At 39.4% G+C, this 123,410-nt stretch overlaps 4 protein-coding genes across 30 annotated transcripts; 2 read left to right on the forward strand and 2 right to left on the reverse strand.

Annotated features, from left to right (window-relative positions):
• The first annotated feature begins 577 nt into the window (after window positions 1-577).
• LOC124150698 lies at window positions 578-22,144 on the forward strand. Its single transcript, XM_046522700.2, has 4 exons — window positions 578-674; window positions 17,488-17,706; window positions 18,604-18,837; window positions 21,543-22,144. Exons 1-4 carry the CDS (start codon window positions 620-622, stop codon window positions 21,800-21,802), a joined length of 768 nt encoding a protein of 255 aa, XP_046378656.2. The 5' UTR covers window positions 578-619; the 3' UTR covers window positions 21,803-22,144.
• Window positions 22,145-34,637: 12,493 nt separating this feature from the next.
• LOC124150725 (zinc finger protein 79-like) lies at window positions 34,638-52,652 on the reverse strand. 2 transcript variants are annotated; one of them, XM_046522747.2, is made up of 3 exons: window positions 52,561-52,652; window positions 43,090-43,289; window positions 34,638-38,380 (listed from the first exon to the last, which is right to left on the reverse strand). In XM_046522747.2, the coding sequence occupies exons 1-3, from the start codon at window positions 52,563-52,565 to the stop codon at window positions 36,831-36,833; spliced, it is 1,755 nt and encodes a 584-aa protein (XP_046378703.2). In that variant the 5' UTR covers window positions 52,566-52,652; the 3' UTR covers window positions 34,638-36,830. The 2 variants fall into 2 exon arrangements, with proteins under 2 accessions (XP_046378703.2, XP_048246215.1); XM_048390258.1 differs by lacking the exon at window positions 52,561-52,652 and adding an exon at window positions 46,490-46,626.
• Window positions 52,646-66,444, forward strand: LOC124150724 (zinc finger protein 391-like). Of its 3 annotated transcripts, none has more exons than XM_046522743.2 (3): window positions 52,646-52,757; window positions 62,117-62,394; window positions 64,380-66,444. In XM_046522743.2, exons 2-3 carry the CDS (start codon window positions 62,154-62,156, stop codon window positions 65,765-65,767), a joined length of 1,629 nt encoding a protein of 542 aa, XP_046378699.2. In that variant the 5' UTR covers window positions 52,646-52,757; window positions 62,117-62,153; the 3' UTR covers window positions 65,768-66,444. The 3 variants fall into 3 exon arrangements, with proteins under 3 accessions (XP_046378699.2, XP_048246216.1, XP_046378698.2); XM_048390259.1 differs by lacking the exon at window positions 52,646-52,757 and adding an exon at window positions 56,004-56,061; XM_046522742.2 differs by lacking the exon at window positions 52,646-52,757 and adding an exon at window positions 59,316-59,479.
• A 9,920-nt stretch (window positions 66,445-76,364) lies between these two features.
• Window positions 76,365-120,893, reverse strand: LOC124150719 (G surface protein, allelic form 168-like). Of its 24 annotated transcripts, none has more exons than XM_048390275.1 (27): window positions 120,745-120,893; window positions 118,201-118,290; window positions 115,772-115,831; window positions 112,966-113,076; window positions 111,806-111,859; window positions 111,315-111,422; window positions 110,321-110,374; window positions 107,319-107,429; window positions 106,185-106,238; window positions 105,694-105,801; window positions 104,739-104,792; window positions 104,036-104,143; window positions 103,065-103,118; window positions 102,361-102,468; window positions 101,418-101,471; window positions 99,915-100,025; window positions 98,917-98,970; window positions 97,600-97,689; window positions 97,220-97,291; window positions 96,886-96,957; window positions 96,553-96,624; window positions 96,220-96,291; window positions 95,791-95,862; window positions 94,043-94,126; window positions 92,375-92,437; window positions 91,745-91,822; window positions 76,365-76,773 (listed from the first exon to the last, which is right to left on the reverse strand). In XM_048390275.1, exons 1-27 carry the CDS (start codon window positions 120,815-120,817, stop codon window positions 76,649-76,651), a joined length of 2,166 nt encoding a protein of 721 aa, XP_048246232.1. In that variant the 5' UTR covers window positions 120,818-120,893; the 3' UTR covers window positions 76,365-76,648. The 24 variants fall into 24 exon arrangements, with proteins under 24 accessions (XP_048246232.1, XP_048246229.1, XP_048246230.1 ...); XM_048390272.1 differs by having other exon boundaries at window positions 97,600-97,710; XM_048390273.1 differs by having other exon boundaries at window positions 76,365-76,767; window positions 91,742-91,822; window positions 97,600-97,710.
• Between the last annotated feature and the right edge of the window lie 2,517 nt (window positions 120,894-123,410).

A 123,410-nucleotide genomic window follows, 5' to 3' on the forward strand; every position in this document is an offset into this window, starting at 1 on the left:
TTATAGGTTTCTGGCGTGCCCAAGGGATGGCTGTGAATGATATTATTATATCTGTCTGGGTCATATTTTCATTTACATAAGGATGAAGGATGATTGGTTTCCACCAATGTTCTCACTGTACAGTCGTTTCAATATCAGTGTTACATGGGTCATCAGCATTTGACATATACTTGACAAAGATTTCTGATTCAGTTGGTTTTGAAAGTGTATGTTTCTATGTTTCATGGAAGTAACGGCCCACGCAGATGCCCCTCCAATGTAGAATGTTATATAATAATAATATGCTCGAATCTTGCTCAGGCCATCATATTGCCGTCGATATCTTGGTATTTTTAAATGATCAGAAAACAATTACCAGTATTCTTCATAAGAACCAGTTTCATCCGCGTTCCTTAGTAACGGACACGGACAATATTACCCTTTAGACATGTTTCAATCAATATACAATGTTACGCAAAAATGCACAAGCGTACAAAGTGGATAAATGTTAATCATCATTGATTTGGGGTGGTCTTTTATTATGCACAAAGACTTCCATTGGCAACAAATATATACACAAGGAACCCACTGACAATGATCAGTGCAGGATGCAATTGCTCAGAAACGAAGTGGAATCACGATGACACCAAGTGCCAGGAATCTACTGTTCACTCTTTGTTATCTACTTCTGCAAGGTATGTTTCCCATCGTAACGGTTCTGACAACCACATACGTGTTTCACTTATTACCCACAATCATTGATACAATCAATGAAGAACGTAGTTATGTTCCCAGAAAGTGTTTGAGACAAGTGGAATTAATGCCATGTTGGTTCCAAAAAACTCAAGGGATTTTTTTTCAATTTTTGCAATCTCAAAAAGAGCCAAATTCAGTTGGGTCACAGCATTATAATTTTTCAGCTTTCAACATCGTTATCCCACAAGACAAACTTTATTGCTTGATCCATGTGACATTTGTCACCAGATGTGGTGATCATAGGTATACTTACGTTTTTATCTTAAAGGTTCCCGGACAATTCTTGAAAATTAGAAACAGATATTATCCGAAGTTTACTGAAAAAACAATATGTGAGGTGATGATCTTATTGCACCCCGTGCTCGCCGGCTGGCTTGTGTTTCGTTATGCATATCAATCTGAATTTCTGTTCTGATTGGTAAAGTCAAATCAAGGGATTCTGATCAGGGGGTTAAAACAATCTTCTGGTATATCACTGATCTCATACCGTTCAATAATGCTCAAATAGCCAATCCCCTTCCACTGATTACATGTATTAATACCATGCGATTATCATAAACTCGAAGATTTTCCCTGACTTATTTTTGCAATCTCAGAAAGGAAACAAGTTCCATCCTGTCAAAACATTTTTTTTCAACTTTGTGCATCACCATCCCACATGACAGACGTATGGAAAAACGTATTTACATTCTTTGATCCATGGTGCTTTTGTTACAAAACTTAGAGACCACTTCCACTTGTCTCAAATACTTTCTGGGAATATAATGACAGACCTTTCATGATTGAATTGAGGATTATGGTTAGTCTTTGAGACAGGGATTTGGTGGTACATTTCCTGGACCCAGCAAAATATTCCTCTTTGTGCGGATTTCTTAGGTAGCTTTGGGATCCGGTACAAAAGAAGAATAGACACGTCTTCAGGTTTTAGAGTCCAGTCAAAATTGATAGTATGCATGTTTTGAGCAGTTTTCTTCCTCAGTTAACATATGGGCCTTATGTGTGGCATAAGTTGATAAGTCGTTTGAACCAAGTTCTTTGATCAGACAATGAATGTGGTGATTTTTACATGTAATGGTTATGTTATTTGAGGCTATGTCGGTGGGAACAACTACACACTGCAAACACGAAAATGTCGTTTTTTTCCGTATATGGTCATTGGACGGAAAAACGACGTTATTTGGACGTTTTCAAACCATCGTTTTTCCGTCCAAATAACGTCGTTATTTGACATCGGAATTTACTGGGAGAGAACGATAGCGTTAAGCTCCTCCCTTTCTTGGTTGACATTGTCAATCAAGCAACAGCCTCTACCGGTATTTCTACTTCTCAGATTTCATTGGTCAGTATCCGCGTGTTAGATTACAGGCCCGCGTTTGACGCTGCATTCGAAGCGCTTAGCGGAAGTACTGAAATCAATCGTTCTGCGCATGCGGATTACTTAATGCCTTGACCAAATTTTCCGTTTTGTGCATGCGCGATTTCGCGTATTGTTTCCTATATTTAATGTCACCACTATTTGACAATGGTTCATAAACACAGTCACGTGAAGGTTCGGAATCGTAACGAGTAACTATGGGAGATTCCAAGATGAAACTATTCTATGGCTATCTAGGCTGCCACCCAAACCGATCTAAACGGGACCCGATAGCTTATTGTATGCTATAAAGTCATATGGAAGTGGACAAGAACTATACATTGTATTCCGGCCGATTGTTCTTGCATTTACTTTTAAGTCAGAAAAATGGACTTAAAAGGGGAGATGTTGAATGTAATTATTTTAATTATTAAATGTTGCCTATACACTAATCTGGACGAACTTCTCATTGTTCTGTTTATGTCATCCTATATACTATTAGTATGTTACCGTTCTAAAGTCAACCTCTCACATAACATTATATTGTTCATAGTATCAAAGTTTAATCAACAATATCAAGAGCAGCGATTTAAACCACTGAAACGCCCAAACACAAGGCTGTTATCAAGCGCTAGTGCAGACGTGATGCATCGTAAAAACTGTATCGTGATGTCTTCCGAAATTCAATTATACTACGAGATAGTACGGCTAACGCTGACGCACCGGTGGAACAAAGACAATATCGCTAATACAGATATAACGTATTTGAATGTTAATACTAAAGACAAACAATCATTATTTTTGCAGTGACGATATAACACGTATACACGTTTATTGTTAACTTTCATCAATTTTGCTCTTCATTTTAATAACTTTGTTTTCACATATATATATGTAGCAATACCCGACAAGCATGTCATACATAATTATGGGGCAGTTTTCAATCTTGTACTGACTTACCCTGGTGTTAATGAGCGAAGTTTATTGGCTTGTGTGTAAAACCCCGTTTTTCTGGTAATCCTATTATTACTTAGTTTATTTCTATCTAATGACACCCTGTTCTCTGGATCATGGCTCCGTGACTATCCATAACAATTAAGATGAACATTCAGTTCAAGTAAATGAATGAGTTTGTTTTGACGCTTCAGTCAGTCAAAAAACCAATGCTGTGAGGTTTGATAACACACTTCTACCAGGTCGAACATCGTGGATCCTCATTTTCTGCCTAAAGAGAATCATAGTTCATATGCTAATCCATCTGCGAATACCCTCCTACTCAAGATGACCTTACTTGTTGCTAAATCTATCATCTATCACCCTAATCTCACCCGCCCCCACCCCCCACACGCACGCACGCAAACACGCACACACGCACACACACACACACACACACACAAACAAACAATTGACCTAAATAACCTGGACAGGAAATACTGCTGATAGCCTCTGGTCAACTCAGCCGCGCCACCGCAGAATGTTCGTCCAACTCTGCAGGGGGCATTCTCAGTGACTTCAAACGCGCTGAAATGTTTTCGCCTTGCATCCAAGATGGTGGACAAGTGAAATCGGATGAAATTTGGCTATTTTAGGTCCTATCTCTTTTTTGATTACCCAATAAAGTCAATTCATAGTTACACGGTTGTGAAGAAGCTTACAACTTTATAAGACTTATTCATCTCATTCCAAAAAAGCTACTCGCGCTCACATAAAGTTGTAGTTATTATGTCACTGTTTTATTTCTTTAAAAATATATTACATGTTCAACAATAACAATTAAGATGAACATTCAATTTCCGATATAAGTTAATGAATAAGTGTGTTTTACGCCACAATCAGTCAAAGACCAACGTTGTCCGGTCTGATGACACACAATCTACCAGGTAGCACATTGTGTACACCCTATCCCCATTGAAGTCTCCACTGTGGGTATTCCTGGGGACGAAAAGGCCCCATGTACCTAGGAATTTCATCAATACATTCATGCGCGGCATTCTCTGCCTAAAGAAGATCATATAGTTAACATGCTAATCCAACTTGAACTACCATCCCGCTCAAGATGAATGTTTTATGTAACATCCAACAGGCCCACATTTACGCACGCACGCACGCACGCGCACACACATATTTGGATTTACCAATCCCTGAATTGAGAAGACGTGCGTTACGAAGCTCCTCCAAGTCATCATCAATATCCGTATATGTCTGTGATATCATTACCCATTCAAAGCCGAATATACATTTATTGTGTTTTCTTGACAACAAATGTTATAATTGGGATAACACTTTCTGAGTAAAGTACAGATTCTCGTACTTTCTTGGGTTGAGCCCCGTCCGGGATTTGAACCCACACTGTGAGTGAGGCACCCAATCGATCTAACCCAGCCACCGAACCAAAAATGTTAGTCCAGATGACGTATACTTTCTGTACTCCTCTGACAAGAGAAAAATGGCACGGCTTCTATGACCAAAAGCTTTGAACCAACAATGCCTTTAAGAAAGTGGTCAACAGTAACACACATTATATTTGGATACCACCTTCTCAGTAAACTACATATTTTTAGGGTGGAGATCATAGACGCTGATGGTTGATTATCAATGGACAAATTAAAGCCAAAACTTAACTTATGAATGATTGGTAATGGGAAATGGACAATGGGCAAACGGGAGGCGGGGTAATCAGCGCCATGCCAGTTATCTGTTGGCTTCCCTTGTTGCGTTCCCTTCTTTGCTATCTTTTTACTTTTGTTGTTCTTACAGGTACAAATATATGTTCTCTGCCTCATAGCATTTAATAATATGCACCTGATAAAGGAGAAAGTATATATTCCGAAACGCAGTGTTCATCCGTTGACATCCATAAATATTTTTCCTTGTGTGTATCAATTCTTAATGCCCTTCAAAGACTCAATCTAGCTTTGTTTTTAAATGTGGTGATATTTGCGTAGAATATAATATGGTCATGCCTATATACATTTGGGTCTTTGTCTACATAAGCATTTAGACATACAATTTAGAGCTAAGGACATTGCTAATTCTGAATTCTGGCATGAAGTACACGTCATAGCAAGCTGTGATCTTTATTCATACTTTAGATATTCGTAATGGAGATCTGTAACTGAAGTTTACCGTAATCTTCGGCAACTCTCACCTCCTGACCAGTTGAACGTCATAGTGCATTCAGATGCCATTGTAAAATTCCAGGCTGCCCCTCTTTCTGTGATGTTTTGACGGATGAAATCTATTGCGTTATAATAATCTCTGTTTGCTGATATATAATATGTACATGTTGTAAAATATTTACGATATTTTAAACGTGTAATTCGAAGCATATGCAATGCAATGTGAACATAAGTGCGGATGCACGAAGGCGGTTATAGTCATAGTTATACTGCGATGGATGTAGGGGAATGGTAGGGGTGTGTATGTATGTATGAAAGCACGAATACCGATACATGAGGGCGGATATAGTTATAGTTCGAATTGGGGAATGGTGGGAGGATGGATTATGTATGAAAGCATGCGCATGGATCCATGATGGCTGACGTAGACATAATGGTGGGGAAAGAAGAATGTGATGTGTGAGTGTGTGTGTGTGTGTGTGTGTGTGTGCGTGCGTGCATGCGTGCATGCGTGCATGCGTTGTGATACGAGGGTTGGCGAACATGTTGTCAGATGATTGTGTGAGTAAGTTAAGTGGTTGAGGATGTGGCAGGTATGAGTATTGATACATGCAGACTTGGGATTGGGGGACTGGGTGTGCCTGTACTGAGGTCTTTTGTTTCACTCACTTATAGTGTTTTCTTTCACTCAAATACTGTTTTACGCATTTTAATGACTGCAACTGTAGTGACTCAAAGGTCGTACTGGCCGGGCATTCAACATATCTACCCCAACTACATACGTAGCCATTTTTATGGTGTACAATTCTTCTTCTACCTCACACACACACACACACACACACACACACACACACACACACACACACACACACACACACACACACACACACACACACACACACACACACACACACACACACATTAATTGTTTTATTAAATGTATCTTCGGTCAGTAAGAAACTAGAAATAACTGCCTTTGTTCTGTAAACCTCACCAAGTTTCAACTTTCGCCTCTTCCTTTGTGGACTGAGGTTTCACATTTGTAAAATGATCTCTCTTATCTGTCTGTACCATCAACTTAACTGCCCTCACCCCCTGCAGTTTTCCCGTCCCATATTGCCAAGCAGGTGACCCACAAGGAGGAATACCGCCCTCCCTCAGTCCAGTGATACTGTGCCTTGCACAATATGTTGGGGATACGTAGCCTTGCTGTGGGCAAACATTTTGTAACAATTTGGCAAACTTTGATATGTAAACAGCAAATATTATTCAGTTTTATTTCAACAAAAACGGAAAAAATCGGATCCTACTTATTTTGTGGATACCATAACAATAAATCAAGCCAATAGATCGTTTGAGCTGGCATGAATATAAAAAATAATTAGCAAGTCGATAGTCATAATTCCCTCTGTTGGTCCCACGTGAAATGTTCTTCATGAATAGAATAGATGGCTGATAGACGTTCGACCGAATAATATCATTTGCTAACTTCAACTGTTCATCTAATTTCCATGAATGTATGTTACATAGTTCATATGTTCATGGGCTTCTTCACTAAATGTATAGTGTGGAGGACTACTTCACTTGAGGATAAGTAACATAAATAATGATGATAATTATGATAGTATTGCCATTATTATTCCTTCAGATTATTAAAAAAAAGTTATTATGTTTTCATAGAGAGAAAGAGGTATGGAGATTGTGAGATTATTTTTAGCATCGGATTGGTTAACATAATTCTTAAAGATATTATGTTTTGTTTGTTTATTGTTAAATGCTGCACTCAGCAACGTAAGGATATTTAAACATTACATTTAGGTTCAGTTGTATTTTTATATTTGTATCATTTTGCAAATGTTACAGAGACCTGATAAGGGATATATAATAATGTATAGTCGCTATTCTTAAAGTAAGAATATGTTAGATTTATCAACCAGAAATATTGCACACAAGAGGATAATCATATTTCATGAAACTATTCAACGTCGAAGTCAACGATATTTGTGTATGTTATTGCTACATGACACTGATACGTCATGATAAAGCAATTAGAAATTGGCATTTGATGATATAAGATAGCTACGCGATAAATCACAAAGAACAAAGAAGGAAGCGATATTTATTTCACGATAAAACATTGTTCTATCATGACGTCATTTATTGAGATTCGAACATGCACTCGCAACTTGAAAAGTAAAATTTGTAAATTTGACCTTATTTTTGAGAGGTATGTGTCTAGTGAGTTGTTCCCAATAAATTTTGCTGGAGAATCCGAAAATGAGAGTGATATGACAATCGGTATTGGGAGAAAAGGTACAGATGATTGACGAGAGAATTGTGAGAATATGCAGGACCAAACTCAAATCCTAAAATGGTGTTATCTAGCATGGCCGCTGTCGGATTCTATTCAAGGAATCATCATTATTCAAGTACGGGTAAATATTGTAAAGCGTGTATTGTTTCCTAATTTAACACCCTAAAAGAGGCTGTACGTAATGTTGATATCTCATATAGAAATAAACGAGTCTCGGTCGTTGTTTATCGTACAATAAACAACTCCCACTCGTCGTTTGTTTCTTAATAACATGACCATATACACTAACATTATGTCTTTTCATGTTTATCGGTCAACAAAAGCGACATAAGCATTTCCATTATCATGAGAAACCCTTGCGAATTTTAAAGTAGCGCCAACTGCACCATTGCGACAACATCAGGAGCATGTTTCATGATTCATCATAATAAATGATGACATTGGATGCTCGCAAAAACGCGAGCTCATTCCGATCCACTAGTTGCACCCGCCACAAACACATCCAAAGGCAAGCCAATCGTTCACCCGAAAAGGCAGAGAATTGCATCTGATATCATTTTTGTCATTGATACGTCAAACCTGGAAATGCCGTCTACACGTCCAACACAAAGCCCAAGCCAGGACCCAAATCCTTCAAACCCGGCCAAAGTTCTGTCAATTACATACATTTCCCCCTAACCTCAAATAATCTATACTAGTTCTGAAGTAAATCGTATTTACCCGTATGAATCATCTTATGTTATTTATTGCCGATAAACAGAATATGCACACTTTCTGAAAGTACTGTGTGATAAGTCACGCACCAAACCTATACTCTCGATATACATGCTGTTCTTACTTAAAAAAGAATATTGGGTTAACAAGATACGTATATTAAAGTACCATGCTTTCCTGATGTGCTCTCATTCTAATTTGAAATATTGGCATAAATAGTTACCACTCATCTTTCAATATTTTTCAAGTTTGGGTTAATCACGAACATATGTACAACATCTTTACTTACTTATCTTTATACTTAAAGGCATCAGGTTTGTCTGTCATAAGACCCCGAAACAAATATGTCCAACACAGCCCAATATTTGGCTCTTGGCTCCTTGTTCTTATATTTTATAAGTATTGTTTAAACAACTGTTTTTTTCTGTAAAATATGTTCATTTCAGAAATTAGATGTTATTCTAGCATTAGGTCTGTGGTACGTTTACTGCATCAGCATTACATTAAAACGATATTACATTATATAAATCCATACAGAGGAAATGCTTAACATTTATGTTATAGGAAGAGTGCAGGACGACTTGCTTTATACATATAAATGTGGACATATATGTATGGACATTTGGATGATACAGATGTACCTCCTTAAAGATAGTGTTCGTAGATGACTGTAGAAAATGGAATAATTATGTGAGTAATCGGGTTAATACCACGTTCAGCAATATTTAGCCATATTGCGATATTGGTTTCCAACATACAAGACGGACCATGAAATTATGACTTGAATTTGGACCTGGCTTTCTGGTGTGATGTAACACCCCAGAATCTCCGGTAGAAAAAGGGCTCAAAGCACGAATTAAGATCACGAGATGATACTGATATATGCATCTGGACATATATTTGCGTAGTATTACTACCTTAATTCATCAGTATATATGTATTTTGCAAAAAAGGATATTATAGGATCGACGCTGACATGCGCATATAACCTATTCACCAGTGCTGTAATATTTCATTTCTTCTGACACATATCGACACGAGAAATTAGATTTAAATTTAAAAGGAGCCCAAGTGGGATAGAAATTTGAGTCTGAACCTGTTGAACAAGGCTTGTTTCATTTTGGGCTATAGTATTGCCGCAAGGCCTTGGCGGAAGGGAACACCTGTTTGCACCCATCAGATACCAATCACAACTTCTCTCTCCAAACGAAAACAAAATACGATAAATGTCGGAAGTGTATCCTTCTTATTTTCTATTTAGATACATGTTTTAACTTTAAAGTAATTATATGTATCTCATGTATTATTGGTATCTGTTATGCTGGTACCGTTTTGTTGCCATTGTGTAGCTTTTGTGGAGTTATTATGAATATCAAATACATGCCTTGAAATATGGACTTGTGAAAGAACTCATCATTGAATCATTTGCATTTAAATTAATGCATATACCATTTACTTGGCGTGTATGGACATATTATCCATCTACTTATACACACTTATTATGGACATATACAGAATTTCATTGTACTTTATTATTTAAAAAAATACCCGTGAAGATCCGGGTTAGAATAGGCATTCAACAACCCATGCTTCTACGAAGGCGACTTGGCTCGCTGACTTGGTTGATGCATGTCATCGTATCCCAAATGCGTAGATCGGTGCTCTTGATGATAATGACTAAATGTTTGGTCCAGACTGGATTATTTACGAACCACCGTCATAGAGCTGGTATATTGCTGAGTGCGGCGTTAAACAACAAACAATCAAACAAAATCTATATAATTATTAAACACCTTCCAACAATGAGAAATTAAACTTATATTTTCTAAATATTCTGTTATTTTTATAACATAATTTGATTCATAATTAGATTATTGCGTTGCTTTCTTCCCTGTCATTCAATGTGCAGGTTCAAACCCCTAAACTTTTAATATTTCATTTTCATAAATGGCTACGTTAGTGCGTTGCCTAGATCTCTCGTTACCTACTCACAAGAATAGATTAAAATAATTTGTTTTACTATCATATTTCTGTTTATCTAATTCATAATACGAAATTGATAATTCATTTATAATAGTATAGATCATATTCGTGTATATCACTATCTGATGCTAAGGTTTTATTTCAGAAAATATAATTAATTCAAAATGTAGAAAAATACACAATTTGCCATTATTTGACTTTTGAACTGTACAAAGTATGATATAATGATCAGAATACCTGTAACGGGTAGTATTTAAGAAAGAAATATTTGTCGAGAAGTCCCATTTTTCAGATATGCCCTTCAGTAGTATTATTGCATATCTCCAGAGAGAGGTTTACATTGTAGTTCTCATTATTTGTGGATAATTAAAAAAGCAACATAGAAAATATATATGCTACCATGACGAAATAATACAGAGTATACATAACTCGCAATTCTATATATTCAGCAAACAGCCCAAAACCGAAACTCCACAACATATCCGATTACACTGATTAAGGCTGTCCCAGTTCTCCATGCGATACTGACGCCCGTTCGTCTCCCAGACCATACAGAATAAATTTAAAAGGAATCCAGCTCAAGTCTAGAACGATTTGGCAAGCCTAGATTGCCTTAATTCTATCCATGAAAGTAAGCATTAATAAAAAAAAAATATTGTTCTTGTCTGCTTCAGATTATATTTTGTAGATACTTATTTTTACTAGGAAAATTGTACTGACACCGGCGCGGTCCCTATTGAAGCTATCAATCAGAATTTCGAATTGCCGTCCATTGTTCGATGTCAATACATCGATGACAAGTGAGGATATCATAAAGTAATCGTTGATGCCGCGCTACACTTTGATAAAAATTATAATCAAGTTGACTGGTGTGTACATTACTACAGTGAACATGTACATGATCATGCCCTAATAATCAAATGCCGTAATGTCAAATACTAATGTATTATTGTGTGATGAATTTAACTGGATCAGTGGTAACATGTGATATTAATATTCCATCAATTTCTTTCCTGGTTGGTCCATCCATGTCTACAAAATGAAAATAATACAATTAAAATGGAGCATAGAACAATTCTTAATTTCAGGCTAGAGCTAGGGAAATCAAGACTTTCACAATCATTATAGACTTGAGTTGGTCACATGTTTTACATTATTCTCTTGGGTCAACGTCACAGCTCATACCATACACTAACAAGACCAGCTTGCCCCCCGCCGCAGCGCCTGGATTTTGGTTATATCATCTAACATGGCCAACTCTGCTCTTAAGTAAACAAGAACCTAATCAGCGAGGGGTCCTTTGTCATCCCTATGTGGCTACTTATGAAAATTTGATATCTTTTCCCAAAGACCTGGTTAATAATATATTTTCTGCTGAATATTCGAAACAAATAGAGTGAGTTGGTACTACATGTACATATGTATACGGTTCTATTTTAAATGACTGCAGCGCTCCATTATGAAAACAATTTGTTTTAACGCCGCTCTCAGCAGTATTCCAGTGATATATGACGGCGGTCTGTTGTATATGAAATATATGCAAATTGAATCTTGAATCTTGAAAGTTGTAACATGTCCGCAAATAAGTATCACATGCAGTATACAGTATATCAACTGCAATATACTGTATACATCAGTATACAGTGTGTCGCGAGCTCTGTGCTGGGCTGGAGCACACATTTCCTACACCTCTCCCTTCGGCAAACACATCACGAGGGTTGCAACGAGGTCACAGGTCAGGCGTGCACTCGTCAGTTGTCTAATACGGTCAAGAGTAAGATCTTCCGGAAGACCACTGCACTGGAGGTATGTGGATTATTGAGGAGGTACTACGTGTTTGGAACTGGGAGTTGAACACTAAGCACTTTTAGAGAAGAGCTCACAATAAAACGTTATGGACTCGCGGACGGACTTGTGTTTTCATTTCAAGACGTACATTTATCAGGTTGAACTTCCTAACTGTAACAATAACTGAACTTTACGCCTTTTATACACATTTGTGATGGGGCGACAATGCGACAACGAGACATATTTTGACCTTGAAAATGTCGCGTTACGGCATCGTCGCCCTTTTGTAAAATAAAGAAAAGGATTATCAAAGAGCGACAATGCGAACACGCGACAATGCGACAAATGGCCAATTGTCGCGCTTTTGTTAATTTTGACACGTTTTGCTTGTTTTTGTAAAGGCGTCAATGCGACAATGCGACAACGAGACAATGTCCCTTCTATAGTAATCCGTGCAAATAAAACTGAGTAATGAAATAGAAGTCTGACATGCCAGTTAAAAGATAGAGTGTTGCAGCTTCTGATTTCATAGATCTTCAAGAAGGGTTATCAATAATGGGATGGGTGATGAGTTCAACTGCATACGCTGTGATTAACAATAATGCTCCGAGTCAATACATTTTGTCAAATGTATGACATGTATTACGTGAATGAACATATTGTTTATACTCGTCCATGTTTTTGACGGACAAAATAATTTACATGCTCGGTAAAACTGAGGACGGGCATCATTGTGTGTTTCCGTGCTTTGTTCAGGTGAACAATTGACTTGTCCTTGCATGTTTTGTGACGGGTGCCACTTGTGTGGCAGGATACGCTCACCTTTTCCCGAACACCCATTGGATGACCTGAACCACTTCGGTTTTTATCCCACATCAGTCTGATACACCATGATATAACTGAAATACTGAAATACTGTACAGTTGAAAATGATGTTTAATGCGATTACCGTAGTGTGTTACTGCAACTGTTCATATTTTGTGCAGTGATGTTATGTAATATGTAAAAGAAAGCATATTCAATTATCCAACTGATTTGAATAGAATATACTTGCGTCAGTGTATTTTGTTAACGCCCCAAATCGTAATTTAAACACATAAAATAACAGATCACGCATGGTGCCTTGACTTACTACTAGATTTAATGGGCCACCCCGGAATAAAATAGTTCCGCCCAAAGCGAGGAACATATGTTTTAGTATGTTTACAAGAAATATATTCCAAACAATATCCTCATTAGATGAGAAGATCTTTTGCAGAATTACCTCAGTAAGTCAATTACAATGACAGAGCGTCGTAATACATTTACATCAAGTACACTACGTCAAAATGGCCGACACGATAAACGTGACGGGAGATATTTTCGAAGTTGTTAATTAACCTGTGGCTATTTCAAGCCTTTGGCATCACTGATCAATTGGCCGATCATTGAAAGGTGATTGTGAAGATGTGTCAAATATATACTAAGGTAAATTCATAGATATCTGTAAATTGTCACTGCGACAGTTTGGATTTTTTTTCGTGTTTTTTCTCTCTGGGATGGGTTGCAGCGAGGGTATCCTTAAATGGGCTTGCAACCACGCTTCTGTATGAATTCGTACCAGGGAATTCCAAGGGTTTTCCCCAGGAATGTGGAAGTAGTCAGTGTTTACGCCTTTTCAAGAATACAGTCACGTGAAGAACGTCATGTGACCGACCTCGCGCCCAAGTCGTATATCTTGCAAACTTCACATTAAAAAATTAGTTATTGTTATAACCAAATGAAACACAACCCATTATCCGATAGGGGTAACTGTACATAGCCGTTACAACAATAAACTTAGTAACATTGTTTGGTTTGACTTCTTGACGCGTGTCTGAATTCCATTAACATGTAACATATCCTAAAACTAGCTTATCAGCAAATCTCGCTGCACTGCGCGCGACAGATACTAGAGCAAGGCATGCCAGAAATACGAAACCTAAAGCTTCCGAAAGGAAGCCTTGGACATCACGTGCGTCGGTGGACCAGCGCCATCTGATTGGCCGTTAACAGTTGTACAAGGCGGAGCAAAAAGCATCGTTTTTCCGTCCATTTTACGCTTGAAAAACTCGACCCTTTTCTGGACACTTTCTAGACGCTGACCAATTAATCAATTTTAATGAATTTTTAGTCGTTTTTCCGTCCAATGACCATATACGGAAAAAAACGACGTTTTCGTGTTTGCAGTGACAGCTGGCTGGGACAGAATGGGTTTTTCCCAACTCCATTTCCTCTCTTATTTACTCAATGAACAAACTTTAATAATAATTTCATTCAGAATGCTTTGTCTGTGTGATGATCACCATTGTAGCACTACCTACATTTGCAACAATTGTTCTCGCATTTGATGATATTGTGACGAAACTCTATACACATGATTTCTAAGTTGGGATAATATATCAAACTGTTTCACTGCTTATAAGGGTATGTTAAGGACGTTGTATTACAAGGAGCATATGAATTGTTAATTCCGGAAATGATGTTATTAAATGAAAAATGCGTATTACATGTTAATACGTAGCTTCACGCATATGAAATATTGATAGTTATCAGTGAGGCCAGCTGTCACCTGTTTTTTATGTTAAAAAGGCTTGTGGTAAATGTTGCCAGTGGGAAAATATTGGGACATTCACTAAAAGGGGGGTAGGCTGTTTCTGTTTATGTATGTCTGTAATGCAAGTTAAAGGCATCAAATGAAATGGAGCTGACATACCCTTTGACTGGGATCAAAATCAATGTATAAAACTTTAATAATCACTAAATCACAGAAATAGGAATTTGTCATTTAATCCAACTTCCTTTCAAAACAAAAATGTTTGAATTATGATTGATAATGCTTCGAAATAGTTATCCCTTGTGACTGAAACATCCATACAGTATTAAAGAAGTTGATATCCATAAAATTGTGGCTACCTTGTCATCCATACAACCAATCAGAATACGGGATACCTCACTGTACACCAAATATCCGTTTGTATGTCGCGTATGATCACTTTCAATATCAACACAAGACTTACCTATTAAAATCTAGACTTAAGTAGGTCTAACCATTATTTTCACGCATTTATATTTACAATGGCATTTTTCACGTAATATTATATATTCATCGAATGATCCACATGGGCCTGCCACCCAAAACTACGGAATCAACATCACCTGTCAACATTGTAAAATATAGCATGCCTCATGATGTTTATGTACATTGATTTCTTAAGATTGTAGAAATGCTTCTTTGTACTTTTATTTATACATTTCCAGCTCCTTTTGGATCATCAGGCCTAAATGCTTACGTCGTTGTCGACATCATTCGTCAGAGTTTAAGTCATTAAACGTTTTATATTGTCAACATTTCCTCCAAGTGGCTTCATAGACTCGCTAACACAGGAGTTCAAATTTGTTCAAAGCATTGCATTTCGAATTTCTGACCTAAAAAAATATAATATACTTAAGACATTTTCTTCTAACCTTCACTGAAACTTAGAAGGTGAGACGGGCACTATAATTAGTATATTTGAGTGAGTAAGTATGACTTTATACCGCTTTTAGCAAAATATCCCTGCAATATCACGGCGGGGGACACCAGAAATGGGCTTCACACATTGTACCGGATCTTTGGTGTGACGAGCGAACGCTTTAAACACTAGGCTACCCAACCATGTCAGAAAATGTAAAACAAATCATGTGTCATTCGGGATAAATATCTCATCCTTAAATACCGCCAGACCAATGTAGCTGAAACTTAACGTGCATGGTTCGGCCAACGATGAACCTACAATTTGTTCAACAGGTTGAAATCCAATTGTCAAATCCGACTTTTGCACTTTGACCACGCTTCTAAATTCTCTCCAAGAGCATGTCATCGTATTGAAAACATCAATTAAGTTGAAACCTCACACACGCTTGTTCTGAACAACTATATTTGTTTCAAGAGGTTCGATTGATATGACACTGTGCTGTAAACATAGCTACTACTTCAAGTTCGCATTTATGTAACGCCTCACTCCTAAACAGGTATTGATTATCAGCTATATTCTTCAATATGTTTAGATCTTCAAAAGTTTTGATGTTTGGGACATGTGTACAAATTCGACCTGTTAAGATAAAACATGCAAAACAGTTGATCCGTTTAGGAATAAAGCACAATTCTAACCATACGCTATGCAAAACATGTCTAGCATGCCATCAATATACAAATACATGGTAACAACGAAGTCACGACGATCTGATCGTTAATCGAGATCTATAATGTGATAAAACGGGTCTTACATCACGAAATGCATCAATTCACGTGAGCCCCTTGACTAAAAACATGAAAAGATTTGGAAAATATCTGCTGACAACGAGTTGGCGGTGCACATGTTTTGCAAATCCTGCAATCGACCGAAATCAGCATGACAGTTTACGAACCGGATTCCGATTTCGGTGCGCGATTTTGATTGGACTATGCCTTGACTCGTTAGTCCAGCCAAAATGTAACTCCATAATACCAGCCTAGTTCGGCAAGGGTGGAAACTGGATTTTTATAGTCAGATAACTCTCTTGCCTCGGGAAGATGGTGCATTCAGTGATACCAGCATATGATACAATATTAGTAATCTGTACAGAGCAGTCACTTGACGTAGTTCATCAATAAGTCTGTCAATGGTGTCTGGCCAACACTCATGTGTTCTTGTAAATACAGCTGAAAAAGACGTTACACTGACACTTCACAGAACTGTACTGCACTGCCAGTGTGAGGGTGTTCTGCATTCGCCGCTCCTCTTATGACCACACAGAAGGAGAGTAAAAGGATAATGCGAGACACACCATGGCATCTTTTGTTTTAATGTTTCTTAATATCATATCTGAAAATGGATGCTTGTATAGGGTTGGTTGGTTTGTTGTTTAACGCCGCACTCAGCAATATTCCAGCAATATGACGGCGGTCTGTAAATAATCGAGTCTGGACCAGACATTCCAGTGATTAACCAAGGGTTGGTGGTAATTATAATACGTATCGTGCAACGGCAGCTGGAATCTATCTATGTCTGTAACCTTACAAACAATCGCGATCGGGGCTTTTAAAACTGTAGTCTTACATATAGAGGTATCTGAAATCAGGCGAAATGTTGGTCAGCAGATTGTGGGAGGAGACAATCTCGATTCATCCTTGTTTTGTAAGACATAAATTGGTGATATGGCTGAGGGAGGCGGGTTATTGACATTATTCATTTGCACACAATCATTATTTAGGATGGTTGATATGATATAAATCGGCATTAGTCCGGACTTGTAATCTAGTAATAGAAGCCCCCCCCCCCCCCCCCCCTCTCTCTCTCTCTCTCTCTCTCTCTCTCTCTCTCTCTCTCTCTCTCTCTCTCTCTCTCTCTCACTCACATCACATGGAGATATCAACTGGTGCTCGTATACCAAATCGTTATTGTATATGTTGGGTGATTTGTGGATGCCTTTACTTTCAGATACTTCTGTAAATGAGGCAGGGAACATTATGCTAGCAAAGCCCAGTAGGTTAAGTGATGTCTTCTGGAACGCTGAGTTTGCCAATGATGGTTTAAACAACCCCGGATCTACACCCGCTAGAACATCGTCCAATGTAACTCCCGCCTGGCAGGGAGATCTACAGGGATACTATGCTATCCATAACATCTCAGTCACAAGTGACGTTACCTGGAATTATGGTGAGTCGTTTTCAGAATGCACTTTTTTAATATAATATTATTTTTTTTAAATAAGGAAGAGAATATATGGATGTCAACTTGTTTATTATGAGGAAGACAAGGTTTCGGAGTATATGCTTACTCCTTCATCAGGTGAATGAATGCCATGAGGCAGAGAGCATATATATATATATATATATATATATATATATATATATATATATATATATATATGTAAGGACAACAAAAGTAATAAGATAACAAAAGGTGGAAAATAACAAAGGGTGGAAGCTGATAAGGGAAGCCAACAGATGATTGGCGCTGATGGGTGATTTGCAGTAGACAATGGAAGCCAACACTTAAGTAATCAGAGCTAAGTAATTGGTAACGGACACTGGGCAAACGGCGGGGCGGGGGGGGGGGGGGGGGGAATAATTAGCACTGATAAGTAACTGTTGTACTAAAAATTGGAACATAGAATTATACTTTGGGTAGATATAACCAATTCGACCTTCATGTAACAGTTGTTTGACAAGTAGCATATATTGAAATTTCACGTCGTTGTGTCAACTGATGAGTGAGTGAGTGAGTTTGGTTTTACGCCACTTTTAGCAATATTTCAGCAATATCACGGCAGGGGACACCCGAAATGGGCTTCACACATTGAACCCATGTCGGGAATCGAGCCCGGGTCTTCGGAGTGACGGGCGTACGCTTTAACCACTAGGCTACCCGACCGCCCCGTCAACTGATGAAGGTTTTTCGTATACGTCTTCCAGCCCAAATGTGTTTTCTTTATGTTTTACTCTGGTCCCATCAGTTAATGTAGAAAACAAATGCTGCCCAATCAAAGATATTTTAAAAAAGTGTACTTATTGACAACCTATAGAAATGTCTTGTAAATCGTTCATTAAATAGGTGAAAACCTGGAAAGAGCGTACGTGGGTGTGTCTGTTGATGACAGCTTCGACTGCTCGGATGTGGAAATCTTTGTCTGCGGCCAGTGTCCAGGAGTAGTTGGAAAAGGAGAAACCTTCACGTTCAACTGTTCCCACCCACGACCTGTCAGATTCGTGAGGGTCTGGAGAAACATCACTGAGTTTTTAGTTGTTTCGGAAGTTGAGGTTGAAGGCACGCCACTGAAAAGAAGTGGTAATATATTTTTTTCATCTTCGAACATGCGTTTAACTAGCTATCCACCTTTCTTCATCAATCTATAAACGTTTTCATTTTTTCATTTATTCACGAAGCATAGGCATCGGCCCATTACATGTAACAACGGTGCTACAGCTAATTTTTAACATTTCTTTCCTCAAATTATAAGCAAAGAAAAAAATCATTCCCATTTTTTGTGAAGTATTCGAATTGTTTTCAATAACATGTTAAATTTGAGTAAACTAGGAAAGATATAATTCTTTTTGGGAACATACAATTGCCGTAGGTGTTCATATGCACTACATATCAATAGAAAATGGTATTCACTTTCATCATAACCGCAGCTACACATATCAAATACTCTTTGGTTTCTTGGCATGCTCGCGTGTCCACCAGTTTCTATTTTTAGACGATGTGAGCCACACCTTAACCTTGCCAAAGCCACACGAAACTTCTTTACAGTGATACAGCCAATATATGGCTCAACAACAAAAGATGGGTTCAAATAGGGAGTACGAGAGCGTTTTAGAGCCTAGAGATAGGGAGGCATGTCAGTCCTGTTGGTACATATTTTTTTATGTCGCCATAAACTCCGTAACAACAGAATCTATACTTCCATTAGACTGATCTTCCAAGAAAAACCCAAATCCCATTTTATATATATGGGTTTAAACTTATTTTTAGCACATATAAAATCATTCAACGACTGATCACTTTTGCATTTATTAAAAACAGTTAACAATCGTTCTTTCTCATGGCGGTAGTATTTGCATTCACTATCAAACCATGGCTGCGAGTATGAACTCGATTAATGTGTCTATGTTTCATACATACGGCAGCTTTACAAATTGCTTCAGTAAATAAATCTACTGCTCCATTAATATTAGTTAACATAAGGTCTAAACAGTCATCCAATATTGATACAATATCATCTGCCAGCAGATTGTCTCTAAACCGATCCGCTTTGCTGTTATCCCAAACAAAACGGTAGTCATCAGACGGTGTGTCAAAAACATGCTCTCGCACGGACGGTGCATGGTGGACACGTGACTGAAATGTTCACCTTAGTGGTAAATGAACTGCATCTTCCTCCATACGACATCATAGTTCAGGCACATATGGAAGTTAGTCGAAGAACAAATAAATAATCAATCAAATGTGTCCCAGTATGGCTTAGGTAAGTAAAGTCTCCGATACCTGCATCTGATCCACAATGACCGTTAACGATAACAATTTAAAGCAGCACACAACTTAAGTTAGTCGAAGAACAAATAAGATGATCAATCAATTTTTTCCCAGTATGGCTTAGGTAAGTAAAGTCTCCGATGCCTGCATCTGATCCACAATGACCGTTAACGATAACAATTTAAAGCAGCACGTGCACACAAGTTAAGTTAGTCGAAGAACAAATAAGATGATCAATCATTTTTTTCCCAGTATGGCTTAAGTAAGTAAAGTCTCCGATGCCTGCATCTGATCCACAATGACCGTTAATGATATACAATTTAAAGCACCACTCAAGTTAAGTTAGTCGAAGAACAAATAAGATGATCAATCAATTTTTTCCCAGTATGGCTTAAGTAAGTAAAGTCTCCGATGCCTGCATCTGATCCACAATGACCGTTAACGATAACAATTTAAAGCAGCACACAACTTAAGTTAGTCGAAGAACAAATAAGATGATCAATCAATTTTTTCCCAGTATGGCTTAGGTAAGTAAAGTCTCCGATGCCTGCATCTGATCCACAATGACCGTTAACGATAACAATTTAAAGCAGCACGTGCACACAAGTTAAGTTAGTCGAAGAACAAATAAGATGATCAATCAATTTTTTCCCAGTATGGCTTAAGTAAGTAAAGTCTCCGATGCCTGCATCTGATCCACAATGACCGTTAATGATATACAATTTAAAGCACCACTCAAGTTAAGTTAGTCGAAGAACAAATAAGATGATCAATCAATTTTTTCCCAGTATGGCTTAAGTAAGTAAAGTCTCCGATGCCTGCATCTGATCCACAATGACCGTTAACGATAACAATTTAAAGCAGCACACAACTTAAGTTAGTCGAAGAACAAATAAGATGATCAATCAATTTTTTCCCAGTATGGCTTAAGTAAGTAAAGTCTCCGATGCCTGCATCTGATCCACAATGACCGTTAATGATAAACAATTTAAAGCAGCACACAAGTTAAGTAAAGTTGTATCTCGGTAATTTACAGTTTTGTCACACGACTGTCTCTTGACACTCACTAAATCAAATAGAACATGAATGTCCTCATCGCCCCAAATCTCAGCTGTACTATCTTCAACACTATCAATGTCCTCACCCGTCCTTGCATTGCGGTCACCACCAATAAGAATGTAGATATCACTCAAGTCACACAGTACTGATAGCAATGCTTAAAAATTAAAGATAAATCGCATTTGTGTGGTTCAGCGTCATACCATGACGAACCTACAGGATTTACATAGACAGATAATAACACATTCTTATCAACATTAAAATCATAGTGTTATCGGTTATTCTAAATGTTTTTACCTACAATTCTGCTATGTTGTGTTTAATAAAAAGTGTAACACCACCCGAAGGTTAACGAAGTCATAACTATATTATTTATATAAGTATATATTCAAATGTGCTAATGAACTAATCATCTAGGATTTAGTTAACTCTTTGAATAACACGCTGTTTACTTTCAGAAGCTAAGTACAATAAAGAATTCAACAAAAACGTTTCCAAACCGATGACGTCTCTCACAGCTGCATCCGCCAATGAATGCGGTCTTCAGTGCCACTTGTCCCAGCCCTGCCTCAGTTTCAGTTACCACCCAACAGCTGCTCCCAACTGTCTCCTGACAACAAACCCAGCAGATGCAGCAGCAGCCGTCGGATGGACCAAGTTCACCATCGAGAAGTGTTCCAGCAACATCACCTGTCACCTGGCTGATCAGTTTAATTAGTACCAGATCCACTATTTGCTCTGTAGATGTTTTATGTTTGACTTACATTATGTTTATCTGGATGCTATGTTTGATTAACAAATAGTACCAATAGTACACCGAGAGCGTTGATCAATGCTCATAATATCAATCACTTGTGTAACTGGTCTGGATTCGATTATGTACAGACCACCAGGAATATCTTTGGGTGCCGCACTGGACAACAAACAAAATAAACAAAAAGGTCAAAACGGCATCCAATCACAAACAAAATTATGTCTGATATAATTCCCTATTTTACCTTGAACCACACATTCCCGTGTTATTGGTTTAGGTGGACGGTTCACTTGCCTTTGCATGTGGTTTGGATGGGTGTCACCAATGGGGCAGGATACGCATACCTATTCTCTAACACCTGGTATCATCACTATTTGATAGAGATTCATAAACACATGCTTTTTTAAATTGTCGGAATCGTACAATGGAGATCTTCTATGAGGAGAGATTTCTAAAGATTATTTGAACGTGGTTTGTCGCTTTTGTTGGAATAACCTCCGAACAACAGCATTATTTAGAAACTATTATGAAGAAAGATATTGTTTTTAACATTGCCTTCCGTGCGGGTTTGCGTACACAACTGCTTCGAAATAAATATGTTCCTTCACGGTGACGTGAAATCATTGTCTAGATTGTCTGGACAGGTAGATTGGATGCTGTTGTTGGCCCATCAGAATATAGGTTTTCAAAGTGTCACTATGGCATGAGTGTTAACGACGGTTGACAGATGATTTGGTTGGTTTGTTGTTTAACGCCGCACTCAGCAATATTCCAGCTATATGACGGCGGTCTGTAAATAATCGCGCTTGGACCAGACAATCCAGTGATCAATATCATGAGCATCGATCCACGCAATTGACATCGATGACATGCATCAGCCAAGTCAGCGAGCCTGACCACCCGATCCCGTTAGTCACCTCCTACGACAAGCATAGTCACCTTTTACGGCAAACATGGGTTGCTGAAGAACTATTCTATCCCAGATCTTCACGGGTTGTTAAAGTTAGCAATGTAGCATGTAGAGAAACCATTACTAAATACAGAAATATATTTGAGCAGAAGGTATCAATGCTTGACCTTGCCCTGCCGGATCTTCACGGGTCGTCCTTGGGTCATGTTTAACTGTTGCATAGATACATATTACACAATTTGACTTCACAGACAAACACGGTAGCTTCTGAATTAATTAAGTCAAATTTGCTAGAACTGCTAGTTGACTGGTGCCCTGAATGAAATTGTATTAATCAGCGATTGTATTACGTTTCTAATGTACGTGTCGGTAGTAGGTTTCCTGTTTAAATGTTTAAAACCTATAATATTGCACCTCCATATTTTTCCTATGGTGTTAGAAAGTTGAATATTTATCATACTCGATTAAGATACATGAAAAGCCAGTTAAATTATGATTTATACAGAATAGAGGTAAAATGTGATCCAATATGTCAATGTGGTGATCCATGTGAAAACGCATATCATTATTTATTAAAGTGTCCATTGTACGTCCACCAAAGAAAAACTATGTTAATAATAATTCGGGACATTTTACAGAACGCCGTGAACAAAAATGCTAAATTAGATTTAAATTTGATGTTGAACGGAAATGAATGTTTGTCCATTATCGAAAATCAACACATCTTTAAAGCAGTGCAAATGTTTATAAGTCATACAAAGAGATTTGGGTAACACTTTAATGTACGTATACTAGTCTCTCTCTTTTGTACATTTCTTGTTATCTTTACACTCATCTTCTTTTCTGTTTTCCTTGTATATGATTTACTGTACAAGCTTTGTAAATACCATGGAGAGGGAGTCCTAAGTTGGATAACTTGTTCCCAATCCATTTCAATCTGAATAAGATATGTTTAAATCACACAAAAAATTTTACATAATATTCTTAATTCACATATATGCAGGTATTTGTTGTTTTACATATTCATTATTGGACAAATTCTAGACAATTGTTTCAGTTGTATATAGATCACTAAACGAGCCGATAATGTTTCTATTACAACGAGTGTATTTCAAAACGTACGCACATGATGTTTGCCTATAAGGAGTGGTATATTCAAAGGGTGGGAAATAAACCCAACAAATCAGATGTCCTGCATATGCCTGATATAGATTATTGTACTTCACGTTTTCTCAAAGCTGTTCGTGAAATCAGATGTCCTACCTGTGCTTGCTATATGTTATTGTACTTGATGGTTTTTCAAAGCTACACATGACAAATTAGGTGTCCTACGTGTGCTAATATGTTATAGTGGTTCATTGTAAGTTCCATGCCTAGTCAGCTAACCAAGTGCTATCTGTTGACAGCACAGCAGTGTTTGGGTTAATAGTATACACACTTACAAATGTGGCTATTCACCAGTGATGAAGGTGAAATTGGGTTAAACGTCGCGTCCAAGATTATTGCACTTATATAGCGACGTGCATGCACGTGTGTGTGTGTGTGTGTGTGTGTGTGTGTGTCTGCTTGTACTAGTCCGGACTGATGCCGATTTATAGTACTTGTTTTAGCCCTTTAATGCCGAGCGCCAGACAGGGTAACAACAAGTACCATCTTTTAACGTCTTTTGGTATGACGCGGTCGGGGATCGAACCCCGGACCTTCCGCTCTCCGGGCGGACGCTCTACCACTAGACCACGGAGGCGGTCGCTCTTCACCAGTGATGCCATCAATATCAATAATACTGACGCACAAGTCTTTAGTGAAGCTAAATGTGGTTGCATCGATATTGATAAGACTCTTTGTATATTTGTTCACTTTTTCTGTATATTAGCTGAACATATTTTAATAAATTAGAATTCATTGAAAAACTACAGTGAGTGAGTTGGGTTTAACGCCCCTTTAAGCAGTATTCCAGCTATATCACGGCGTGTCAGCTTAATGTGGAAGGAAAGCCCGAAGTGATGCAGGTCTCAGACGTTTACCACTTCGGTGAAACCCATGAGCACGGGTATGGTGCTGACAAACCTAGAAACATAATCGGGGCGAACCGGGATTCGAACCCACAATCATAAGTTTCTGGCGTGCCCAAGGGAAGCAACTCTACACAGCGAATAGCGGCGCCTTTGACGACTGGGCCGCTCGTGACCCCTTGAAAAACTACAGCCGCTGTATAAATGCATGTATTTATGTGTGTAGCACAATCTCTTAAACTAACCAAACATTCCTATGTAGCCATACGTATGTTTTCACACCCTAAATGCAAAATAAAATTAACACCTAAATGCCACAGAAATGTTGTTTTTCTCCGGACACTTCGGGGAATGTTCTGCCAACCTATTATTCAGACCCGTGAAGATTCCGGGGTAGAATAGGTCTTCAGCAACCCATGCTTGCCGTAAAAGGCGACTATGCTTGTCGTTAAGGGCGACTAACGGGATCGGGTGGTCAGGCTCGCTGACTTGGTTGATTGACGTCATCAATCCCAATTGCGTGGTCCAGACTCGATTATTTACAGACCGCCGTCATATAGCTTGAATATTGCTGAGTGCGGCGTTAAACAACAAACCAAACCAAAATTATATTTTTCATCCTATGACATAACCGCATGACTTACACACATGTTTGTTTGTTGTGTACCGCCAACTAAGCAATATTCCAGCAATATGACGATCGCATGTAAATAATTGAATCAGGGACACAGAAACCATTGCTTGGTATTATGAACAATGATGGACACAGTTGGGTCATGATAACACACTATCAACCAAGTCACAGACTCTGATAGCCCAGTCCCTTAATTCGCCTCTTAAGACAAGTATAGTGATGCTTCTTGTTTAACGCCGCATTCAGCAATATTCCAGCTACGGTGTGTAAATAATCGAGTCTGGACCAGACAATCCATCATGAGCATCAATCCACCCTTTTGGGATACGATGACATGCATTAACCAAGTCAGCGAACCTGACCACCCGATCACGTTAGTCGCCTCTTACGACAAACATAGTCGCCTTTTACGGCAAGCATGGGTTGCTGAAGACCTATTCTACCCCGGATCTCCACGGATGCGGTTGCTCGGGGCCAGGGAGGTTAGGGTAGCCTAGTCGTTAAAGCGTTCGCTCGTCACGCCTAAGGCCCGGGTTCCATTCCCCACATGGTTATATATATATGCTATAGATCTTGATATGATCCTTTATTGTGTATAATGAATACATGATCCTTTATTGCGTATACTGAATACTGAATACTGAATGATTATACTTATACTACCCGGCGAAGGTTGCAAAAGCCCAGGGCCCACTTGCACAAAGCGATCTTAGCGCTACGACTGTTGTAAGCCTATGTTAAAGTATGGGAGTTACGATCATCATAGCGCTAAGATCGCTTTGTGCAAGTGGTCCCAGGAGGCATCTTGATGCGGGAATACTATATATGGTACTAACTTGAAGAGATCTCTTGCTCAGTCTGTGTTGTACATCCCTACAAGGTACGACTTATGTTTCCCATGTCAACGTGTATCTAAAAATTCATTTACTCAAAAAAATTACAAATGAGAGGTAGGTGAAATTTTTATGATATCAAAAAGGTATTATAATAAACACGACAAAACGCTTTCAATATTCATAAGATTTCGATTTACGATTTCGACTATATCATGAGCATATGTTTTGATGAATTACTATCAAACAGCGATGACACAAGGTCGCGAAAAGGTTAGCGTAGCATGCCCCACGGTGGCACCCGTCACCAACACGCAAACGTAAATCAGTTGATGAAAAGGCAAGCAATTAATGCACTACACTGATACACTTTAAAGCTGGTCGACCGTGTATGCAACCAATGTACGGTATAATTTGAGAGAATTTTGTTGTACACAAACATAAGACCTACTTAACTACTTAAAAAATATTGGGACCTATGGCCCTTTTTAGTTTTTCCACTGTACGTTATCTTAAGGAGGTGGGGTGAAATGGGGTTTAACGTCGCGTCCAAGATTATTGCACTTATATAGCGACGTGCATGCACGTGTATGTATGTGTGGCTGCTTGTACTTGTTCGGACTGATGCCGATTTATAGTGCTAGCACACAGAGATACCATGCCGCAGTTTAACATGAATACCCCACTCAGACACAGTATACTGACTCCGAGCCGACCAGTCCTTGTTTTAGCCTTAATGCCGAGCGCCAGGCAGGGTAACAACAAGTACCATCTTTTAACGTCTTTTGGTATGACGCGGCCCAGGGATCGAACCCCGGACCTTCCGCTCTCCGGGCGGACGCTTTACCACTAGACCACGGAGGCGGTCGTTATCTTAAGGAAGCTTGAGTGTGATCATCAATATGGTACTGACAACCTAGGATCAAGCATGATCAGTACCTAAGGGAACTCAGCGCCTTAGGGGGCACGGGTGGCCCAGCCGTCTAAGGCGCCATGATTCACTGTGCAGAGTTGCGTCCCTTGGGCACGCCAGAAACCTATGATTGTGGGTTCGAATCCCGGTTCGACCCGATTATGTTTCTAGATTTGTCACCACCATACCCATGCTCGTGGGTTTCACCGAAGTGGTAAACGTCTGAGACCTGCATCACTTCGGGCTTTCCTCCCACATTAAGCTGACACGCCGCGATATAGCTGGAATACTGTCAAAAGCGGCGTTTAGCCCAACTCACTCACTCATGTATCGAGCGAGATATCATGTTTCTCTCAACCAGAGTTGTCTACCGGATTTATTATTTGTATTACAAATGTAATTTCTTGGAACGTAAATTCCTCCAACCTAACAAGCAGGGACGTTTCACCACCCTTGTAATTGCGACCTAAAAAAACGTTCCGAGTTTGCAAAATCTTTTGAAAACATAAACAAAGGAAATAAAAAAAATATCTGAGGTCAGTAAGGTCAGTGAGGTCAGTCATACATTAGGATATGATTACATACAAAATCAATTTCAACAAAAAATATTCCTAAAAGATACGAGGCCGCTGTTTGGAGCGAAGAAATACACGCTGGCCAATAACAAAGTTTATTACGAAACATTTTAGGTGCCTGAGTGGGTTAGATTGCTGACTTTGTGTGCTGGCGAGTAGGTGCCTCATTCTGAGAGTGTGGGTTGCAATCCCGGATGTGATTCATCCCCCAACAGTGGTGGAATTTCATTGACATCATGAGCATCGATCCACGCAATTGGGAGACGATGACATGCATTAACCAAGTCAGCAAGCCTGACCACCCGATCCTGTTAGTCGCCTCTTTCGACAAGCATAGTCGCCTTTTACGGCAACCATGGGTTGCTGAAGAACTATTCTACCCCAGATCTTCACGGGTTGTTAAAGTTAGCAATGTAGCCATAAACCATTACTAAATACAGAAATATATTTGAGCAGGAGGTACCCATGCTCGACCTTGCTCGCCAATTACAAAAGTAGATTAACTAGCATACAAAACACGTAAGTTTGTGAATGTTTTGCAAATCTATCAAGCAAATACGTTGTATAAAATGAATTGTATATCCATCCTAAATGTATTTTGTATATAAAAAAATATTTGGGCTAAACGTCTTCTTGTTGACACATTCTTCCTCAATACGAAAGCATTGAAGGGTTGATGACATACCATTTCATATGGACATGTGTGTACACCACTGTCAGACCCCTAGAGTGTTTACTTTTTCTAAACGACCTAAATGATCGATAGAGCCTCCGTTCGTAGGAATCCACCGAGGGATTTGGTAGTTAGATTATTGGTTATAAGTACCATACTAATTGGTTATTGACCGCAGTCCATTGTTTTGCAAACATGCTTGTCAATGAATCAGTCGATAACCATTTCAAGACGTTTCTTACAAACTTTATTTATCGAAAATACCTATTTGTTCCAATATGTTTCCAAAGTGCATCGATATTCTAACCCCATTGTCTGCTAAAAGTAAACAGCAATGCGGTCTAATCGTATACATTTAAAACGTATGGTAGTTCCGGGTGGAGACGGAAGACAAAACTCAGGGGTGAAGTTTAAGAAGATAGCTGGTAAGTCGTGGAATCGGTCGATCCCGTCCAGGTTTAGGAACAGTAACCACGCCATAAAAGGCAGCTTCCATTTCATTTTCCAGTTTCCAGACACGATTCAGAGTATCTTATCAACTCCCGTAGCAGTATCATGAGTGAGTGAGTTTGGGTTTATCATGGACTCCCCGAAGTCCGTATTTAGCTCATGAATTGAACATAGTACATTATATTCTGTTTCATTAAATGCTTTATATTTTTTTATTTTTGCTGTTTTTTTTGGAGGGAATGTTTGGAATTTATGTACATAGCTTGACGAAGAAGATTTTTTTGCGAAAGTAGCAACCAGTTTATTGGCAGTTAAATATCAAATATGTAGTTTAGAAATTGATCCTCTTAAGATGTATGGTGAGGTGAGGTGAAATTGGGTTTAACGTCGCGTCCAAGATTATTGCACTTATATAGCGACGTGCATGCACGTGTGTGTGTGGCTGCTTGTACTAGTCCGGACTGATGCCGATTTATAGTGCTAGCTCACTGAGATACCATGCCGCAGTTTAACATGAATACCCCACTCAGACACAGTATACTGACTCCGAGCCGACCAGTCCTTGTTTTAGCCCCTTAATGCCGAGCGCCAGACAGGGTAACAAGTAACAAGTATTATCTTGTAACGTCTTTTGGTATGACGCGGCCGGGGATCGAACCCCGGACCTTCCGCTCTCCGGGCGGACGCTCTACCACTTGACCACGGAGGCGGTCTTAAGATGTATGGCAGTTCGATACCATTACATTTATCTTCTTCCCAACATTAGACATTGCTTTTGACACATACCGTATTCGATGTAATAAGCGCCTAGGGCGCTCTCAAAATTAGAAGTAGGGGCTTGTTATTAGAATAAAATTTTGGTGAAAAACAACCAGTTGAAAGATCGTAAATTTCGTGGTTTATGCTGACAGCCTGAAATGATACAAAGAAAAAGTCTGTGCGTATTATACACGACAGATATATTTTTCCTTAATTGCCCATAAGAACACACGAGTGTGTATTATACACGAATGAATAAGTCTTGGGTACATTGATCCATCGGAAGGGATGCTAATTGAGATTGTTCACTAGCCAATATATTAGCAAATATCGCCGTGGGCACTTATGAGAGCGGGGCGCTTATTACCACGAATACGGTAGTTGGTGTACGTGTACGCTAGCTTAAACAATTCAAAATAAGTTGTGTTTCCTCACCTTCCAACTTATTCGCAGTCATTGCCAAACGATGACTTACAATTATATGGACTTTTAATTTGTTTGTACAAAGTATTTCAAATAAAGGCCACTTCCATCTTGGAATTGCAGAAAAAAACACTTCCAGAAACATCGTTGTTCACTGTCATTTTCATTTTATTAAGCGGATCCTTAACAGATGAATCAATTAAAAAAGGTAAGTATCTGTAAAAGGAGGTAAATATGTGTTTGAGTTATCAGTAAATGTACATAAATCATTGTATGAAATTTAAATTCTATTTATACTTCCCCAAAAAGGAGAAGGCACCTTTGAAGAATCAAAGTAAAAACACTCTCTGTTCAGTATAACTACATGTTGGTTGGTTGGTTGTTTTTTTGTTTAACGCCGCACTCAGCAATATTCCAGCTATATGACGGCGGTATGAAATAATCGAATCTGGACCAGACGATCCAGTGATTCACATCATGAGTATCGATCTACGCAATTGGAATACGATGACATGCATCAACCAAGTCAGATAACAACTACATGTACAGCCACTAGACTAGAAATGAAAACTAACAACTCTGTGTTCATGAAGTCGACTTTGACCTATTATCAACATATGACAACGTGACTGATCAGATCGCAAAATGTAATTACACAATTATCAACATTTCCTCACAGAACATATGCATATCTTAATTTTCATTTATGGGAGTTTAACCAAACTCATCCATTCACTCATTTGCTCACCTTTCCAAACTTGATAAGTGATAAAAAATATGTCAGATGAAATTCTCTATTTTGACTTGTATCACATCGTTTTTCTTCCCGTAAAACAATTGACTTGCCTTTGCATGTGTTTGTAACGGTTGCCACCGGTGGGGAAGGATATGCTTACCTTTTCGCGAACACCTGGTATTAAACACTATTTCATGGTGATTCATAAACACATGCTTATGATATAGTCGAAATCGTTCTTATTGCTATGTTACAGGGCGATTATACTGAATATGAATTAATCAGAGGACGTTGATTGAAAAAAATCAAATTCCATTGTGGACCTCAATATCATTCACTGATAAAATTCACATGCGACCTGGGGGCGGTCTGGTAGCCTAGTGGTTAAAGCGTTCGCTCGTCACGCCGAAGACCCGGGTTCGATTCCCGACATGGGTACAATGTGTGAAGCCCATTTCTGGTGTCCCCCCGCCGTGATATTGCTGGAATATTGCTAAAAGCGGCGTAAAATCAAACTCACTCACTCACTCACATGCGACCTGGGAAGGTATGTAGGTTGAACCAAGGAAGTTATTTTACAAGCGTCCTTTGTAGATACACTCATACACGTAGGGTTAACAAGACTTGGTGATTCGGCATACAAGGAGCCAGGACGTTGTTCATACATAAGGATGGTTTCGACGGCAATATCTACCATGTAACCATGGTTTTATGCCATATTTTAGAACCACTTTTTTCGCAAACCCGCCCGGAGGGCAATTTCGAATAGTGGTCTTTCGTCATAAACGTGCCATTAGTACCCGTCGACACAAATCGCGGAGACTGTAATCGATCGTCTAATCGACAGAAAGAAAAAAAAAAAATGTCCAAATTAGACGCCATCTCCACTTGTACCGGCCTGGGAGGGAGGGTAATATTAGCACAATGAACAACAAAAGAAGACAAAGTATCCTCTCTGGGAGCTTGAGTTGACCAGTGACCCAAAATAAGGCTGAGGCCGGATCTGCAGAGGCAAAACTGCCGGAGGAAGAGGCAGGTAAAGTATGACGATCGAGAAGGTGGTCCTCTTGTACCGGATCGAGAAGACAAGCACAGGTGGCTGTCGACGTCATTGGTTGGACGCGGGTCCAGAGTGAGAGCCCAAGGGGGGGGGGGGGGGGGGGGGGGGGGGGCAGTCTGAAGAAGACAAGCTGACGTTATAGCCTGTAAAAGAGACTAAGGCTGTTGTGTGGTTACATCAGTAGAGTTCCGCGCTGTAGAAACTGGAGGAATGTAAAGTCACCGAGGGATCTTGTACAATCACGGCAGAGTACGTCGAACCGGAGGAGGAGACGGGGAACCCGTGTGGCTTGAAGGAGGAGAAGCTTCATGTATGCTACTAGGAGAAGGACATCTGCTAACTGCAATGAGGGTCTTAGTTGCGACGAGGGGGAGCATGGATCGGTCGAGGACGGTATTCCGGGTAGACAGGATCATAAGAATATCATCGCCATGGAGGAAATGTTGTGGATAGCATTCCCAATCGTGTGATAAGCGATGGTATTATACCGATCCTTTGAGATTCGTCAAACCTTGGAAGAAGGCTGAGTCTTCAATGAGTGCCTGTCCTTTGACGTTTCCCCGGACCTTAGACGTATGGTGAGTCTGTGAGATTCGCTTATCCCGATCGTGGGTTCGTCGAACCTTCAAAGATTGCTGATTCGAGTCTAACACATGAACTGAAGGAGGAAGTTTCCCGTCGTTACCCGAGACTTGGTAAGTTAAACCTGATCAGGGAATCGTCGAGAGAGCCCTCTCGAGAGCGATACTCATGGGAGGGGTGATCGGAAGAGGAGTTCGATGAGTCTGAAGATCAATCTAAAGACCTCTCACAAGTGTAACGACTGAGCTGATGTCGTAAACAAGGGTATAGAAGACATGACTGTAGCAGGTTCTATGGAAGTCGCAGTCATGGAATACCCTCGACGAAACATGCTTCAGATTGTCAATGGACGAAGAAGAGGTTGACAAGGAAATATCCTGAATCCCAGTAGGCATCGTCGAAGCAAGCGTGACCGTGGACAAAAGTGAAGAGCAAGCAGGTTCAGAGGGATCCCAAAGAGTTGAAAGAATGTTGCAAACATCCGCGCCCGAGGGATGGTTCGCCCTAGTTGTCAAAGGGAGCTTCATCGAACCCGGTTGAGCAGTCTCATCATCAGACAAAAAACTTCCGAAAAACCCTCGTCAATCGTCTTCTTGGTGGTTTGATATTCTGGTTATATGACTGTAGAGCTACCTTTCCGGATCGACGATTTAATTCCTGAGGGAGGGTGGATATTCGCTATATGGCTAAAGGCTTATCAAACGTACATTTCTTTGTAAAACCCTACAGGGACAGACACAACCACTAGTTTGTTAGTGAGAATCCAGAGGGACAAGTTGTTTAATACAAAAACCTAGCTCACTATTGCAATTGCTGTTGCCACGGCAGCAATGCTTAAAAAGGAAAAAGGTACATATTGTGAGAATAATAACTTTAATGATTTTGTTGCATGACAAACTTAAGTTTTACCCATTTTTCTCAGCTGGGTAAATTTAATTCAATCATACCTTGTATGATCAACAATGACAACTGGTTTAACCTTTATTACCGAAAATACTGTACAGCAACATATATAACCAAATCCATTACAACAACACATAAACACATACTAGACAATATCATGACATTATTCAGATCTTTTCTAAAGATAAACAAGATAACTATGAGTGAGTGTGAGTGAGTATGGTCTTACGCCGCTTTTTGCAATATTCCAGCAATATCACGGCGGGGGACACCAGAAATGGGCTTCACACATTGTACCCATGTCGGGAATCGAACCCAGGTCTTTGGCGTGACGAGCGAACGCCCTAACCACTAGGCTACCCGACCGCCCCCAAGATAACTATGAAGAGACATTTTACATCTATATGCATATCAATGGACACATGGTGACTTCTGCTTCAAACATTATTCTACTTATTTTTGTCCACCAATAAAAGATCTTCAGAAACAATTGAGGACCAAAGTTATAAACTAGGAAAGGCCTGAAAGAGAAAGATCAGGCATCTTCCACAGTAGAGAACACAGACAATTTTGGACAGTGCAAACAATAGTTACAAGTAGGACACTCTTCGCGTCCAGAGACACATAAAACCAAATTAAAAACTTAACATTTTAGTTTGTAATAGACTGATGTCATTCCAAGACACAAATAGAGCCACAAGGTTCTGTAGATCATCTGAATTATAATGAAAGAATGGCCACCATGCTTAAAATCAGATTGGAAATCTGTGGGCAATTGTTAGAGAAACCAAAGCTAGGTTCAGTCACAGACAACCAGACAATGAACAGTCAAATTTTCTTTCAGAAGAATGATACTGTCTTCAAACCTTGGTTCAAATGTAATTTAAAGGAAAATACTGTCAGAATGGTGCAGTAGAAAACAGGAATTCAAGCATGACACTGAGCTCCAGATAAGCTGCGTATCTGCGTGAAATACGCATCAGAAATGCAGAAATGCAGAAATACACAGTAAAATATAATCCAAGCGTATCAAATACGCAACGAACATTACAGATACGCTACAAAGATAAAATTTGTGCGTATCATCAAAATATTGTGAAGTAACCCTGCGTATTCGATTAGCAAATCAGCAACTTATTTTGAAATTATAAAGGGGCATTCCGTCAACCTTGCCAAACTCCACGATGACAGTTACATCATGATCATTTGCCATCACACTTTCTTGTGGAAGTATCGTGGTATTTTTGAGTCCTATAAAGTTCTCGAACCCACACGACACCAGTTTGCAGGGACTAGATGAATAGTGTTTTTAAATATTTAACTTAAATACCCACATGTGTAAAACTAGTGGGTAACAGAAATTTGAATACGCAGGTAGAATTACTGATACCCAATGATTTTAAAATGCATGGGTAAAATACCCACAGCACCAAAAGCTTATCTGGAGCTCTGATGACACCTTTATCATTTCAAGTTTTGATGCAACATGCACCAAGTGCAGCGTAAACGTTGCGCCGTAAAACCACAGATTGCAGCTTCACACTTTTATAGCTATAAGATTTGATAAGACACATAAGCCAAACAGTGATAACATGTGCGGTGAAGACTACATTTACACAGTTGTCATCTAAAACCTAAAAGTGGATTGTCACCATCGATCTGACAAAGCCACACTAACAATCAAGGCATTGTCATTTAAACATTACAAAATGCTGAATTCCATCAACAATAACAGTCAATTCTGTACTTACAACAATGGCACTGTTGTCATTCTAAGAACATACTAATTCATCACTAGAATACTGTAAAAAACAGTCAAGATATATACATAAATACTGTCCCTATCTATGTGCCAAAACCACCTTTACAGGAGGACAATGTTTTCATGTCATGATCAAAACAACCATAAAAGCAGAAACACTATCAACACATTAAGTTAAAGCCACGCAGACAAGGTTTACAGTATTCATTTTAAGTTTACATGAACCAGCTGACTTCCTGAGAATAAACCAAACGTAAAGCAGGTTACTGTCAACATTGATCATTCACAATGACAAATACAAGCATGAAGAACATTATTGGTATCTCTCACAAACTTGACCTGCAGTCAAGCAAAACTATAGACTACTGTGTTTACACTCAGAGCACAATAAAAAATGTATGAAACAAATAAGCATATTGCGATAGTGAATTGATCTCCTGTGCAACACATTCTCAAGAACCAACACTACTGACAAGCTAGGTATCTACAACAGGGTGTTGATTCTAACTAGAGTATCTCTTGTACAACACATCCCCAAGAACTAAACACTCCTTACAACTAGTTACAATGTATCTACAACAGGGTGTTGGTTGTAGGTACAGTATCTCCTGTGCAACACTTCCCTAAATACTAACACTACTTACAAGCTAGACATCTACAACATGTACAACAGGGTGTTGATTCTAACTAGAGTATCTCCTGTGCATCATATCCCAAAGAACTAAACACTCCTAACAAGCTAGATATCTACAACAGGATCTTGGTTGTAGCGACAGTATGTCCTGTGCATCATATTCTCAAGAACTAACACTCCTCATGAGCTAGATATCTACAACAGGATCTTGGTTGTAGCAACAGTATCTCCTGTGCATCATATTCTCAAGAACTAACAATTTTCACGAGCTAGATATCTACAACAGGATCTTGGTTGTAGCGACAGTATCTCATGTGCATCATATTCTCAAGAACTAACACTTTTCACGAGCTAGATATCTACAACAGGATCTTGGTTGTAGCAACAGCATGTCCTGTGCATTATATTCCCAAGAACTAACTCTACAATCTACAACAGGATGTTGGTAATAACTAGGGTATCTCCTGTGCAACACATCCTCAAAAACGAACACAAACACTCCTCACTAGCTAGGTATCTACAACTGGATGTTGGTGGTGGCTATAATATCTCCAGTGACACACATTCTCAAGAACTAACACTCTCTCAAGCTCGATTTATACAACAGAATTTTGGTTCAAGAATATTTCATGTCACGTATCTCAAAACATGAAATCATGTACATTGCCAGTAAAGAAAACACAGAAACAGAATACATCTTGACAATGAAAATACATCAATTAGGGACTGAGACCAATCATTTGATATACTTACGGTTTGGGGGTGGATTATGTCCTGAAACATAAATTGTCCTGAAGATTCTTGAAAAATATGATCATGCTTAAGACTGTTGAAAATAAATGAGTAATTGCCTGCCGCAAAAGATTGGTGCAAGGTGTTTTTCGCAATCCAAAAAAATCAGACTCACAGCTTTGAATATAAAGATATCTGGTTTGATTGCAAATATCTAATCTCGATACAAAATCCCAGGCCCCCTCCACAATATCAAATGGTCAGTCCCTTGCAATTCACACTTCACCCTCAAGAACAAACAGACCTGTAAGTTGAGGTAATTTCAGAGAAAGTGCACCTGCTGGTTCTCCTCCACCTCCTCAGTAAGCCAATCAAAGCACACTGAAGCTGACTCTAGAGTCTTAATCTACATCTACATCCACATCAGTTGGAAAGTCGGACTGTCCTAGGGATGTCTTATCCTGATGAACCTGCATCCGGTGGTGGTTCAACTCCTTGGGATGGTAGAACACGCAAACACAGTCATCACACTTGTAGGGGTTCCCACCCGTGTGAACCTTATCTCTGTGATCGTCCCGCTCCTGGCAAGAGTTAAAAGCATCCCCACAGTGACTGCACTTGTAAGGAGTCTCATCCATGTGGACTTCGGCCCTGTGAGACCTTAACTGGTGGGGGTAGGAAAATGCCTGACTGCAGTATGTACACTTGTACAGCATCTCTCCCGTGTGAACCCTGGCCTTGTGGTGCTTCAGCTGCTGGGCATACACAAAAGCTTCACTGCATTCAGTGCACTTGTGCAGCTTCTCGCCAGTATGATATTTCGCTTTGTGGTACTTCAAATGCTCTTTCTGTTTGAAATCACTGCCACACTCGCTGCATTTGTGTGGCCTCTCCCCTGTGTGGAGCCGTCTGTGCCGTTGCAGAGAACAGCTGAGAGAGAAGCGACGTGAACAGAACTCGCATTGGTACGGCTGCTCCTTAGTGTGAGTCCGTTCGTGCGTTGTTCTGTGGCTACTGACCGCAAATCTCAACTCACAATACCGACATGCATAGGGACGCTCTCCGGAATGGAGCCTCTCGTGAGTCTGTAGAGAACTTCTTGAATTGAACCCATTCCCACAAGTCCCACACTTAAATGGACGCGTGTTGGAATGAATGAGCAAATGTTTTTTCAAAACTGACTTTGCTGAGAAGCTCTTGTTACATATGGGACACACTGTACAAGGAAACAACATCTTTTTGAGTTCATTTTTCGATGTGTCTGCAGCAACAACAGATGCTCCATGGTCCAAAGATGCCACTGGATTCATCTGTGGATCTGATCTGGAACCATTTAAAGAAGCTTCAGCAAAGAAACTACTCATCCCCTGCTTCGGTGGCTGTTGTGCATTAAGCCCTTGAAAACAGGAACTACTCATACCCCGCTCCTGTGTGTGGTGTGTATCAGATCCATTTGGGCTTTCAGAAGTATACACATTTTGTATACCTAATGATTTATATAAACTTTGCACATCAATCATGTCTGTATTTGGCAAAGAGACAACACCTGGATTGACACCTTGCACATAGCGATATACTGATGACTGAGGCATTGCAACATTTCTCGCATCAGAAGCAGCTGACGACTCTCCGGTGATCATAGGCTCGTGTTCCAGAACATCTTCGGCATCACTGTCTTCATCTGTTATCTCATAACTCCTTCCCTCGGTGTGTGCCGGAATAATGTTTCCAGCCTTTGGTAGACAGTGTGGACCTTCACTGGAAGTAGAGGCATGTAGGGTTGCAGAAGAACGGAGATGCTGGTTCTTGCCATCATAAGTGGGTTGCTCTCTGCAAGGCTCCTTAAGATGTGTTGTATCAGTGTTATCATTTGGTCTTGATGTGACAACGCTAGCCTCTTGTAACTTCACATCATCAGCTTTTACCTGACTGTCTCCTGTCTTCTCTTGGCCTGAAATGAAACAGCACATAAATTAATATATTTGGGGGATTTAAGTTTTTCTTTTGAGTGCCCTCCTTGTCAGTGATTGATATTATAAACAAGGTGCTATGTCATCTGGGAATAATGACACACAATCCACCAAATCACCAGTTTTGACCAATCAATCGGTTTAAACTGCACGGAATCACGGTGTGGACCTTTTGACATAATGTTTTTCTGCATATAATGTTGCTATGCCAGACCAATGTTTTTTTCTTATCTTATTCTTAAGTTATCAAGGATTCTTTGGGCCAGATTGGATGTATGGATATAATAAGGTAATCAATAAAATATGATTAATGTTATTATTGCAGACTTATTGGGCTAATTTGTTGCAAGGAAGAGGAAAAACAAACTGAAGCAAAACAATGTCGTTTTTGACACAATACACAAAATAGGAACTTTTCTTGAAGCCCTTTTCTTTGGGCGTGTGCATTATATTCAAGAGTCACTTCCCTTCCTTTGAAAGATTGATGATTGTGTAGCATTATTGATAAATTATCAAAAAACGTCTTAATTATTCAATTATTTATTTTTCAAACAAAGGGAAAAATTAGTTATATTAGTTATATAATCGATAAACAAGGAAAATAATTTGTTAGGCCTTAGATAAAAACATAATCCAAACTGGAACTGAAGACTCAGGCATCTTAGAGTTCTACTTTATCTGTTTATATAAGGGGGCATGGGTGGCCAAGTCGTCTAAGGCGCCACAATTTGGTGTGCATGGTTGCATCCCTTGGGCACGCCAGAAACCTATGATTGTGGGTTCGAATCCCGGTTCGACCCGATTATGTTGCTAGGTTTGTCAGCACCATACCCATGCTCGTGGGTTTCACCGAAGTGGTAAACGTCTGAGACCTGCATCACTTCGGGTTTTCCTCCCACATTTAGCTGACACGCCATGATATAACTGGAATACTGTTAAAAGCAGCGTTAAACCCAACTCACTCACACACTCTATTTATTAATGTTATTTTTGGTGGTTTACTCCTCCAGGCAGCAATATCGTAGCCTGGAAGTAATCAAGTCGGTACCTGACGAACATTGTCATTACATATACTTGCAGGGATGCATCTGCGATTCCAAAGCAGGTTCCCTTGGCAAACAATATCAAAGGTATTTTAGAATGGCTTTTGATGCAATAATCTAAAATTAAGGATGAAAGCCTCCACTATATTGGTCCTAACTTTACACAAATGAGTACTCTTGACGAGGTCAATATGACCTTGCATATTGACCTCGTCAAGAATAATCATTCGTTTTGTTAGACCGAAAATTCACTTTAAAGCTTATGAGGTCTTTAAACCGTCCCGTTTCATTACAGTAACTTACCAGACGAGTCAATATCCATTGCATGACAGGTCAATACTGATCATGTGACGGGTCAATATACAAGGTCAGTGAGTGAGTCACATGATTTGGGGGGTCTACATTGAAATGCATTGCTTCATCACTTGGTACATAATTAACCAAAGGTGAGGTGAGGTGAGGTGAGGTGAGGTGAGGTGAGGTGAGGTGAACTGGGGTTTAACATTGCGTCCAAGATTATTGCACTTATATAGCGACGTGCATCCACGTGTATGTGTGTGTGTGGCTGCTTGTACTAGTCCGGACTGATGCTGATTTATAGTGCTAGCTCACTGAGATACCATGCCGCAGTTTAACATGAATACCCCACTCAGACACAGTACACTGACTCCGAGACGACCAGTCCTTGTTTTAGCCCCTTAATGCTGAGCGCCAGACAGGGTAACAACAAGTACAATCTTTTAACGTCTTTTTGTATGACGCGGCCGGGGATCGAACCCGAACCAGCAGACGTTCTACCACAAGACCACGGAGGTGGCCTAATTAATCAAAGGAATTGCAAGATTCTATAGAGGTATAACAATAAGATACAGGTCAACTCAGCAGTTACATCAGTTATAATATTTTTTACTTTTGACACATATAGACCTTTAGCTAAATGCCTGAATTTTGCAACTCTGCTACCCAATCTCATTAAAATCAGTCCTTAGTTTTCGCTACCGCAACACAAAGATCTGAGGACATCCCATTACGGGTCACGTCAGAACGACCTTTCAGGAATTTTGACCGACCACTGAAATGACTGACAAGAAATCGACATTGGCCAATCAGAAGGCAGCTTTCTCGAGCTTTACAACACTAGTTTCAAACTGGCGACTACGCTTCGAAACATATTTTGACGTATTCTCGATTAAAAATTTTAAAACTGATAAGAAGAACATTCAGGAATGGCTTATAGATGGTACAGATTGTATGCATATAATCATAAACCTGTAACTGTCGTTCGGAATACCCTGTGTTAAATATATCGTGGTTGCATGATTAGAAAACACATTCCGACTGTCACTTTCATGATCTGGTAAGCGACGCTCTGATTGGTTGGATGAAAGGTCGTTCTGTCGTGACCCCTAATGGGATGTCCTCAGATCTTTGTTTAGCATAAGCGAGAACTAAGATCTGATTTTAATGAGATTGCTCTGCTACCACACATCGAGTTGATATTTCGTGAAAGTCTTATTGCATATATGCACATACTGCACAAGCAGGAAACCTGGGCATAAAAGAAAGTTTTGTGTTACCTAGGGTCTAAAATTATTAATTTGAAACGAGCAAACACCATCAGTATTATTCACTGTAGGGGTCATTTCATTGCACAAACTGAACATCTGGAAACCTGCCGCTCCAAAACAAGATATTATTAATACAACATTAATTGTTTGTATATCTGACAATGCCTGCAGTGAGGTCAATAACAAGTAAAAATACTGGTGATGTTTTTCGACAAAATTGATTAAAAAAAATTTCAATTAATATTGTCGGAATTGGGTGCAAAATAGTTTGCTGATTCGGACAAACTTGGAATTCCTGCAGCGAGGTCAAAAACAAGTAAAAACACTGGTGATGTTTTTCGACAAAATTAATTCAAAATACATATCAAGTTATATTGCCGGAATTGGGTGCAAAATAGTATGCTGATACTGACAAACTTTGAATGCATGTAGTAAGGTTAAAAATATTTTTGATGTTTTTCGACAAAATCAGTTCAAAATACATTTCAAGTAATATTGCCGGAATTGGGTGCAAAATTTATACTGATTAGGACAAACTTGGAATGGATGGCTTCTGCTTAGAACACAAGCGTACGCTTTGACCCTGACTTATATAGCAAGTAAAACTGGTAGTCATTAGGGCATTACAATTCACTGATGCAACACTGATCGTCTCCTGACAACAGGATACATGATAGTAGGACCTATTTATTCCAGTGTTCCCATTTACCGGTAATTACCAGTTGATTACCGGTAAAATTAGCCTTGGATCGGTAATTCATGTTACTGCCAGTCCCTTCGGACCGGCAAATATAGCATCTCATAAATCTTTGTTGTTGAACAAAACATTGACGATATTCATATAAGTATATATTTCGAAAAAAGTCGACTTTTCAGTTCCCCTTTTCTGTTTTTAGTGCTATTAAATAACATTTTGCTTTGCTTCAAGGTTAAATATATATTTGCAGTGATTTAGTCTTGAAATATTAAAAAAAGAGAGTTGAAAGAATTAAAACCAGGTAATTTACATACGTTTTTTCATTTGTTGAAAGTTGGGACTGACAAAAATTAGGGGGGACTGGTAATTTTTAGAGTTGCCAGTCGTGGTGGACTGGCAGTTTCACAAGCCAGCGGGAACTCTGTATTCATGTGTAAATTCTAAGGGTAATTCTTGAAGAGTATTGAAAAGATGTGGCCTCATAAACTTTTTCAGGCTCATGTTAACATACTACCTATCATGAAACAACTGCTAAATCTGATTCCACAAATCCATTAGGACCCGCCTTGATCATATCTCCAAGGCCAGCATTTCGGTAAACCTATACTAACACCTGGATCAATCACGTAGTTCTCACAATATCAAACTGCCTGTGACCGCCTCCATGATCTAGTGGTAGAGTGTCCGCCCGGTAGCAGAAGGTCGGAGTTTCGATCCCCGTGCCATACCAATAGACGTTAAAAGATAGTAATTGTTGTTACTGGTCGGCTCTGAGTATACTTGCCTGAGTGGGGTATTCATGTTAAACTGCGGCATGGAATTAAGTGGACTAGTACAAGAAGCCACACACACGTGTATGCATGTCGCTATATAAGGTTCTATCCCCGGCCGAATCATTACAGAAGTAGCACAATAGCTGTTGCATCATCATAGAGGTAACACAATAGTTATTGTATCATCACTCAAGTAACGCAATAGTGTGAGTTGGGTAAACGCCGCTTTTAACAGTGTTCCAGTTATATCACGGCTATCAGCTTAATGTGGGAGGAAAACCCGAAGTGATGCAGGTGTCAGACATTTACCACTTCAGTGAAACCCAAGAGCACGGGTATGGTGCTGACAAACCCAGAAACAGTTATGGTGCTGACAAATCAGGCGAAACCCACAATCATAGGTTTCTGGCATGCCCCAAGGGATGCAACTCGGCACAGTGAATCACGGTGCTTTAGACAACTTGGCCACCCGTGCCCCCGTAAGGCAATAGCTATTGAATCATCACATGTATCACAATACCAACTGAACCATCACAGAAGTATCACAATACCTACTGGATCATCACTCAAGTGAGGTAAACATATTGCGTCACCCCAGAAACAATTTACCTGTATTTTTCTTCTCCTGCTCAACCTCAAGTCTTTCTTTCAGTTGATGGTAGATGTATCGAAGTCTTTTATACGACTTCATCAATTTCTCCCTTCCCTTCCTTGTTTCAGCAACCTTCCTGAACATCCCTTCCAAGTCGGCCATGTTCCACACATCTTGCCTCGGTGTCTTCTCCATGGTGTTGTCAGATGTCTCCCCACTGAACACAATCAAATATTTTATCACTTTAAACATGCTTGACCAAACCTCAATGTTTGATTTTACTCTCTGGCTTCAAAGCTCATGAACTTGGTCATAGCAAGCAATATTTCAGAAGTTTGTTTGTTTGCTTGTTGTTTAAAGCCGCACTCTACAATATTCAAGCTATATCTGTAAACAAGCATGAAATACTCATATCCCCCGCCAGTATGACATGTCCGGTTGTGTGCAATGCATTAGCTCCTGTGAAGTATGTTCACTGGGCCTTTATGTAAATGGCCTAATTGCAGCACTAATAAAAAGTTATTACTGGTGTTGTTTTGCCATCTGCAGTTTATGATAGAATATGTAACTGTATTTGGAATGAGTAAGGATGAGACAAATGGACAAACAACTTCTTTATTACAATTAGGATCGATGGTTTCGGTGTAGGTTCTAACACCGTTATCAAGCAAGTGAAGTGTAGAGTATGGTTGACAAGAATATATTCAGGATAAGAGGCAGTGTTTATACAGTTGAGTAGGTTTAAGATCAGTTACACTGTTGTATTTGTAATGAGTTGTGTTTCTGCATGAAGTTAGTCAATGAATGCAATAACCGTGTCCATGACACTTTTGGAGGAACAGTCACACAAGCAATGCAGAACTTACCAACAAGAATGGAAATGTATTCAATACTGCGAGATGACATTACGTGTCAAGTTTGGTGAAGAAATATGGTACGGTTTTCAAGATCTGCTCCGAAAACAAGGACTACCGCAATTTTCAGTCTAAGTCAAAGTCGTTGCCATGGAAACTTGAAAAATAATTTCTTCAAAAATCCACGACTATCAAAAGGCACCAGTTTACCAATAGACCTATCTATGTGCCATGTTTGGTGGAGAAATATGGTACGGTTTTCAAGATCTGCTCCGGAAACGAAATGTGACGGACGGATAGACTGACAGAAGGTAGGAAGGATGGAAGGACGGACGGATGGCACCCATTCCTATATCCCCCTTCCACTTCGTGGCGGGGGATAATAATCCAGTCTGGAACACACAATCCTGTGAGTGATATCATGAGCATTGATCTACGCAGTTGGAATTCGATGACATGCATCAAACAAATCAGCGAGCCAAAGGCCAGTGATATCACTGCAAAGTTTAGTAAACAACTGGTAAAGAAATATTGAACAGTCTTTTGTGATTTGCTCAGAAAACTATGCATTCCTATATCCACATCATGCTGTCTTTGTTATTATTATCCCTGACATAATGCTGATGTGATATTAAATTGTAATTCACTAACTGTAACCAGCCCTTGTTATGAAACTAACAGTCAGTTAGTCTTGATTGATCTCTGGTCTGGCATGAGTTACCATTAACCCATTGTCTGTGGTAAATACCTCGCACATTTTAAACACTGACACATACTCCCACTCCTATAACTGTGCCAACACATACCTTGTAGGGAAAACTATTTTACTAGTGCTTCGTTCAATATTCATTTTATGTTGGTTGGTTTGTTGTGTGACGACGCATTCAGCAATATTCCAGCTATATGACGGCGGTCTGTAAAAAAATTGAGTCTTGGCCAGTCAATCCAGTGATTGATATCATGAGCATTGATCCACGCAATTGGGATCAATGACATGCATCAACCAAGTCAGCGAGCCTGACTACCCGATCACGTTCGTCGCCTCAGACAAGCATACTGGCTTTTTACAGCAAGCATGGGTTGCTGAAGACCTATTCAACCCCGGATCTTCGCGGGTTTGAAGTTTTGAATTTATTTTTTCCTCTGCAGCCCTCTAAGTTCGTTTTTTACGAAGGAGGCAAGCGGTTACTTACCAACATGAATATTTTAGGAGTCAAACCTATTTTTAGATGCCAACCATTTCTTTTTCCAAGGAGCCAGACTGAGAGTATGTGATTGGACATATATATGTTCACATTGATTTCCAAATGTACGTCTAAAAATCTTTTTTTTCCCCAAAATAGAGTAGATCTTGAAGGGAGTAACGTATATTTTAGGTAGACAAAAAGGCAAGCAGATCAAATTTGTGGCCAATCGGAGATCTGATTCATTGGTGATCAAAATGGTCGCTACTTAGAGGGATGAATTTGCTGCTCGTTAGATCAAAATGTGGCAATACCTGTTGGGAAACAATCCTCCAAACAAATACTCAAACCAAACAAACAATCCTCCAAACAAATACTCAAACCAAACAAACAATCCTCCAAACAAATACTCAAACCAAACAAACAATCCTCCAAACAAATACTCAAACAAAACAAACAATCCTCCAAACAAATACTCAAACCAAACAAACAATTCTCCAAAATAAATTTAAGGCATTTGAATAAAGACTTATACATGTATTCGTGACATAGGCCCACAGCCTACGTCATTTCCAGCAATAAACACAAACAATATTAAGACGCATTGGCGATGCAATGGGTCTCATGCGTCGGTCTGTAGATCTAATACTACAAAGGTGTCGCGTCACAATCACGGGTTATAGCGAAAACGGCACCTCAGCAAAACATCACCGGGCGAAAACGGCACCGTTTGGCGAAAACGGCACCGTTTGGCGAAAACGGCGAAAACGGCACCTTATTTTTTTTTTACCTTGGTCAAATAAATGATATTAAACTTACATTGTAACTTGCAAACGCCAATAATTGTGAGATGTTAAAACAAGTTTACATTAGAAATTAGCCTCTCCTCCAACTATAGGATGGAGATGGAGATATCTCTCCCTGACCCAAGTACTCTCACAATGTTGATGATGATGATGATGATGTTGACGATGGACATGCCACAAACTGTATATATGAACATATTTACTTATCTGTGGAAAAAACGGGAAATACAATGTAAATACATCACATACATCAAATGACATGTAAATACATCAAACACCATGTAATTAAACCCTATATATTACTACAAAAATCGTTATCGTTCTTAAAAATAGAGGTGCCGTTTTCGCCCGACACATAGTAGCCGTTTTCGCCAAATGCGGTGCCGTTTTCGCCAGAGAAATCGGTGACGTTTTGCTGAGGTGCCGTTTTAGCCTGCACCCACAATCACGAGACTGACCGACGAACAGTCTTGACGGCCAATGCGGACAGTATTGGATGATGACATGCCAGATATAACGTCGCTGGGCTCGCTAACACTCCACATCTCCAATTACAACGATGCGGTACTTAACTCTTTGCTGGGAAGATTCTCTGCAACATTCATTTCCATCTGGGAATCGAGTGTTTGTGGTCAAACACTTCGATCGTGTTTTTTTTAATCCCTACGACGTAAAGGTTTTTTTCTTATCACATGTTCAGTGACCTTCCCCTACACACAGATGAAAACGAGGCTGACGTCCAAAAGAAGGATTGTAATATACGAAAACGAAATTATAATTTTACAATCGATTGAGATTCCAATGAAATAGTGTCTAGATATTTGAAAATCACAAGAAACTTGTTTTTTTTTGCGAGAATTCCACCAAGTCAATATTCAATCAATAAATACGCCAATACACAAGGTTTAAAGTTTATGTGCAATTCCAAATCCAATATCGATAGATCTAGATCTATATGATGGGTAAAAACAAACTAAAGCAAAGAAATGTATTTTTAAAGTGAATTTTACTCGACTGGCGTTTTCTTTTCTTTTCCTTTCGGGGGGAGGCAGGTCAGATGACCGCGAAACTAACGATAATAAGCGTATTGAAAGCGAATATTGATGTTCTTAGGTCTTTTACGAGAATGTTTTCTTGAAATGTCGTTACACTGAAGGACTTCGTCCACATTCCTGGGGAAAGCCCTGCGAATTCCCGTGCACGAAAAAATACAGCAGCGTTCTTTCTTATCTAAATGTTTAGACACTTGAACTCGTCTTTGCGTCTCTGCACACATTGGAAAAAGTCAGTGAAATTGACTGATCGTGGGACACGAATATCCTCGCTTCGCCCCAGCCTTGTGAAAAAAAAACCCCGATGAAATGCACACCGAATCATGAAACTAGATCAGTGCCAAGACTGACAACCTCACCTCCGGGAATTGTCAAAATGCTGACGTCAGCAAAATATTTTTAATAATATCAAGTGAATCCTACTTCGGTAATGGTTAATAAAGGTCCCATGAAGGCGTCCTCTTAAAAAATATCCCAAGTAGTTCAGCTTCGCATTAATTGTTCTTAATTTTGTTTTCCGTTACCGTGATTCACATTTCGCTTATCTTGTGATCCTCATCTTCCGGAGGCAAGCGTGTCAACTTTGGCCTGTATCAAAGCCTAGTTTTTTTAATTTAGACTTTGATAAACAAGCTGGTGGATTCTCTTGCCTCGGGAAGATAATGATTCTAAACTGCAACATAGTTACAACTTCGCCAGTGTCATTGGACCTGTAAACTGTTCAAAACGTTTTTTTAAGTCATACTTTGGAAGTGTCATAAATAATATTGACAGTGTGTAAAAATTTTTGTGCGGTGTGTTATTTTTTGTGTTATGTATCAGACTGATAACATGTGTAACAGCACCGGAATGGTTCAAATGACACGAGGAAATTGTGTTGCACGTGGGAAATTGACCAGGCGTCGGTCGAGTTTACTTTCACATAGGGGTTCAAGTAATTGTTTTTGCTGTGATATTGAACATATTTTAGCAATTTATTTTGACATATTTCATGTCTTATTTTCTCGGTCCCTAAGCTAAATAACTCTCATCGACAGGACTTGGGATTGAAATCCCTAGAAGAGTGACCACGTGACTTAGCGGTTGTCTGCTGTCGATTAATCAGGGTGCCGTTTTACAAAGGGATCTCAGCGCTAAGGTGATCGCAACTCCCGTACTTTAACATACATTTACGATCATCGTAGCGCTAGAGTTATTTCTATTTGTACAGCGGCGCCGAGAGGCTGCAGATCGTTATCACGTTTACCCTTTTGTTCTCGAAACAGCGGACTTGCTGGCAGAGTCGTGTTTTAAACTCTGTGTGTGTGTGTGTGTGTGTGTGTGTGCGCGTGCGTCGAATTTGAAACGTTAGTGCAACTCGGGATACAGCCGAGTCCAATAAAAACATGCAGGGGTGATTGGTATATGCACGTGGAGCACGGGCTGAATTTGACATGTCACAGCCTCGATATACGTCTGTTAGATATTGGATAAAGCTACTTCGTATGAATTCAAATAGATTTCCTCTTCATTGTTATAATATGTTAAAAGCCTTGGATGAAAAGGGTAAATATTGTTTATGGGTGTCTGATATCAGAAATATTCTTTGTATGTCTGGTTTTTCTCTTGCATGGATATCTCAAGATGTTGGAAATGATAAACTATTTATCTTCATGCTTAAGGAAAGATTAGTTGATATATTTTCACAAGATTGGCACTGTCAAATATCATCCTCAAGGTTTTTATGCCATTATACGAATATAAAATCTTTACTTGTTCCTGAAAAATATGTATCTGTACTTCAGGATAGAACTTTGAGAAGATCTTTGTGTAAATTACGTATATCATTACATAATTTTAATGTTAACAATCTCAGAAAGAAAAATGTACAAGATAAAGAAAGTAGTTTATGCCGTTATTGTAATGAAGGCTATGTTGAGGATGAGTTTCATGTACTTCTCATTTGTAAATATTATCAGTTTCTTAGAAATAGATACCTCCCTATGATTTCAACTATGTACAAAGATGAACAACTGATGAGACATTTGTTGAACTCCTGCAATGCAAATACAATATCATCTCTGTCAATATTCCTGAAGAAGATTTTTGAAATTAGACGTTAATATTTTATGTAAACTTATTATTACCTACACGTGACTGTACAATGTTGATACAAAAACAACACTACTGTACTATAGGTCATATGGCCTAAAATATTGAATAAACTTCTGTCTGTTTGTCTGTCTGTCTGTTAATGGCCGCGCCTGTCTCCCTGACAACAGTAACGCTATCCTGCACGTGTCTTACTTACTTAACTTGGGAATTTAACGTGCGCTTTCCGACATATGCGTATTTCGCACACGGGCCCGCCAGGCCATTTAGTGACTGGTCGAAAAGGGTATGTCCGCGAAGGAGCGGCAACCTATGGGGGCTTTTAGGGTTGCTTACTTAATTAGGAGAACAATTTTGGAATTTGGGAAATATGCCATGAAAAAGGTGTGTGTGTGTGTGTGTGGGGGGGGGGGGGGGGGGCAGCTATCGTACGTATTGAATCAGCACCATTTTTATAACAATAACATATCATAAAGTGAGCATGGGAGGTTAAAACACCAGTGCGGGTTGCTGTGATACCACACCACAACTCGACCAGTTACCGCAATAAACCTATCAAGGACCAGCGCGTTAATCCCTACCCTTCATCCCGGGAGCGTGATGAGAGAGTATGACGCGCAAGCATATTCATCAGTGTCAAACGTCAAAAACGCTTTTGTTCCTGTTTGTTTGTTGTTTAACGCCGCACTCAGCAATATTCCAGCTCTATGACAGCGGTCTGTAAATAACCGAGTCTGGACCTTCACCTTGTATCACCCCTTTTGTGTACATAACAGGCTTCTCAACAAACTGCATCCCAATCTACTCAACTGTATAAACACTGCCTCATACCTGTATATATGCTTGTCAACCATACTCTACATCGCTTGCTTGATAATGATTTTAGAACCTACACCGAAGCGTCGCTCCTAATTGTAATAAAGAAGTCGTTCATCCATATATCTTATCCTTACGTACTCAAATACACGCCGGCCTCTCATTGACGCTGCTTTCAGAAATCAGACGAGGGGCCTTTAATTTATTGAAAGCCGAGTCTATCGGTTGATGGAATCTGTAAATTCCCAACTTCACAGTCTCCTACTTTATGCTGTGGTATGTTGGTGATTAACAATGTACGTTCTATGACTATAATCTGAGATTCGGTATAAGATACTGTGTTACCACTGTGTCACATAAAACAGAATAGACGCCCGGTCAATGTCTTGTGCGAAATTAATAGACAATAGTCGCCCGGGCGTCTTCATGAGCACGATGAGGAAATACGGTTAATAAATAATAAATAATTAAAGGTCAGATTCATGCGGTCAGAAGGAATCTTCCGATGAAAGGTAACTGATCGGATTTATCGTCAAACATAATTGCATTCCTGAAAGAAATCAAACTATGAGATAATGAAAATTATTCAAATTCAGTAACAAGCTTAATTAAGTGTTACATAGTCATGTGATGTTTGATAGCTGTGTCATAATTGATATTCCACATCATGCTGTTAAGGACCGACCATTTGATATTCTAGGGTGGAGGTCCTGTGATTTTGTATGGAGAATAGGCAATTTTAGATATTTCCTTAAAATCAAAATTATAAGCCTACATATTTTATTTGCAAAAACCACAGGAGCTCGTTATTGGTCAGTAAATAAAAATATATACCCCCTATATACTTACATATAGGGGGTATATATTTTTATTTACTGACCAATAACCAATTCCTGTGGCAAAAACATCCGGAAACATTATTGTATTTTTTGTGGCACACAATTTTCGAACAGTCTGAACTTTAATGAATGTTTCAAAGCAATTTTTTCCGAAAACGTCCCAAGTACACCCACATCCACACACACACACACATACCCACCCCTCCCACGAATATCAAATGGTCAGGCCCTTATTTGTCTTGTACATTGTCCTTGAAGTATTACGTACATAGTCGCCGTTTGTTGTTTAACGCCGCACTCAGCAACAATCCATCCACATCAGAGACCATATAATATAGTCACTGACCAAAATGCAGAGCTACAGATCAGCAGCGTATTTGCGTAAAATACCCCCCCCCCCATATTCAAAACCCGATTACTTTCAATTAACTTGCGTACAGAAACGCATGCATTAAATGAAAAAAACTCAAATGTATAAAAACAGCACGCGTAAATAACCAAAAGAAGCATGCGTACAAAGGAGCTAATTTCCGAAACACAATTACGAGCTGATTTACTTTCCGAGTCAAGCCTATATATTTGGAACAGTTATATACATCTAAAACATTAGTTCATTTTTTTTAAATCTTAAAATGTACACTCATTTTAGGAAAAAACAAATGGAGTGATGAGTGAAATAATATTACCCAATGAAAAATGTAATAACCCAATAAAAATCGAAACCCTGGAGTAAAAAGTCAATTGCTCAAAATGTTATCTGGAGCTCTGATATGACGGCGGCCAGTAAACAATCTGGTCTAACCAGGCAATCCAGTGATTGGCATCGTGATTACCTGACGCGCCCTCAACCAAGTCACTGAACCTGACGACACGATCTATTTGGTTGCCTCGTCTCTCACAAGTGTATGGGTTGCTATGGACCTTCAACCCGGAGTTATTCCCCACGGGGAATAAATTAATGGTGACTGGTACCGATTAAAACAATAATCACTCCCTCACTTAAAAAATGTATTCAAATGGTCGTTTTGGTCGTAGGGCCAGGCGCACTGGGTGGCCATTCGTCCCCCAAACAAAGGATTTTTAGCGAAATTCCTGCAAAGCCATGTCGCGCAGGGTGGTTTTGTGTCATGAATATGCATGAACTGCGCTAAAAGTATGGTGCCCTGTGTCGCCACGTGGAGTGGTCTGGACATGTTGCCGTCCAGATCAATATTTTCACAGTATATCTGCGAAATCATAGCTTGGCCTACAGGTACTGCTCCATTTTAACCATCCGACCTTTACTGGTCGATAACAACAATAGCCGTACAGTGACGCTTTCTAAAAATAGTAACAGCGGCCGAGTTAGTGAAGTCGACCTCTTCGTGTTTTTTTAGAACCTACGCCTCCCTCCACCTTCCATACAAACACACACAGGCACACAATCTCACGAGAGGCAATGTCAGCCGAGACGAGAATTCAAAAAATCGATACAGACGCCCTAATGTATAATTTATGATACAGACGATTGTGTTGATTTTGTGTCAGTTTACTGGTCTACAAACACTAGATATATAACTTTCACCATAAACATGCCTTTATTCCATTGTCCGGAGCTTAGTTAATCGAGGGCTGTTTACAATGTCCACATTTAGGGGAATATTCGCCATCTTCCCTGACCATATTAGGAAGCATAGACGAATACTCCAAATTCGCATTTGAAGTGATCACCGTCTCGGGACACAAACATCGACTAGAGTTAGTGATGGGCAGATTTTCACGTGAATGAATATCATTCCATCACCAACGTTGTGGAATGAAACCTTCGTTGGATCAATACACATACGAATGACTTGAATTTACCCACCTCATTCTCTTTTGTCTTCGACAGCCGTAATCGTATTCCGTGCACAATACACTTCAACATTTACACTCCACCGGCTTGAATCGAGAGTTACCCGCCCTTAGTTAGACGACTGGAATCGCGAAAGAAAGAAAACAGATGTGTGAAATATTGGTTGTCATTTACAAGTCGTTCTTTCTAATTTATTTTTCAAAACAAAGGTAATGAATAGGTCATCTGGAACGTTTTTAGCAGGTTTGACTTATATTTACGTTAGAAATGACAATATAAGATGGGCTGAAGGTTTGCAGACGACGCTTTCGTCGTATCAATACTATCATGACGGATGTCATTTCCAGAGTGAGGCCTCGTCAGGCGTGGATACAAAATACAACATACACGACCTCAGTCGCTATTCTTAAGTCTGTTATATCATAAACTCAATCCACGTTTCAACCTACGTTTGCATGATGTGTAACGTATGCATAGAATATAAAATGCACATTACTATTTATGGAACATAGACCATACTATTTATGGAACATAGACCATACTATTTATGGAAAGATAGAACATACTATTTATGGATCATAGACCATACTATTTATGGAACATAGACCATTTATAAAATGACTGTATGAGGAACTTGGCCAGTATATAGATACATTAGCCTCATTTGGCTTGCACGAGAGACACATAATCAACCATCAGTTGAATTAGATAATGATACATATTTAACTGGTTCATTCTAACAAACTATTTAGGTGTTATTTCATTTAACTGTGCAGATTAAAGGGACAGGACATTGACTGTTCTGAAGCTTTTTTTATATAAACAACAGCTGATGACCCCCAAGCTTACTCAGCTCTCGCCTTATTTCATTTCTGGTTCGGGGCGGTCAGGTAGCCTAGTGGTTAAAGTGTTCGCTCGTCACGCTGAAGACCCGGGTTCGATTCCCGACATGGGTACAATGTGTGAAGCCCATTTCTGGTGTCCCCCGCCGTGATATTGCTGGAATATTGCGAAAAGTGGCGTAAAATCAAACTCACTCACTCACTCCTGCTTCAGTGACCACACAGCGTGTGTAGGCATATCACGTGACCGGACTTTCCTCGTGTTTGTTAACAAACACACTTATTCTAAAGTAAGGACAGACAGGCCTAATGCGAGCATTTCTGTGTGCTATACATATTGTTTTGCATAATTATATTGATATACTACAACAACTGCGACAGTGAGGTGCATGACAATATAGCTTTACACATCAAAGTCACCGTATATAGCTAGCACTCCGTATGGCTTTGAAGACCCGACGTGGAGGATAGATATATGCAAATTGAAATGCCTTTTTTTCTCATAGAAAGTTAAACATTTCATGACACGTTTTTCCTAATATGTAGACTTGTCTAAAATAAAAAAAACAAGTGAATAGACTGTATAAGATGTGACGATATTTCGGAGGTACTCGACTAGCTGCAAGGAACCCTGGTATGAGAATAATTGGCTTCATTTGACCAAGGCATATCTATATTGCTTTGGTGAACACTGGCTTCTAGTCTTATTAAGCTGGCATTTAGTATTTTTTAATTCAGCCGTTAGAAAAACACACAAACTTTCTCTTTTATTCGCGTATAAAACTATGAGGTGAGGTGAAATTGGGTTTAACGTTGCGTCCAAGATTATTGCACTTATATAGCGACGTGCATGCACGTGTGTGTGTGTGTGTGTGTGTGTGGCTGCTTGTACTAGTCCGGACTGATGCTGATTTATAGTGCTAACTCACTGAGATACCATGCCGCAGTTTAACATGAATACCCCACTCAGACACAGTATACTGACTCCTAGCCGACCAGTCCTTGTATTAACCCTTAATGCCGAGCGCCAGACAGGGTAACAACAAGTACCATCTTTTAACGTCTTTTGGTATGACGCGCCGGGTATAAAACTATGAAGCCAGTTTACTCTGCACAGTGCTTTGCATAGTCGGCTTCACTACACAGAATTCTATTGTTTTGGTGTGAGAAATGAATCGGGCAGATGATGTCACACTTGGAAATTATCTCACGCAAGATTTGAAAACACACAGGTCCATCAACATCCTGTCCCTTCTAATACTAAGTACAAATGGTTGTTATTTGACTCACTGACTTGGATCAGGCACAGACGTTCCCAGTGGAACCTGATACTGTGTAGGTGTTGATGTAAGGGTAACGCTATTTTCAGGGCATTATCATTTGCAGAAGCCTGAGGTCTTCCATTGACTGCCCGAAGAAGGAGGACAGTTGAAAAGAACGGAGGCTTCTGCAAATGATAATGCCCTGAAAAATAGCGTTACCGTTATTATAGCTAAAATGGATGGAATTTGTTATCAAATAAAAAGAAACAACAATATCGGTTTTGAAACATTTACTGCAGTCAACACAAATGTCACTGACCCCCTTTTACAAATATGGAAACGTCATAGAACAAACCAGATGACGTCACTATTGAACGTGACGTCACCTATCCCTCCCTACCTTATGATGTCACCTAACAACGGGCGTGATAATGGCCCGTCGCAAGCAATATGAGGGCATTATCAAGTTACACTGGCCCGCTCATTTCTGATAACATGAAGGCGGTTTAATAATAATTCTATCCATTTTAGCTATAATGTACCATAGACATTGGCAGCAAAATATGCCTTACGAAGAGTAGCATGTACTAGCCTTGTTTGAATACTTCCGGCTGATATTGTCATCCCTAGAGTGAACCAAAACATTTGTCTTCCACATTTTTAGGCCACTCAGGGTTGGAGCTAAATTCACAAAATCTTTACTAACCGAGTTAAAAATAAAATGCCCTTGTAATGTTAAGAAAATGGGGAAATTTGGAAATTTTTACTAGCCCGCACAAGCAAGCTAGTGTTAATTCTAAGCCTGCCACTAGTTCTTATGATGATAGCATATAGCAAAACCCTTGAAAATGGCAAATTTCTTCTAGTCCTTATAGTACCTTAACTATAGGGAAGTTTGGCAAGGCCTTTAGGACCAGTGGCAATTTCTGTCGCTGTTGCCTGTTGGGATGGTGTCATAGGTCCTTCGTAGGGAGTCATTTTTACAAGATATTATTTGATGTCAGATTTCATAATAAATTTTTTGTTGTTGCCCCAAACATGTTATTTTGTTCCACTATTCCTACTTTTAAATCATATTTTAGGTATGTATCAACTATCAGCACTTTCCAGGGACTATCTAGGATTCAAAACTAAATGCCCCTGGCTTGCAATTTGGGAAAAATCATTGTTCAAAATTTTGACATTTTAAAAATTCTTCTTTTCTTAAATTCAGGTGACTATGCTTGTCATAAAAGGCTCGCTGACTTGGTTGATGCATGTCATCAATCCCAATTGCGTGGATCGATGCTCATGATGTCAATCACTGGATTGTCTGATCCAGACTCGATTATTTACAGACCGCCGTCATATAGCTGGAATACTTCTGAGTGCGGCGTTAAACAACAAACCAACCAACTTAAATTCAGAAGGTTTGTTACATTATATTCGATGCAATAGTATATAAAACAAAGCATAAAAACAACTTCCTCTTTATTGGTCCTGTTAACAGTGAACTGCAGATTAAATTTAATTGAGTTATTACATGAATTTGAAAATATATTCTTCCAATTTGGGAATTTTTATCAAAATTTGCTGCAGACTTGGTGCCGAATATCTGCATCTGAGCAGGTCTAGGTGAATCCTTGCACATCATATGACTTGACTATGGTGTTAAACCCAACTCACTCAATCACTATTTGTGCAGGTTTTTGTCTGATTAAATCTTAATAATTATTTGATTTGAAGTTTTTACACGCAATATAGCTTTTTCAATGGAGGAGAGGTAGGTCACATGACTGAGAAATGGACGTTCATTAGTGTATCAAAGAAACAATTTGACATACATATGTTTTTCACGAGACAGTGTTCTTGAAATGACGTAAACATTGACGGAATACTTCCCCATTCCTGGGAAACCCCCGGGTATTTCCTAACGAGAATAAATACAGAAGCGTTGTTTCTGATCATTTAGACCCTTTAATCTTGAAGTGAACTTTTTAGCATACATTGAGAAACGTGAGAGAGTTTGACTGCATGATCGTTCACGAATATCCTCGCTACAAGCCCTACTAGTGAACAAAATGAAGAAATGCACATCCAAACTATCGTAGTATTGACTCAATCCATGTCTGGACTACAGTGGTTGTCTACAGGAATCTATGAATCTACCGTAATATCTATTTGACACAACTGTATAATCACCTTTCAATGATAGGCCAATTGATCAATGATGACATGTAACTTCAGTATTCTCTCCTGTCCAATTTTTTGTGTCAGCCAATTTGGCGTCTTGTACTTGATGTAAATGTATTACGACACTCTCTCATTCTGACTGACTTACTGAGGTAGTTCCTAACACACCTTTCTAATGATGATATTATTTTAGGGGCGGTCGGGTAGCCTAGTGGTTAAAGCGTTTGCTCGTCACGCCGAAGACCCGGGTTCGATTACCGACATGGGTACATTGTGTGAAGCCCATTTGTGGTGTCCCCCGGCGTGATATTGCTGGAATATTGCTAAAAGCTGCGTAAAATCAAACTCACTCACTCACTGATATTTTTTTAATACATTTGTTGAAAACAAACTACAACAGATGTTCCTGTGGAGCAAGTTGGGCATACATACCCTCACGTCACCTATCTTTTTGAGAAACTGTTTTATCCAGCAATACAGCTGGTTGTATGCTGTCTGTGTAAACAGGGGGCGGTCGGGTAGCCTAGTGGTTAAAGTGTTCGCTCGTCACGCCGAAGACCTGGGTTCGATTCCCGACATGGGTATAATGTGTGAAGCCCATTACTGGTGACCCCCGCCGTGATATTGCTGGAATATTGCTAAAAGCGGCGTAAAATCATACTCACTCACTCACTGTCTAAACATGTAGTCACACTTGATTCTAAACAAAATTGTGTATCGATCTAGATCTACATCCTTCGAGTATAAAATAGTGATATGAAAATTATAAGCATTGACTTTCACTTTATGTGAGTTCGTTAGAGTATGAACCTTTATAGAGTGATGGCCAAACATTGTATGAACGTCGTCGCAAGCTCTCAGGTACTTGATAATTTATTCAAATGTTCACAGAGGTTTAATTTTTGTATTTTCCACATAGATTCCATATTAGGAATGGCCTTAAATACATGGGGAGGTCAGGACCGGTGTCATCGTACCCTCCCAAGTCATTAATGATTTACATTTATTGGCCCCAAATTTGTATGACTTATGATTTCCCAGTTAAGACTGGTTTGGTTGGTTTGTTGCTTTACGTCGCACTCAGCAATATTCCAGCTATATGACGGCCGTCTGTAAATAATCAAGTCTGGACCAGACAATCCAGAGATTGACATCATGAGCATCGATCTACGCAATTGGGATTGATGACATGCATCAATCAAGTCAGCGAGCCTGACCACACGATGGCCTCTTAAGACAAGCATTGTCGCCCTTTACGGCAGGCATTGGTTGCTGAAGACCTATTCTACCCAACAGAACTTCTGATCAATGATTAATATTTTTGTGTGTAGGCTTTGTATTTAAGACATGCAAAAAGTTAACTCAGCTCCAAAGCTTGAAATTATTACAGCTCTCAGGAACTGGACAGGCTCCTGCTTCAAGGGAGGTAACTCTATAACCAGCATCTGCAGATCAACCTTATTATGTTACATAATGGTCTAATTTGGTGCTGGCAACACTGGTTAGAAATGAACTTGCAATGTTTTTTTAATGATTTCACCCCATGTTATGTTTTGAAAATGATTATGTCTCCTCAGTACCTAAGAATCTATTGCTAATCATGTGCCCGTAGTGTTATTGGACTAGTTGATTGAAGTTAGTTCATGTGGTTAGTTGTTAACCTAATTATTTCTTCGTTTGGCCCATATGAGGAGAATTATCTGTAAGGAAAGCTTTAATAATTGATTTAAAAAATGTGTAAATCAATAATAAAATTACTCCCTCAGTGGGTGCATTGGTGCTAAAGTCGTCTTTGGTGCTGCTATTTGCTGAGCTGAGTTACATACCTTGAGTGTGCCAGGATGTCATTATTTGTACGTGAGATCGAATCCCAGATTATGTGTAACTGATTTCTATGAAATTCTGAAGTAAGAACTTGGTGATGAGGATTAATCTTCGCTGTAGCATTATTTCAGATTTATATCTTCAAGTTGTTTGGTAGGTGGTTGAACAATCTCATTAAAATCAGATCGTAGTTCTCGCTATCGCTAAACAAAGATCTGAGGACATCCCATTACGGGTCACGTCAGAATGATCTTTCATCCGACCAATCAGTGCATCGCTTACCAGATCATGAAAGTGACAGTTGGAATGTGTTTTCTCATCATGCAACCTCGAAAACGTTAACACAGGGTATTCCTAACGACAGTTACGGCCCGTACAACTGATTCCGTCAAAATTATCGTTTATCTCTTGCTTCCGTGGGTCAAACATTTAAATGGAGGAGGCGTTGCACAGTACATGGGAAGTACTGTCATACAATTTCAACCATATATTAGACATTCCGGAATGTTCGTTTGTTCAGTTTTCAAAATTTTAATCAAGAACTGTGCTAACATATATTTCAAGCGTATTCTGAAATGGAAGTCACCAGGCTGAAACGAGTACCGTAAAGCTCGAGAAAGCTGCTTTCTAATTGGCTGATGTTTGTCATTTCAGTGGTTGGTCAAAGTTCACGAAAGGTCGTTGTGACGTGACCGGTAATGGGATGTCCTCAGATCTTTGTTTAGCGGTAGCGAGAACTAAGATCTGATTTTAGTGAGATTGGTGGTTGAAACACACAAAACCTATGAACCTGTCTTCAAGCAGTTCCGAAGAGAAGTGTTAGCTGCTCAGGTGAAGAAAACTTTATTTTTTTTATGAATGACAAGTCAAAATGGCCACATGCTGAGCATAGTACCTTAGTTTTAGGGTATTTCTGTCTTTATATAAAAAAAATTGAAATTTAATAGATGTATATATAATTAGGGCTGTGTATTGGTAAAAATATTTTATTGCAATATATTTTGATACAAGTATCTGTATACTGATGTATTGGGAGATTATGTGTTTGACACTGATTGTACATGGAGATCTTATTTTCTAAATACTAAAGTAAATTTTACTCAGCTTTGTCAGCCAGTTGTGAATTTCTGTACAGACTTCAGGTTAAATGACATGAATAATAATGAAACTTGATATATTTTGTTTACCCAATATACTAGAATAGTGCAAATGTTGAAATATGTATTGTTTGAAAAGCGTCTTGCTGTGTACTAGTATGCCGATAGTACAATGCAGTCCTAAATATAATTCTGTTCCATATTTGTGATATTTCGCATCCGACCATAAGTAGTTTACAGGTAGACCTCACCCTCATGTCTCGTTTAAAAATGGTACTTGTTGTTACCCTGTTTGACCCTTGGCATTAAGGGGCTAAAACAAGGACTGGTTGGCTCGGAGTCAGTATACTGTGTCTGAGTGGGGTATTCATGTTAAACTGCGGCATGGTATCCCAGTGTGCTAGCACTATAAATTGGCATCAGTCCGGACTAGTACAAGCAGCCAACCACACACGTGCATGCACGCCACTATATAAGTGCAATAATCTTTGTCACGACGTTAAACCCCATTTCACCTCACCTCACCTCACCTCACGTGGTCCTGTGCACAGCACACAGGTCACACAAATCAGTTTCAGGTTAAGCAATGGTGGCGGAGCAATCTCATTAAAATCAGATCTAAGTTCTCGCTACTGCTAAACAAAGATCTGAGGACATCCCATTACGGGTCACGTCAGAACGACCTTGCGTGAAGTTTGACCGACCAATGGAATGACCAATCAGAAGGCAGCTTTCTCGTGCTTTACGGCACAAATTTCAATTTGGCGACTACACTTCGAGACATATTTTGACAAATTGTTGATTACAAATTTGAAACCTGAACAAAAAAAACCATTCTGGAATGGCTAATAGATGGTCTAGATTGTAAGTATTCAGTCGTTAAACCCATAACTATCATTCGGAATTCCCCATGTTAAAGTTTTCGAGATTGCATGATTAGAAATCACATTCTGACTGTCACTTTCATAATCTGGTAAGCGACACACTGATTGGTCGGATGAAAGGTCGTTCTGACGTGACGCCTAATGGGATGTCTTCAGATCTTTGTTTAGCGGTAGCGAGAACTAAGATCTGATTTTAATGAGATTGCCGGCGGAGAGTCCTTGGATGGGTGACAGCATTCGAGAGTTGGGCTCCTGAGCATCTAGGGCTACGGTCCTGCCCCACATTGAAGCACATGTGCTGCATGTGGTGTCTCCTTTGGCTTGAAACTTTGTTCGAAGTATGCCTCTGTTCACCCATCAGTGAATGGGTACCCGGTAGGATGAGATGATAATGTTGCTGCTGATCTAGCATCTCACAGGTAGCTTGGGTAGTAAATGAAAACTCATTGACCAGGGGAATAATTGTGCAGGGCTTTAAGCATACATTGCTTATGAAGTTATTTGATTTACACGCTCACTGTTGTTGTTGTTGTTGGGTCCAGTTTTACCTTGACCTACAACACAAAGGGCCCAGTAAACAAATATCAAGGGTTCTAAGAACAGGATCCTCATATTTCCTGGAAGAACTTTTTACAGGCAATATGAGGGTCCTGTAAAGTAATGAAATGGTATAGTGTACTGTACTGTAAGATTTAATAATTACTTTAATTGCAGGAACTTTATAACTCTTGTCAAGAATTTGGTACAATGAATATTATTGTGCATCCCTTGCAACTCAATAATATATGCTTTTCTACCTCCTTTCTATTCATACTGGACGCACATATCTGCGTCTTGTACATCTTCCTGAGGCAAGAGAGTTAACTGACCATAAAAGTCCAGTTTCCACCCTTGCCGAACTAGGCTGGTATTATGGAGTTACATTTTGGCTGGACTAACGAGTCTATGCATAGTCCAATCAAAATCGCGCACCGAAATCGAAATCTGGTTCGTAAACTGTCGTGCAGATTTCGGTCGATTGCACCGCAACTCATTGAAAACAGATATTTTCAAAATCTTTTCATGTTATTAATCAAGGTGCTCATGTGATTTGATGCATTTCGCGATGCAAGACCCGTTGTAACACAATATAGATCTTGATCATCGATCAGATCGTCCTCACTGAGCGCCGCCATTTTGTTTGAAACAAATGCAAGTGATACGAGAGGTGGAATCTGATTGGTCCATAGGAGGGGCTTAGAAGGGACATAACTGGTTTTAAAGTCAGTTAACTCTCTTGCCTCGGGAAGATGCAATAAAATATGCTTTTCTACCTCCTTTCTATTCATCTATTCGTACTGGACGCACATTTCTGCGTCTTGTAAGACCCGGTGCAGGTATATATATATTGTTATTTTTATGGGTTTTTGAACTGGTAATTCCAAATACATTGACTCCATATTGACTGTTGTGCATATTGCTTTTATCTGTAATCCAATCTTTTGCAGTGTGTGACTTCCAAGAGAGCAGTGGAGTCCCGTTGTCATGGATGATGAAGCTACTACTCACCATGGCAACAGGAAACACAAGATGAAGGGGACACTGGATGAGCCCGAGGAAGAACAAGCAATTCCTGATGGTTGCGTCGACTTCGAGGTGGAATTTGAGAAGATTGCTCATGAGAGAGAAGCTCGAGATAAGCTGCAGAAGAAATATGACAAGCTGAAGAGAATCTACTTGAAGTTGCAGCAGAAGTACCTGGAAAAGGAGGAGCAGAAAACTCAAGGTTGGCTTCAGGGATGCTGAACTTTCTTCTGATTGTTTATTTACTTTAAAACCTGCTGAAAATGAATTTATCGGAACAAATTCTTTTGTTACATTTTTTGGATGGCAATGTTTATCGTGATTATTCACGCTATAACAATGGGTCTGATGTAACACAGACATTGTAAATACCCAGATGGTGGCTTGTTTTTGAGATAAAGTTGTCTCTTATAATTGAGTGAATTGTTTTACAGTTGTTCCTGTGATCAGCAAGAAAACTATGAATGTTTTTTATCCTTCCGAAAACCCATAATACGGGGCTATAGGTTACACACAACCAAATGTTTTCCCATAGACTTCTATAGTAACGTTATATTTTTTTTAAAATAACTAAGCATTCAACAGCTATTACCTGTACATGTGTGCAGTTTGGCCTTAGAGCAGCAATAAAAAAAATAAGAAATGACTAGCTTAGCCAGCTCCTTTTCCGAGTACAGGAAGCTAAACACACCATCCCCAGTTTTCGCACCAAATGTCACCTACTTGAAAATAGCTGTGGTCACATTCAGCATTAGTCATCATGTTGAAAAAGACAGTACTAAATATAGAAAAACATGGTCAGTTTTAATAACTGGATGGATGTACATTTGAAAGACATAAAAATCTTACAGAATATCCTCCAATCACAGCCTGCAGATATCTCTCGATCTGCACTGAAGGCTCCCTACGAAAACCGCACTGTCCAAACTGGTTCTGATTTGGTGTAGTAGAACCTGTAAACATTATAACTTTGAGGGAAAAATATATTTAGTTCATCTGACTAAAATGTCAAGTGAACTTATATCATCTGCTTGCCTGGGTCTGTTGTTGTCATCGATGCTGTCGTCTGTAAACATCTTCTCAGAAACCGCTGGCCCAATGAAGCTGAAACTTCACGTAATTGTTACTACCAGCGATGACACCTGAATTTGTTTAAAAGCTTTGAATCCATTTTTCAATATGGTCATAATGCAGTTAGATTGAAAAAGATTTTTGTGGCAATTACTCTGTCATTTTTGTTCAAAATGTCATGACATTTGGTGTAGTTAGTAGTGACACAATATTTCCCTTATTTGGGAAGACCTAATGGTTTGGAATCCCAGATAAATCCCTGATATATATCGCGATGTAAAGATCCAGGGTAGAATAGGTCTTCAGCTACCCATGATTGCCGTAAAAGGCGACTATGCTTGTCGTAAGATGCATTTCATTGTACCCCAATTGACTGGATCGATGCTCATGATGTCAATCACTGGATTGTCTGGTCCAAACTCAATTATTTACAGACCGCCGTCATATAGCTTGGATATTGCTGAGTGCGGCGTTAAACAAACAACCAACTGGCCAATGCAATATAATAGCTATTCCTAATGTTGAGACCGCCTCCGTGGTCTAATGGTAGAGCGTCCGCCCAGAGAGCGGAAGGTCCGGGGTTCAATCCCCGACCGCGTCATACCAAAAGGCGTTGAAAGATGGTACTGGTTGTTACTCGGCATTAAGGGGCTAAAACAGGGACTGGTCGGCTCGGAGTCAGTATAGTGTGTCTGAGTGGGGTATTCATTTTGAACTGCGGCATGGTATCTCAGTGAGCTAGCACTATAAATCGGCATCAGTCCGGACTAGTACAAGCAGCCACACACACACACATACACGTGCATGTATGTCGCTATATATATAAGTGCAATAATCTTGGACGCAACGTCAAACCCCATTTCACCTCACCTCCTAATGTTGTGGCTTTGCAGATGTGACTTGTATGATAATAGGACCAATAAAGTGCTTTGACATTGAATTAATTGCAATATTAAACATGTTAACCTAGCTCTGAATTTAAAATTAGAACTTTGAAAAATCCCAAATGTTCAACAAAATGTTGTTTTGTTTCCCAATTTGCCTGGCAAGGACACTTGGTTTGGGATGCTGTATGAACCCTGCATCTGTTACTCATTCGCATCTTTCCAATTCCAGTTAAGGTGCCCGCCCAAGAGGTCGTCACCATCAAAGAGGAGCCTGATGAGAATCAACCTTGTCTGACCTTGAGCCAACCAACCGAAGCCCAAGCTATTGAGAAAAAGAACATGTCTCGAATAGCCCCCAAAAGGAAATGCTCTCCGAGGAAATCGCAAATCCAGGCCAATGCAGCTCTGGATGTGACACGGGTCATCGAGTCAGAAGTCCCAGAAGACGATGAGGAGGTGAAAGAAAAAGCAACCAATTACAGGAAGGCTAAAGGCAGACGTAAATCATCTAAGCCTCGAAAGAAAGACGAGGGAAAGAAAGATTGCAAGAAAGATGAAAAGAATGATGGAAAAAAGGAAGCAGTAAAGTTTCTGGAGGAGACAGGTGGACGTTCTCAAGATGGTGATGATGGTTTGTGGTTGTATGTTGATGAGGGTGAAAAGTCGGATACAGAAGTCGTGCCTCAGAGGAAGAAACGGAAACGGAGCATGAAACCTAGACATCATGAAAAAGATAAAGAGAAGGAAAAGAAGGAGAAGAAGCAGGATTCCCAGGTCTTTAGATGCGAAACTTGTGGCAAATTCCTGTCCTCACGCCCAACGTTGGAGAAGCATTATCGCATCCACACTGGTGAGCGGCCCTACCAGTGTGATGTTTGTGGCAAGAGCTTCAACTCACTCAGTTCGTTTACTAATCACACAAGAATTCATAATGGAATAAAGCCTTATAAGTGTCATTATTGTGAGAAATCGTTCACGGAAACAAGCCAACGGACAACTCATGAGCGCACCCACACCGGAGAGAAACCGTACATGTGTGACTTGTGTGGAGGTCGGTTTTCACTGCGAAGCTCCTTAGTGCGACATCGCCGCATTCACACGGGCGAGAAGCCGTATGTGTGTGGTGAATGCGGAGCTGCGTACTGTCAATACACCCAACTGTCTCATCACAAGAAGAAGTGTGGCCGACTCTCCGCCCTCCCAACCCTCACTCCCCTGCTCTATCAGAGTGACATGGCCGAATATCAGGCTGAGAAAGACTTGGGTGATGGCAAAGTTGGGAATCGGGTAAAAACAGAATCGGATTGTGATCCACCAAAATCAGTTCAGCAAAACAAAGACGAGGCAGAAGATCTCACAAACACAAAGCCTTGTCTACAAAAATCAAAAGCCGAATCTGAGAAAGAATTTCGATCTCACCCGGTTTGTAAACCCTCAGAGAGGGAATCGGTTATTTCGAACCCTGTCCCAAACTTTCAGCATTTTCAGCCATATGTACACCCATTAAATCATGCTTTATCTAACTTGCCACATTTCCCTCCCCAGGAACCTCTCTCCAGAGAAGCCATGGAGAGACTGTCAATTTCTCATGCACCATGGTTGCTTAATAATTCATAGTGCACAACGTCTTTCGTGTTCAGTGGAGTACAAGTGTCTTGTTTGCATGGTAAAGATCATGTGTCAGTGTGTGATTTAGTGCACTTGGCTGCCTATTAATTCATTGTGCTCAACGTTATCATGGTTCAATGGAATACAAGTGGCTTGTCAACATGGTCAAAATGTTTGTGTCAGTGTGTGATTTAGTGCTTCAGATTTCAATCCTCACAAAAATTATTATTGAACATGTTTGATAAATTATGATCGTTTTGAGTCCTTTTTTTGAAGAAGGCTTGTTAATAGAGGCTTAAAGCCTTGTGTTGTGGCCACTGGTATTGAAGAGGAGACACCTCATTGTTCTTATTGGCCCATCGTCCCGAGGCAAACGTATCCACCAGCCTATATCAAAGCCTAGTTTCTACCCTTGCCACATCAAGGCCACTTTTCTTGGCTTGACCCTGGCGGCACCTCGCGTAGATCACAAGTTGTCCCCCTTGTAATGAAAACATGATATCCAATCAGATCGCTGTTCTCATCTCGTATAGCTTCACAAAGATGGCGACTACCATAGGCGACGATTTAGTCGATCAGATAAAGAAAACATTTGCGATTTCATCCCTGACACAAAAACATAGGCAATCATTGCAGGGTTTAAAATATGAAAAAGACATATATGTGCAGTGTTCGAAATACCTGCCTGCCCGAGACGGGTTGATTTCAACTCGGGCTGCCAGATTTTCAAATCCCCCTGCCCGACGGTCGGGTTATGTTTCATATGCGAAAATATTCTAAATATTTCCCGATGATAAGCATTAATTCACATGTAAAGATGAATGATAAAATGTAACCAAAAAGAAACCCCGTAAGCTTATCCTGAGAAACATATGATTATAGTGGGCAGGCGGGTTTTGGTCAGGGCTGGCAAGTATTTCAGGTAGCCAGTCCTGTGGACTGGCTGAAAGTTTTGGGAGTTTCATACCCTGATATGTGTCAACAAAGACAGGCAGCAGTAAATCACTTTCATACGAAGGTGTGCAGTCATGGATGATCATGATGATGATTTTGTGAATTGTTCTCTGATTGGACTATTGTTATGTGCTTTAGTCCAATCGTATTTGGCCCGGGAAAGTGGGCTTAATGTGGCAAGGGTGGAAACATGACTTTCATAAAAAGGTTTGTGGATGCTCTTGCCAGGGGAAGATGTTAAAGATGTTAATGTCCACCTCTCTGTATTCAGAATAGTTAACTTTTCTGAGATAACTCTTTTTAAAATCTACATGATTTTATTACTTTTCAATTTAAAACAGAAGTGTGCAATCCTTTGTTTCCCATCAAGTATAATTAGTGTGTTCTTACCTCACATGTAAAATACTTAAATTGCTGGGGAAAATATACCTGCCGTCATGGCAACAGACAACTTAGGCTTGTTGCTATGGGAATAAGATTTGCTGTACCTTCTCAGGAAATTATCTAGACCTGCTCAGAGGCTGGTACCATTGAAGATCTGGATTAAGATTATTGTGTGTTTGTCGTAAAAGCAGCATCAGAAATGAGCACTAGTCCTGTAGTCCTTGCCAAACTGCCCAATAGTTAAGGTATCATAAGGACTAGCAGAAAGTTGCCCTTTTTAAGGGTTTTGCTATATGTTATCATTATAAGGACAAGTGGACTAAAAATGTTAGTTTCTACTGCTGTAAAGACGACTAAAGTGGTCGGATGACTTGGTTGCTGACTTGGTTGGTGCATGTCATCATATCCCAATTGCGTAGATCGATGCTCATGATATCAGTCATTGGATTACCTGGTCAAGATTGATTATTTACAGACCGCCTTGGTATAGCTGGAATATTGCTGAGTGCAGCATTAAACAACAAACAAACAAATCAGAGGCCGATATTCAGCCTCAAGGCTCCAACAGATGTCCATTAATATTCCCATATTGTAATTAAAACATTCTTTATTTATGTTAACTGATATGATGACTTGGTCAGGTCCACTTGTTTTTCTCTGATATCAGGACCAATAAAGAGGAAGAGGCTTTAATGCTTAGTTTTACATCCTTGAAGATACTGTTTTATATATATATATATATATATATGATGTTATAAAACTCTTAACCTAAGAAAACAGGACAGAAAAGAATCCCAATTTTGAACAAAATAACTCAATTTCCAATTAGCTTGCCAAGGGTTCTCAGTTTGGAATCCCAGATAAGTCCCTGTTTCTGTTTGTCTGGTTTGTTGTTTTACGCCACACTCAGCAATATTCCATCCATATGACGGCGGTATGTTAAGTAATCGAGTATGGACCAGCCAATCCAGTGATAGATATCATGAGCATCTATCCACACAATTGGGATCTATGACATGCATCAACCAAGTCAGCAAGCCTGACCACCCGATCCCGTTACTCGCCTTTTACGACAAGCATAGTCGCCTTTTATGGCAAGCATGGGTTGCTGAAGACCTATTCTACCCCGGATCTTCACGGGTCGTTTGTCTCTGTACCCAGAACTGTTGGCTAGGAGCACACAGCCTCACTGAGTCTACATCACACCGTGTTCCCTGAGTGATAAACCTATCGTTTACAGTATTAACTTGCATAAGTCCTGTAACCCAAGTGTTATGAATGTCTACAGAAGCATCATAATATCCATTTCATGGCAAGCTTTTTTCAGCAAATTGGTAAAACAAGCAGTTTATATATTTTCCCAACTTCTAAAGTGCAAGGACAATCCATTAATAATGCCATTCAGTGCTAGATCTACATGATGCAACTATGTTGTGATATGGTAGTTTAAAAGGAGGAATGTTTCAATGGTACTTAGTACTTTTCGGCAGTAATTAGTACTCAGTACTTATTACTCTCTATCAGTTTTAAGACAATTTCTTTTCTTGCAAGTGACACAAGCCGTAGGTTGTGGATTAATGTGCTTTAGGTTTGTGTTCAAGTGTTGAGATGTGCACGGTGACCTGGCCAACAAGCTTGATGCAATTCAAGGCGCAGTCTTGCGTTCCTCTGTTTTGCCCAAATCCTGGTTATGGTGATGTAAATTGCAAATGTGTGGAGCTCTGATCCAAGTCTGTACCGGCCGACATCTTTTAGGGAACTTTGGTCACCCTGTTTGGAACTTTGTGCTTAATACATTGAATCCTGTATTTGTTCTTGTTTTAATTATCATGCTTTTGTTTCTAAGCATTTTGAACACTAAGCACCTCTAAGGTATTCACTGTAACCTGTGAAGAATATGTGGTCTGTGAAACGATCTGTAACTGTGATGTGTCAGACAGTGTACAATGGTGTGTAGGAACTATAACTATTCGTCTACTGTTTATTTTGAAAATATTGTTCAATAGTTTGTGGAGTGAGTGAATTCTGCATGAGCTTTATCAGCAAAGGATGAGATAGGATCAGGGACCTTTTTGACCCTTTTGAAATGTCAAACGTTCAGAATACTTGAGATGGCTCAGAAAAAGATCGTTTTCTTACGCTTGCAAGTTTTGGCCTTCTGGTTTAATATAGTTCTTAATTTTACGAAAATGGAAACATTTTCGAACTTCACATATTACCATCTGTCTGTACTGTTGTTAGGTACATTTGGGGTCTATGAATATCAGCTTGGCCGAAAGCCAAGCTCATGTTCAAACATTGGGAAAATGCTTCTCAAAACATAAATCAGCCCTTAAGACACATTTGAGCCTTACAAACTTATTTTGTGACAAGCCTAAAACGTGCAAGTATTGAAGTGAACACAGGTAGGCAATTGGTCATATGAACACTTCTGTTAACGTTCTCGTTTCTGTCATTATGCAAAAAGGACCCTTATCATACTTTCCAATAGTCAAAGGCACCAGAAGTTGCTCTACTGAGTTGTCATTCATTGGTTGCATCAAGAAAGGACAAATTTGCATCAGGGACATTTTTTACCCATGCGAAATGTCTAACGTTAAACGGGGCCATTATAATACTTTGTCCTGTGCAACTCAATTTTTAATATCCTCAACTCAACTCAACCTCAACACTCTATTTCACAAGGCACGGACGGGTTACCCAGTAATCAAAGGTCATTCAATAGTTGCAAGGATGCCCATCATTGGTTTGAATCCCAGATTTACAAGTCCTGGGTTAAGCCACACTTCTATTATGTTTATGTGTCTTCTAACCAATTGAGTAGGTAAGAATAGAAATCAATAAATTTCTAATTATGTATTTGTTTGAGGCTTTCAGTTTAGTGTGTGTGTGTGTGTTGGGGGGTGGGGTGGGGTGGGGTGCTGTTACAGTTTTGTTGTGCAACATGTTTTGTATGTTTTAAGCAACATGTGTGTGTACTGCTGGGATGTCTTTGTGCTCTTTATCTCCAGGGTGACCTCTGGTTTATGCAGCCTTTCGTGACGGTCAATATCAGAGGAAACTGACAGGATCGGGTGGTCAGGCTCACTGACTTGGTTGATGATAGTGAGTGAGTGAGTTTGATTTTACGCTGCTTTTAGCAATATTCCAGCAATATCACCGCGGTGTACACCGGAAATGGGCTTCACACATTGTACCCATGTCGGGAATCGAACCCGGGTCTTCGGCGTGACGATCGAACACTTCAACCACTAGGCTACCCGACCGACCCTGGTTGATGATAACTTCTTTGATAGGCATTTAGAAGTTGGAGTACGAAGTAAGGATAAGAATTTATGGATGAACAACTTCTTTATTACAAATAAGAGCGACGTTTCGGTGTAGGTTCTAACGGTGTTCATCCATAAATTCTTATCCTTACTTAGTACTCCAACTTCTAAATGCCTTTCAAAGAAGTTATTCGTCGTCTTCATGGAGACGTGGCATTCATTTTCTTGATAAAGGTGTTAGAACCTACACCGAAACGTGGCTCTTAATTGTAATAAAGAAGTTGTTCATCCATAAATTCTTATCCTTGCTTGGTTGATGATGCATGTCATTGTACCCCAATTGCACGGATCAATGCTCATGATGTCAGTCACCGGATTCTCTGGACCAGACTTGATTAGTTACAGACCGCCGTCATATAGCTGGAATATTGCAGAGTGTGGCGTTAAACAAAAAACAAAACAAAACAACCTTGATCCATGCTAGTCCACTCAGGTGACAAGTGAGGTGAAATGGAGTTTAACGTCGCGTCAAAGATTATTGCACTTATATAGCGACGTGCATGTACGCGTGTGTGTTTGTGTGGCTGCTTGTACTAGTCCGGACTGATGCCGATTTATTGTGCTAGCCCACTGAGATACCATGCCGCAGTTAATCATGAATACCCCACTCAGACACAGTTTACTGACTCCGAGCCGACCAGTCCTTGTTTTAGCCCCATAATGCCGAGCGCCAGACAGGGTTACAACAAGTACCATCTTTTAACGTCTTTTGGTATGACGCGGCCGGGGATCGAACCCCGGACCCTCCGCTGTCCGGGCGGACGCTCTACCACTAGACCACGGAGGCGGTCCACTCAGGTGACAAGCAGTGGGTACTGGTCACCTATTCTTCTCCTAATACATCCCCATAATTCTTTGCCATAAATCAGCCAATTCCTTAGGCTTCAACAATGCAGTACTAGTACTTGGCCTATCCTCCCATGAAAAAGCATAATACACTGCAACTGTGTGATGAGGACTTGTGTTTGAGCCACCATACTGAAACGACCCCTGAAGATTCCGGGGTAGAATAGGTCTTCAGCAACCCATGCTTGCCGTAAAAGGCGACTATGCTTGTTGGGAAAGGCGACTAATGGGATCGGGTGGTCAGGCTCGCTGACTTGGTTGATGCATGTCATCGATCCCAATTGCGTGGATCGATGCTCATGATGTCAATCACTGGATTGTCTGGTCCAGACTCGATTATTTACAGACCGCCGTCATATAGCTGGAATATTGCTGAGTGCAGCATTAAACAACAAACCAACCAACCACCCATACTGAAACATGGAATTAGCCTAAGAAACAGGGAACTCTTTTGTGAGGAAATCTTTTGTTAGCTTTTTGTTCTTGTTTTTCTGAATGGTGACATTATCAGTTGTTTGTTATGAGTAATATTCATGTAATGCATAAAGAGTAATAAATATACAAGAAATACTTCTTTGATTACTTCTTTAATATCTCACCCCTGAAGATCCGGTTTAGAAAAGGACTATGGGGACCCATGCTTGCGGTTAAAGGCATCTATGCTTGTCGGAAGAGGCGACTAACGGGATCCGGTGGTCAGACTCGATGATTTGGTTGATGCATGTCATCGTATCCAACTTGGGCGGATCGATGCTCATGATGTCAATCACTGGACTGTCTGGTCAAGACTGGTTTATTTACAGACGGCAGTCGTCTAGCTGGAATATTGCTGAGTGCGGAGTTAAACAACAGACAAACAAATCTTTAATATCTTGACGTTTGTATGATGCCTTACCGTATATGACGACACCATGTGGATTTGCTCATTGCTCTATGTGAAATTGTGAAATAGGGCTGCTTTGAGATTTTGTCAAGATTAATGGACCCCACCAGTGATATTTCGCTGTGATATCACCCTATGGAGATTTCTGGGTAGACTAGGTCCCGGCAATCTCTTCTCAGAGGCGACTAAATGTATGCAGTGGTTGAGCTTGGTGACTGGGTGATTTCATTTCATCGTACCCTAACTGCATGGTTGACCAATCTTTGGGTTTATGGTCCAGATTATTTACAGGTTTCCGTATAACTGTATAATTGATCAGTTCAGTGTTAAGCAACAAATAAAACAAAACAACACTTTGATTCCGCATAAATTGTATATATCCTGTGATAGACCTTTCCTTTTGGCTGATCGGACCGCCTCCGTGGTCTAGTGGTAGAGCGTCCGCCCGGAGAGCGGAAGGTCTGGGGTTCGATCCCCAACCGCGTCATACCAAAAGACGTTAAAAGATGGTACTTGTTGTTACCCTGTCTGGCGCTCAGCATTAAGGGGCTAAAACAAGGACTGGTCGGATCGGAGTCTGTGTCTGAGTGGGGTATTCATGTTAAACTGCGGCATGTTATCTCAGTGAGCTAGCAATATAAATCGGCATCAGTCCGGACTAGTACAAGCAGCCACACAAACACACACACGTACATGCACGTCGCTATCTAAGTGCAATAATCTTGGACGCGACGTTAAACCCTATTTCACCTCACCTCACCTTATGGCTGTTCAAATTTTGGGCAAGTTATGAGGTTATAGTTAAAAAAAGGAATTACATTTTTATGTCATTGTCAGTGTCTTAGGTCCTGTTCTCAGTCATTGAACTAAAATTTGCACATGTCCTAAGAAGTCCTTCCACGTAAGATATCAGTGACACTATGACCACACCTATGTGATTTTATGGTTGATAGATCTTTGCTTACCATGTCGTAGTCGGATGAAATAATAAATCTTTATCTCACCTAACCTGACAACGTTAATGTGAACTGATGTTACGGTGTTCGTCAGACTGCCCGTTATCATTAGCAACTTAGAATTTTTACTTCTCTGAATCTCTTGAATATATCAATATCCTTTTCTTATAACATGTTCTACATGGTCCTAGCTACAACGAAGTAAACATTTCATTTTGAAAAGCCCACGCATAGATAAGCCTGCAGCCATCGTGCCAGTTTTACATAAGAAACCTTTGCCACATTGTGTCTTCATATTTTCAGATTATGTTCACAAGATGATTCTTCAGAATGACGTAAGCCTTGGAGCTTGAACAAATTAAAGCTATTTTCATGGTGCTTGTTAGAAATGTGGGTGCTTGTAATCAGTTGAGTGAGTGAGTGAGTGAGTGAGTGAGTTTGGTTTAACGCCGCTTTTAACAGTATTCCAGTTATATCACGGCGTGTCAGCTTTATGTGGGAGGAAAGCCCGAAGTGATGCAGGTCTCGGACGTTTACCACTTCGGTGAAACCCACGAGCACGGGTATGGTGCTGACAAACCTAGAAACATAATCGGGGCGAACCGGGATTCGAACCCACAATCATAGGTTTCTGGCGTTCCCAAGGGACGCAACTCTGCACAGCGAATCGCGGCGCGTTAGACGACTGGGCCAGCCGTGCCCCCTTGTAATCAGTTGAATATCAATTTGTGTCTACAATATGCTTAAGCTTGAATTAGCATACTCTTTAGCAGGCTTTTATATTTTCAAGTGTTTAATCTGACATATTTACGTTAAAAAGGTCAAGGCCATTACTTATAACATGAGCAAGCTTACTACTACGTGAACTTCCGGGGTAGAACGGATCTCCAGCAACCCCTGCTTGTCGACTGAGGCGACTGACGGGGCCAGGCTTCGCTGACTTGCTTGAGGCACATCACGTTTTCCAAATTGTGTAGATCGATGTTCATGACGTCGATCACTGGATTGTCTGGTCGACACTCAATTATTTACAGACCCTCCGTCATATTGGTGGAATATTGCTGAGTGCAGCCTTATACAACAAACAAAGCATGGTTACCGCTTGTAACTTCAATAACTTTTTATGATAAGATCTTCACCTAACTGGGTGCATCTGATCTCTCCGATAAGGCCAATAGTCCCAAAAACTTTGACTGGCTTGTCACCATATTTTAAAAAAAGCAGAAAGCTGTAATCACTTTTGTTTGTATGAATATGTCATGGAGAGTAATTGCTTCATTTATATGCAGCTATGTGGATTTAAGTTAAGTACATTGATAACTGTAAAGGTAAATAAATAAGTCATCAAAAGTCAGTTATTAAAATTACCTGTAACAGTAAGTAAACACTTGATTTCTGAGAATGACATTTATATTTTCACAGTCTCTCAACCAGGAATATATGAAACTCCTACCTGTGAACATCGTAATGCAATATTATACAGACCCGTGAAGATCCGGGGTAGAATAGGTCTTCAGCAACCAATGCTTGCCGTCAAAGGCAACTATGCTTGTCAAAAAGGCGACTAACGGGATCGGGTGGTCAGGCTCGCTGACTTGGTTGATGCATGTCATCGATCCCAATTGCGTGGATCGATGCTCATGATATTAATCACTGGATTGTCTGGTCCAGACTGGATTATTTACAGACCGCCGACATATAGCTGGAATATTGCTGAGTGCGGCGTAAAACAACAAACTAGCTTCCGTCCAATCCTATTCTAGTATATATTTATGACAACAATTTTTCAATACTAACTATTCTTTGTATTGTCCGTTCCCTCGATGAAACAATGAGGCTGAAATCTAATTGGAATAATAAGGAATCTATCATTCGTTTGATGTTCGGATATACAACTTTATAACGATCACCATGTTATTCAAATATGAACGATTGTTAAGGCATGTTTCTTGTACCTCTTACACCAGTGAACGTTTTCAGATTATCAGGAAATACCATAGCTGCAGCACCTGAACTGATCAGCAAGACATGGCTAAATGTACCTTTACCGCTTAACCGTTGAATGTATTGCACTGGATTGTATTGCTGCATAAAATAAACTTATTTATTGATAACGTATTAATTCTCATTCCTTGAAATATGTTGTTAGCAATCCAGAAAGGCGTCATCATGTTCACATATGATATATCCTCTATGAAACTCGCCCGCTCCACACTTGTAAGATGTCCCACAATATTAAAATGAACACCTTCATGTATGTAAATGTATGAAACAATTGTTTATGTAATGAAACCCTGCCCTTCTTGCTAGAACTGCTAAGTTTTCAAGAAAAGTTTTAAGTGTATGTGTATCTTGAGAAATGATTACTTGATACACAACAATCTTGAAAAACAACCAATGTCTAAGTCTTTCATCTCGATATGGATATCATAGTTTTATGTTAATAATGCAATGTCTTAATCGTTTCAGCGATACACTTGAGTTGTCTTCCAGACATATCCATATCACAATTACCTGTTGCACCAGTTTCTGCATTTTACTTTTGGTAATGTTTGAAATTAAGTAAGACTTTTACCTTCATGTGTCAATTTGGATGTTTAGGCTATCATGTGGTTTTTGTGCATCCAATATGCCAGCTAATGAATATGAATAGGCATAAAAAAAACTGACCTTATACCAAAACTTGAGAGAATCAAGAAGCCCTGTCACTCTGTTTGCATGTAAATATATGACGTCGACACCAAAGAAGGTCTCGATTATCTGCCGAAACGGATACCATTGGGCCTAAAAGGCAGTACAGCGGTGAACATTATATGTGTTGAACACCAAAAATCAGCGATGGCACCAGGTGTTCGCAAAAAGGGTAAGCCTGCCTGGCCCTACCAGTAGGACCCGCCACTGACTCACTTGCGTAAAAAGGTAAACGTTCATTGCCACACGTATCTTGTTTTCACAGAAACAGCTCACCGGTTTTTAAATTTGGATTCTTGTCACCATTATCTCCTCAGTGCATCAATATTAAAGCCAAATTAATTCTCAGAAGGAATTGATTAAACAAGAATCATAACAATTGAAACGTTTTCTGTTGCTTGTGTTTTCTCATGTGGGAAGTGAATCAGCTGTTACCGAACAGTTTGAATCCAAGTTAAGTCCATCCTTAAGCCTCAATGACAACCTCCATATTCAAGATAATATCCTCTTCCATTAGTTAGAAATATTTGCAAGTAAGATGACAAATGATAAGTTCAATTGGATGATATTGCAAAGAGTTTAATAGCTTCAACCGATACAGGGAATATCTTCCTATGTAGTGGTCTGATCATATTCCTGCAGTCATCAAGTCAGCAATTTGGATTGACAAACAAAACATACCAAACCTTAAGAGTTAAGTTCATTATGAAAAATAACATTTTCCTTGTACCATGGGATATCGCATCGAGGAAAGTAACGTTTATATTTCCAAATATGTCCCATCGTGATGACCGCATTTATTACCGTAATTCTACGGGAAGCACTCATACAAGATTTTTTTTAAATGTTACTGCTTTTTTCGTTCGATATTGGTCCCGAGTCCAAGCGCCACTTCAAAAAGTGACAATCTATGCTGTTCCAAGTCTACCTCTGGCCTGCCTTGTCTGACGTGCACCCGATCGTTCAGTATACCTGCAAATTGTAATAAGTAGTATAGATGATGGGGGTTCTGCACCAACACAGCCTGGGCCGGACCTCGACCCTAACAATTCTTGCATGTGGGTCTTACGTTTAGCCGAACTATATGATGACGATCCATGGATCAAGATGTCATCCTATATCGAGGAAACGATCTATTCTTAATCTCCCACCATTGCTTTCGTTTTGGCATGGAATGCTTGGCATGCTTCTTGTCTCCTCTGGTCTATGAACTTTTCTTTCTCGTCTCCTCTAATTCCGTTGGACTTACGAGATTTGTTTTTCATTGTGTCAAATTTGATTTACGAATACTATCATGTTTTGTTGCCTTCTTTTGTAATTTACGGGAAATATATTTAATAGTTATTCCTGGTGAGGTGAGGTGAGGTGAAATGGGGTTTAACGTCGCGTCCAAGATTATTGCACTGATATAGCGACGTGTATGCATGTGTATGTGTGTGTGTGTAGCGCCATGCTTGTACTAGTCCGGACTGATGCCGATTTATAGTGCTAGCACACTGTGATACCATGCCGCAGTTTAACATGAATACCCCACTCAGACACAGTATACTGACTCCGAGCCGACCAGTCCTTGTTTTAGCCCCTTAATGCCGAGCGCCAGACAGGGTAACAACAAGTACCATCTTTTAACGTTTTTTGGTATGACGCGGCTGGGGATGGAACCCCGGACCTTCCGCTCTCTGGGCGGACCCTCTACCATTAGAACACGGAGACTCTGGCTCTACGTCCATGCCAAGTATGTTAGGTGCAGCAATTATTGTTGTTGATAAACCAACGCCAGCCACACCAAGCCCTATGCTGGCTGTTGTAAATATAGTGTCGCCTCCATTAAGAGTATTCACAGCTCTGCATTACTTTTTTAATATAATCCTATTCTAGAATCACACTCCTTCTCTATTTGATGTTATATTTCACTTATTTGATGTATTCGAAATCCATCAACACTATCCATATATTCAGATGCTTCATCAAGTGCAGGATATAAACCCGTAATGTATATTATAATATTATTAAAGAGTCTTTAATCGTCTGATTACCAATGTCGTGAGACTATACATCAACCTTTTTAGGTGTATATTATATGGCATAAATATCTTAGTGGGTGAAATGATCACATCAACTAGAATATTAACACCTTTAAGGCTTGAAAGAATGATTGCTGTTACTAGTTGTAAAAAAATAATACAATGTTGATGTTGATGTTTTTTTTAAGTCATTTAATTCTTAGACCCTGTAATATACCGAGGGCATCTTCTGATGCACCTCCCAACAAGACTTCAATAAAGTGTAGAGTATACAGGTTTGCGTAAAGTTGTTTAATACATCTTTGAATTCAGTAACCAAATTTAAAAGTATCTTTTAATGCTGGGCGACTCAATGACAGATGATCTTGGTCATCGACTGACACACTCTTTCGTTTTGAAGGAATATAAGCCCCATGTATAATTCCACAATTCATGATCTTAGTTAAACGATGTGCCTTGTCAGACGTCATCACATATGGTGGATCAATGATGGTATTCAGTAGCCATTCGAGTTTTGGTTCGATCTCGGTCCTTTTTCTTTCATAATTTAGAACAAGATCATATAAAGTGTTTTTATTGGGTCTGATAACCTTGATGTCTCTTAAATACCCCAGTTTTGGAGTAGCTGTGATATTAGGTTCTGTTAATAACTTATTTGGTTACATTATCTTGTACTTGTAAGGCATGTGACTTCCCTCGATACCGGCTTCATAAAATCCTTCTGTGTCTCCAAGATTGGAAAGTGCAGTTGTATTACATTGTCTAAGGTTATGCATTCTAGGACCTGCAGAATCAACCATTACTTATGATGTGGAGTGACATACTCAAATATCCTACATATACAGGTTCACGTTTACATCTCATACAGAAACTTTGAAATCTGTAATAATGCCCTGCCTTAAGTTCTTATACTGCAATGATGAGAAAGATGCTGTTATGCCACTTGAATTTTCGTCTTTAACTGGAATAGTCTTAGTAGAGTTGAAGGACTTTCGTTTTGTATGTTATGCGTTGTGCTTATCTGCTCAAGATGCATGCATAGTTCTCAGTATGGGACTATATCAGGTATCTTATATTCATTAGTTGTTGCATTGTTTTCTGTTCCTGTAAGACCAAGTGTTTATGCTTATCTTGACCACAGTTTCATAGAGTGTGATCCACTATTCAAAACAAGTTTTCAATTTGATTCATGAAGCGTGAGACTAGCACCAAAAGGCTTGGTCATCAAGTGACCACACACTGTAATATCCATCCGTTATGGTATGTTGTTCTCCATCTATTAATAACTTATAATTACCAGTACTTATATTGTGCCATTGTGGGTAATATGTTATATCACATAGGGCTACTTCAAGATTCCCTGAAGAGTTATGATAGCATGAAGAAGTTGAATAGACTGGCCATTTGTTATTCCCGGGAGTGTAACATACATAATATGTACACAAAGACACTATATTATAATTCCAATATGGGAGGTCTTAAAACCAAGCACAAGACGGGAATGTTTTTATCCTGAAAGAAGTATAGACGCAACTGACCTTACATACCCAACAATTTTAGTTGATTTCTCTGGTGCTCAGTTTCAAACTCATTTCCCTGATATCGTTCGAAATTACAGGTTCACAGCAACGAACATCAAAACAGTACATGATTGGTTCTCCAATCCAATGCACTTCTTGCAATACCAGCTAAACTTTGCTATGTGGTGTGCCACAACCATCTTCCCGAGGCAAGGGAGTTAACTGACCATAAAAGTCCAGTTTCCAACCTTGCCGAACTAGGCTGGTATTATGAAGTTACATTTTGGTTGGACTAACGAGTCTATGCATAATCCAATCAAAATCACGCAACGAAATCGAAATCCGGTTGGTATACTGTCAAGCAGATTTCGGTCGATTGCAGGATTTGCAAAGCATTTGCACCGCCAACTATTTGTCAACAGATATTTTCCAAACCTTTTCATGTTTTTAATCAAGGTGCTCGCGTAATTTGACTTCGCGATGTAAGACCCGTTTTATCACAATAAAGATCTTGATTATCGATCAGATCGTCTTGACTGGGCGCCGCCATTTTGTTTGAAACAAATGCAAATGATGGAATCCGATTGGTCCATTGGAGAGGCTTAGAAGGGACATAACTCGTAATAACCACTGGTGGCGCTACGATGGAGCCCAGGAATTCCAGACTAGTTCGGCAAGGGTGGAAACTGGACTTTAAAGTCAGTTAACTCTCTTGCCTCGGGAAGATGTGCCACAACAGTCTGTGGCGAATCTGTTTGTGACCATCCTGTCAAAATAAGTCTGTTTTTTTTTATTTCATAAATACTATCAAATTATGCGTGTCCTTGCAGAAATAAGTGCTCCATTACCATAGGATAAAGCATGGAATGTGTCAAATAATCCGTACAATCAATATGAATGTATTTTGGGGGAATTTGCTATTTCTACAAATGAAGATTAGATTCGGAATGGAGTTAACCATGGTCTAGGTATTCCATACAGTGGCATACACTCTGTTAAAGAGGTCGGCGTTGATGTAATGAAAAGAGGTCAGCTTCTACCTCGTTTTGCTCTAGCGATTATAGAGAAGAGTGATGCTCATATGAACTTTCAAGGTCCAAAATGTTGAGCAACCACAAGATAACAAAATTATTATTTTTAGATAAGTCAGAAGGTTTTACTCACCATAGCATTTAAGGAATTAATGACTCTGAATCAGAACTTATGTATGGGCTCTCATTGGAGCTCAGTCACAAACACGTTCAAACATCATTGGTGCGAGTTTCATGCACAAAAGCAGTTTACTGCGAACGTAGAGGATGATATTTCATCCCCCTTTGACCTACCCTCAGCTATCAGACGATATCAAGATGTACTACAGTATGCTGGTTCTAAAGAAGACCATGTTTTTGGAATAGGCCTGTACATGTCCCCGAGTAACATGCAACTTCAGATTGGGAAAGTGGTAGGTTATAATAATAAAGTTGTGGTTGCTACGGATAAACAAACATTAGGTTTCAATTCAGATCTTAACACTGTTTCAATAACACAACAACATGCACATGCTTTCATATTTATTCCCATGACGGCATACGAAGCATAGTGTTTGGGTTATTGTTAAAAAATACGCAAAAATGATGTTATTTCTACCAAAAGTGAGCGAGATAAAGTTAGAAAACTGTTAGAGGAAATGAATCACTCTAAACTCATATTAAAAACTGACCAACCAGCTGCTTAGCAAAATATAGCAACTGCTAAACAATCACAAGAAAAAGTACCCATATATACAAAATATACAATTTTGTATATTTGATATTTCCAAAATATACAATTTTGTATAGTTGGTATTTCCAAAACTATACAATTTTGTATATATGGATAGATTTTACCACTGCTTCATTGAATTTTTTAAACTTGTAAGATTGTTTCTTGTGGTTTGAAACTAATGTTACCGAACAGTATTTTTGCACGTGACAATAATACGTTAATACTATTTTATTATGGCAACTATATTTGGAGTGTTATGAAATAATTTTTATTTCTTTATGTTGACAGCATTTTACATAAGAAATAGAACATTTGTGCAGATTTTAGTAACAGATAATGTAAATAATACCGCTGTCTTAATTAGATCGCGGTTTGAAAAAGCACTGTTTGTATAACGAAAGGCTGCTGCTGTTGTAATTAGGTCGGAGTTAGAAAAGCACTGTTTGTTTAACGAAAGGCTGCCGCTGTATAAACTTAATTATAATTGGGGTTAGAAAAGCACTGTTTGTATAACGAAAGGCTGCCGCTGTCTTAACTTGGTCGGGGTTAGAAAAGCACTGTTTGTATGGGGAAAGGCTGCCGCTGTCTTAACTAAATCGGGGTTAGAAAAAACACTGTTTGTATAGCGAATGACAGACGCTGTCTTAAATAAATCAGGGTTAGAAAAGCACTGGTTGTATAACGAGAGGCTGTCGCTGTCTAAACTAGAATAATCACTAAACGGAATAGCAAGAGAGTAGCCTTTTAGCGATTGTCACGATCATTGCAAAATAATTGATAAAAAATCCATGAATTTAAAATTGTACAAGGAAACATATATAGGAAACACATCGTTGGAATAAATTCCTATTATATTACGTTCACGACATTAGTTCTGGAGTTTTCAAAGTAAAATTTAATATATATGTTTCTGTGATTTCATGTAATTGTGATTCTAAATATGAAATATTGGTTGATATTGTTTGTCAAACAGTTGTACACACCGTCCATTGTGATACTTCTACTTAAGGATGTTTGTTTAGTCAATTGGCATGCGTTCATTGTAAACAAGGATCATTAGTGTGAAAGGATTACTAAGTTTGTCATCCAGTATAATGCACTTCCACGATTAGCATAATTAGAACAGAGTTTGTAATGAGGTACATCCGGACTCCAGTTAATCAAGGCAGCTACATCAGTTGAGAGTGTGAGCAACTGGAGAAGAGGCGAGCAACTCAATGTGATTAATGAATTAGTGGAATTTTAATAAATAAACGAACGCCTGTCGCAAAAATGCATTCGAACATTGAACACGCACAATCGCAGATTTCTATGGTACATTTGAGGGTGAACGAAGCCGTGCAGGATGCCTAGCAGCGATTTGTCTTCAGAACACAAGGTGAGCTCAGGTGAGTTTATTAATGATGATATTTCTATTCATTCATAGATTTGGCGATCATGAGCGCTGACACTAAATGTGTTCGCAATAGAACATTTGGAAGACTAGACACATATTGATTCACTATATGACTACATCAAATCCAGTATTTATTTAATGCAACAGGTTTAAAGCATTCAAAATTGTGCATTATTATAAAATACAATGTGTGGCGCTTCGTCTCCCATGTAAATACATTAATTATTTGTTTTAAATATAATTTAATATTACTATGAGTTTTACATTATAACTAAAATTATGGAGTCTTGCATGTCGAGCCAACAAACTATTGTACATATGATTCACATTGGAATTTCTGTTTACTGTGTTTGCGGTGGGGTCGAGACAATTCCCCAAAGGGACAATTCCAAATACTACTGCGTAAAATATTAAAGCTGATTTGGAGAAAATTACCAAATGGATGAAAGTAAGTAAAATTGAATCCAGGGAAAACAGAAGCTTTCTATTTCACGTTAAATCAAAGTCTTCCCAAGTGCAAAACCTAATCTTAAAATGAAAGGAATTAATATTTATGACTTTGGGAATAATATTTCAGTCAGATTCTGATATTGACGAGTTAAAAAGGAAATTCCTATGATTAATTGCCTTAGAAGTCTTAGATACCTTCCACTGCCGTAAACCATACTCACTCACTCAGTTAAATAACTCCTTTCACACAAATCGTTAGAAGTTTTGAACAAGCATATTATGCCCATATTTGGGATAATTGTACCAAGAACAAGAATTAATCCTAGAATGTTTACACTAAGATTCATTCCGGACGCTGAAATATTGCCGATGAGACGTTAAATTTTAACTCACTCACTCAATACGGACTATACGGACTATTTGTGGGGCGATAAGGGGTACAGGCCACGAGAAAATATATAGAGAAACTAACACAGCCATTACACCTTTTTACAAGATGGAAAACATCTTTGCTGTTAGTAATTACATTTAAAGAAATCAAACCAATATACAGGCTATATGTTGTAGAACAGAATGCTTTGCCAAGTTATTCCTACCTGATACCATTAATAATTGGAATAGTCATCTGATATAGAGGATTATTAAACTTGGACAGTGTGACTTATATACAGTTAAGCCATGATACCAGATTTTGTCACATAATCCTTTATCGCCTCGGACTCGGTTGTAGTAATATAAACTTCCATCGGCTTAAAAGACAATATATTAAGAAACGATTCGCCTTTCTATTGTAAAGGCTAAGTGACTTTATATTCAGTGGTTTATGGAAAACAATTTGTCAATTTAGCTATTTTGAAATCGGTCCATGTACATCCTACGTTCGGGTGAATTTGCACTAATGTTATAACTTAAGAATTAATTCATATTTTAAGACACGTATTGAGTATTAAACAGTTAAATAGCTTTTCTTAGTAATTGAACACCTTTCCATCGACCGCACCAAACTGTTGACCAATCGTTTTTCATGTATTTTACGACAAATAAGATCAGAACACGTGTATAATTACAACATCCCCAGGATACCAATAACAACGAAATGTACAAATTAACAAACATGACGAACATTATCATTTCATGATAATGTAGGTGTCATGCATGTAATTATAGCTATATAAACACATGTTTAATTATTCAGTTTGTGTGAAGTCGGTCATAAATACAAGAAACAGTTGATTCTGAAATTCTTTAATCATGTACTTTTAAGTATATTTTCCCAATATTATGTTATCCCCAAAAGGGCAATTATATTCATGTTATATTTATCGGTCATTTTTTTAATACGAATTACGTAACATTTATGCTACTTTGATTTAATAAGACCAATGTTGTTGTTACAGATTCAGGGACCGACTAGGTTCCTTACATGTCATAAAAGTGTCGGGACATAATGTGGTGGCAATACATTCTCTAATTAACACCTGTTACAAAGGGACGGGCCATTTGGGTTTGTCCTCAGGGAATGTGTTATGCAATTTGTGTATTCACGAATTACATTCAATAAGTGATTTAGGTCGATGCATTTGTACTTCATATAAATAAATGAATTACATTATTTTCTTAATCGTGTGCGAAATACGCATAATGTCGGAAAGCGCAAGTTAATTCCCCAAATACTGACTTCGTTCCTAAATAAATCACAACCCTCACTTATAATTGTATCACTGTATCACTTTAAATTTTAATGATGTAAATCACGTATCTGTCACTTTTTCATGTAGAATACGTTAGTCACTCAACCAGTTCCACTATTATTTTCCCAAAAGATCAAAGATTAAAAACAGTTATCAAGATTTAATTTCCATATCGTTAGATATATTTAATCTTAACATTGATACATCTTCATGTATTATTCTGTATTGAATGACATTAGATATATGCTCCTATACCGCCGCTGGTGTCTTAATTTGCGAGAATTAAACATTTAGTTTGCATCCAACCATGCGCGTCCCGAATTATACAACGTCAAGCTTTCAGAGCTCAAAATAAGTTTTCCAAAGTAGAAATTAAGCAAAATGAATATTTATCAAGTTTCCTTTTGCTAGAACATATGCATGCTGTTATGGTTTTACAAAAAGAAAATTCTTCGTTCTCTCTGTTGTTAACAATATTAAAACAACAAGTACTATAAAATATAATACGGAAATATATTACATATCATTTACGCATCCGGCTGCTCACAAAACAATGCTATTAAACAATATTTGTGTCCCAGGGACTGAATACCAATTAGACCAAGCCAGCTCTACAGATACTGACTCTCTCAAAGACAGCAAGCTACATTATACAGTTAATTGAAAACTGTAATCTCAAACATATCTAATGCTTCTTCAACACTTTATCACATACTTAGCAGTTGAATATTCTGTAAAATTTAAATTAATCTTCTATTAGTTTACAGTGACGATTCTTGCAGGCTATATAATGCAGGCACGGCCCGTTATGTATCATTCAATCTTTATCTTTCTCACTTTCTTATAAAGGCATAATGATCGATAACCTCTTTTGAGCAGTGTGAAATGTTAATTTATTGTGAGTAAGGCTAATCCCTTTCTCCAGACATAAATTGATCACTCACTAACAACTGACAAGGGATTACTCCTCGTTAAGGCAATACTAAGTGATACAATATACCGCAGAATAATTAACTAATTAAGGGTTAAATGAGATTGTTTACTCAGAGTGTGATGTAATCCGTTTGATGTCGAATTACAAAGAGTGAATCTTCAAAAAGGGTAAGCATACCCAACACTACCGGTAGCACCTGGCATTCACAAATAGTGTTGTTCCAATACATCAAGCTATAATACTGACACGTTGCTTAAGGGTTATCGGAATAAATTTGAATTTGATTTTCACGTATTCTCCTCCATTGCTCATGAGCATATACATGGATATACATACATCTGCATTATAAATTTGAAATGCAATTGTAAATAAAGTTGTTGTTTTTCTTCAGAAGAGTCGTAACCGAGTCCTCGGGATACGCCATCGCAACGTTCCCGTCCAGAAGAAACAGAGGTACGAGGACGCATTAAAGATAGCTCAGTTGATGCCCTCCGAGGAAAGTAACTATGACGAAGACGGCATAAAGATTTTTTACAGTACGACCAAAGAACTGCGAGTCGACGGAACTGCAGATGGCAAAGAGGCTCGCAGATGAGACATACATTAAATAGCTGGACAGTACAGCAGCTTTCCCTAAAGCAAGACGTGTCCGTTCACCACCATCCAAAAACCCATTCCCTGACATAAAGAAGGATATGTCATGGGTCAATACCGAGTATGGAGTATGGTGTGGTGTGGTGTGGTGTGGTGTGGTGTGGTGTGGTGTAACGTAATATATGTGATATATGTGGGTGGGTTAGTGACTGAATTTGCGGATGTGTGTGTTCGTTGTACTTCTATGGGGGGTGAGGGGGGTGATGCGTATTTTGTCTCAAAAGCCAAAATGGTTGGTTGTTTAAATAGTGACACTTTAATAAACTATTCTTCTTCTTCTTTTTGTTCATTGTCAAGATGCTGTGTATTACTTCCAAGACTGCTGACATGTGTTATCATTTTTTATCTTCAAATATCACGATGTGCCCACTGATACCGTCATTATGTTGATTGCCTGATTGTTTAGAACTATCAGTTGCGATATGTTATATGATTGCTATGTTCACTTTCATTGGGACTGGATGCTTTCCACAATAGTGATAGTATCTCACTGTTAATTATTTTTTATCATTTGCATTTACATAAGTAAAAAAATATCAATTTAATCTGAATACGTCAATGTGTCAATTTCTTGTTCTAAAAAGTACAGGTATAAGTATTCATATTCGACTTCTTATCATTTGTATTTGTAAGAATTTTTTTTAATTTTCTTGCGCCTGTTGTACATTACATTTATGGTCGTAGTTTGTTGACTTTGCTAACAATATAAGACTGAGCCCCAAGAAATGTTTTGAACATTTGATTGCATTTTAAGCAATTTTGTGCCGTTTGGACAATATTCATACCAACAAATGTAACAGTGGCAAAAGTAAAAAAAAAAAAAGATGGCGGATGTAAAATTTCGGAGTTAAATCAGTACTTTTAAAAAATCGGGAATAGTTTCTGAGCACCCGGCCACCTGGGTTCCAGCCACTAATGCCTAAGTCCACTTTTGCCTACAGTTACTATTGCCTACAAACAAACAAAACAGTGTTGAATAATGCCTACACAATGAAAACAACATACCCATGCTAGGAATGAACTCTTTGAAATTTCTTTGAAATCATTAACTGCTGGTGTATATACTATAAGAACTAATGCAATGATGCAGAAATGATGCACTGATAGTAGGTGTCGCTGAAAATCACTGGTGCATGACTTTGTTTATTGTGGGCCGTAGGCATTAGTGGATGTAGGCATTAGTGGACGAGGACGCCACCTGGGAGCAATACTGCCACAAACGTGCAATGTCCCTTTCCCCATGTTGAAGCATATTGAGAAAAGCATACCTTTGTACTTATTATCTTTTGAAATACATAAAACATTAATACAACATATATCCCCGTGCTATGGGTTTTCGGACGCTGAATAAATATTCATAGTTTTTTCACATGAACAACTGTAAAACATCTCATTCACTTATAAAAGACAACTTTATCATAAAAAAGTCATTATTGGATTATTAACAATTTCTGTGTGACGCCTAAATCGTTTACCCGTCAATATCATTGCAAGGAGAGTATGTACTCCCGCTAACAGCGTGGAGTACTAATTAATCATTCCAGTAATGTTACACACCACTATATCAGTTTTTTGTAGCTTGCTGATACTATTTTGCACATATAAAACAATTATCCTCCTTTACAAACATATACAAAGAAACACAGTGCTCAACTTCAAACACTTCAATTTGCACATATATATAATAATTATACACAAATACATAACAATTATCTCCCTTTACCAATATATACAAAGAAAACAAATTTGGATATACCATATATACAAATTTGTATATTTTTGTATATGTCATATATACAAACTTGTATATTTTTGTATATATCATCATTCCAATCTTGTATATCCTTTGGAAATATCATCTTTCCAAAGCATATACAAGCTTGTATATATGGGTTTTTTTGCAGTGAATATATAACAAAATGTAGTAAATTGAACACTTTAAACTATTTGTATACACAATAATGTGGTCGGAAATACTCATAAACAGTTTATTATTTCCGGCTGTATTGGATATGTCATATTTTATTTTATTAGACTTAAATATCGGCTTGTGTATTACATTAAAAAGATGGAATGTGATGAACTTCTCGAACAACTGCTCCAAGTTGAGACAGAACCTATAGTAAAAAAATCTTTAGAACAACATAGAGGAAGACTTGCGGCTTTGGTAGCTTGTGGAAAATGCTCCCAATACTTGGAGGAAACTTATACCACTGAAAAAAATGATAACATGTCAGACGAAGAATTAAAAAAAAATATCCGCTCGTTACGAGTCTAAACTGGAAGCTGCCATGACTAAAACAAAAGCTTCGGCTATGGTACAACTATACACAGCTGTAGCTGGTATGTTTCTTCCTTTCCTGCCAGAAAATCGCCTGTATCTCACGAGAAAGACCCATTTATTGACCATGCTTTAAGTACAGTAAGCTTTGAGTTTTATGACAGATACGAAATGTTCTTAGCATCATTTACCGCCGCTATAATAACGGCTAAGTACTGTCAATTAAAACATAAGTCTCCACCTAAAAATAATGGAATTGGGAAAGTCACAAGTGAATGCGGAAACAGCACAAGATGTGAGAGTGACTAAGAACCCCCCAAAGGTAGCGGCAGGTTAAAAGGGTGCTTAAGCCAGAAAGACAAAACTACTACACAGCTAACACACTGAACACAGTACACAAGCTGAACGGATTAAAACTTGGGCTCCCAATGCACTAAAGTACTGTCGGAAATGCTGGAAAAATGCTTTTCATGCTTCATTTGATAAATACGAGTCATAGGGCTATGAAAATAGCATATACCAAAGTAACGCAAATTAACCTGATATAGCTTATCCTAACTGACACTGTGATTACCCTAAAAATGTACTTTTACAGGTAAAATGATGATAAACTGTATGATGAAACTATTCGTGTGTTGTCATGCATGTATGAGACGGCCTGTAACCTGAGGTAATTACCTGACACTGTCCCGAAGGTATGACCTCACATCGGCCTGTGCATTCTAACAGGTGCAAATGTCACCCGAGTTGGGGGTGGCCTCAAAATATTATTGTTATTGTACTTAATTGACATGTGCGTTGATGGGGTAGTAATTTAGGATATGTACTGGATTATATTTGCTTGGATAAATGGTGGAATAGTCAAAAGCTATGAAACGGGATGTGCACGGGAAGGTTGCAGTTTTAGAATCAAGAAGTATGATTTCTTGAGGTAGCATCTGTCTCCGCTGATGACGTATATGAATCTGTACTATCACCCAAAGGTATGATAACTGGTTCAACAAGGCTGATAGCTAGCAAAGACTGCGTTGATCCTCCCTTTGACATGTGTGAGTTTGACTGTTGTGTTATGTCTTGCCATGAACCCTGTACAGCCAGCCAAGATAGGCTCAACAGGGTTGAGCTCCCAATGCCAGACTGGAGTACGGAAGACAACGTGACCGTATTGTGTCGCCAGCACATATGTCTTGTACTTTACTGGTTTCATATTCAGCCGAATTTTCTCCATGGACTTTCCTTTCAGATGGTCTGATGTCAACAATGTCATATATTCCTGTATGGTCGCCTTCAGTCTGCTCATGGTTGGCACGACTGTGTCTGGTTCCCGGACGTTGTATTAACTTGCGTTATCCACGACTCTGACACTGACGTTGTTTAAAATGGGCAATAGCTGATGTTCCAACCACCTAATGAATATATCTCCTCCTACAATTTATTTATGGAAATCACCAATTTTCTTTTTCACCTCGAAAACAAGCACACATCCATCAATACGCCCCAGATCACAGTTTGCAGCGTGCAAAACAATATCACGATTACCTTTACCTGATGGTATATGGGTACTTTTTGTCCATCTGCCAATAGCCACATGTAGTCCGTGGAATGATTCATCATGGTAAATGATCTGGAAGCGCTGACTGTGATAGTTATGAATGGTGTGGAGATAATGTGACCTCATAGACAGGATGGAATATTTCCCCCTGAAAACTGCTCAGTCACCGGTGGTACTTTCTGCTCATAAAGCTTGTACACAATACACCTAGTCACCCTGTATCAAATATCCTTTTACGTTTCGGTTTTGGTTTTGGACACCCCATACCCCTACCTACTTATTAATTGTCCCCTCTATCTCTCTAAAGTGTAAAGTACTTTGTAAAGTGCATTTCCTAGTACAGACTCCATGTTGTGTACGGTTGCTATGGCTATGCAGGTGTAATGTAACATGTATCATGGGAGCAGTGTTGATACACACAGCGTGTATATCAAAATAATGCAAAGGCTTATGTCAGAGAGGTGAAAGCTTTGGCAAAACAGCATGGACTAAGTTGTTATTCTCGAATGAGAAAGACTGAATTGATTACCTTACTCGGTTTGGAATACAACAAACCCCAGACTGTTAGAGAACTTAAAGCTCAAGAATGAGGACAGCTGAATTGATTGCTTTACTGGATAAGTAACCAAACAGTTGTTGATAATAATTAACCAGTTGTTGATAATAATCACCCTACCGAGTTAACATTTGTACCCACAGATCATGCCGTTGGTAAATATCTAAGGGGTTGGAAGATGGATATTAATTCCAACATGGATGTTAATGATGTTAAACCCATCGTATCGAGCAACATTAATGAAGCGCTAGATGATTTAAATAGTATAAAATACCAGCTAACAGTTAAAATGTCATTAAATAAAATTAACGCAGATGACAGCGCTGAATATACCAAACCTGATTTCAGGTGCAACCAAGAAGTTTTAACTGAATCTAGAAACTTTTGTCAATGTGCAGTAACAAAAACAATTATTCTTTGATTTTGAGAGAATAAAGACGTTCAAGGTTTCTGACAATCACTATTGTAAGTGTGTTCTGTGTTGTGATTGGCTAATTTGGGTCACATGACCAAATGTCAAAGGGTGAAAATACGATTTGCATTCCCTGAAGCAAGCGACCGAATCACTGTGTAGGAAATAGAGATTACTACACGAGTGTCTGTCAGATACCAGCTTTCTAAATGAAAATGTCCACATATCCACGATTTGAAATTTGACCTTCAGCTTATTGGCCTTGGTTTGAAAGAGAATATAAATACTGATGATGTCTTTAACCTATTGTTGCTTTTGGCTAAATTCTTTATTTTTATATCTTGTGAACATTATGTTCACAACAGGTATATCACTGAAAGAAATATTTCTTTCACCAAAAGTTTAACCGTGAACTGGTTCATGTAGATATGTCAACTTCTCGAGTTCAGTGATCTTGATTGAATATGTAACATAGGTCTTGCTTACTTAAGTGAGTATGATTTTACGGCGCTTATAGGCTTCACACATTGTAATATATGAATGATATATATTGCCAAATGATAACCTTTGTTAAGCAAATATAACCATTTCAAAATGTCAACTTTCATGAAGCTGTGTCGTTTCATGTAATTTGATTGGAAATATTCAATGTGAACATATACCAATATGATAGTTCACATGGAGCATTTCTGTGTATGTTGTTGATATTTGGTTGTCATGGTCATACCTTCCCTTGAATGTTGACGGACCCCAAGAGGAACAGGATCAACAGCCAGATGTGGTGAGTCAACTGCAACATCATTGCCTAGGTGAACAAAAACACGACTTGAAACAACTTAATTGTTGTCAACTTAAAACACTAAAATCTGGATATAAAGGCGAACAACAAGTGCTTGGTTGCGTTTCTTCGACCATTTTAACACAGTCTTTCTCTGATATTTTTTTTAAATCATTCACATAATTACAAATGAAACAATTCCATGTCATAATAAGTTTTGTCTCTGAGTGTATTTAATTTCCGAACAAGATCTAGTAAGTTTCATTTGGAACAGGTGCGGTCGGGTAGCCCAGTGGTTAAAGCGTTCGCTCGTCACGCCGAAGACCCGACATGGGTACAATGTGTGAAGCCCATTTCTGGTGTCCCCCGCCGTGATATTGCTGGAATATTGCTAAAAGCGGCGTAAACCCCCACACACTCACTCACTCACTCACTCATTTGGAACATTTAGTGTAATATAGCGACATTTGGTTATCATGAATTAATTCAAATACTGGTCAATGAACTAATTCATCAAAAATTGTTATCAGAATGTGTGACACGTGCTGCTGGCCGGGGATCAGGTTGTACTAAACTTACCGTTTCGTCTCTGAGGGCGTTTGGGAACTTGATCAGCAGCCTTTCTTGTGTAGTGTGGTTTAGCTAGGGAACAAACAATTTATACAAGCGTAAAGGCCTCCTGTGCATCATGACTATTATGGGAAATAATAAATAAACGAAAACAAAAAAACGATTTCATAACAGAACAATATTTTGATGACCATGAAACCTGAATTCATTGTGACAGCCCGCCTGATGTTGCTGGAATATTGTTAAACCCGGCGTAAAACCATACTCACTCACTCTTCAAGACCGTGTCAACACAAGTTTTCTGTAAACGTCATCTTAGACAGAAAGTGGCGTGGGGTCAATTGTCGGTTCACATGTCAGTATAGGGTATGACCATCATTAGCAGTGACACAAGTTGATTGAGTTAGGCTCTGGACCAGACCTGGACCAAGACCTGTCGCAGCTGGATCAACGTTACCGCATGGTTTGGAAGTTATTTTACACATGCTCGATCAGACGAAACAGCAGGTCAAGGGAGTGTGGGCATGTTCTGTTGTCCAAATGAAACATGTGACCACGCGTGCAACGTGGGTGTGTGTATTGTCCTGCTGTAAAGTTATTTTACATCCGTGGGTCTGAAGATGCGGGAGGACTTGAGGACGGATAACTTCCTCACGGTACCGCACACCTGTGAAATTGCCATCAATGATGACAAAAGGAGTCCTGTGAAGTGCACTGATGCCTCCCAACACCAACGCCCCCAAACCAAATGCAGAATGTTGAAGCCCACACGTTAACACGTAACGTTTCACCAGACGTCGATAAACACACAGGCGTCCCTGACTACTGTCAAGATTAAACCTGGACTCATCTCTGAACCTCGGATTTTGTTTTGACCATGCCAGGCATGTATTCGATTATGTGGCAGCGTAATTAACCTCACAGCCCTTCTACTAAGCAGGCGTAATCTGTCAAAGTTGTCGTCTGAAACCGATTTTGCAGGTGAAACAGACGGATATGATTATCTTGCCGACGTGACGTTACTCGTGGACGTAGATACTCAGACACTGACGTTTCCAGTTTGTTGGTACCGGCCCCAGAGTGACTTTGTTTTGTTTCATATGGTGTTACGTCTATCAGTGGTTTGTGCAATTCCGGTTTTTAGCATTCCAATTTCACGCACCCGCTCATTTTAAGAGGTGCGTGATGTAACTTTTACGGGGTTTGGCAGTCAAAAAAGTTGCTTTTCACAATTAAAACACTTCAATTATTTAATTGTTTAAATTGACTCGTGGGTGTTTATGCGGGCATTGTCTGGGATGCACATGCAATTTCGGGGTCATTATGGTTAATCATGCGTGATTCTGCAACATCCATGGCCATTATATTTTAATGTGATATTTTATGGTGCACTGGTATTTTTTTCACCCAGTATATTATACAGTCAATATATAAAACGTCAGGAAAATATCGGAAACCCACAAAACATGACTTTTTTTTGTCTTTTCAGGATAATAGTCACATAAATGTATTTTGCGAAACACTTTTTCATTTCGAAACTAGAGTTTGTAAACATTTGGTTAAATACAACACATTGTCATCGTTTGAAATACTTTTCACTGAACAATTTCCTAATATTCTGTCATCACAATGTGTGGCACCAGCTGCTCACACGTGACCTGGATGCGCCAAACTTACTGAATCTTGGCTGTTGGTGCTCGGTATCAGAAGCGGAAGGAGGATCAACAGACAGGAAGGCTTCGTTTGTGCGATGTCGTCTATCTTTAACGAGGCGAAGAGACAAAATATACAAAAGTAAAATATAAACGACCTTAGTCCATGCTATGTCTCCTATACACGTAGATCAGACATCAAATGGGACTTGATCGAACTCACAGATAACGTCCCATAACTTTAAAGCACAAAACCTATCCATAATCATGAAAAATATCTTCTAAGAGCAAATCCTAAGCATGTGTTGTGAACCACTGTCAATTAGTCAAGAGAGCAAGTGAGCATACACTGTCCAACCGTTGGCGTCCATCACAAACACACGCAAAGACATGTGAAGTATTCACCTGAACAAACAGGGGAGCATATGGACAAGTCAAAATAGGGAATTTTGGACATCATTTCGGTTATTTGGGTGTCAAATTGTGACATCTCTTTCACAAGTCTGCCATGAGAGTGATTTACTTAGGCATTGAATGCTGTTGCAATAATGTAGCTACTTTAAAGAAAGAAACGTATGACACTGTGATCTTCTTAGAAAGAGCATGCTTAATTTCAGCTTAACATGTGTGAAATATAGACACCAAAGCTCGAGCTGCTGAAATATTGTAGCACGCACTGCTGGCCTGGTGTCAGGTTTGACTAAACTTACTCTTTCTTGGCTGTGGGTGTTTAGGAACAGGATCAATGGATATTGAGGCTTCACGCGTGCGATGTCGTATATCTTTAGATGGGAGAACAAACAATATATAAAACAGTCAAATTATATAACGTCATGAAAATACCAAAAGCACATATTCTCTAAGAGCAAGACTGTTTTGTCTTTTTGGGATAATGGTCATATAATATATTTTTTAAGGTGAAACAATTTTTCATTCCGAAACTCGAGATTATGAGTTTCAGTTGAAACATTGGGTTAAATACCATACTTTGCCAACAAGAAAAATTTGAAATACATTTCACTGAACTATTTCGTAACAATCTTTCGTCACCATGTATTGCATCCGAGACCTGAATGAGCCAAACTTACTTAATCTTTGCCGTGTCTGCTCGGTATCAGAATCGGAAGGAGGATCAATAGACCGGAAGGCATCTTTTGTGCGATGCCGTCTATCTTTAGCTAGGGGAAGAGACACAATATACAACAGTAAGATATAAACGACCTTAGTCCATGCTATGTCTCCTTTACACGCAGATCAGACATCAAATGGGACTTTATCGAACTCACAGATAACGTCCCATAACTTTAAAGCACAAAACCTATCCATAATCATGAAAAATATCTTCTAAGAGCAAATCATAAGCATGTGTTGTGAACCACTGTCAATTATTCAAAGGAGCAAGTGAGCATACACTGTCCAACCGTTGGCGTCCATCACAAACACACGCAAAGACATGTCAAGTATTCACCTGATCAAACAGGGGAGCATATGGACAAGTCAAAATAGGGAATTTTGGACATCATTTCGGTTATTTGGGTGTCAAATTGGGACATCTCTTTCACAAGTCTGCCATGAGAGTGATTTACTTAGGCATTGAATGCTGTTGCAATAATGTAGCTACTTTAAAGAAAGAAACGTATGGCACTGTGATCTTCGTAGAAAGAGCATGCTTAATTTCAGCTTAACATGTGTGAAATATAGACACCAAAGCTCGAGCTGCTGGAATATTGTGGCACGCACTGCTGGCCTGGTGTCAGGTTTGACTAAACTTACTCTTTCTTGGCTGTGGGTGTTTGGGAACAGGATCAATGGCTATTGAGGCTTCACGCGTGCGATGTCGTATATCTTTAGATGGGAGGACAAACAATATATAAAACAGTCAAATTATATAACGTCATGAAAATACCAAAAGCACATATTTTCTAAGAGCAAGACTGTTTTGTCTTTTTGGGATAATGGTCATATAATACATTTTTTATTGTGAAACAATTTTTCATTCCGAACTCGAGATTATGAGTTTCAGTTGGAACATTGGGTTAAATACCATACTTTGTCAACAACAAAACATTTGGAAAAACATTTCACTGAACTATTTCGTAACAATCTTTTGTCACCATGTGTGACATCCGTGACCTGAATGAGCCAAACGTACTTAATTTTGACACGCACTGCTGGCCTGGTGTCAGGTTTGACTAAACTTACTCTTTCTTGGCTGTTGGCGTTTGGGAACAGGATCAATGGCGATTGAGGCCTTAGGTGTGCGATGTCGTATATCTTTAGATGGGAGAACAAACAATTTTTTAAACTGTCAATTTATATAACGTCATGAAAAAAACAAAAGCACACTTTCTCTGAGAGCAAGACTGTTTTAAATAACATACTTCGTCAACAACAAAACATTTGAAAAACATTTCACTGAACTATTTCGTAACAATCTTTCGTCTCCATGTGTGACATCCGTGACCTGAATGAGCCAAACGTACTTAATATTGTGGCACGCACTGCTGGCCTGGTGTCAGGTTTGACTAAACTTACTCTTTCTTGGCTGTTGGCGTTTGGGAACAGGATCAATGGCGATTGAGGCCTTAGGTGTGCGATGTCGTATATCTTTAGATGGGAGAACAAACAATTTTTTAAACTGTCAATTTATATAACGTCATGAAAAAAACAAAAGCACACTTTCTCTGAGAGCAAGACTGTTTTAAATAACATACTTCGTCAACAACAAAACATTTGAAAAACATTTCACTGAACTATTTCGTAACAATCTTTCGTCTCCATGTGTGACATCCGTGACCTGAATGAGCCAAACGTACTTAATATTGTGGCACGCACTGCTGGCCTGGTGTCAGGTTTGACTAAACTTACTCTTTCTTGGCTGTGGGCGTTTGGGAACAGGACCAATGGCGATTGAGGCCTTAGGTGTGCGATGTCGTATATCTTTAGATGGGAGAACAAACAATTTTTTTAAACTGTCAATTTATATAACGTCATGAAAATACAAAAAGCACACTTTCTCTAAGAGCAAGACTGTTTTAAATACCATACTTTGTCAACAACAAAACATTTGAAAAACATTTCACTGAACTATTTCGTAACAATCTTTCGTCACCATGTGTGACATCCGAGACCTGAATGAGCCAAACGTACTTAATATTGTGGCACGCACTGCTGGCCTGGTGTCAGGTTTGACTAAACTTACTCTTTCTTGGCTGTGGGCGTTTGGGAACAGGATCAATGGCGATTGAGGCCTTAGGTGTGCGATGTCGTATATCTTTAGATGGGAGAGCAAACAATTTTTTTAAACTGTCAATTTATATAACGTCATGAAAATACCAAAAGCACACTTTCTCTAAGAGCAAGACTGTTTTGTGTTTTCAGGATAATTGTCATATAATGTATTTTCATTGCGAAACACTTTCTCATTCCGAAACTCGATATTATGAGTTCTCAGTTGGAACATTTGGTTAAGTACCACACTTTGCCAACAAGAAAACATTTGAAATACATTTCACTGAACTATTTCGTAACAATCTTTCGTCACCATGTATTGCATCCGAGACCTGAATGAGCCAAACTTACTTAATCTTTGCCGTGTCTGCTCGGTATCAGAATCGGAAGGAGGATCAATAGACAGGAAGGCATCTTTTGTGCGATGTCGTCTATCTTTAGCTAGGGGAAGAGACACTAAAACTGTAAAATATAAACGACCTCAGTCGAGGCTATATCTCCTATACATGCAGATCAGACATCAAATGGGACTTTATCGAACTCACAGATAACGTTCCATAAGTTTTAGGGACAAAACACTTTCCATAATCAAGAGAAATATCTTCTGAGAGCAAATCATAAGCATGTGTTGTGAACCACTATCAATTATTCAAGATAGCAGGTGACCTTACACTGCCCAACCGTTAGCGCCCATCACAAACACACGCAAAGACATGCCAAGTATTCACCTGAACAAACAGGGGAGCATATGGTCAAGTCAAAATAGGGAATTTGGACATCATTTCGGTTATTGGAGCGTCAGATTGGGATGTCTCAATGGGAGGCCTCACATGTGCCACGTCGCATATCTTTAGCTGGGAGAACAAACAATATATAGTGGATCGTGCTGTGAATCCTATCAGGATAACCGAATGAATATTTTGACATTTAGTGTGATCAAGATATTGTATTATATTTGATTTGACGAAATCACAGAAGACCTCACAGACTTTGGATTCAAACCTCCACCACGTGTCGATCACCATAAGAGAATGAGTTGAGGTGGTGAAATGGGGTTAATGTTGCGTCCAAGATTATTGCACTTATACAGCGACGTGCATGCACGTGTTTGTGTGTGTGTGGCTGCTTGTACTAGTCTGGACTGATGGATTTATAGTGCTAGCCCACTGAGATACCGGGCCGCAGTTTAACATAAATACCTCACTCAGTCACAGTAAACTGACTCCGAGCCGACCAGTCTTTGCATCAGGCCCTGCATCTCCACCCCTTGGGGTCCAAATTTCACTTTAGAGGTACAATCAAGCATTCAAAGCCTCAATGAAGCTTTCGAAACGTTTTATAATACACACGTGGAGGACATTACCAAATTTGACGCATCAGACACAAAAAGTGTGACCGATGCAATTCCCGAATACTGTATGTAATAACAGAAAATGTTGTTGGATACCTAAATATATAAAGGGATTCTTACGGTATACCTCTTGTGTGGAGTGACACAATGACATGTCAGTGTGTGATGGTGTTTCACATGATACAATATCATGCCCGTGTTTACCTATACGATATCTCATGAAGTAATTAATGATTTAAGATCATAATACGTGTTATGACATTTTTTGCTGTTCGATTTCCGCAGGTATTACAATGTTAATTATTATTACACCAAACCTGTGCTGCTTTTGGTCGTCTCCTGTGCTGGAACCTTGGTTGTCACATTTATGCCTATGAACAAAGACAAACACCAAAACTAACATAATGTGATAGTACTGGATTCGCGAGAATTTTTTTAATTCCTGGACCTGCCAAACTGTAACATAAAAAAGTGGGCAAATAATAGAAATCAAATTCGTCATACTTGTAATAACCGCTGACAAGAGGACACACGAAATGAAGGAGCAGGTACTCTGATTATCGCGTATGCTTATAGGTTTCAATGCTACATCGGTGTTTGGATTGGAAACATTGGCGACATTTTCTTTTGTTTCTTGGTTTACAGATTTGACACGTGTCAAACATAAAAGTGGTCAAAATATAAATCGAATTCGTCATTTTTTTAATAGACTTTGACAGGAGAACACATAAAATGAAAGTAAAAATACTCTGATTGTCGCGTAAGCTGATAGGTTTCACACTGTGTTGGTAATTGAAACTAACTCTATTTCCGGTAATACAGATTACTATATCCAGGTTCATATTGAGGGTCTAGGATGGGATCCAAAAGTACTAACATATCAAAAACTATGATAATATCCATAAACAAAGACATTGACATATTTTTGGCTTTACGGATCAAATAACCCTCATTCTGGCTTCACTCATGTCATATCTGGGTCAAGGACGCAACTGTTCTTAACTGCGTCCTTAACTGATGTGTCAGGATTTGCTTTGTCAGTATCATGCTCTTTAGCATAATCTAAAAATGTGTTTAAGGATTATGACCTTAGTCACTTTATGCTTTGTTCCCACAAAGGTCAACGTGTCATTATATAACTAAAATAACGTTGAAGGCAACCTTGAACCTTTGTTCACTGTGTGTGTGCGCGCGTTTATATGTTAGCCTCATCCACTTTATGCAATGACCCAAGACGGGCATTCTAATTTACATATAGATCAGGTAAAGTTATCACGTGTTCAAAGGTGCAGTGCAGTTGAAAAACCATACTCACAAGCATTGCAGGATTTCGGACATAGCTTCAACAACTTATCACCCTTATCATTGCAGTACCCTCTCTTGGCGTATATTGAGCAGATACTCGAACGGTCTTCGCATCCTGCTCCTGAAGAAAACATGACAATTAATTCAAACTTACATGTACTTTTAGGAGAATATCTAGTGGCAATAACATTTTCAAATCTTGGCCTAGGATCTGAATTTACAGCTGAGGCCCAACCATCTATGTCCCATAAGCTAAAGATGTCACCCCGTCAGCCTGATCACAAAAAGAAGGATGTCATATGTGGGATGAAGTAGTATGTAGATGCTCTTCACAAGGACGTATTCTATCAAATACGTCATGTCGGAGATATTTTAACAGATAAAAAGTGACTGTACTTCATGTAAAGTGGTGTAAATGTTATGTTATCGAAAATAACAAAATAATATTTAGTCATTCTTCTTATCAATGTTTTATACTAAAAAGGTTCGTTGACAAAACCAATCACTGGTAACAGGAGACAGAGCGAAACGCCCTAAAAGGGGTTGGTGTAACAACTCAATTAAGAAAGTCAAGATCGGGTTTGACCACCATTTGCGTTGATACAGGCAAGAGAGCAGCGGTGCACTGAGGACACCAGATGATTGAAAATAGCCTTGGTGATGTTCCAAATGGATTCCAAAATTACCCCAACTGAGCTAGCGATACCAGTTGGTTCAGATTCTTTCGTAGGTGTCTTTCAATCTCATGTTCATACAGGTGGTCAGTCAGCATATGATATATGTAACAAAATTGATTATCAGTCAACATAGATCGTTCTGAAGCAATTTGCATGATAAATATACATAGTCAGGTGTCGAATTTCATTTGTTTCCGTTGATGCCAAAAGGATACTGTGTTTGTTACGTGTTGGGTATGACATGAATTTAGTAGGTTTGTACTTCTCATGCAGTGTTTTATACCGGATACAAACCATCAAAAAATGCTACTGATCTTCGACGTCACATTCATTACAAAGAGTCCACAACATTTTATCTCTGGGGATATTGAAATACCTGCAAGTTTCTATTTTGAGATCCTGGGAACTGCAACGACATTGTGTCAAGGCCACGCGGACTTTTACAATTGTTACACGTTTAAGGCGTTATTCCGTTCCAAAAGTACCTTCAAAGAATTTATAATTTCAAGTTTTGGATATCTCATCCCAGACATGTTCTATGGGGAAGGGGGCTGGCGAAACAGCCGACTATGGCAGAACATCAATGGTGTGCAGCCTCAGAAAGTCTGCTACAACACCTGCAATATGTGGGCGGACATTGTCCTGATGAAACGTTACGTACCTGCTTAACACAAAGGGTAGAACATGATCCCTAATTATAACGACGTTGTCGTCGCGGTAGCGTACGTCATCTATATTGTCATTAGCAACGATGAGTTGTGATTCCACTCCATATGTTACACTTCCACACCAAAATGAAGACGATAATTACAATAATAATTATCATGTCACCAAACCTGTGCTGCTGGTGGTCGTTTCCTGTGCTGGAAGCTGGGTTGTCACATTCATACCTATGGACAAAAACAGACACTAGCTACTAACATAATGGGACAGTACTGCGAAGGCGAAGATAGTTTTGATTTCTAGATTTAAGGATCCGCTAAAGTAAAATATTAAAAATGAGGTTGTGGGGGAGTGTGAGTGGGGATGGGTGCCTGGGTTGGTTGGACATGAAAACCATGTTCATCTTTTTTTAACAATCACCAATCATAAACGCGATAATGGGGAATGGAAATAACTCCACGCTCGGTGCTCAGTGAAAATGGCAGCATTTGCAGCAAATACAGTTTACTATTTCGTTGAGAGTGAAGAATTGGATACTAGACAGGATGACATTTTTCCCATGTCCAAATGTAAAAAAAATCTATAATCCAAGATATGAAAGAATACTTCAAATGACCCATTCCAGCTTCACTCAAATAATATATGTGGGACATGCGTCACGATGACCAAGTGGGCACAGGTGGCCTAGTCCTCTAAGGCGCTACAATTCACTGTGCAGTTGCATCCCTGTGGCACGACACAAACATATATGATCGTGATATAACAGAACAAGAAACATGATCGTCACAGGTCATGATATAACTGGAATGCTGTTCACGGCGGCGTTAAACCAAACTCACTTGCTCACACACCTTGCATCCTTACTTGCGTCCATGACTGTTGGCCAAGGCTCTGCTGCTCTTGGGTTGTCAGCCCCATGTTCTTACGGAAGTTTCAGCAATGTAGTTAATAACTACGACCTGTGTCACATCGTGCTTTCTTCACACACGTGTTAAGACATCATTCCTTACAAGGCAACGTTAAATCAAGCCCATGTTCATCGTTCATAAATTTATTTATAGATCGTGTATGAATTGTTTCATGTCTTGCAGCATGCAGTTGCAAAACCATACTCACAAGCATTGCAGGATTTCGGACATTTCTTCACCACATGATCATTTCTTTCGCACAGCCCTTTCTTGGCGTACTTTGGGCATCGGTGTATATGGTCCACACAACCTGCATCTAAATGGAATTATAACATGGTTAATGTGTCGCGGTTCTTACATTTTCAAGTTTTGTTCATGTACCAGTATTAATGTTTGAAGAAAAGGCCAAACCATTCGAGTTTGGACGCACGTTTGGATCACGACCTTGAAGTCGAGGAGATATATAAGTATTTATTGAAAGATGCATTATCTAATTTAAGAAATCATTTATTTACTAAGCTTCGTTTCTTTGTTTGAAGAACAGTTACTTTTTCCCCGTTACATTAAAGTGAAAATTCACCTTTTTGCATAATGAACAACGCTACTTTTACCTGTCGGTTGACCATTCAGTCTAACACATTGCGAACCCTTAATGGTGTCTGATGATGTTTTTCAGCTTTTCGTTTGAAATGACGTCAAAGTGGTATCATTTGGCAAAAGGACCAATAGATTAATCATTCTATCATAAACAAACATTGGATTGGCTTCAGGGAAAAGAATCCGTGGTTACACATATTTGAAAAGGTACTAGCACCTGTACCGAATGTCGCATGCATGCAAATGGCTTAGTGTATGTTATAACGTCATTATTACCCAAAGTGTTAGAAATAACCAAGTTAATAAAACCCAAACCTGTGCTGCTGTTGGTCGTTTCCTGTGCTGGAAGCTGGGTTGTCACATCCATACCTTCGGACAAAAACAGACACTAGCTACTAACAAAATAGGACTACTGAGAAGGCGAAAATAGTTTTGGTTTCTTGGTTTACGGATCCGCTAAACTAAAATATTAAAATGAGGTTGTGGGGAAGTGTGTGTGTGTGTATGTGGGGTTCGGGGTGGGGGGGATGTGGGGGATGGTGGACATGAAGAACACGTTCATTTTTTAAATAATCACCAAACCATCCAAAACGCCAAAAAATGGGATTGGAAGTTACCCTCGGTGCTCAGTGGCAATGGCAGCAGTTGCACATACAGATTGCTATTTCGTTGAGGGTGAAGAATGGGATACTAGACAAGATGACATTTTTTCTCATGTCCCAATGTAAGAAAAAATCCGTAAACCATGATATGAAAAAAGATATTTTGGCTTCATACTTCAACTGACAAGTCCAGCTTCACTCAAATAATATATGTGGGACATGCGTCACGATGACCAACTGGGCACAGGTGGCCCAGTCCTCTAAGGAGCAACAATTCGCTGTGCAGTTGCATCCCTGTGGCACGACACAAACATATATGATCGTGATATAACAGAGCAAGAAACATGATCGTCACAGGTCATGATATAACTGGAATGCTGTTCACGGCGGCGTTAAACCAAACTCACTTGCTCACACACCTTGCATCCTTACTTGCGTCCATGACTGTTGGCCAAGGCTCTGCTGCTCTTGGGTTGTCAGCCCCATGTTCTTACGGAAGTTTCAGCAATGTAGTTAATAACTACGACCTGTGTCACATCGTGCTTTCTTCACACAAATGTTAAGACGTGATTCCGTTCAAGGCAACGTTAAATCAAGCCCATGTTCATCGTTCATAAATTTATTTATAGATCGTGTATGAATTGTTTAATGTCTTGCAGCATGCAGTTGCAAAACCATACTCACAAGCATTGCAGGATTTCAGACATTTCTTCACCACATGATCATTTCTTTTGCAGAGCCCTTTCTTGGCGTACTTTGGGCATCGGTGTATATGGTCCACACAACCTGCATCTAAATGGAATTATAACATGGTTAATGTGTCGCGGTTCTTACATTTTCAAGTTTTGTTCATTTACCAGTATTAATGTTTGAAGAAAAGGCCAAACCATTCAGTTTGGACGCACGTTTGGATCACGACCTTGAAGTCGAGGAGATATATAAGTATTTATTGAAAGATGCATTATCTAATTTAAGAAATCATTTATTTACTAAGCTTCGTTTCTTTGTTTGAAGAACAGTTACTTTTTCCCCGTTACATTAAAGTGAAAATTCACCTTTTTGCATAATGAACAACGCTACTTTTACCTGTCGGTTGACCATTCAGTCTAACACATTGCGAACCCTTAATGGTGTCTGATGATGTTTTTCAGCTTTTCGTTTGAAATGACGTCAAAGTGGTATCATTTGGCAAAAGGACCAATAGATTAATCATTCTATCATAAACAAACATTGGATTGGCTTCAGGGAAAAGAATCCGTGGTTACACATATTTGAAAAGGTACTAGCACCTGTACCGAATGTCGCATGCATGCAAATGGCTTAGTGTATGTTATAACGTCATTATTACCCAAAGTGTTAGAAATAACCAAGTTAATAAAACCCAAACCTGTGCTGCTGTTGGTCGTTTCCTGTGCTGGAAGCTGGGTTGTCACATCCATACCTTCGGACAAAAACAGACACTAGCTACTAACAAAATAGGACTACTGAGAAGGCGAAAATAGTTTTGGTTTCTTGGTTTACGGATCCGCTAAACTAAAATATTAAAATGAGGTTGTGGGGAAGTGTGTGTGTGTGTATGTGGGGTTCGGGGTGGGGGGGATGTGGGGGATGGTGGACATGAAGAACACGTTCATTTTTTTAAATAATCACCAAACCATCCAAAACGCCAAAAAATGGGATTGGAAGTTACCCTCGGTGCTCAGTGGCAATGGCAGCAGTTGTACATACAGATTGCTATTTCGTTGAGGGTGAAGAATGGGATACTAGACAAGATGACATTTTTTCTCATGTCCCAGTGTAAGAAAAAATCCGTAAACCATGATATGAAAAAAGATATTTTGGCTTCATAATTCAAATGACAAGTCCAGCTCCACTCAAATAATATATGTGGGACATGCGTCACGATGACCAACTGGGCACAGGTGGCCCAGTCCTCTAAGGAGCAACAATTCGCTGTGCAGTTGCATCCCTGTGGCACGACACAAACATATATGATCGTGATATAACAGAACAAGAAACATGATCGTCACAGGTCGTGATATAACTGGAATGCTGTTCACGGCGGCGTTAAACCAAACTCACTTGCTCACACACCTTGCATCCTTACTTGCGTCCATGACTGTTGGCCAAGGCTCTGCTGCTCTTGGGTTGTCAGCACCATGTTCTTAGGGAAGTTTCAGCAATGTAGTTAATAACTACGACCTGTGTCACATCGTGCTTTCTTCACACAAATGTTAAGGCAACGTTAAATCAAGCCGATGTTCATCGTTCATAAATTTATTTATAGATCGTGTATGAATTGTTTAATGTCTTGCAGCATGCAGTTGCAAAACCATACTCACAAGCATTGCAGGATTTCGGACATTTCTTCACCACATGATCACTTTTTTCGCAGAGCCCATTCTTGGCAAATCTTGGGCATCGGTGTGAATGGTCCACACAACCTGCATCTAAATGGAATTATAACATGGTAAATGTGTCGCGGTTCTAACATTTTCAAGTTTTGTTCATGTACCAGTAGTAATGTTTGAAGCAAAGGCCAAACCATTCGAGTTTGGACACAATATAACTTGGTGACAAGAAAAGGGACCCGTGAGAGGGGAATTGGGTCTACAGCATCCCATGTGTTTCGTAAGAGGCGACTAAAGGAGTGATACAATGTTTGTCCAGTCAGGGTGCGATGGTGTTTCACATGATACAATCTCATGTCCGTGTTTAACTATAAGATATCACATGTAGTTAATAAATAATTCAGGGATATCATGCGTGGAAGAACATTATTTGCTGTTCGATGTCTACATGTGTAACTATAATAATTATTATGTCATCAAACCTGTGCTGCTTTTAGTCGTCTCCTGTGCTGGTAGCAGGGTTGTCACATTCATACCTATGAACAAAGACAAACACCAAAACTAACATAATGTGATAGTACTGGATTCGCGAGATTTTTCCTGGACCTGCCAAACTGTAACATAAAAAAGTGGGCAAATACGAGCAATCAAATTCGTCATATTTGTAATAACCGCTGACAAGAGGACACACGAAATGAAGGAGCGGGTACTCTGATTTTCGCGTATACTTATAGGTTTCAATGCTACATCGGTGTTTAGATTGGAAACTGACTCTATTTCCGGTTAAGGTACGGCAAGCTGTTTGAATTTGTTGGCAGTTGCATCAAATATACAGGTTAGTATTTCCACGTTAATGTTGAGGGTCCAGGATGGGATACTAGCTAGGATGGCTATTTGTCCCTACCAACATATCAAAACCCATGAGAATATCTATAAACCAAGACATTAACATCGTTCTGGCCATATTCTTCAAAAAGCTCACAGTCCAGTTTCAGCCAAGTCATATGCGGGGAACGCGTTCTTACTGTCAAGAACACCACGCCTTGCGTTCTTATTTGCGTCGTTAATTGCTGGACGGATCTGCTGCTCCTGTTTTGTCAGTATCGTGCTCTGCGGCATATTTTAACAAAGTGATTGTGACCTGTGTTATTTTATGCTCTGTTCCCACAAAGGTCGATGCGCCATGATATAACTAAAAAAGCGTTCCATGGAATCTGAAGCTCGTGTTCCGTGCGTGCATGCATGTGTGTGTAGATTGATATCTTGCACATAACGTGTCTGTGTTTTAAGCATGCTGTATATCACACTAATATAACACCAAGCAATAGATCTCTACAGTGTATGTCTTCAGCGGACTACAACATATCAGTATGTCAAGCATATATCACATTTAGCTTCTGTGATACTGCAACGTATGCCTACAAGTACACACAACAGACACCAGACATCATCAAACATACATTGCAATTTTAATTCTAAAATCCTACACCGTATGTGAGCCTTATCCACGTGATGCAATGACGCCAGCCGAGTGTGCTGATTTACATATAGGCCAGGCAAGGTTAACTACATTGCCCAAAGGTGACAGACAGCGTGCAGTTGAAAAAAATACTCACAAGCATTGCAGGATTTCGGACATTTCTTCAACATCTGATCAGCCTTTTCCTTGCAGTACCCTCTCTTGGCGTACTTTGAGCAGCTACGTGAATGGTCTTCACATCCTGCTCCTGAAGAAAACATGACAATAAATTCAAACATACATGTTCTTTTTGGAGAATATCTGGTGGCAGTAACATTTTCAAATCTTGCCCTAGGATCAGAATTTACAGCTGAGGCCCAACCATCTATGTTCCATGAGCTAAAGATGTCACCCCGTCAGCCTGATCACAAAAAGAAGGATGTAATTTGTGGGATGAAGTAGTATGTAGATGTCCTTCACAAGGACGTATTCTATCAAATACGTCATGTCGGAGATATTTTAACAGATAAAAAGTGACTGTGCTTCATTTAGAGTGGTGTAAATGTTATGTTTTCGAAAATAACAAAATAATATTTAGTCATTCTTCTTATCAATGTTTTATACTAAAAAGGTTCGTTGACAAAACCAATAACTGGTAACAGGAGACGAAGCGAAACGCCCTAAAAGGGGTTGGTGTAACAACTCAATTAAGAAAGTCAAGTACGGGTTTGACCACCATTTGCGTTGATACAGACTAGGCAGCAGCGGCGCACTGTGCTAGTTCAATGACAAACATAGAGAACAGATAAGGACGAAGGACACAACCCTGTTGTACACCAAAATCACAATCAAACATATACGAATACATATTATTAAACTTAACACATGAACGTACTCGATTATATATAGCTTGTACTCCATTTAACATTTTTGGAGACAAACACTCCTTTTAAAAATCCTCCATAGTTTCGACCTATTAACCAAATCAAAAGCTTTTTAAAAAATCGACAAATAGAGGATAAATTGCAGATGTGTTACATTTCAAACTCTTTACTGATTATTCAACTTCATCTTCACTTATCGGAAAATAGAGGGAAAACTGAGTCATGATATCAAAACCTTCATCAATTTCGTCTTAACTATATCTTCATCATCGTCTAGATCATCCGTGTCAAACATATCACAAAATGATTATACCATTGTGCTACGGATATATTTGGCCGAAGTGATAAACTGTGTGAAAGCCTTTTCAAAACAGACCAAAACGCTTTACTGTTGTGTATATTATCTAACAAAGCATTACAAGAACTAAGATTAAAATTACGTTTCTTATCCCCCAACACTGACGTATACTTATTTCTTACCTCTATATATATTATACCGAACATATCATGTCGGAAATCTACGAACGGAAAAATGTAACTTTGCTTTATATAAAGTGGTGTAAATGTGATGTTATTGAAAATAGCAATATTATATTTGGTCATTATTCAATCAATGTTTTATCATAAAACGTTCATTGACAAAACCAATACCTGGTAACAGGAGACAGAGCATAACGCCCTAAAAGGGGTTGGTGTAACAACTCAATTAAGAAAGTCAAAATCGGGTTTGACCACTATTTTCGTTGATACAACAAGGCAGCAGCGGCGCACTGAGGACACCAGATGATTGAAAATAGCCTCGGTGATGTTGTTCCAAATGCCAACCAGGATACGCCCAACAAAGCTAGCATTTTCGGCTGGCTCTGGTCCTTTTCCGTAGGTGTCTTTCAATCTCATCCCAGACATGTTCTATTGGGGAGAGGTCTGGCGAAACAGCCGACTATGGCAGTACATCAATGATGTGCAGCCTCAGAAAGTCTGCTACAACACCTACAATAGTTGGACGGACATTATTCTGATGCAACGTTACGTACCTGCTTTACACAAGGGCATAACATGATCTCCAATTATAACGACATTGTCGTCGCTGTAGCGTACGTCATTTATATTGTCATTAGCAACGATGAGTTGTGATTCCACTCCATATGTTACACTTCCGCCCCAAAAATGAAGACGTTAAGTATCGCAAGCGTCGCCATGTAGGCCCTTGCACGGCCATCAGAGCTGTCCACATAAAACCTCATATAACCTTGACTTATCTGTGAACAGCATACTGTCTCAGACCTGCCTTCTAAACCGCGGATGCTGTCTGCACCAAGTTTGACGTGCCTGCTGCTGACGTGGAAGATACATTGGGCGTATGGCTGGACATTAGGAACGGATATGTTGTTCTCCCTCAACCGGTTGCGTTTGGTTCTGCCTTTATGTGTTCTCAAAACAGGAATTGACCAAGTTAATGATGAAGCAGTCTCGAGTCGAATCCATAGCTGCACCAACCGACTTATGGTTGTCGTGTTGACGTGACGTCACACGTGGATGACCGGCTCATGGCAAGTCCTGAGTTTTGTTCTGCTTAAGATAATGAGATGATATTGTGTTTCAATCAACCTTACATGCAGGCTACTTCGTTTTGCGCCATTCCTGTTTGCATTATACCCACAGCGAGTAGACGTTGATTTTAGGTAGGCGTGGCATTGCATGAGTGTTATTTACGGTTAGGTTTTTTCATCAGGTGCATCTTACAGCTAAACAATCATCCAAATTGAGTGCCGTGCATGAATTTGCCTATGCAAATTGTGGATCACGACCTTGAAGTCGAGGAGATATATAAGTATTTATTGAAAGATGCATTATCTAATTTAAGAAAACATTTATTTACTAAGCTTCGGTTCCTTTGTTGAAGAACAGTTATTTTTTCCCCGTTACATTAAATTGATAATTCACCCTTTTGCATAATGAACAACACTACTTTTACCTGTCGGTTGACCATTCAGTCTAACACATTGCGAATCCTTAATGGTGTCTGATGATGTTCTTCATCTTTTCGTTTGAAATGACGTCAAAGTGGTATCATTTGGCAAAAGGACCAATAGATTAATCATTCTATCATAAAAAACATTGGATTGGCTTCAGGGAAAAGAATCCGTGGTTACACATATTTGAAAAGGTACTAGCACCTGTACCGAATGTCGCATGCATGCAAATGGCTTAGTGTATGTTATAACGTCATTATTACCCAAAGTGTTAGAAATAACCAAGTTAATAAAACCCAAACCTGTGCTGCTGTTGGTCGCTTCCTGTGCTGGAAGCTGGGTTGTCACATCCATACCTTTGGACGAAAACAGACACTAGCTACTAACAAAATAGGACTACTGAGAAGGCGAAAACAGTTTTGGTTTCTTGGTTTACGGATCCGCTAAACTAAAATATTAAAAATAAGGTTGTGGGGAAGTGTGTGTGTGTATGTGGGGGTCGGGGTGGGTTGGGGGGGGGGGGGGGGGGGGGGGATTGTGGGGGGTGGTGGACATGAAGAACACGTTCATTTTTTTAAATAATCACCAAACCATCCAAAACGCCAAAAAATGGGATTGGAAGTTACCCTCGGTGCTCAGTGGCAATGGCAGCAGTTGTACATACAGATTGCTATTTCGTTGAGGGTGAAGAATGGGATACTAGACAAGATGACATTTTTTTCTTATGTCCCAATGTAAGAAAGAATCCGTAAACCATGATATGAAAAAAGATATTTTGGCTTCATAATTCAAATGACAAGTCCAGCTTCACTCAAATAATATATGTGGGACATGCGTCACGATGACCAACTGGGCACAGGTGGCCCAGTCCTCTAAGGAGCAACAATTCGCTGTGCAGTTGCATCCCTGTGGCACGACACAAACATATATGATCGTGATATAACAGGACAAGAAACATGATTGTCACAGGTCGTGATATAACTGGAATGCTGTTCACGGCGGCGTTAAACCAAACTCACTTGCTCACACACCTTGCATCCTTACTTGCGTCCATGACTGTTGGCCAAGGCTCTGCTGCTCTTGGGTTGTCAGCACCATGTTCTTAGGGAGGTTTCAGCAATGTAGTTAATAACTACGACCTGTGTCACATCGTGCTTTCTTCACACAAATGTTAAGACATGATTCTGTTCAAGGCAACGTTAAATCAAGCCCATGTTCATCGTTCATAAATTTATTTATAGATCGTTTATGAATTGTTTAATGTCTTGCAGCATGCAGTTGCAAAACCATACTCACAAGCATTGCAGGATTTCGGACATATCTTCACTAGATGATGTTTTTTTTCGCACAACCCTTTCTTGGCGTACTTTGGGCATCGGTGTGAATGGTCCACACAACCTGCATCTAAATGGAATCATAACATGGTTAATGTGTCGCGGTTCTAACATTTTCAAGTTTTGTTCATGTACCAGTAGTAATGTTTGAAGCAAAGGCCAAACCTTTCGAGTTTGGAGGCAATATAACTTGGTGACAAGAAAAGGGACCCGTGAGAGGGGAATTAGGTCTTCAGCATCCCATGCGTTTCGTAAGAGGCGACTAAAGGAGTGATACAATGTTTGTCCAGTCAGGGTGTGATGGTGTTTCACATCATACAATCTCATGTCCGTGTTTTCCTATAAGATATAACATGTAGTTAATAAATAATTCAGGGATATCATGCGTGTAAGAACATTATTTGTGGTTCGATGTCTACATGTGTAACTATAATAATTATTATGTCATCAAACCTGTGCTGCTTTTAGTCGTCTCCTGTGCTGGTAGTAGGGTTGTCACATTCATACCTAAAAACAAAAACAAACACCAAAACTAACATAATGTGATAGTACTGGATTCGCGAGATTTTTGTTTTTCCTGGACCTGCCAAACTGTAACATAAAAAAAGTGGGCAAATAATAGAAATCAAATTCGTCATATTTGTAATAACCGCTGACAAGAGGACACACGAAATGAAGGAGCGGGTACTCTGATTTTCGCGTATGCTTATAGGTTTGAATGCTACATTGGTGTTTGGATTGGAAACTGACTCTATTTCCGGTTAAAGTACGGCAAGCTGTGGGAATTTGTTGGCAGTTGCATCAAATATACAGGTTAGTATTTCCACGTTAATGTGGAGGGTCCAGGATGGGATACTACCTAGGATGGCTATTTGTCCCTACCAACATATCAAAACACATGGGAATATCCATAAACCAAGACATTAACATCGTTCTGGCCATATTCTTCAAAGAGCTCACAGTCCAGTTTCAGCCAAGTCATATGCGGGGAACGCGTTCTTACTGTCAAGAACACCACGCCTTGCGTTCTTATTTGCGTCGTTAATTGCTGGACGGATCTGCTCCTCCTGTTTTGTCAGTATCGTGCTCTGCGGCATATTTTAACAAAATGTTCAAGGATTGTGACCTGTGTTACTTTATGCTCTGTTCCCACAAAGGTTGATGCGCCATGATATAACTAAAAAAGCGTTCCAGGGAATCTGAAGCTCGTGTTCCGTGCGTGCATGCATGTGTGTGTAGATTGATATCTTGCACATAACGTGTCTGTGTTTGAGGCATGATGTACACCACACTCATAAAAAAAAAACAGGCAATAGATCTCTACAGTGTATGTTTTCAGCGGAATACAACATATCAGTATATCAAGCATATATCATATTTCTTCTTTGATACTGCAACGTATGCCTACCAGTACACACAACAGACACCAGACATCATCAAACATACATTGTAATTTTAATTCTAAAATCCTAAACTGTATGTGAGCCTTATCCATGTGATGCAATGACGCCAGCCGAGCGTGCTAATTTACATATAAATCAGGCAAAGTTATCAGTGTTCACCTACATTGCCCAAAGGTGACAGACAGCGTGCAGTTGAAAAACAATACTCACAAGCATTGCAGGATTTCGGACATTTCTTCAACATCTGATCAGCCTTTTTCCTGCAGTACCCTCTCTTGGCGTACTTTGAGCAGCTACGTGAATGGTCTTCACATCCTGCTCCTGAAGAAAACATGACAATTAATTCAAACATACATGTTCTTTTTGGAGAATATCTAGTGGCAATAACATTTTCAAATCTTGTCCTAGGATCTGAATTTACAGCTGAGGCCCAACCACCTATGTCCAATAAGCTAAAGATGTCACCCAGTCCGCTTGATCACAAGAGAAGGATGTCATTTGTGGGATGAAGTAGTATGTAGATGCTCTTCACAATGACGTATTCTATCAAATACGTCATGTCGGAGATATTTTAACAGATAAAAAGTGACTGTACTTCATGTAAAGTGGTGTAAATGTTATGTTATCGAAAATAACAAAATAATATTTAGTCATTCTTCTTATCAATGTTTTATATTAAAAAGGTTCGTTGACATAACCAATAACTGGTAACAGGAGACGAAGCGAAACGCCCTAAAAGGGGTTGGTGTAACAACTCAATTAAGAAAGTCAAGTACGGGTTTGACCACCATTTGCGTTGATACAGGCAAGGCAGCAGCGGCGCACTGAGGACACCAGATGATTGAAAATAGCCTTGGTGATGTTCCAAATGTATTCCAAAATTACCCCAACTGAGCTAGCGTTACCAGTTCGTTCCGATTCTTTCGTAGGTGTCTTTCAATCTCATGTTCATACAGGTGGTCAGTCAGCATATGATATATGTAACAAAATTGATTATCAGTCAACATAGATCGTTCTGAAGCAATTTGCATGATAAATATATATAGTCAGGTGTCGAATTTCATTTGTTTCCGTTGATGCCAAAAGGATACTGTGTTTGTAACGTGTTGGGTATGACATGAATTTAGTAGGTTTGTACTTCTCATGCAGTGTTTTATACCGGATACAAACCATCAAAAAATGGCATTGATCTTCGACGTCACATTCATTACAAAGAGTCCACAACATTTTATCTCTGGGGATATTGAAATACCTGCAAGTTTCTATTTTGAGATCCTGGGAACTGCAACGACATTGTGTCAAGGCCATGCGGACTTTTACAATTATTATACGTTTAAGGCATGATTCCGTTCCAAAAGTACCTTCAAAGAATTTATAATTTCAAGTTGTGGATATCTTTCTTTTGGCATATGCAATAATCTAATCCAAAATTTGATAGAACTTTTAAATGCAAAAATATACAAAGAGTAAATGCCACATTCACTCAATACTGTGTAATTTGGTGTTGAGATCTTCACTCCAAGAAAGCGTTTACATGCAAACATGTGAATTATTTCTATGTTTGCTACACTACCTAACCCCCAAACCTCAGACCCATACATTAAAATAGGCATAATTTTAGTATCAAATATCCTAAAAACTATTTCAAAGGGAATTGGTTTATATCTTGTAATATATTTAATATGCTCATCAAAACAATGCTTATCCCAAGATAATATTTTACTAAAAGTTATACTCAAATACTTATAGAATGCCTCGCCCTCGAGACATTTCCCTCCATAATTCCATCTTTAACTTCTCGAATGAATACCACCTATTCTTAAAACAACACTAGTTTAGTCTTATCCAAATTACCTGTTAACTGGTTATTAGTGCAGTATGATTCTAATATGCATATTCTTTTCTGTAGACCAGAAACTGTATCAGATATCAAAACGAAATCGTCGGCAAGCAATAACAAAATCAGATCAATCATCTTTGGATAAAATTGGTCACCAAATTTACATGTGGATTCAATTTTCTGTGCTTGTTCATTGACAAACATAGAGAACAGATATGGACGAAGGACACAAACCTGTTGTACACCCAAATCCCATTCAAACATATTCGAATACATATTACAGTAAACTACGGTTATAACGAACTCGAAGGGACCACTAACTTTAGTTCGTTGTAACCGTAGTACGTTATAAACATATATACGTCATATATACAGCAAATGGCCTATACCAAAAACAGTTCGTTATATCCATCAGGTCGGTATAAGTGTGTTCGTTATAGACGTAGTTCACTGTATTAGACTTAACACATGAACGTACTCGAATAGCAAATAGCTTGTGCTCCATTTAACATTTTTGGAGACAAACACTCCTTTTTACAATCTTCCATAATTTTGAGCTATTAACCAAACCAAAAGCTTTTAAAAAAAACATAAACATAAACTTTCCCCTTTTCTTTGATAAATACCGTTGAATCACTGACTATAAAATGAATATATTGTCAATGGCGGAGAACCGCTGACGAAATCCGGCCTGTGATTCCACAAGTTTGTCACAGGAATTATTCAACCGTCTTTTCAAGATATATATATATGATGCCCTGTCTAGTCTACATTGTCTACAATGATGCCCTGTCTAATCTACATTGTCTACAATGATGCCCTGTCTAGTCTACATTGTCTACAAGGAAGACCTGTCCTGTGTACATTGTCTACAAGGATGCCCTGTCGTGTCTCTACATTGTCTACAATGATGCCCTGTCTAGTCTACGATGTCGACAAGTATGACCTGTCCTGTGTACATTGTCTTCAATGATGCCCTGTCTAGTCTCCATTGTCTACAATTATGCCCTGTCTTGTCTCTACATTGTCTACAAGGATGCCCTGTATATAACCTGTATATAGCACTGAAAAAAATGGACATGCAATGGTTCTTCTCGGGATTCAATGGGTTTGGGCGAGCTCGTCAAAACATAATCACTAAACACTATGTGCTATGGAGAATACAAAACCCACTACCTTGGTTCCTGTTTGCCTTTTCCTTTGCTTCTGGTCCAATGGCATCTTCAAATTGATGCACTGTAACATGCAGATAATATTAAAAACAACAACAATAACAACGACAACAACAACAACAACAATAATAATAATAATAATAATAATAATATGCTGTACCCGTCCTTTCATATTTTTGGGTTGTGTTGTTGATTGGACGAAACAAGAATTTCAGGGTATTGACACCCTCACACGAAGAATCATGTCAGCCAATAGATCCCACCACCCCCGCTCTTCCCTCAATCGCTTATATTTACCAATCATTATGGGAGGACGTGGTTTGATTAACGTTGGGGCTCTTCATGACAGAATTGTTTTGTACACTTTTGCACAAATGTATTTGTCTGATGATCCTCTTGTAAAGAATGTCAAGACTCATGATGAAAACAAGGCATTCCACAGTTTTCTGAAACGAGCCAAGGATGTGGGACATAATCTCAATGTCGGTGTTGATTTCGTTGATGGTTCTGTACTGCTGGAGGGTACAGAAATGAGTGTCAACCAAGCGAAGTGCTATATCAAGTCGGCCCAGTTTTTCAAGGAGAGGCTTTCTGAACGACCACTGCATCGAGTGTTTGTGCAGTGTGTTGAGAAGATCAGCAATCCTGTAGAGTCCTTCGCTTGGATGAAGTCGACTGGCTTGAAAAGTGAAACAGAAGGCTTTCTGTTTGCTGCTCAGGACCAGCCACTTCCCACTCGAAACCGCCAATGTGTGATTTTGCATCAAAATGTAAATATGAAATGTAGATTATGTAATGAATTTAATGAGACTGCCGAACACATTGTGAGTAGCTTTGGCACAAGCACCTTATCTTAAAGGACATGATGGTGTAGATCGAGCATTTTATTACTGTCTTCGCCATGCTTGTGGTTTTGACACAGAGGCCTGTCCATGGTACGACCCGGAATATGTAGAGGGTGTCATGGAAAATGATACATACAAAATTCTTTGGAATAGGCCCGTAAACAGCCTCCGATATATCCAGGCCAACAAACCTGATCTTGTCCTTTTTGATAAATCCAATAAAACCATTTATATCATTGAATTTTCGGTCCCTTTTGACAATAATGTGATTGACAAGACTGAGGAAAAACATGGCAAATATGCAGACCTCGCTTTCGAAATGTCACGATTGCATCCCAAGTACCAAATTGTCCGACTCCACATTGTTCTCGGTGCCTTAGGTTTGGTAGCTCCCAATCTGTTGACTGACATCGGGAGAGTACCCGGGTTTGCTACCAGGAACGCAGCCCTTCTGACAATATGGGTAATGCAGAAGGCTGCAGTGTTGGGGAGTCTTCACATTCTCCGACAAGTTCTGGGTGGGTTTGACTAGGCAGCGCTTCCTGGGAGAAGTCCTATTCGCTGTCTGGGCTGCGTGTAGAGGGGGGCAAGGGCCCTAAGCTGATGATGAGCCTAACCAGCCTGACTGTGCCAGGATCACCCAAACCCTCTTTGCTGCATTTTTAATTTTAATCTGTAAATAATAATGATGATGATGATTGATGATGATTGATGATTGATGATGATTGATGATGATTGATGATTGATGATTGATGATTAATGGTGATTGATGATTAATGGTGATTGATGATGATTGATGGTGATGACTGGTGATGATTGATGCTGGTTGATGTTGTTGATGATGATGATGATGATGATGATGATGATGATGGTTGATGATGATTGATGGTGATGATTGATGATGATTGGTGATGATGACTGATGATGATGATTGATGATGATGCTTGATGATGATGATGATGATGGATAATGAATGATGATGATGATGATGATGATGATGATGATGATTGGTGATGATGGATGATGGATGATGGATAATGAATGATGATGATGATGATGATGATGATGATGATGATGATTGGTGATGATGGATGATTGATGATGGATAATGAATGATGATGATGATGATGATGATGATGATTGGTGATGATGGATGATGGATGATGGATAATGATTGATGGTGATGATTGATGATGATGATGATGATGATGATGATGATGATTGGTGATGATGGATGATTGATGATGGATAATGAATGATGATGATGATGATGATGATGATGATGATTGGTGATGATGGATGATGGATGATGGATAATGAATGATGATGATGATGATGACGTCAACGCCAGAAAATAGCAAGTCCATGAGTCATGTTACAGATCCGACAATGCGATCAACGTAGGAGAGGCAAGGTTAACTGGGGGGTCATTTTATCCCTGAATCCCCTCGTCTTTTGAAATGGAAAGGAAACAATATAAACTTTATATAGATGAGCAACGTTATGCAGTAGATGTGTACAATATGCTTCAGGCAAATTCAGTTGCATGTAAATTTAATATTTGAAATAATGAATGAACAACTCTTACATTCCTTGAGCAGCGCTTCGTTTGACTTTTCCAATCCATCAAACCTTTGCATGACATCTTTCCTCAAGTCTTTAAAATACCCTTCAATGTCTGCAATATCAAGGAAGATTGGCACCTGTCATGTAGCTGTACAAGTTCAAGGCGATGACAAATTTTATACTGCTAAGTGTATCCGAGGGGACACTTTGTCACTAATTGAAGGGTGCATAAACGTCCGGGTCACTAACGCGAGGGGTGAAAGAACGTCCGGATGGTCTCAAGTGGTATATATACTTTTAAACCTTTTATATATATATACTTCTCCATATACGACTCTATTTTATTTGAGGATCGCCCGATTCTTTCATATCAATACAGTTCATACGTCATGGCAAAATACTGAGCTGTTTTATATGTATTTGTTATACGGGTCCCCACTTAGAAAACAATTTGTCAGAACGTATGAAATTTCACTGGTCACAGAGCTCAATATTTCAGCAGTTTATCCGTTTTATGACGGTGAATAAGTTTAATGTGAAAAGAAAGCGACAAAACCTTTTTCAATAAGAAATCTCGACAGATTGCACGACCCCGCCTCTTTCATGATTCTGTGTCTATGAATCACTATGCAAATAATTACTCTTGACGAGGTCAATATGCAAAAAACAAGAATCCGACGACCCGACCCCTGAGGTGATCAGACCAAGTAGGGGCCTCGTCAAGTGCAGTCAGTCCTTTTAAATTTGTTAAACCCAAATTCACGTTCAATGTTATGAAGCCTTTTTATCCTCAATATGTTTCATTGCAGTTTTAGCTGCGAATCGTGAAATGTTAGTACCAGACGCCATCTTGATTCAATATTCATCACGTGACATGTGACGAGTCAATATTCGAGGTCAGTGTCAGTCATATTATTTGGGGATCTACATTGAAATGTATTGTTTCGTCACGTGGTACGGATTATCCAATGGAATTGCAAGATTCTTAATAGTATGGTTTTTCGCCGCTGTTAGCAATATTCCAGCAATATCACGGACTGGGACACCTGAAATGGACATCACACATTGTACCCATGTCGGGAATCGAACCCGGGTCTTCGGCGTGACGAGCGAACGCTTTAACCACTAGGCTACCCGACCAGCCCCAAGATTGTTGATAAAGGTATAACAATATCACATAGTGATGATACCAGGTATAAGTGAAAAGGTGAGCGTATCCTACCCCACCCTTGGCAACTACCACAAACACATGCAAAGACAAGTCAATTGTTCACCTAAAAAAAACCATGGGAACATATGGTATAAAATAAAATTATTGTTTGCCCGTGAAGACATCACTCGTTTATTAAACATACAGCTGTGTGATACTAAATCGCGTGTCTATGTACTACGGTAACAAGTTTCACTAAAATATATTGAAAGCTGTCAGCATCTCTAAAGATGGCATATTCAACGACATTGCGCGAGGAGATGACAGATCACCGAGAAGAGCTTATGCACAATCGATGACCCCGTTGCTAAGCTGACGCCACATGACATTGCAACATTTTCCACAAACTACGTCATAGTACCCTGTGACGTGATTGTAAACTTTGTGGAGCAGGGCAGGGTCGTACTGTAGCACGACAGTCGTAATTCCATGTTAAAGTTTGTGAGTTACGATAACCTTAGCGCTACGACAACTTCGTGGAACGGACTCCCGAATTCTAAATGTGGGCCGTTGTATGGCAAGTAATGCGTGTCATCTTTTAACGTGTTTGTAGTATCATTCTGTTAACCTTAACTGGAGTATGCTGTGGATCGTGTGGATTTTTGCCTTTTTCAAACACGACAGTAAAATTATGATATAAGTTTATAATGGCAAGTAATAAATATAATGCTAAACTCACTCCGTGTAATACTAATCTTACGAAACTCGTGAACTCGTGTTTTGAACTCGTAAATAGTTCTGTTATCTGCCTCGCTTTCGATCATCAGATACAAGAACTATTCACTCGTTTCATAAAACTGATATGACACGGGAGCTCGTTTAGAATTCTATATATACTCACCGCCGAAAGAAACGGGAACCATAGAAACATACAAAGAAGTATGTATTTTAAAAAGAGATGTTTCCAATGTGTAGGAATTAATGACAAAACTAAAGTGTTAACAAGTGTTACCTCGGAGTGTCTTTATTCTTATCACAATATGCTGCACGTGATTTCCAAACTTTACACACTAATCATGCACGAGACAAATGCATCGCGAGCCACGGCGTCTTTGATGCGTCCATGAGTGTCAGTACCAGTATGTTCGTTTGTGCATCAAACCAAGTTAATATCTCTTGAATATGAGTAATTCCTCGTGTATCAAACAACATGTATTGTATTCGATCAGTATATACGGATTACATCGGACCCCATTTTTGTCACTGATGCGTCAAATTTGGAAACGCCCCCCACATCTCTGCCAAAAAACCTTTTGAAAGTAATATTAAGGCCATGAATATAAAGAAAGCTCAAATGGATGCAGGTCCCAGGTGCTTACACATTTAGTAAACCAAAGAAATATAAAGCGTCCTTACCCTCAGTCGGTGTTGCACTCCCCGAAGTCACCAGTAACACAGTTACCAGAACTGAGACAACTATCCCAGTCATGGTTGGCAGTTCTCCCAGTACAGTCGATGTGGTCACCACGCCTGTGTGTACCACGATATGTGTGTCTCAGGTAGGGAGAAACAGCGAGTTAAATAGTACAAAGTACAATGTGTTGGTCCCATATATGCGTGCTAATGACATATGCCATGGTGTAAAAGGTTACTTTTGGGTTGACATTCCATACTCCAAGGCCTGCATACTGAAGCTAATACGTGTGTGCAGGGTTGTATTCCCAGAGGTATCGGGTTGCAATGTGATGATGTACGTGTACCCTACCTTGTGGCTGTTCTCCATGTATGGGTACAAACAACGTGATATGAGTACGTCGGTCGTGAAAGGAGAAACTGTATGTACATTTGATGTCTTTCAATCTGGTTGATGGGAATGTAACATCGTTTCTGACAAGTGACACAAGCCATACAATTATCATGACTCAAGGTTCTGTAACCGGAGAACGGGGCAAAAATGGCAAAGACCTGTGTGGTCGTGGTACGTGGTCACGTACCAAAACATATGGCGAAAGAACATGTCGCCATGCTATGCTATGAAGACCGCCTCCGTGGTCTAGTGGTAGAGCGTCCGCCCGGAGAGCGGAAGGTCCGGGGCTCGATCCCCGGCCGCGTCGATGAAGCATCTGAATATATGGATAGTGTTGATGGATTTCGATTACATCAAATAAGTGAAATAAAACATCAAATAGAGAAGAGGTGTGATTCTAGAATAGGATTATATTAAAAGTAATGCAGAGCTGTGAATACTCTTAATGGAGTTGACACTATACTTACAACAGCTGCGTCATACCAAAAGACGTTAAAAGATGGTACTTGTTGTTACCCCGTCTGGCCCTCGGCATTAAGGGGCTAAAACAAGGACTGGTCGTTTTCGGAGTCAGTATGTTGTGTTTGAGTGGGGTATTCATGTTAAACTGCGGAATGGTATCTCAGTATGCTAGCACTATAAATCGGCATCAGTCCGGACTAGTACAAGCAGCCACGCATACACACATACACGTGCATGCACGTCGCTATATATGTGCAATAATCTTGGACGCGACGTTAAACCCCATTTCACCTCACCTCACCTCACCTCACCATTGCTATGGCACAATCTGCAACAAGACCTCCGAGAAGCAGAAAATCTGACAAACTTTAAAAAGACACCCAAGACCTGTCTCTTCAAGAGATCCTTTGACGAGATCAATCTTGGTCTAAGCGCATTTGTGGGGCGGTCGGGTAGCCTAGTGGTTAAAGCGTTCGCTCGTCACGCCGAAGACCCGGGTTCGATTCCCAACATGGGTACAATGTGTGAAGCCCATTTCTGGTGTCCCCCGCCGTGATATTGCTGGAATATTGCTAAAAGCGGCGTAAAACCATACTCACTCACTCACTCTGAGCGCATTTGAGCAGTTATTAATTTGTAATTGCGCCATATGAATTCTTAAGTTAATGTAATATAATGAACACGATGAATCTTTCTAAAATATGGTACATCCTTGGTCACATTGACCCTGGACATTGATATCTCATGAACATTTCTAGGATTATTTAGACATGTTTGTGACGGGTGCCACTGGTGGGGCAGGATACGCGCACATTTCCAAAAACACCTCGTATCTTTACTATTTGATAGTGAATCATAAACACATGCTCATTGTGTAGTCGGAATTGTACACAGAGAACACTACACTCGTTCTCATTCTCGTTAGATACCTGTTTCACGAGACGACTGGACTTTCTATGATATCTGTTCGAGCGAAAGCGAGGTCAGATACCATAGAAAGTTCACGAGTTTCGTAAAAGTGGAATCCAACGAGAATTAGTGTGGTATTTTATTTATTACCCACGTCAAATATGTATTTAAGTGTAAATACATAAGAACTTTCTTTCGTTAACAGACCAGACTGAAACCGGTTACAACTCTGGTTGCACATGAATATTGATATATGCCCAAATATGGGCCTTGTTGACATTTCTATGCATTCGTTTTAACAACGTGTTCCTTCTGTTGTGTGTGCAAACATGACAGCACCAACGCCCAAGATCTAATTTTTAAAATTTATTGAACTTATGGTAATTCTAGTGCATTGTTTGTTTGTACGCAGGAAACTGAAAGAAACTTTTGAAAGTCAATTAGCGCCGCGCTTTGAATCTCGGACCAACACTCGGTCCAACGCTTCGACGGGGTCCCGGCTGTGCAGTCAGCTGACTTTATAAATAATACCAGTCGGTACCATTTTGGGGGAGGGAAATTAGAGTGCTCGCTAAAAACGTTTATCTTAACTGTACGACACTATACTGAAGGCGTGAAAATCAACAAACTCAAGTCTGCTTACATGTCAGTGACAGCTTCGAACGAAGGGCAATGTCACCATCGGAATAAGAAAACACACAGCGTTTTACGCTAGAGACCAATCGCGAATGTTATTTTCACATTGGGGATGTTTGGGCCACAAATACAGACGTCAGGCACACTTCCGCGGAGTTTTCGAACTGGCGGATAGTATCTCAGTGGACTTGCACTTTAAAATCGACACTGTTCACTGAGAGTGATCTGGTCGTGAAGTCGTGTATGTTCAGTCATGAAGAAATACCTT

Source organism: Haliotis rufescens, unplaced genomic scaffold (genome assembly GCF_023055435.1).
Source record: "Haliotis rufescens isolate VD_foot unplaced genomic scaffold, xgHalRufe1.0.p SCAF_89, whole genome shotgun sequence".
In the NCBI taxonomy this organism is placed as follows: domain Eukaryota; kingdom Metazoa; phylum Mollusca; class Gastropoda; order Lepetellida; family Haliotidae; genus Haliotis; species Haliotis rufescens.

Excerpts from the sequence above, each read along its gene's own strand:
- LOC124150698 (XM_046522700.2), top strand. The coding sequence starts at position 620 with ATGACACCAAGTGCCAGGAATCTACTGTTCACTCTTTGTTATCTACTT. Across the intron at positions 675-17,487 it reads TTGTTATCTACTTCTGCAAG|ATACTTCTGTAAATGAGGCA; the intron begins GTATGTTTCCCA and ends CTTTACTTTCAG. Across the intron at positions 18,838-21,542 it reads CACGCCACTGAAAAGAAGTG|AAGCTAAGTACAATAAAGAA; the intron begins GTAATATATTTT and ends GTTTACTTTCAG.
- LOC124150725 (XM_048390258.1), bottom strand. The coding sequence starts at position 46,527 with ATGGAAATGAATGTTGCAGAGAATCTTCCCAGCAAAGA. Across the intron at positions 43,290-46,489 it reads GAGAATCTTCCCAGCAAAGA|TGGGGAGACATCTGACAACA; the intron begins GTTAAGTACCGC and ends GATTGTGTTCAG. Across the intron at positions 38,381-43,089 it reads GCAGGAGAAGAAAAATACAG|GCCAAGAGAAGACAGGAGAC; the intron begins GTAAATTGTTTC and ends GTTTCATTTCAG.
- LOC124150724 (XM_046522743.2), top strand. The coding sequence starts at position 62,154 with ATGGATGATGAAGCTACTACTCACCATGGCAACAGGAAACACAAGATG. Across the intron at positions 62,395-64,379 it reads GGAGGAGCAGAAAACTCAAG|TTAAGGTGCCCGCCCAAGAG; the intron begins GTTGGCTTCAGG and ends TTCCAATTCCAG.
- LOC124150719 (XM_048390272.1), bottom strand. The coding sequence starts at position 120,817 with ATGACTGGGATAGTTGTCTCAGTTCTGGTAACTGTGTTACTGGTGACT. Across the intron at positions 104,144-104,738 it reads AACGACCAACAGCAGCACAG|ATGCAGGTTGTGTGGACCAT; the intron begins GTTTGGGTTTTA and ends AATTCCATTTAG. Across the intron at positions 98,971-99,914 it reads TCCGAAATCCTGCAATGCTT|GCATAAATGTGACAACCAAG; the intron begins GTGAGTATGGTT and ends CTTTGTTCATAG.